This window comes from Salvelinus fontinalis, chromosome 9 (assembly GCF_029448725.1).
Source record: "Salvelinus fontinalis isolate EN_2023a chromosome 9, ASM2944872v1, whole genome shotgun sequence".
Lineage (NCBI taxonomy): Eukaryota > Metazoa > Chordata > Actinopteri > Salmoniformes > Salmonidae > Salvelinus > Salvelinus fontinalis.
The window spans coordinates 18,653,170-18,778,212 of NC_074673.1; the positions used below are offsets into that span (position 1 = coordinate 18,653,170).

General features: G+C 44.3%; 2 protein-coding genes across 3 annotated transcripts; both read right to left on the reverse strand.

Moving 5' to 3' along the window:
- Positions 1–15,700: 15,700 nt before the first annotated feature.
- Positions 15,701–70,065, reverse strand: fbxl13 (F-box and leucine-rich repeat protein 13). 2 transcript variants are annotated; one of them, XM_055933631.1, is made up of 21 exons: positions 69,795–70,065; positions 69,497–69,603; positions 68,788–68,881; positions 68,452–68,519; positions 56,804–56,958; positions 55,950–56,059; positions 55,185–55,289; positions 46,523–46,618; positions 46,168–46,303; positions 34,246–34,298; positions 22,965–23,065; positions 20,909–21,038; positions 20,373–20,471; positions 20,098–20,218; positions 19,497–19,659; positions 19,297–19,416; positions 19,053–19,179; positions 18,882–18,965; positions 18,619–18,753; positions 18,383–18,546; positions 15,701–18,141 (listed from the first exon to the last, which is right to left on the reverse strand). In XM_055933631.1, the coding sequence occupies exons 1-21, from the start codon at positions 69,867–69,869 to the stop codon at positions 17,919–17,921; spliced, it is 2,466 nt and encodes an 821-aa protein (XP_055789606.1). In that variant the 5' UTR covers positions 69,870–70,065; the 3' UTR covers positions 15,701–17,918. The 2 variants fall into 2 exon arrangements, with proteins under 2 accessions (XP_055789606.1, XP_055789605.1); XM_055933630.1 differs by having other exon boundaries at positions 18,383–18,753.
- A 3,078-nt stretch (positions 70,066–73,143) lies between these two features.
- On the reverse strand, positions 73,144–78,627 carry LOC129862207 (zona pellucida sperm-binding protein 4-like). Its single transcript, XM_055933632.1, has 8 exons — positions 77,930–78,627; positions 77,487–77,674; positions 77,123–77,220; positions 76,536–76,696; positions 76,006–76,198; positions 74,034–74,187; positions 73,605–73,677; positions 73,144–73,304 (listed from the first exon to the last, which is right to left on the reverse strand). Exons 1-8 carry the CDS (start codon positions 78,585–78,587, stop codon positions 73,207–73,209), a joined length of 1,623 nt encoding a protein of 540 aa, XP_055789607.1. The 5' UTR covers positions 78,588–78,627; the 3' UTR covers positions 73,144–73,206.
- Positions 78,628–125,043: the final 46,416 nt, after the last annotated feature.

Below are 125,043 nucleotides of genomic sequence, written 5' to 3' on the forward strand. Positions count from 1 at the left end.
ACTAGTTCCAGCCCTGGGGCCAACCTCAGCAGTAGCAGTACCCCAACTCCAGGAAATACTACCTCCGCTAGACCTAGCTCAAGGATCACCCGTCCAAAATCCAGAATTGGGTCCTGGTGGACTCGCAGACCCGGCTTAAAGCCCAAACCAGGCACAATAACTATTCTAGAAACCAGACCCAAACCAAAGCTCAAACCTGCCTTTAAGCCCAGAGCACCCAGTCCAACCAGCTCCTTCAGACCTGGCTCAACTCCAGACACCAACACTAGCCTCACCCCAAAGACCACCAGTCCAAGCTCCAGGACTACCAGCTCCAGCACAGGGATTAGCTTTACCCCCAGTCCAGGCAGTCTCAGCAGAACCACACCAAGTCAATCTCCAGCAACCACCACTAGCTCTAGCTCAAAGATCACCAGTTCAAGGATCCGGACAGGCTCTTTCAGCTCAAGCATCATCAAACTAAACCAAACCAAAACCACCACTAGCCCCAGCTCAATGACCAGCTTCACTAGCCTCAGCTCAAGGACCCCCAGTACCAGCATCAGTCCAGAGACAAATTCTGCACAACATCCTGAACCCAGCTCAACAATCACCAGACTTAGCATTAAGCCCAAACCTGGCCTAAAACCCAAACCAGACCAAAAGTCCAAGCCAGGCCCAAGGCCTATTCCAGGTCCAAGACATAAACCTGGAACAAAACTTAAACCTGTCCTGAAGCCCAAAACCACCACCCAAGGTCAAAGGACCACTTCCCCCACACCTAGCCCCAAGACATCTAGTACCTCAAGCCAAAGGACCATGACTCACCCCAGCCCACAAATGACCGCAAACCCTGGCTCAAGAACTACAAGACCTAACCAACAAACTACCTTCAGCTCTAGCTCAAAAAACATCTTTAACAGTAGCCGGAAAACAACCACTAGCCCTGGCACAATTACCACTACTATCGCCAGTCTAAAATGTAAAACCAGCTCAAGCCAACAGACTAGCATAAACCCTAGCCCCAACACTTCCACTACTAAACCCATCCCATTGGCCAACTCTAACCATAGTCCAACTACCACCAACCCTGAGTCCTCTACCCCCAGCCCAATACCTGAGTCTTCCACCCCCAGTGTGAGAGAACTTCGTGTGAAGACCAGCCGGGTATCTGCTAGTCTGAATGACACAAAGGACACAAGTGGAGGGCCAAAGGTTTTACAAGGAGGGCACCCAAAGGTCCTGCTCACAGAGAAGGACCAGGTAGGCAGCAAGACTGACAGAACAGCGAACCAGCCTCAAAACCCTGCACAGATTTCACCAGGAGGTAAGATAAATACATTTTACTTTACCTGCTATTGTCTGCTATTTAAATGGATTATGATAATTACATTGCAGTTGATGAATACATACAGTTTAGTTTGAACTTAACGTTGATTCATGTGCACTGTTCCTGGAAAAATACAAATAAACTGAAAGTCAATCTTTCTTAAGGGTTCACTGAATCAAGCCATATCAAGCCATATTATGTACAATTTGTTACCAGGTAGGCTATAGTAGAAACAAAATGTGCTGACTTATTCATAGTAAGATTTTTTTGAATGTGTAAACTATATAGAATCCTGCTATACACATATAGCGATTAGAAATGCAGAATAATGTCTACGAAAACCCTATTGCTATCCTCAGTGGTTAAGATAAATGATCAACTTCTATTGACACTCATTGGAAAGGTATTCAATACCTTTTGAATAACAAGGGCTGTTAAATATGATTGGTGTTTTCCTTGTTTACCATTTTGTTCATTCTACACCTGGTTGACCCTTCAAAGACCAGTGAAAACATTAAACAAAGGTATACACCTCACACACATGGTTATGGGCTTTTAAAAATAAGACACCTGCACCATGTCAGATATAGAGTTGAAATGTATTCACTTTGCATTCCAATATTACACTGTATATACATCACAGAAGACTGAAATGTAACAACACTTTTTGACATAGAAACACAGCATTTTTGTAGTTTAAAAAAATATATTAATAACATTCCACCCATGAGGCCAAATAGGGCACGTTCGGTCATTGACTGCAGGAAATGACCGAACATAGGCCTACAGTAAGTCCTACAGTAAGAAAGGCCTACAGTAAGAACATTTGTGTTTGTGTTACGCGCCAAAGCACCTTTTTTTCAGAAAGGATGACAGACTACTCTAATTTTCTCATTCCACTATCCTTCCACTCAACAGTTACCATGGCACCCAGAGACTGCTCTGACCACATGGTCAAGGGGGAGAGGAACAGTGGGGTCTACCAAGTGATCCCTGACCCTAAGAATGTGACCATCACAGTGTTCTGTGACATGGAGTCTCATGACGGAGGGTGGACCATCATTCAGCTCCGTCAGGACGGCAGTGTGAACTTCAACAGGACATGGGCTGAATACCGGACGGGCTTCGGTAACATGAGGGCTGGGGAGTTCTGGCTGGGTAATGACCAGATCCATCTCCTGACCCGACACAGGGAGATGGTCCTCAGGGTGGAGCTGGAAGACTTTAACAGAGTGAGGGAGTACGCAGAGTACAGGCTCTTCCGTGTGGCTGGCGAGCGGCTGCGGTACCGCCTGTCTGTGGGTGGCTACTCAGGCACGGCAGGAGATGCACTTCAATTCAGCAAGAGTTACAACCACAACAACAGGTTCTTTACGACTCCTGACAGGGACTATGACCGCTACCCTTCAGGGAACTGTGGGGCCTACTACGACTCAGGCTGGTGGTTTGATGCCTGCATGGCTGCCAATCTCAACGGGATATATTATGTGGGAAAGTACAAAGGGGTGAGGAACGGGATCTACTGGGGGACGTGGCATAATATATCTACAGAGTACTACCCAACAAATGACAGACAATCTTTCAAGACTGTCAGAATGATGATCAGGCCGAGAGGCTATGCAAAGTGAGCTAGACGGCTGGCTCTTCGTTTGGCGTACTCAGCTGTTGCAATTGTCAAACAGGGGGGCTGGGAAACCCTATAAGGCCTCAGCAATTTTTCAATGGGTCCGTGACAAAAACAGGAAAAATATGTATTTTTTTGGTAGGAGCACTGTTTATTAATGTGCAAATGCAGACATTCAGATTGTACTGCTGTTTCATATTTTGGGTGTTTATAGTGGCTGTTGTTTAACAAGCAGTTTGAATATATTGTATCTTATTTACTCTTTGAAATATTATAGTGGGTCAACCCTTACATCAGGGGTGTCAAACTCATTCCACGGAGGGCCTAGTGTCTGCAGGTTTTTGGTTTTTCCTTTCAATAAAGCCCTAGACAACCAGGTGTGGGGAGTTACTAACTAATTAGTGATGTTGATTCATCAATCAAGTACAAGGGAGGAGCGAAAACCCGCAGACACTCGGCCCCCCGTGGAATGAGTTTGACACCTGTGCCTTACATCTTCTTGATTTCTTGACACAGTTTTTTTTTCAATCCCTTTGGTGGTGTTTTCTCAAGTATGTGGTAAATTTTCTAAAATCTTAGAACAAAACTCCAAACTGCTAACACATATAACACAGCAAGTATTTTATTCAAAACTTTTACTGTGCATTCATTTTGTTTGGAGACATCTTTCACCACACAACCATTGATCCAACATATAAGTTTACAGTGAAATACCATGATAACATTGATTTAATCACCAAAACACAACATAATGATATCTTCTCTATTTAGTTGTTTTAACAACCAGTTAATTAAATAGCAAAATATGCAAGATACATGGTCCAAAATTGCCCTCTGAATGTAATATGCTACAATACTGTATATTACAGTACGTTACACTGTTTTAGCATTAGGTAATACACTTGCACTACCCATCACAATTGACAAAAAAAATTGAATTTCCATCATTTCTATCCAATGTGTGATCATAGGTCAAAATCATTGATGCAAAAAATGTATATTTTATTCAGATACAATTACAACACTTTTTTTTAGAACCCTGTCTTTTAAACATAATTTGTAATAATCCAAATAACTTCACAGATCTTCATTGTAAAGGCTTTAAACACTGTTTCCCATGCTTGTTCAATGAACCATAAACAATTAATGAACATGCACCTGTGGAACGGTCGTTAAGACACAAACAGCTTACAGACGGTAGGTAATAAAGGTCACAGTTCTGAAAACTTAGGACACTAAAGAGGCCTTTCTACTGACTCTGAAAAACACCAAAACAAAAATGCCCAGGTTATTGCTCATCTGCGTGAACGTGCCATAGGCATGCTGCAAGGAGGCATGAGGACTGCAGATGTGGCCAGGGCTATAAATTGCAATGTCCGTACTGTGAGACGCCTAAGACAGCACTACAGGGAAACAGGATGGACAGCTGATCGTCCTCGCAGTGGCAAACCACGTGTAACAACACCTGCACAGGATCGGTACATCCGAACATCACACCTGCGGGACAGGTACAGAATGGCAACAACAACTTTCCGAGTTACACCAGGAACGCACAATCCCTCCATCAGTGCTCAGAGAGGCTGGACTGAGGGCTTGTAGGCCTGTTGTAAGGCAGGTCCTCACCAGACATCACCGGCAACAACGTTTGTGCCTATGGGCACAAACCCACCGTCGCTGGACCAGACAGGACTAGGAAAAGTGCTCTTCACTGACGAGTCTCGGTTTTGTCTCACCAGGGGTGATGGTTGGATTCGCGTTTACCGTTGAAGGAATGAGCGTTACACTGAGGCCTGTACTCTGGAGCGGGATCGATTTGGAGGTGGAGGGTCCATCATGGTCTGGGGCGGTGTGTCACAGCATCATCGGACAGAGCTTGTTGTCATTGCAGGCAATCTCAACGCTGTGCGTTACAGGGAAGACATCTTCCTCCCTCATGTGGTACCCTTCCTGCAGGCTCATCCTGACATGACCCTCCAGCATGACAATGCCACCAGTCATACTGCTCGTTCTGTGCGTGATTTCCTGCAAGACAGGAATGTCTTTGTTCTGCCATGGCCAGCGAAGAGCCCGGATCTCAATCCCATTGAGCACGTCTGGGACCTGTTGGATCAGAGGTTGAGGGCTAGGGCCATTCCCCCCAGAAATGTTTGGGAACTTGCAGGTGCCGTGGTGTAAGAGTGGGGTAACATCTCACAGCAGGAACTGGCAAGTATGGTGCAGTCCATAAGGAAGAGATGCACTGCAGTACTTCATGCAGCTGGTGGCCACACCAGATACTGACTGTTACTTTTGATTTTGACCCCCCCTTTGTTCAGGGACACATTATTAAATTTCTGTTAGTCACATGTCTGTGGAACTTGTTCAGTTTATGTCTCAGTTGTTGAATCTTGTTATGTTCATACAAATATTTACACATGTTAATTAAGTTTGCTGAAAATAAACACAGTTGACAGTGAGAGGACGTTTATTTTTTTGCTGAGTTTAGGTGTACTGTAATCAAATTAAACAAATTAAATTAATTAAATAAACATAACGTTTAACATGGACTAGTTTGCATCTAGGATGTCTTGAACATTTGCCCAAAGGTTCTCATTGACATCCCAGTAAATGTCGTCATTGCTAATCCACATGGGGAAAAAACGTTTTGGCATGGTGAATATAAGCCTGACAATACACTACCGGTCAAAAGTTTTAGAACACCTCCTCATTCCAGGGTTTTTCTTTATTTTACAATTTTCTACATTGTAGAGTAACAGTAAAGACATCAAAACTATGAAATAACACATATGGAATCATGTTGTAACCAAAAAGTGTTAAACAAATCAAAATATATTTTATATTTGAGATTCTTCAAATAGCCACCCTTTGTCTTGATGACAGCTTTGCACACTTTTGGCATTCTCTCAACAAGCTTCATGAGGTAGTCACCTGGAATGCATTTCAATTAACAGCTGTGCCTTTGTAAAAGTCAATTTGTGGAATTTCTTTCCTTCTTAATGCATTTGAGCCAATCAGTTGTGTTGTGACAAGGTAGGGGGTATACAGAAGATATCCCTATTTGGTAAAAGACCAAGTCCATATTATGGCAAGAACACCTCAAATAAGCAAAGAGAAACAACAGTCCATCATTATTTTAAGACATGAAGGTCAGTTAATATGGAAAAATGTCAGGAACTTTTAAAGTTTCTTCAAGTGCAGTCGCAAAAACCATCAAGCGCTATGATGAAACTGGCTCTCATGAGGACTGCCACATAAATGTAAGACCCAGAATTATCTCTGCTGCAGAGGATAAGTTCATTCGAGTTACCAGCCTCAGAAATTGCAGCCCAAATAAATGCTTCACAGAGTTCAAGTAACAGACACATCTCAACATCAACTGTACAGAGGAGACTGTGAATCAGGCCTTCATGGTTGAATTGCTGCAAAGAAACCTCTACTAAAGGACACCAATAATAAGAAGAGACTTGCTTGGGCCAAGAAACACGAGCAATGGATATTAGACCAGTGGAAATGTGTCCTTTGGTCTGGAGTCCAATTTGTAGATTTTTGGTTGTAACCGCCGTGTCTTTGTGAGACGCGGTGTGGATGAACTGCTGATCTCCGCATGTGTATTTTCCACTGTAAAGCATGGAGGAGGAGGTGTTATGGTGTGGGGGTGCTTTTTTGGTGACACTGTCTGTGATTTATTTAGAATTCAAGGCACACTTGACCAGCATGGTTACCACAGCATTCTGCAGCGATATGCCATCCCATCTGGTTTGGGCTTAGTGGGACTATCATTTGTTTTTCAACAGGACAATGACAACACACCTCCAGGCTGTGTATGGGCTATTTTACCAAGAAGGAGAGTGATGTAGTGCTGCATCAGATGATCTGGTCTGTACAATCCCCCGACCTCAATCAAATTGAGATGGTTTGGGATGAGTTGGACTGCAGAGTGAAGGAAAACCAGCCAACAAGTGCTCAGCATATGTGCGAACTCCTTCAAGACTGTTGGAAAAGCATTCCAGGTGAAGCTGGTTGAGAGTGTGCAAAGCTGTCATCAAGGCAAAGGGTGGCTATTTGAAAAATCTAAAATCATAGTTTTGATGTCTTCACTATTATTCTACAATGTAGAAAATAGTACAAATAAAGAAAAACCCTTGAATGAATAGAGTTTCTAAAACTTTTGAACAATAGCATAGGTCTGGATTGATGTCAATGCATGCCTCATCCATGGCATGGAGGAGGGTGGCACACTCATGGGGATGGTGATCATACACCTTCCTCCTGTATTGTAATCATATATTGTATTTTACTGTATTGTAGTCACTGTCGATAAAAACATCTGCTACGTAAATGGCATATATTACTAAATTACAGTACTGTATCGGCCAATGCAATTTTAGTAAAGCAGTGTGAAACCCCCCCACAAAAAGACCCCAGCGATTTTGGATACATGTACTGTAAAGGGGAATTTATTACATACAGCACATCTCTGAACTTGTCAATATATATATATTTTAAATCATAATAGTCATCATCATAATAGTACATTACAGTATATCATATCATTACAGTATATATCACAAACATACATTTCCATTATGTAGTTCTCAAAATCTGTTGTAGACAAACCAGTGTAAAATCTATCGGTTTACCAAACGGTTAAGTGATTATCAATTAAGAGCAGTCGGATTGAGCAATAGTAAAATGTATTTCATAAAATGAGAAGGCAATCATATCACAAGTAATGTGAGCATTGCATTATGAAAAGCAATTACTTTATATGAACATGTATTGCAATATGTAACATGTATTACCAGATTAAACATTTGAAGTGGTGTTGGAGGGCCAGTAGGAGGCACTCTTTCCTCTGGTCTAAAAAATATCCCAATGCCCCAGAGCAGTGATTGGGGACACTGCCCTGTGTAGGGTGCCGTCTTTCGGATGGGACGTTAAGCGGGTGTCCTGACTCTCTGAGGTCATTAAAGATCCCATGGCACTTATCGTAAGAGTAGGGGTGTTAACCCCGGTGTCCTGGCTAAATTCCCAATCTGGCCCTCAAACCATCATGGTCACCTAATAATCCCCAGCTTCCAATTGGCTCATTCATCCCCCTCCTCTCCCCTGTAACTATTCCCCAGGTCGTTGCTGCAAATGAGAACATGTTCTCAGTCAACTTACCTGGTAAAATAACGGTAAAATAAATAAATAAAATAAAATTGATTAAGTTGACTAAATGATTTTGTGTGTTTGTACTTAGGGAATTGAAAATGTGCTTAGAGTTTTGAAACAACGGCCTTTTTAATTATCTATTTTGACATTTGTACTAAGCGTTGTGAAAATGTACCACATTCTTGTGAAAATTGCACGAAAGGGATTGAAATACAATTTATATCAGTGGGCCTTGGAAAAGCCTGTTCTGTTGGTACAATACTGCCACATAGTGTTCTGAAACGAAACACCACTTTTTAATGGATTAAAATGGAACAATTTTAATCTGTGGAAAAGATGTATAGAGTTCCTGAAGTAATATATTATAAAATACCTTATTATCTATGGTATATAAGGTTACTGTGTGAAAGTATTGTTGGAAAGCGGTTTCGTAGAAGTCTTTCGCCTGCGACGAGAAAGAAAAATACTCAGAGGGTGGTCCTGTTTGGCTCAGTTGTTAAAGAATGGCGCTTGCACAGCCAGGGTTGTGGGTTAGATTCCCGGGACCACATAAAATGTATGCACGCATTGCTGTAACTCGCTTTGGATAAAAGTCACTGATAAATGGCACACATTATTGTAATGAAAAGATGTAGAAAGACTTTTTCATTGTACTGGAATGATTGATGATTGTTGTAATGTTTTTTTAATTATCAGTCATGTTTACGGGAAAAAATGTAATGAGGTCAAAAAAACATAACTTAATTTCCTTTTTTGATGTGTTCAGTCTCTTGACTTTCTATACAAACATGTTGGAACTAAGCCCAGGAAATGAAGTATACCTATTACTCTATACTCTATACTATACAGTGACGATTTTAGCGTGTAAATCTTGGTGGGGCAAAAAAGCAAAGCTACACTACACAACACAATATATTAATTGCAATATAACGGTGACAAACGGTGCCCAAAAACTGTTTGGGCCTACATAAAGCTGTCCCAACAGCAGAGTCTCAACAGCAGTCCCAACACCTTACCACTGCTACAGCTGGCTATCAGCAGAGCATTGTCTGTCAGCTAAATAGTTCATTCAGCCTCATTTACTGCCTTAAAAAAAACATAGCTGATATGGCTTTCTACTAACAATTGAGATGTGCAAACTATGGCATAAAGGGACAACAAGTGGATGAGAGGCAATCTGTAATTTCAATTAAGACATTAATGAGCGAGCTAGGATGGACGTAGTCAATAGAACTATTTGTTCAGCACTTTAAAAATGTACAGTGACAGAACTCAGAACATGGGCCATTCTTACAGTGTTCTCCCTGTACACAAAGTCAGAACCATAGGATAAATAAAGGGGTCATATAAGCAGACAATGAAAGCTCTTACAATATTCAATGATTACATTTCTCAAAAACAGGTTGCAGGCTACATGTGCACCACCAAGTCAGAACAGTATGCGAAATTAAGAGGTGAAAATAGACCAAATTATTATGGTGAGGCACATGGTCTACTAACAGCTTACTACACAACATACACTTAGTATTACTTTCTTAGCTACAGTATATACACTGCTCAAAAAAATAAAGGGAACACTTAAACAACACAATGTAACTCCAAGTCAATCACACTTCTGTGAAATCAAACTGTCCACTTAGGAAGCAACACTGATTGACAATAAATTTCACATGCTGTTGTGCAAATGGAATAGACAATCATCTGGAATAGACAAAAGGTGGAAATTATAGGCAATTAGCAAGACACCCCCAAAAAAGGAGTGATTCTGCAGGTGGTGACCACAGACCACTTCTCAGTTCCTATGCAGCAGGACCGCAGCAGGACCGCTACCTCCGCCTTTGTGCAAGGAGGTGCACTGCCAGCGCCCTGCAAAATGACCTCCAGCAGGCCACAAATGTACACTACGCTGACAGACACAGCAAACCTTTTTGCCACAGCTCGCATTGATGTGCCATCCTGGATGAACTGCACTACCTGAGCCACTTGTGTGGGTTGTAGACTCCGTCTCATGCTACCACTAGAGTGAGAGCACCGCCAGCATTCAAAAGTGACCAAAACATCAGCCAGGAAGCATAGGAACTGAGAAGTGGTCTGTGGTCACCACCTGCAGAATCACTCCTTTTTTGGGGGTGTCTTGCTAATTGCCTATAATTTCCACCTTTTGTCTATTCCATTTTCACAACAGCATGTGAAATTTATTGTCAATCAGTGTTGCTTCCTAAGTGGACAGTTTGATTTCACAGAAGTGTGATTGACTTGGAGTTACATTGTGTTGTTTAAGTGTTCCCTTTATATTTTTGAGCAGTGTATATCTCCCTGGCGTATTACATCATTTATGCAGCAGCATACAAGACATTGTTGGACTCCGATTTTTGGACTCACCTTGTTGTGCTGTGCTCACTTGAACAGGAAGGTGGCACTGTCTGTGAATTCTGTCATCATACTTTGTCATCAAAGTCTGGCATTCTCTGGATTTATTGCGCTTTCAAGACTGGGAACTTGAAAGCACCAAAAAAAAGGTTGAATCATGATGACGTCAGTGATCTTCAGGTCCTAGCTCCAGAAAGAGGCAGAGTTCCCGATTTACAATTCCGAGTTGGATGAAAGTTCAAAATGTATTTTCCCAGTCATAGCTCGTTTTTCCCGAGTTCCCAGCGACGGTCAACGGTCCGGAACAGCCAGCGACGGTCAACGGTCCGGAGCTTCCAGGCAAGACGTCCAGTCCTGTTCCAGGCTGGGAGTCTTCCTCTGCGCTGATGTCCAGGCACGGCGTCCAGTCCCGCTCCAAGGCAGGAGCCTTCCTCTTTGCCGGTGCCCAGTCCAGGCACGGCGTCCAGTCCCGCTCCAAGGCCGGAGCCTTCCTCTGTGCTGATGTCCAGTCCAGGCACGGCGTCCAGTCCCGCTCCAAGGCAGGAGCCTTCCTCTTTGCCGGTGCCCAGTCCAGGCACGGCGTCCAGTCCCGCTCCAAGGCCGGAGCCTTCCTCTGTGCTGATGTCCAGTCCAGGCACGGCGTCCAGGCCCGCTCCAAGGCCGGAGCCTTCCTCTGTGCTGATGTCCAGTCCAGGCACGGCGTCCAGTCCCGCTCCAAGGCCGGAGCCTTCCTCTGTGCTGGTGCCCAGTCCAGGCAAGGCGTCCAGTCCTGTTCCAGGGCGGGAGTCTTCCTCTGCGCTGATGTCCAGGCACGGCGTCCAGTCCCGCTCCATGGCAGGAGCCTTCCTCTGTGCCGGTGCCCAGTCCAGGCCCGCTACAAGGCCGGAGCCTTCCTCTGTGCTGATGTCCAGTCCAGGCACGGCGTCCAGGCCCGCTCCAAGGCCGGAGCCTTCCTCTGTGCTGGTGCCCAGTCCAGGCACGGCGTCCAGTCCCGCTCCAAGGCCGGAGCCTTCCTCTGCGCCGGTGCCCAGTCCAGGCACGGCGTCCAGTCCCGCTCCAAGGCCGGAGCCTTCCTCTGCGCCGGTGCCCAGTCCAGGCACGGCGTCCAGTCCCGCTCCATGGCAGGAGCCTTCCTCTACGCCGGTGCCCAGTCCAGGCACGGCGTCCAGGCCCGCTCCAAGGCCGGAGCCTTCCTCTGCGTCGGGATCCAGTCCGGGCACGGCGTCCAGTCCAGCTCCAAGGCCGGAGCCTTCCTCTGTGCTGATGTCCAGTCCAGGCACGGCGTCCAGGCCCGCTCCAAGGCCGGAGCCTTCCTCTGTGCTGATGTCCAGTCCAGGCACGGCGTCCAGTCCCGCTCCAAGGCCGGAGCCTTCCTCTGTGCTGGTGCCCAGTCCAGGCAAGGCGTCCAGTCCTGTTCCAGGGCGGGTGTCTTCCTCTGCGCTGATGTCCAGGCACGGCGTCCAGTCCCGCTCCATGGCAGGAGCCTTCCTCTGTGCCGGTGCCCAGTCCAGGCACGGCGTCCAGGCCCGCTCCAAGGCCGGAGCCTTCCTCTGTGCTGATGTCCAGTCCAGGCACGGCGTCCAGTCCCGCTCCAAGGCCGGAGCCTTCCTCTGTGCTGGTGCCCAGTCCAGGCACGGCGTCCAGTCCCGCTCCAAGGCCGGAGCCTTCCTCTGCGCCGGTGCCCAGTCCAGGCACGGCGTCCAGTCCCGCTCCAAGGCTGGAGCCTTCCTCTGCGCCGGTGCCCAGTCCAGGCACGGCGTCCAGTCCCGCTCCATGGCAGGAGCCTTCCTCTGCGCCGGTGCCCAGTCCAGGCACGGCGTCCAGGCCCGCTCCAAGGCCGGAGCCTTCCTCTGCGTCGGGATCCAGTCCGGGCACGGCGTCCAGTCCAGCTCCAAGGCCGGAGCCTTCCTCTGCGTCGGGATCCAGTCCGGGCACGGCGTCCAGTCCCGCTCCAAGGCCGGAGCCTTCCTCTGTGCCGGTGCCCAGTCCGGGCACGGCGTCCAGGCCCGCTCCAAGGCCGGAGCCTTCCTCTGTGCTGATGTCCAGTCCAGGCACGGCGTCCAGTCCAGCTCCAAGGCCGGAGCCTTCCTCTGCGTCGGGATCCAGTCCGGGCACGGCGTCCAGTCCGGAGCTTCCAGGCAAGGCGTCCAGTCCTGTTCCAGGGTGGGAGTCTCCCTATGCGCTGATGTCCAGGCACGGCGTCCAGTCCCGCTCCAAGGCCGGAGCCTTCCTCTGTGCCGGTGCCCAGTCCAGGCACGGCGTCCAGGCCCGCTCCAAGGCCGGAGCCTTCCTCTGTGCTGATGTCCAGTCCAGGCACGGCGTCCAGTCCAGCTCCAAGGCCGGAGCCTTCCTCTGCGTCGGGATCCAGTCCGGGCACGGCGTCCAGTCCAGCTCCAAGGCCGGAGCCTTCCTCTGCGTCGATGCCCAGTCCAGGCACGGCGGCCAACTCAGCTCCATGGCCGGAGCCTTCCTCGGCGCCGGTGCCCAGTCCGTGTGCGGCGTCGAACCCAGCTCCGTGGCCGGGGTCCTCCTCTGCGCCGATGCCCAGTCCGGGCACGGCGTTCTACCCGGCTCCATGGCCGGACCCGTGGTCTGGGTTGGTGGTTCGTGTGGTTCCCAATTAGAGGCAGCTGGTAATCGTTGCCTCTAATTGGGGATCATATTTAGGTAGGCTTTTTCCCCACCTACATTTGTGGGATATTGTTTTGTGTTTGTGCATGTGCACCACGTAGTCACATTTAGTTGTTCGTTTATTGATATATTTTGTTTTGTTTAAGTTTCTCTTTGAATTAAATATGTGGAACTCAACATCCGCTGCGCGTTGGTCCCGTTCTTACGACAGCCGTGACACCTGGTAAGGAACTACAATTATTCTGAGAAGAGAAGTGCCTTCAAAAAATATTCACACTGGATTAAATTGAGATTTTGTGTCACTGATCTACACACAATACCCTAAACTGTCAAAGTTTAAATTATGTTTTTATAAATTCATGAAAAGCTGAAATGTCTTTGGTCAAGTACTCAACCCTTTTGTTATGGCAAGCCTAAATAAGTTCAGGAGTAAAAATGTGCTTAAGTCACATAATAGGTTGCATGGACTCACTCTGTGTGCAATAAAAGTGTTTAACATGTTTTTTTTATGACTACCTCCTCTCTGTACCCCACACATACAATAATCTGTAAAGTCACTCAGCCAAACTGTGAATTTCAAATGCCGATTTAACCACAAAGACCAGGGAGGTTTTCCAATGCCTCGCAAAGAAGGGCACCTATTGGTGATAGGTAATTTAAAAAAAGCAGACATCCCTTTGAGCATGGTGAAGTTATTAATTACACTTTGGATGGTGTATCAATACACCTAGTCATAGTCACTACAAAGATAAAGGCGTCCTTCCTAACTCAGTTGCTGGAGAGGAAGGACATCGCTCAGGGATTTCACCATGAGTCCAATGGTTGGTGACTTTAAAACATTTGGGAGTTTAATGGCTGTGATAGGCCAAAACTGAGAATAGATTAACAACATTGTAGTTACTCCACAATACTAACCTAATTGAGTGAAAAGAAGGATGCCTGTACAGAATAAAAATATTCAGAAACATGCATCCAGTTTGCAACAAGGCACTGCAAGAAATGTGGTAAAGCAATTAACTTTTTTCCCTGAAAATAAAGTGTTATGTTTGGGGTAAATTCAATAGAATACATTACTGAGTACCACTCTTCATATTTTCAAGCATAGTGGTGGCTTCCTCATGTTCTGGGTATGCTTGTAATCGTTAAGGACTGCAGAGTTTTTCAGGATTTGGAGCTAAGCACAGGCAAAATCCTAATGGAAAACCTGCTTCAGTCTGCTTTCCATCAGACACTGGGAGATTAATTCACCTTTCAGCAGGACAATTACTTAAAACACAAGGCCAAATATAGACTGGAGTTGCTTCCCAAGATGACATTGAATGTTCCTGAGTGGCCTAGTTAGTTTTGATTTAAATTAGCTTAAATCTATAGCAAGACTTGACAATGGCTGTCTAGCAAGGATCAACAACCAATTTGACAGAGCTTGAAGAATAAAAAATTAAAATAAATGGCTAAATATTGTACAATTCAGGTGTGCAAAGCTCTTAGAGACTTATTCTGAAAAACTCAGACAGCTGTAATCGAAGCCAAAGGTGATTCTAGCATGTATTGACTGGTTAAATACTTATCTAATCAAGATATTTGTGTTTTATTTCACATGAATATATATATTTTTTTTAAGTTGTTCCACTTTGACAGAGTAATCCCACTTTGTATCACAACAAAAAGTCAAGGGATGAATACTTTCTAAAGGCACTGTAAATGTTTTACAGAACTTGGTGTAAACAAGATGATTAAGTTGTAGATGGCCTGAGTCCCTGCTTAGATAAATCAAGGTAAAGAAGGAGAGGAACATCTGACAAAGAAAACATTTGAGAAGGAAGAGCGATAAACAGAAAGGTGAGAAGCCAGGAGAGGAGGATGTCGGACATCATTTATGGTGATTTCCTCTGAGATACAGCCTGTCTGTTCTCCTTGAGGACATGGAAACCATTAGCTTGTTAGCTCACTGGGTGGAACAGCATCTCACGTTTATGTTTCTTTGTCATACAGGTGATGCCATAGCGAGGAATGAAACTGGAGATATAATTGCAGGTAAGTGGGCCAATACTCCGTGCTACACTTGAAAGTAAAATTGTGTTATGGTGATTAACATGAATGTACCATAAAATCTTTCAACTTTGACACTTGACTGATGGTTCTAATAATGGCTTCCTGAAGGTGTTGTCCAACAGTGGAAACATTGATGCGTACATATGAGACAGAGGCAGCACAGAACTCCACTCTGAGCAAGGTAAACAAAATCTAACATTTTGGGTGGATGTACTGGGTATACAATGCTCAATAGGATGAGCCATATCTGGTCATCTATCTGAATCGTCTCTGATCTTTATTTCTCTGTCTCCAATGTTATACCTCTGACCCAGTCAGACATGCCACTAACTTTGAATAAAGCCAGAGTGTCTATGCATGCGGATGACTCAACACTATACACGTCAGCTACTATAGCAACTGAAATGACTGCAACGCTTAACAAAGAGCTGCAGTTAGTTTCCGAGTGGGTGGCAAGGAATAAGTTAGCCCTAAATATTTATAAAACTAAAAGCAGTGTATTTGGAACAAAACACTCACTAAACCTCAACTAAATCTTGTAATAAATAATGTGGAAATTGAGCAAGATTAGATGACTAAAGTGCTTGGAGTAACACTAGATTCTAAACTGTCATGGTCAAAACATATTGATGCAGTAGTAGCTAAGATGGGGAGAAGTCTGTCTATAATAAAGCGATGCTCTGCCTTCTTAACAACACTATCAACAAGGCAGGTCCTACAGGCCCTAGTTTTGTCGCACCTTGACTACTGTTCAGTTGTGTGGTCAGGTGCCACAAAAAAGGACTTAGGAAAATTGCAGTTGGATTAGAACAGGGCAGCACGGCTGGCCCTTGGATGTATAGAGAGAGCTAATATTAATAATGTCAATCTCTCCTGGTTGAAGTGGGGGAGAGATTGACTTCATCGCTACTTTTATTTATGAGAGGTATTGGACATGTTGAATGTACCGAGCTGTCTGTCTAAACTACTGGCACACAGCTCGGACACCCATGTATACCCCATAAGACATGCCACCAGAGGTCTCTTCACAGTCCCCAAGTCCAGAACAGACTATGTGAGGTGCACAGTGCTACATAGAGCCATGACTACATGGAACTCTATTCCACATCAAGTAACTGACACAAGCAGTAAAATTTGATTTAAAAAACAGATTAAAAAAAACACCTTATTGAACAGCGGGGACAGTGAAGCAACACAAACATTGGCACACACACACGCGCGATAACATACGCACTGCATCCAACAAGATTGTTGAGTCACAAGCTTGATGTAGTCATTGCATGCTAGGAATATGGCACCAAATACTAAACTTTTCACTACTTTATTCATAAGAGGTGTCAATAATTTTGACCCCTACCCTTTTGAGGAAAACTATTAGAGGAAAACTATTACTTGTTAAACAAAATCTCTTTCTCTGAGAAATTGTATTAATATAACATTAATTTCCCCCCAAAATATAACATACAATATAGCTCAGTATTTGATTTATTTTATGACAAGGAAAAATCTGTTGTTTTGACCCTGAGCAAGGTAGTTAACCCGTTGTTCCCCTGGCGCCGAAGACGTGCATGTCGATTAAGGCAGCCCCCCGTACCTCTGCTTCAGAGGGGTTGGGTTAAATGCGGAAGACACATTTCAGTTGAAGGCATTCAGTTGTAATACTGACAAGGTATCCCCCTTTCCCTAGTTATTATTGCTCATCTTTATCAAGGGTGTCAATTTCTTACCCAAGCAAACGGTCTACAATTGATTTTTGTTCTCAATCTATTGTTCTAGAAGTGAATATCATGCCCGAAAGTAAAGGGTATGCTACATATGTGATAACGGAAACTGCAGGCTATATTATATGTCTATATACAGTTGTAGCACATGATCATGGTTAGTAGAGGTAACTCAGTCATGTTTCTGCTTTAGCCAACTGTTGTTGTCATGAGAGGGCTCAAGCAGAAATATAGTGGCATGCTGGCAGCCAGGCTAGTTCAGTCTTTGTCTTTGTGGTCATCAGCAGAGCTCTTAGATTGAAACACTGAACAACATTCAGGTCTCACATATTCAGTCAGGTATTGAGCTTGAAGTCTAACTGGACTTTTGAGAAGTTCAAAGACTGCTGTGGTTAGTGTGTGTGCAACAGTCAAAACTCTTAAGACTTTCTTACCACAGGGTGGAAACTGCAAAATGTACAAAATAGGTTTGGGGGGATCAATTTACTGTGAATAAAAAAAAAAAATGGGAAAAGTGTTGACACTGACAAAAAAATCGAATCATATCGAGGACATTTATTTTTTTATGATTATTTCCAAGCTAAAATTGTTTGCTTTATGATGTAATTATGAAATTCAATCATCTGTCTTGTGTTGCAATGCATAGAAGAAAGCTTTGACCTTTCTCCCACTCAGATGAAACAGTATGATGCAGAAGCTTTGCATAAATGTATATACTGTATAAACTGCATACATGTATATACTGTATAAATGTATATATTGTATATACTGCATAAATGTATATACTGCATACATGTGTATACTGCATAAATGTATATACTGTATATACTGCATACATGTATATACTGCATTATTTCTCAGATACAAGATATATCTTTTTCTGGTTATTCATCTTTGGCCATTCCTTTGTTGCTTGATATCTGAGCTAGAGTTAATGTAAGGTGCAGTGTATGTGTTAGGGATTTGATTTACCTTAGATTGTGAGGTGTGTGTGTACTGTATAAACTAAGTCATTGTGCGTTTGTTTGATTGTCTGCATGGACTGTGTGTGTATTCATGCTGTGTATTCGTAGTCCTCTCCACAGGCCTTTATCAAATTCCTCTTTTTGTTGTTTCTTGGTGTTGGCTCCTCTTCCTCCCAGGTGTCCTGGATCTTGTCGGGTCGTCCGATTGGCTGTAGCAGCTGGCCAAGACTGTCATAGCCGAACCAGTAGGGGGCATCATCGTTACTGTGCTCCCACTTCTCAACACAGGGCTGGAGCCTCAGAGCCGCCTGCCTACGCTCACACACACACACACACACACACACACACACACACACACACACACACACACACACACACACACACACACACACACACACACACACACACACACACACACACACACACACACACACACACACACACACACACACACACACACACACACACACACACACACACAGTGACTGTGCTCCCAGTGTTACATCTTTAGTTTCTGGACATTTCAGTTGAAGTGTGTGTATGCGTGTCTTACTTGGATATTCCCCTGCAGTAGACCATGTTGATGGTGTTGAGCTGTGGGCAGCCTGTCTGTAGGAAGCGTGGTGTGCGATCGGTCAGCAGAACACAGCCACTCACGTCCAGCTCTCTCAGGAAGTGACGCCCTACTGTCAGGTACTGTACCGCCAGGTCTGTCATCTGATAGAGGAAGTGCATAGACAATAGGCAAGATATTTTGGTAATATTGTTTGTTTGTGTGTGTGTGAATACCTTTGGGCAGCCAGGCATGCGTAATGTGACTATAGTCCTGCAGTAGAAGGACAGAGCCTTGATGGCCTGGTCAGATAGAGCTACACAGTGAGACACGTCCATATACTCCAGACCTCTCGCCTGCCTGCAGAACTTCTGCTTTCACAGGGAGAGCAGGAGAGAAGAGGAGGAGGGTTACTTAATTCCTTTAACACTCTTTCAATGAGGTGTCACAGACAGTCAAAAGGTACTGTTCAAACTGCAGAAGACAAAGTAAACAGTACCTCTATGCCAATGTCAGTGATCCATAAACACTCAGAGGCAACCAGCTTCTTCAGGCCAGGGTTCCCACCTAGAGCAATCAGCCCCTGAAAACATAAGTTGTGTTGTTGGAGTGTTTTTAGATAGCTAACTGTAATACGACACACCTACACGGCAACGTATGGGGGCATTACCTGGTCCATGATGTTGCAGCCACTGATGTCCAGAGAGAGGAGAGAGGAACAGCTACTGAGCCACTCCAGACCAGAATTAGACAGGTTATCACAGTAAGACACACTCAGGTGGTTCAGCTTACTGCACCTGTACACACACACACCATGCCAGTCTGTCAGTGTGTACAGTACTTGTGTGTTATATATGCGTGTGTGTGCGTGCATGTCTGTGTGTGCGTGTGTGTGAGTTTTTATATGACCTTACTTTTGAGCCACCCTCATGATAGCTAAGTCGTTGATGCGGCTGCAGTTGCTCAGATTCAGCTCCCTCAGTTTAGAGGCAGAAGGCCCCTCAGTCAGGTACCGCAGCCCCATGTCACTCACCCTACGAACACACACGGGAAGTCAGGTAGCGCAGCCCGATATCATCTAACGTAGAGAGACAGAACACACGCGCACACACACCTGCTGCAGTGTGAGATGTTGAGGTAGACCAGGTTTTTGAGGGTGCCCATAGACTTTAGGCTGGAGTCAGTCATTCTAGGGCAGTCAGCAGCATGGAGTCTCGTAAGGCCTGGAGAGCTACGACACAGAGCCCTCCAACTGATGTCTGACATACGACTGTTACCTACAAAAACACACGGACAACTGTCATAACACGCACCATAACAAACAAAGTGTGTGTGATACAGCCCCTGAACCATTTGTTTTACATGACTAATTACATCCTCAGAAATAAACTGACCATCTCCTTTGGCTGAAGAGCTATAATGATTGGCTAATCACTTAACAGTGACTTGTGCCAGATACAGCACTGTATAAGACCAAGAGTTAGAGGATAGCAAAAGTTTCAGGGTTGACCAACTACATGACCTGCTGGCTGCTACATCATGGTTTGATGTCACAGACCAATCACATGAAATGAGGCCTAGTGCCTCACTCAGTCACCCAATCAGAGCCCCTGTAGACGTCACCATGGCAACGATACTCACCACAATGATTGTTGCCAAGACAAATAAAGAACACTAATAAATAGACATGGAACATGACACGCACACACACTCACCATCAACACTGAACTTGGTGAGGTTGGCCACCTCAGCGATGGCTTTGAAGGCGGAGTCTGAGAGATGGGGCGTGTCCCATAGGGAGATGGCAGACAGAGAGTGACACTTAGAGGCCAGCTCCTATTGGAAGAAACCAGACTAAGTGACAGGCAGAGGTCCATTCACTCATTAATGACAGGTAGCCAATGGAGGTTAAAAATATGGTCTTACTCCCTATTGATAGCAATAATTTTGTCCAGAGCCTAAATTAGTTGTCTGGTAGCTCCATACATACCAGCACACAGCTGTCTGACAGAGTAGGCAGGTCATTGAAGACTATCTGCTGGAGCTGAGGGCAGCCCGCTGCTATGTACCTGAAACCTTCCACTGAGATCTGCTGGGACAAAACACCACACACAGAGTACATTAGAGAGTAGGTGGCTGAGAGAGAGATGGAGAGGGCCAGTGTGTACAGTTTGTAATTTAAAACAAACAAGTTGGCTGCTCTCTGGAGAGCAAGTTGGCTGCTCTCTCTCTCTCGTACAACCACTCAACAAGCTGGAGTTGGACCAATGCTGGCTCTGGTGACTGTTGCAATCTAAAACCAGTGTGTTAGCTGTAGCCACCTCCTTCTCTCTTAGAGTCAGAGAGAGAACCTCTCTCAAATCCCAGTATCAACCTACAGACTTGTAAATGAGAGGAGCACACAAATTGACTTCAGTACAGCCGGGCAACATAGGACCCATACGTGTTGGAAAAGAGAGGAGCACACAAACTGATCTGGATATAGTTGAAGCAGATAGAAGAGGAGACAAACAGATAGGAACTGACCTGAGTGCAGCCAGAGAGGTCAAGGTGGATGAGCTTGTGGCAGCCCTTCCCTGAGGCCAGGTACTGTAAGCCTTTATCAGTGAACCTACGGCAGCATGCTAGACTCAGGAACTGCAGGTTCAGACAGCTCCTGGACAGACAGAGGGGGTTTAAGATCAATATGTGAGCAGTACTGGGCAACAACTGGCTGTGTATTAGCCTCATATCCATACTGGAGCACCTGCAGTCTGTTATCGGCCTGATTTCACTAGTTCAAGTCTTCTCACAATCTTCAGTTTGTGAAGGTGTGGGGGTTGGATAGTGAGGATATGAATGATTATTTAACATCTGGCCAGGTTGCAGCAGTTGAACGACCAAGGTAGGATGTCAGGAAAGGGGTTGAGAGGGTTGGTGAGACGTGAGATAGGCAGAGTTGGCAATTGACTGTGGCATTTGATTGGGAGAATCTTTTCTTTCGAAACCTAAGTTTAGACATTGTTAATCAAGAGAAATCCCACAAGAACAGCAAAGATGAAGGATGGACAAAGAGACAGAGAGGAGGAGAGAAGGGAACTGCCATAGAGAGAGAGAGCGGCCTATGGAATTGCTTTCAGGTGTAACATTCATTGGATACAAAGGAACATGGTCAAGGTCCTGCATGCGCACATGACTCACACACATTTGGTTTCTCTATTTCTCTCTCTGTTCCTCTCAGTATTTCTGTTTCATCGTGCCACATCATCCCACTACATCACTGGGTATTGGGTAATCCTAACTGATTATGACATGAGTAATAGCTATGACCTGGGATTTAAGTGACTATTTTCCATTCAGAAGAGAGAGAAAGAGAGAGGGGGAGAGACCCAAATGGTTTAGATTAGGAGATGAGAGAGAGAAAGACCCAAATGGTTAAGATTAGGAGATGAGAGAGAGAAAGACCCAAATGGTTAAGATTAGGAGATGAGAGAGAGAGAGACCCAAATGGTTAAGATTAGGAGATGAGAGAGAGACCCAAATGGTTTAGATTAGGAGATGAGAGACCCAAATGGTTAAGATTAGGAGATGAGAGAGAGAGAGACCCAAATGGTTTAGATTAGGAGATGAGAGAGAGAGAGACCCAAATGGTTTAGATTAGGAGATGAGAGAGAGAAAGACCCAAATGGTTTAGATTAGGAGATGAGAGACCCAAATGGTTTAGATTAGGAGATGAGAGAGAGAGACCCAAATGGTTAAGATTAGGAGATGAGATGAGAGAGAGACCCAAATGGTTAAGATTAGGAGATGAGAGAGAGAGAGAGAGACCCAAATGGTTAAGATTAGGAGATGAGAGAGAGAGACCCAAATGGTTAAGATTAGGAGATGAGAGAGAGAGACCCAAATGGTTAAGATTAGGAGATGAGAGACCCAAATGGTTTAGATTAGGAGATGAGAGAGAGAGACCCAAATGGTTAAGATTAGGAGATGAGAGAGAGAAAGACCAAAATGGTTTAGATTAGGAGATGAGAGAGAGACCCAAATGGTTTAGATTAGGAGATGAGAGAGAGAGACCCAAATGGTTAAGATTAGGAGATGAAAGAGAGAAAGACCAAAATGGTTTAGATTAGGAGATGAGAGCAAGAGAGCGAGAGAGAGAGAGGGAAAGAGACAGACAGACAGGCACATACAGAGATGGACAGAGTACAGGCTCTGTCTGCTTGGGCCAATGGGTACTTCAGCACAGAGGGAACAATAACAGGCCCTTATAACGGCTTTGCGGACAAGAGGTGGTAAAAGCAGCAACTGACATTAACCCAACAGGTGTTTGGGACATGAAATAATAACTGCAGCCCAAATAAATGCTTCAGAGTTCAAGTAACAGATACATCTCAACATCAACTGTTCAGAGGAGACTGCGTTAATCAGGCCTTCATGGTCGAATTGTTGCAAAGAAACCACAGGACACCAATAATAAGAAGAGACTTGCTTAGGCGAAGAAACACGAGCAATGGACATTATACCGGTCGTGTTCTACCTTGTGTTCTAATGAAATGGGAAACATTTTCCATCACTGGAGTAGCTGTGGTCTATGGGTGTTTACCTGGAGAGCTCTCTGAGAGTCCCGTTGGCCACATATGAGAAGGACAGGTTCAGGTAGAGCAGAGTGGGGCAGCCTTCTAGAATCATACACACCATCTCATCCTGGTGAAGGACAACACAAGGTTACATTTTATTCAAACCATCTCTGTATTTTACATTTATAGTGCCTCTGGTCCAATCACATATCACACATATTATAGCATTATATGACTATATAAGCATGCATAACAGCTCATAGCACATTACAAATGAGCTCTCAGAGTTCTTTATACGTCTCATAGACAGTGTTATCCAATCAAATCTAAAAACAAACAAGACCACTAAACTAACAACAATATATTTTTCATGGTACTCATCTGTGGCCAAAGGCATGTAAAGAAAATCACCAACAGCTGCAACCACCTAGATGAGCCTGGTACCCCTTGACTTATTCCACATTTTGTTGTATTACAGCCTGATTAAATATATATATATTTTTATCTCACCCATACACATGCAATACTCCATAATGCAAAGGGAAAACACGTTTTCAGATTTTTTTTCTCACATTTATTGAAAATGAAATACATAAATATCTAATTTACATACACTACAGTTCAAAAGTTTGGCTTCACTTAGAAATGTCTGTAACGGTCCTGACCTGTTTTATGTTGTTTTTGTATGTGTTTAGGTCAGGGCATGTGTTTTGGGTGGGCAGTCTATGTTATCTGTTTCTATGTTGGTTGTGGTTGCCTGGTATGGCTCTTAATTAGAGGCAGGTGTTTTGCGTTCTCCTCTAATTAAGAGTCATATTTAGGTAGGGTGTTCTCACTGTTTGTTTGTGGGTGATTGTCTTCCGTATCTGTGTTATGTCTTGCACCATACGGGACTGTTCGGTTGTTAGTTTCGATGTAGTCTGTTCCTGTCCGTGAGTTTTACGTTTTAGTTAAGTAAGTTCATGTTCAGGTTTTAACGTCTACGTCGTTTTCTTGTTTTGTAATTTTGAAAGTGTTTTGTTTTTCGTGTTGCCATCGTCGTGTTTAAAAATAAAGATGGCTTATTTCCCGAATGCTGCATTTTGGTCTGATGATCCTTCTCTCCTCTCCTCGTCCGAGGAAGAGGAGAACGACAGCCCTTACAGAATCACCCACCAAACGAGGACCAAGCGGCAAGGGAGTGCTCAACAGAGCAATAAGGACTCCTGGACTTGGGAGGAGATCCTGGACGGTAGAGGACCTTGGGCTCAGCCAGGGGAATATCGCCGTCCCAAGGAGGAGTTGGAAGCAGCGAAGGCTGAGAGGCGCTGGTATGAGGAGGCAGCGCGACGACGCGGTTGGGAGCCCGTGAGTCAGACCCAAAAATGTATTGGGGGGGGGCACACGAGGAGTGTGGCAAAGCCGGGTAGGATACCCGAGCCAACTCCCCGTGCTTACCGTGGAGGTAGAAGGCATCGTACTGGTAAGACACCGTGTTATGCGGTAAAGCGCACGGTGTCCCCAGTACGCGTGCTTAGCCCAGTGCGGGCTATTCCACCTTGCCGCACTGGGAGGGCTAGGTTGGGCATCGAGCCGGATGTCATGAAGCCGGCCCAACGTATCTGGCCTCCAGTACGTCTCCTCGGGCCGGCGTACATGGCACCAGCCTTACAGGTGGTGTCCCCGGTTCGCCTGCATAGCCCAGTGCGGGCTATTCCACCTCGCCGCACTGGCAGGGCTACGGGGACCATTCAACCTGGTAGGGTTGGGGAGGCTCGGTGCTCAAGAGCACGTGTCCTCCTTCACGGTCCGGTAGACCCGGTGCCACCTCCATGTACCAGTCCTCCGGTGGCAGCCCCCCGTACCAGGCTGTCTCTCCGGGTTCTCTCTCCAGCTGTTTCCTCCTCTCCAGCGCAGCCAGTGCCTAGACCACGCACCAGGCTGTCTCTCCTTCTCCTTCCTATAGAGCCGTCCTGCCATGACCAGCCAGAGCCGTCCAGCCATGACCAGCCGGAGCCGTCCAGCCGGGACCTGCCGGAGCCGTCCAGCCGGGACCTGCCGGAGTCCCTCAGCCGGGACCTGCCGGAGTCCCTCAGCCGGGACCTGCCGGAGTCCCTCAGCCGGGACCTGCCGGAGTCCCTCAGCCGGGACCTGCCGGAGTCCCTCAGCCGGGACCTGCCGGAGTATCTCAGCCGGGATCTGCCGGAGTATCTCAGCCGGGATCTGCCCCTTGTCCCGGTGCTGCCCCTTGTCCCGGTGCTGCCCCTTGTCCCGGTGCTGCCCCTTGTCCCGGTGCTGCCCCTTGTCCCGGTGCTGCCCCTTGTCCCGGTGCTGCCCCTTGTCCCGGTGCTGGCCCTTGTCCCGGTGCTGCCCCTTGTCCCGGTGCTGGCCCTTGTCCCGGTGCTGGCCCTTGTCCCGGTGCTGGCCCTTGTCCCGGTGCTGGCCCTTGTCCCGGTGCTGGCCCTTGTCCCGGTGCTGGCCCTTGTCCCGGTGCTGGCCCTTGTCCCGGTGCTGGCCCTTGTCCCGGTGCTGGCCCTTCTCCCGGTGCTGGCCGTTCATTTAGGGGATGTTAGTTTTAGGGTGGTCATTGGGAGGGGTAGACTGAAGCGGGGAGTGACTATGGTGGTGTGGGGACAGCGTCCAGAGCCGGAGCCACCACCGTGGTCAACTGCCCACCCAGACCCTCCCCTGGACTTTGTGCTGGTGCGCCCGGCGTTCGCACCTTGAGGGGGGGGGGGTTCTGTAACGGTCCTGACCTGTTTTATGTTGTTTTTGTATGTGTTTAGGTCAGGGCATGTGTTTTGGGTGGGCAGTCTATGTTATCTGTTTCTATGTTGGTTGTGGTTGCCTGGTATGGCTCTTAATTAGAGGCAGGTGTTTTGCGTTCTCCTCTAATTAAGAGTCATTTTTAGGTAGGGTGTTCTCACTGTTTGTTTGTGGGTGATTGTCTTCCGTATCTGTGTTATGTCTTGCACCATACGGGACTGTTCGGTTGTTCGTTTCGTTTCGATGTAGTCTGTTCCTGTCCGTGAGTTTTACGTTTTAGTTAAGTAAGTTCATGTTCAGGTTTTTTCGTCTACGTCGTTTTCTTGTTTTGTAATTTTGAAAGTGTTTTGTTTTTCGTGTTGCCATCGTCGTGTTTAAAAATAAAGATGGCTTATTTCCCGAATGCTGCATTTTGGTCTGATGATCCTTCTCTCCTCTCCTCGTCCGAGGAAGAGGAGAACGACAGCCCTTACAATGTCCATGTTTTTGAAAGAAAAGCAATTTTTTTGACCATTAAAATAATATAAAATTGATCAGAAATGCAGTGTAAATATTGTTAGAGGTAAATGACTATTTTAGCTGGAAACGGCAGATTTTTTTATGGAATATCTGCATAGCCGTACAGAGGTCCATTATCAGCAACCATCCCTCCTATGTTCCAATGGCACGTTGTGTTAGCTAATTCAAGTTTATAATTTTAAAAGCTCACTGATCATTAGAAAACCCTTTTGCAATTATGTTAGCACAGCTGAAAACTGTTGTTCTAATTAATTCTAAAGAAGCAATAAAACTGCCCTTCTTTAGACTAGTTGAGTATCTGGAGCATAAGCATTTGTGGGTTCGATTACAGGTTCAAAATGGCCAGAAACAAATAACTTTCTCCTGAAACTCGTCAGTCAATTCTTGTTCTGAGAAATGAAGGCTATTCCACGGGAGAAATTGACAAGAAACTGAAAATCTCGTACAATGCTGTGTACTACTCCCTTCACAGAAGAGAGCAAACTGTCTCTAACCAGAATAGAAAGAGGAGTGGGAGGCCCCGGTGCACAATTGAGCAGGAGGACAAGTACATTAGATTGAGAAACAGAAGCCTCACAAGTCCTCAATTGGCAGCTTCATTAAATAGTACCTGCAAAACATCAGACTCAACGTCAACAGGGACGAGGCGGCTATGGGATGCTGGCCTTTTAGGCAGAGTTGCAAAGAAAAAGCCATATCTCAGGCTGGCCAATAAAAATAAAAGATTAAGATGGGCAAAAGAACACAGACACTGGATAGAGGAACCCTGCCTAGAAGGCTAGCATACCGGAGTCGCATCTTCACTATTTTATATTTTAGATTCTCAAAGTAGCCACCTTTTGCCTTGATGACAGCTTTGCATACTCTTGGCATTCTCTCAACCAGCTTCACCTGGAATGCTTTTCCAACAATCTTGAATGAGTTCCCACATATGCTGAACAATTGTTGGTTGCTTTTCCTTCACACTCCGTGGTCCAATTCATCCCAAACCATCTCAATTGGGTTGAGGTCGAGTGATTGTGAAGGCCAGATCATCTGATGCAGCACTCAATCACTCTCCTTAGTCAAATAGCCCTTACACAACCTAGAGGAGTGTTTTGGGTCATTGTACTGTTGAAAAACAAATGATAGTCCCACTAAGAGCAAACCCGATGGGATGGCGTATCGCAGCAGAATGCTGTGGTAGCCATGGTGGTTAAGTGTGCCTTGAATTCTAAATAAATCACTGACAGTGTCACCAGCAAAGCGCCACCACACCATCACACCTCCTCCCCCATGCTTCATGGTGGGAACCCCACATGCGGAGATCATCTGTTCACCTACTCTGCATCTCACAAAGACACAGTGGTTGTAACCAAAAATCTAAGATTTAGACTCATCAGATCAAAGGACAGGTTTCGACCGGTATAATGCCCATTACTCGTGTTTCTTGGCCTAAGCAAGTCTCTTCTTCTTATTGGTGTCCTGTGGTTTCTTTGCAACAATTTGACCATGAAGGCCCGATTAACGCAGTCTCCTCTGAACAGTTGATGTTGAGATGTATCTGTTACTTGAACTCTGTGAAACATTTATTTGGGCTGCAATTTCTGAATCTTGTAACTCTAATGAACTTATGCTCTGCAGCAGAGGTAACTCTGGGTCTTCCTTTCTGTGGCGGTCCTCATGAGAGCCAGTTTCATCATAGCGCTTGATGATTTTTGCGACTGCATTTGAAGAAACTTAAAAAGTTATTGCAATTGTCGTGATTGACTCTACTTCATGTCTTAAAGTAATGATGGACTGTCATTTCTCTTTGCTTATTTGAGCTGTTCTTGCCACAATAAGGACTTGGTATTTTACCAAATTGGGCTATCTTCGGTATACCACCCCTACCTTGTCACAACACAACTGATTGTCTCAAACGTATTAAGAAGGAAATAAATTCCACAAATTAACTTTTAACAAGGCACACCTGTCACGCCCTGACCATAGAGAGCTTTTTATTCTCTATGTTGGTTAGTTCGGGGTGTGACTAGGGTGGGTCATCTAGGTGATTATGTTTCTATGCCTGGTATGGTTCCCAATCAGAGGCAGCTGTTTGTCGTTGTCTCTGATTGGGGATCATATTTAGGCAGCCATTTCCCCTCTGTGCTTTGTGGGATCTTGACTATGTATAGTTACCTGTGAGCACTATAGCAGCTTCACGTTTCGGTTTGCATTCATTGTTTTCTTTGAGTTTCACTTCATAATAAAGAGGATGGAACCATACCACGCTGCATCTTGGTCCACTCATTATAACGATCGTGACAACACCTGTTAACCTGTCTAGCCCCGGGGTTTCGCTAGCGGAACCCCCTCCACATTCCACTGAAAAGGCAGCGCGCGAAATTCCAAAAATATTTTACTTTCACACATTAACAAGTCCAATACAGCAAATGAAAGATAAACATCTTGTGAATCCAGCCAACATGTCCGATTTTTAAAATGTTTTATAGCGAAAACACCACGTATATTTATGTTAGCTCACCACCAAATACAAAAAAGCACAGACATTTCTTTCACAGCACAGGTAGCTTGCACAAACCCCCCAAATAGAATTAGTCACTAACCAAGAAACAACTTCATCAGATGACAGTCTTATAACATGTTATACAATAAATCTATGTTTTGTTCGAAAAATGTGCATATTTCAGGTATAAATCATCGTTTTACATTGCAGCTACAATCACAAATAGCACCGAAGCAGCGAGAACAATTACAGAGACCAACGTGAAATACCTAAATACTCATCATAAAACATTTATGAAAAATACATGGTGTACAGCAAATGAAAGACAAACATCTTGTGAATCCAGCCAATATTTCTGATTTTTTAAGTGTTTTACAGCAAAAACACAATATAGCATTATATTAGCTTACCACAATAGCCAAACACACAACCGCATTCATTCACCGCAAAGGTAGCGATAGCGAAAAAAACAGCAAAAGATATAAATTTATTCACCAACCTTGACAAACTTCATCAGATGACAGTCCTATAACATCATATTACACAATACAGATATGTTTTGTTCGAAAATGTGCATATTTAGCGGTACAAATCGTGGTTTTACAATGTGAATACGTAGCCAAACTGCACAAAATTATCCGGATATATTTCTGACACTCACCTAATCTAATCAAAGAACTCATCATAAACTTAACTAAAAAATACATGTTGTACAGCAAATGAAAGATACACTAGTTCTTAATGCAATCGCCGTGTTAGAATTCTAAAAATAACTTTAGTACGACATACAGCTTACGTTATAGCGAGACAGCGCCTACAATGAGGGCGGAAAATAGTACTAAACATTTTCCACAGAAATACGAAATAACATCATAAATGGTTCCTACTTTTGCTGAGCTTCCATCAGAATCTTGTACAAGGGGTCCTTTGTCCAGAACAATCGTTGTTTGGTTTTAGAATGTCCTTTTCTCCTGTCGAATTAGCAACCAAAGCTAGCCAAGTGGCACAAAGCTGTCCATCTTCACCAAACGCAGAGAACGGAAACCGCCAAAACTCCCGATAAACTTTCAATAATCTGATAAAACTATATTGAAAAAACATACTTTACGATGAGATTATCACATGTATCAAATAAAATCAAAGCCGGAGATATTAGCCGTCTATAACGAAAGCTTTTCAGAACGCAATCCAGGGTTCCTTCCCGCGCCTTGCTGAACAAAGGAAATAGTGGTCACGTCATTCCAAGAGCTCTTGTTCAACCTCAGATCAAGCTAGACACCCCATTCCACCTCTCACTGCCTCTTGACATCTAGTGGAAGGCGTATGAAGTGCATGTATATCCATAGATTTCAAGCAAATGAATAGGAAGGCCCTGGAACAGAGCCTCGATTTCAGATTTTTCAATTCCTGACAGGAAGTTTGCTGCAAAATGAGTTCTGTTTTACTCACAGATATAATTCAAACGGTTTTAGGAACTTGAGAGTGTTTTCTATCCAATAGTAATAATAATATGCATATTGTACGAGCAAGAATTGAGTACGAGGCAGTTTAATTTGGGAACGACTTTTTACAAAGTGAAAACAGCGCCCCCCTATCCCAAAGAAGTTAATTGAAATACATTCCAGGTGACTACCTCATGAAGCTGGTTGAGAGAATGCCAAGAGTGTGCAAAACTGTCATCAAGGCAAAGGGTGGCTACTTTGAAGATATATTTGGATTTGTTTAACACTTTAACACTTTTTTGGTTACTACATGATTCCATATGTGTTATTTCATAGTTTTGATGTCTTCACTATTATTCTACAAATGAGAAAATAGTAAAAATAAAGAAAAATCCTGGAATGAGTAGGTGTGTCCAAACTTTTGACTCGTACTGTACGTGTGCATGTTCTAGCGTGTATGCATATGCATGTCTGTTCCTGTGTGTGTGTGTGTGTGTGTCTCTTCACAGTCCCTGCTGTTCCATAAGGTGTATTTTTTATATATATTTTTTTGCTTGCATTATATTTTTTATATATATTCTACTGCTTGCATCAGTTGTCTGATGTGGAGTAGAATTCCATGTAGTCATGGCTCTATGTAGTACTGTGCGCCTCCCATAGTCTGTTGACTTGGGGATTGTGAAGAGACCTCTGGTGGTATGACTTGTGGGGTATACATGGGTGTCTGAGCTGTGTGCCAGTAGTTTAAAACAGACACCTCGGTGCATTCAGCATGTAAACACTTCTTATAAAAACAAGTAGTGAGGAAGTCAATCTCTCCTCCACTTAGAGCCATGAGAGATTTGCATGCATATTATTAATGTTAGCTCTCCGTGTACATTTAAAGGCCAGCCATGCTGCCCTGTTCTGGGCCAATTTTAATTTTCCGAGGTCTCTCTCTGTGGCACCTGACCACACAACTGAACAGCAGTCCAGGTGAGACAAAACTAGCGCCTGTAGGACCTTCCTTGTTGATAGTGTTGTTAAGAAGGCAGAGCAGCTATTTATTATAGAAGACTTATCCCCATCTTAGCTACTGTTGTATCAACATGTTTTGACCATGACAATTTAAAATCCAAGCAGGTTAGTCACAACTTGCTAAATTTTCAACACTGGAGCTCCCCAGGGGTGCGTGCTCAGTCCCCTCCTGTACTCCCTGTTCACCCACGACTGCATGGCCAGGCACGACTCCAACACCATCATTAAGTTGCAGACGACACAACAGTAGAAAGCCTGATCACCGACAACGACGAGACAGCCTATAGGGAGGAGGTCAGAGACCTGGCCGGGTGGTGCCAGAATAACAACCTATCCCTCAACGTAACCAAGACTAAGGAGATGATTGTGGACTACAGGAAAAGGAGGACCGAGCACGCCCCCATTCTCATCGACGGGGCTGTAGTGGAGCAGGTTGAGAGCTTCAAGTTCCTTGGTGTCCACATCAACAACAAACTAGAATGGTCCAAACATACCAAGACAGTCGTGAAGAGGGCACGACAAAGCGTACGGCCCAGTACATCACTGGGGCTAAGCTGCCTGCCATCCAGGACCTCTACAACAGGCTGCCCTAAAAATTGTCAAAGACCCCAGCCACTCCAGTCATAGACTGTTCTCTCTACTACCGCATGCCAAGCGGTACCGGAGTGCCAAGTCTAGGACAAAAAGGCTTCTCAACAGTTTTTACCCCATAAGACTCCTGAACAGGTAATCAAATGGCTACCCGGATTATTTGCATTATGTGCCCCCCCCCCCCCAACCCCTCTTTTTACACTGCTGCTACTCTCTGTTTATCATATATGTATAGTCACTTTAACTATACATTCATGTACATACTACCTCAATTGGGCCGACCAACCAGTGCTCCCACACATTGGCTAACCGGGCTATCTGTATTGTGTCCCGCCACCCACCACCCGCCAACCCCTCTTTTACGCTACTGCTACTCTCTGTTCATCATATATGCATAGTCACTTTACCCATATCTACATGTACATACTACCTCAATCAGCCTGACTAACCGGTGTCTGTATGTAGCCTCGCTACTTTTATAGCGTCGCTACTGTATATAGCCTGTCTTTTTACTGTTGTTTTATTTCTTTACTTACCTATTGTTCACCTAATACATTTTTTGCACTATTGGTTAGAGCCTGTAAGTAAGCATTTCACTGTAAGGTCTACACCTGTTGTATTCGGCGCATGTGACAAATAAACTTTGATTTGATTTGATTCATAATATTTATTACAATATTTAGTTGAGGTTTAGTGAATGATTTGTCCCTAAGATAATGCTTTTAGTTTTTGAAATATTTAGGACTAACTTATTCCTTGTCACCCACTCTGAAACGAACTGCAGCTCTTTGTTAAGCGTTGCAGTGATTTCACTCCCTGTATTAGCTGACGTGTAAAGTGTTGAGTCATCCGCATACATAGACACACTGGCTTTGCACAAGGCCAGTACCATGTCATTAGTAAAGATTGAAAAAAGTAAGGGGCCTAGACAGCTGCTCTGGACAATTCCTGATTCTACCTGGATTATGTTGGTCCAGGCTTCCATTAAAGAACACCCTCTGTGTTTTATTAGACAGGTAACTCTTTATTCACCATATAGCAGGAGGTGTAAAGCTATAACACATACGTTTTTCCAGCAGCAGACTACGATCAATAATGTCAAAAGCCCCAATGAAGTCTAACAAAACAGCTCCCACAATATTTTTATTATCAATTTCTCTCAGCCAATCATCAGTCATTTGTGTAAGTGCTGTGCTTGTTAAATGTTCTTCCCTGTAAGCGTGCTGAAAGTCTGTTGTCAATTTGTTTATTCTAAAATAGTATTATCTGGTCAAACACAATTTTTTCCTGAAGTTTACTAAGGGTTGGTAACAGGCTGATTGGTCGGCTATTTGAGCCAGTAAAGGGGCCTTTTATTATTATTGGGTAACGGAATTGCTTGAGCTTCCCCCCAAGCCCGAGGGCACTCACTTTCTAGTAGGCTCTGATTGAAGATATGGCAAATAGGAGTGGCAATATCGTCCGCTATTATCCTCAGTAATTTTCCATCCAAGTTGTCATTGGAATCAATACAAAACTTATTGTATGACCTCTTATACACTATATTAGGCCCTGTCTTTGGAACTTTGGTTTTCCTAGATGTGGCTAATATTTTGTTATATCTGATAATAATTGTATCATTTGTTTATCAAGGGAAGCCAAATGCTTGCTGGCATCAATCAATCAAACGCTACGGCCGCAATATGTCATACTCTTTTAGCCCAGACAGCATCAGACACATGGGCTACACATACTGAGAGAGAGAGGCGCTGTTTACCTCGCTCAGATGATTTCTTCTGTGAGATTCAGCCACTTGCGAATTGATGGAAAATTATGAAAACACAGAAAGATAAGTGATTATATAATTGGTCAAATATTTGGGGAAGCCTGGCTTCCCTTGGGACCCATGAATACACACCACTGCCATAACAAAGGGGTTGAATACTTATTAACTCAAGACATTTCAGCTTTATATTTTGTATTAATTTGTAAAAATTTCTTAAAACATAATTTACACTTTGAAATTATGGGGCATTGTGTGTAGGCCAGTGACACAACATCTCAATTTAATACATTTTAAATTCAGGCTGTAACACAACAAAATGTGGAAAAGGTCAATAGGTGTGAATACTTTCTGAAGTGAAGGCACTGTATGCTGACAAAATGTTTAATGTAGAAAATGTTCATATTATCCATAGGCATTTTATGTTATTTAAAGAATGTTGTGTAATCAGTAGAGATGAATCGTAACTGTAAATCACAATATACGAGAAGCAACTCCACCCTCCACCCGAGCCCTGATTTCAAAATCTGACTTCAACTCTCTCTTTATGAGTGGTGATGAGCTTCAGAACAGTGCCATTCCATCACTGCTATGGAGAGAATTCATGAAAAGCATATCAACTAAAGATGAGGGAGATTTGCTGAATTGTTTTCCTTCTGTTCTACAGTTGGGTTTTATTTCACTTCTGCAAGATAAGATAAGAGGGTAGTTTGTACCCGTGAGTAGACCTGGATATTACTCACTTTAATGTTGAAACACTCTGACAGGTTCAGCTCCTGTAGGTTTCTGCATTCACCTGGGAAAGAGAGGGATACAAAGAGAGAGACAGAGAAAAGTATCAGCAGAAACATTAGGATGTTTCCAGATGTGTGTTGTTTATTTTAAATCATATACTCGAGTGCAAATGCAGATAAACACGCACCGACAAACAAATCGCAGATTGTGAGGAATATTTAAGGACGTTTATATGAAAAGCATCTTTGAACTTGGTTCAAAGTCAACAAGCCCATAAATGATAGAGTACAACACTGCATTTCAAATCAAATCAAACTTTATTTGTCACGTGCCGAATACAGCAAGTGTAGACCTTACCGTGAAATGCTTACTTACAAGCCCTTAACCAACAGTGCAGTTCAAGAAGAGTTAAGAAAATATTTACTAAATAAACTAAAGTAATAAATAATAAGGAGTAACACAATAAAATAACAATAATGAGGCTATATACAGGGGGTACCGGTACCGAGTCAGTGTGCGGGTGTACAGGTTAGAGGTAATTTGTACATGTAGGTAGGGGTCAATGTAGGAGGGAGGGGTCAATGTAGTAGTCCGGTGGCCGTTTGATTAATTGTTCAGCAGTCTTATGGCTTGGGGGTAGAAGCTGTTAAGTTCTTATGGCTGCAGGGGTAGTATTGAGTAGCTTGGATGAAAGGTGCACAGAGGTGCCCATAGTAAACTGCCTGCTCCTCAGTCCCAGTTGCTAATATATGCATATTATTATTCATATTGGATAGAAAACACTCTGAAGTTTCTAAAACTGTTTGAATTATGTCTGAGTATAACAGAACTCATATGGCAGGCAAAAACCTGAGAAGTTCCACTTCCTGTTTGAATTTTTTCTGAGGTGGCAGATTTTCAAACAAGCTCTCATTGAAATTACAGCGAGATATTGATGAGTTTCCTACGGCTTCCACTAGATGTCAACAGTCAATAGAACTTTGTCTGATGACTCTAATGTGAAGGGGGGCCGAAGGAGACAGGAATGAGTAATCACTGCCACGAGCTGACCATGCTTTCACATGCGCGTTCACATGAGGAGGACCTCCGTTCCACCGCTTATCTGAAGTCAATCTAATTCTCCGGTTGGAACGTTATTCAAGATGTATGTTAACAACATTCTAAAGATTGATTCAGTACATCGTTTGACATGTTTCTACTGACTGTTACGGAACCTTTGGACATTTCGTCACGTTATAGTGGACGCGCTTTGTGACTTTGGAATTGTTTACCAAAAGCGCTAACCAAAGTAGCTAATTGGACATAAATAACAGACATTATCGAACAAATCAAGCATTTATTGTGGACCTGGGATTCCTAGGACTGCATTCTGATGAAGTTCATCAAAGGTAAGGAAACATTTATCATGTATTTTCTGGTTTCTGTTGACCCCAACATGGCGGCTTATTTGGCTATTGTTCTGAGCTCCGTCTCAGATTATTGCATGATTTGCTTTTTCTGTAAAGTTATTTTAAAATCTGACGCAGCGGTTGCATTAAGGAGAGGTATATCTATAATTCCATGTGTATAACTTGTATTATCATCTACATTTATGATGAGTATTTCTGTTGAAACGATGTGGCTATGCAAAATCACTTGATGTTTTTGGAACTAGTGAATGTAACGCGCCAATGTAAACTCAGATTTTTTGTTATAAATATGAACTTTATCAAACAAAACATGCATGTATTGTGTAACATAAAGTCCCATGAGTGTCATCTGATGAAGATAATCAAAGGTTAGTGATTCATTTTATCTCTATTTCTGCTTTTTTTTTAAGCTATCTTTTGCTGGAAAATGGCTGTGCTTATTGTGGTTTGGTGGTGACCTAACAATCATTTGTAGTGCTTTCGCTGAAAAGAATATTTGAAATCGGACACTTTGGTAAGATTAAAAACAAGATTACCTTTAAAATGATATAAAACACATGTATGTTTGAGGAATTTTAATTATGAGATTTCTGTTGTTTGAATTTGGCGCCCTGCACTTTCAATGGCTGTTGTCATAGCGATCCCGGTAGCGGGATGCAGCCATAAAAGGAGCCTTTTGGTCCTAGACTTGACTACTTGGCTTGCGAGGGGTCTGTGGTATACGTAAGTCACCAGGTCAATGTGAGAGTTATTTATTAGTTATTTATCTCCCACACACATTGACTTCATGCTGCCAACTGAATTTACTGTCACACACTGTAACCTAAATAAGCTAAATGCAGGAATGTAAATCAAACAATATTCCAGATATTGCAATTTAATAATTGTGATGCTTCAAAGTAACTCTCCAGTGGTTCTAGATTTCTATGAAATAGGACCTATAATTAATTATAATATGAGTGAAATAGTTTCCTTCCAGAAAATAGTAATTAACTATGTTAAAATGCAGCTTTCTGTGTTGGAATGGTGTAGGTGTATCCCAACTAAACATGTGTCCTTCTAAACATGTGTTTGTGACAAATAAAATTTGATTTGAACAACAGAATGGTGTGGGCGTGTACCAGTCATTAAAAATATTCATGCAAGTAGACCGCTGATTGGCCAGCTCATTCTCCTCAGGAGGATGACGTCATCCTCTATAAGGAAATAGGAAGCATTTTTATGTTTTTTTCTCAAATGTATGCTTTGGCCACAAATATGAGTATAGAATGAGTCAACAACATTATTTGTGTATAAGTTAACAGAATATGAACTTTTAAAAGTGAGATTTTCACTGGACAGTTACTTTGATGTCGTCATTTGTTAAGATTCTGTCCACTTTCTCTCTTTCCCAGTCACTCGCTCTCTCCCTACTCCATCTTTCCCCCTCTCTCCTGCCCTCTCTCCCTCTCAGCAGGGAAAGCAGCTGAATCCCATCATATCAGACACTGTCAACCTGCAACCCTCCGCTGTCCTTCATATGAAGTATAGTGCACTAATTTCTACCAATACCAACTGACGTCATATGGGACACATTTGTTGAACCCTGTGACATGTTCCAGTCCCACCCACCTACCGTGGTTCCCCAGATTATGGTTGCTGGGCACCTGCAGGGTGCGAACCAGACTGTCGAGTGTGCAGCGGCAAGTCCAGGGGTTGTCATGGAGACGCAGGTAGCGCAGGGCTGGCATGGGGATGAGCACCTCCTCGCTGAGCGTGCCCAGACGGTTGTGCTGCAGCAGGAGGGTGGCGAGGCGGGTCAGGCCCAGGAACACACCCTCCTCCAACACTGAGATTCGGTTCTGCTGCAGGTCCAGAGACTTATCAAGCCCTTGAAGCCAGAGAAGGCCCCGTCGTGGAGGGCACGGATACGGTTACGGGTGCTCCTCAATTAAAATTCCAGGTCGCACAGCAAATTATTTAGCCGCATATGTGAGTAAAATGGTTGCACTGTGTAGTCTGATCTTTACCTAACAATCTACACTACCAGTGAAAAGTTTTAGAACTGTCACGCCCTGACCATAGAGAGCTGTTTATTCTCGATGGTGGTTGGGGTGTGACAATGACTAGGGTGGGTTATCTAGGTGTTTAATCATCTATGTTGGCCTGGTATGGTTCCCAATCAGAAGCAGCTGTTTATCGTTGTCTCTGATTGGGGATCATATTTAGGCAGCCATTCCCCTTTGTGCTTTGTGGGATCTTGTTTTTGAGTAGCTGCCTGTGAGCAGCACAGAACGTCACGTTTCGTTTGTTTGTTTGTTTGTTTTGTTTGGTGAGTTTTGATTTATTAAAATATGTGGAACTCTACGCGCGCTGCGCCTTGGTCCATTCATTATGACGAACGTGACAAGAACACCTACTCACTCAAGGGTTTTTCTTTATTTGTACTATTTTCTACATCGTAGAATGATAGTGAAGACATGAAAACTATGAAATGTACACATGGAATAATGTAGTAACCAAATTTTAAACAAATCAAAATATATTGGAGATTCTTCTTCTTCAAGTTTGCCTTGATGACAGCTTTGCACACTCTTGGCATTCACTCAACCAGCTTCACCTGGAATGCTTTTCCAACAGTCTTGAAGGAGTTCCCACATATGCTGAGCACTTCTTGGCTGCTTTTCCTTCACTCTGCGATCCGACTCATCCCAAACCATCTCAATTGGGTTGAGGTTGGGGGATTGTGGAGGCCAGGTCATCTGATGCAGCACTACATCACTCTCCTTCTTGGTAAAATAGCCCTAACACAGCCTGGAGGTGTGTTGGGTCATTGTCCTGTTGAAAAACAAATGATAGCCAAAACCAGATGAGATGGCGTATCGCTGGAGAATGCTGTGGTAGCCATGCTGGTTAAGTGTGCCTTGAGTTCTATATAAATCAGACAGTATCACCAGCAAAGCACTCCCACACCATAACACCTCCATGTTTTACGGTGGGAAATACACATGCGGAGATCATCTGTTCACCCACATCGCATCTCACAAAGACATGGCAGTTAGAACCAAAAATCTAAAATTTGGACTCCAGACCAAAGGACAAATTTCCACCGGTCTAATGTCCATTGCTCGTGTTTCTTGGCCCGAGCAAGTCTCTTCTTACTGGTGTCCTTTAGTAGTGGTTTCTTTGCAGCAATTCGACCATGAAGGCCTGATTCACAGTCTGGTGAACATCAACAGTTGATGTTGAGATGTGTCTGTTACTTGAACTCCAAAGCATTTATTTGGGCTGCAATTTCTGAGGCTGGTAACTAATGAAGTTATCCTCTGCAGTTATCCTCTGGGTCTTCCTTTCCTGTGGCAGTCCTCATGAGAGCCAGTTTCATCATAGCGCTTGATGGGTTTTGCATTCAAGGTTCTGGAAGTTTTCCGGATTGACTGACCTTCATGTCTTAAAGTAATGCTGGACTGTTGCTTATCTTTGCTTATTTAAGCTATTCTTGCCATAATATGGACTTGGTCTTTTACCAAATAGGGCTATCCTATCATGACACAAGGCGAGACCCAGATGCAGACACAGGAAGTAGATGGTTGGAGTCGTACAATGTTTAATAATCCAAAAGGAGTAGGTAAGAGAATGGTCGTGGACAGGCAAAAGGTCAAAACCAGATCAGAGTCCAGGAGGTGCAGAGTAGCAGACAGGCTCGTGGTCAAGGCAGGCAGAATGGTCAGGCAGGTAGGTACAGAGTCCAGAACAGGCAAGGGTCAAAACTGGGAGGACTAGAAAAAAGAGAATAGCAAAGGCAGGAGTACAGGGAAAAACGCTGGTTGACTTGGAACATACAAGACGAACTGGCACAGAGAGACAGGGATAAATACACTGGCACAGAGAGACAGGAAACACAGGGATAAATACACTGGGGAAAACAAGCGATGCCTGGATGGGGTGGAGACAATAACAAGGACAGGTGAAATTGATCAGGGTGTGACATATCCTCTGTATACCACCCCTACCATGTCACAACACAACTGATTGTCTTAAACACATTAAGGAGGAAAGAAATTCCACAAATTAACTTTTAACACGGCACACCTGTTAATTTAAATGCATTCCATTCCACACCTTATTAAGCTGGTTGAGAGAATGCCAAGAGTGTGCAAAGCTGTCATCAAGGCAAAGGGTGGCTACTTTGAATAATCTCAATTATAAAATATATTTTGATTTGTTTAACACATTCTATTTGTGTTATTTCCTAGTTTTGATGTCTTCACTATTATTCTACAATGTAGAAAATAATAAAAAATAAAAACCCTGGTATGAGTAGGTGTGTCCAACCTTTTGAATGGTACTGTTAATTATCCTTGGTACAACCTTCTTAAAACTATTTCATATTGCTTAGTAGAACCCCCTCCCACCCCTCCCCCGGCTTAGACAGGGCTTAGACTGTGGAGGGTTATTAAAGGTTTATGTCTCTGAGCATGTTTTTGTCCAGCCTCATGTTTGTGTTTCTCTGAAAATTCCCTTCAGATATGGATTACCATAATTACATCAATTTACTTAGTCGGCAAGCAGGTTAGAACGAAAACACGAGTAAGTGTGTGTACATGTGAGTTTGTGTGACAGATGTGTTTTTTTTTTATCTCATAAAAAATTATTATTTACATAAATTATAAGAATAAAATTATTATTTACAAAATTATTATTTACAATAACAACCTACCCCGGCCAAACCTGGATGACGCTGGGCCAATTGTGCGCTGCCTTATGGGACCAGATGTGATACAGCCTGGATTAGAACCTGGGACTGTAGTGACGCCTCTTGCACTGAGATGCAGTGCCTTAGACCGCTGCACCACTCGACAGAGCTATCAACTCTCTTCCCCCACTCTCACTCTGTATACACTCAGTGGCCAGTTTATTAGATACACCCCCCGTTCACGAAAATGGTGTGCTACTGCAGACAGTGAGTCACATGGCCATGGCTTGCTATATAAAGCAGGCAGACAGGCATCAAGGCATTCAGGTAGTTTCAATTGAATGTTAGAGTAGGCAAAATGAGTGACCTAAGTAACTTTGAGCTTGGTATGATCGTTGGTGCCAGGCACGCCGGTTCCAATATCTCAGAAACAACTAGCCCCCTGGGCTTTTTCACCCACGACAGTGTCTAGGGTTTAATGAGAATGGTGAGACAAACAAAAATATTCAGTCAGCGGCAGGTCTGTGGGCGAAAACAGCTTGTTGATGAGAGGTTGAAGGAGAATGGCAAGATTCGTGCAAACTAACAGGCGGGCCACAAACAGGCAAATACCGGTGCAGTACAACAGTGGTGTGCAGAACGGCATCTCGGGAACCCACAACTCGTCAGTCCTTGTCACGGATGGACTATTGCAGCAGACAACCACACCGGGTTCCACTCCTATCAGCGAAAAACAAGAAGAAGCGGTCACCAACACTGGACAATTAAGGAGTGGAAAAACATTGCCTAGTCCGACGAATCCTTGTTCCTATTGCATCATGCTGATGATAAAGTCAGGATTTGGCGTAGGCAGCAGTAGTCCATGGTCCCATTCTGCCTGGTGTCAACAGTACAGGCTGGTGGCGGTGGTGTAATGGTGTGGGGAATGTTTCCTGGTACACGTTAGGTCCCTTGATACCAACTGACAAATGTTTCCATGCCCAGAAGAATTCAGGCTGTTCTGGAGGCAAAGCCGGGTCCAACCCGGTACTAGATGGGTGTACCTAATAAATCAGACGCATTAACAGAATACAGTCCCTCTGAAACAATAACAAAACAATAGCTTAATTTAATTTGGTGATAAACTGAACCAGTACAAGTTTTAACTCAGGACTGAGCCATTGTCAGAGACTGACTATCACCCATAAACTCTCTCTGTTATCCCCCCCCCCCCCCCCCCCCCTCTCTGTCTTTAGATCTGACTGAGGTTCCTGCAGACATCCCAGGGGGCATGGTTCACATGGACCTGTCCCAAAATTCACTGAGGTCACTCAATCTCAGACACAACAACCTAAAAGACATAGACACAGGTGTGTGTGTCTGCGTGTGTTTGAGTGAGTGAGAGAGAGAGAGTGAGAGAGATGGCGAGAGAGAGAGACAGAGACAAAGCCTGATTATCAACCTCTAATGTGTGAGCGTCAGAGAGGCCACATCTCAAGGCCCTGAGGGGTAGAATATTCCAAATCCATAGATCAATGACAACCATATGTTTACTATTCACTGTGATAGCCATGAGAAACATATGAACATGAACAGTTGTGTATTCCATCAGCTGATGAATAACATATGTGAGGTTTGAAGCATTCACATTGCCAGATAACTAATTCTGTTTTGAATTGATTGTATAATGCTCATCCACAGGACAGTTTGGAAGTACTTAAAAAGGGAAGAAATTATTAATTTGACCTTACTATTGATGATAATAATGATTTCCTCTCCCTCTCTCTCAGCCTCCCTGTCTGGCCTCCTCCACCTCCGTGAGTTTGACCAGTCCAACAACATCCTGCACTTCTTCAACTATGGCATTCTAGAAGACCTCTATTTCCTGTCCCTGCTAAGGCTGGGGGGAAACCCCTGGGTCTGTAACTACAGGTGGGTAGTACTACTATTAACATTAGCTAAAAACTAACGTATTATGAGTACAATGCATTTGACCATCGATCATTCAATGTGTCAATGTTTCAAAATCCCCTGTCCCCCGTAAATAAACCATGAAATAAATAAATCAACATTCCAGCATCCACTACCTGGTGTACTAGCTACGTCTACACCCAGGGGTGACCCGCTATGGCCTGCTGTGCCAACCCCCTCCCAAGCTCGGAGGAAAGAGTGTGGAGGACTACGTCCACTTCTACAACAGAGCCTGCGGCCAGATAGAACACAATCAGACATAATATGGCCAGAAAGATTACGGCCAGACATATCCGGAGTTGTGGAACACAGCTATGGTGTTGCAGGGGGAGCTAGAGGAGGAGGAGGTGGAGCCGGGCACATCTGAAAGGACTGCCGAAATACTGGTTCACTAGATTGAATTAAACAACCACCGAAGGATGGAATGACTGACATCGTAAACATCTTTAAAGAGCGACTGCATTTAAAAAGCAATGAATCCCTTTGAAAACGGCATTGATACGAATGAATCAGAAACAGTTATTCTAGTGTCAAACTTGACTACAAAGTGTAAATAGGAAAATTTTGGTCAAAGTCTCGTTCGAAAACAGACTTTGTTTTTGAAAACGAAAAATGGAAAATCCATGCGTTACAACAGGTAAATGAAGTTTGCGTTTTGATTTGACAATGTCCATTTGTCCACTAACATGGGGTGAACAACTGTGGTGATTGCTCTCTATCCAATATAATAGACAGACCTGCTCAGCAGCGCCGACTGTTTACTTAAGACAACACGTCCTGCATTGTTTTACTTGAGAAATACTGCACCAAACACCTTAGTTACAGTTGAAGTCGGAAGTTTACATACACCTTAGCCAAATACATTTAAACTCAGTTTTTCACAATTCCTGACATTTAATCCTAGTAAAAAGTCCCTGTCTTAAATCAGTTAGGATCACCACTTTATTTTAACAATGTGAAATGTCAGAATAATAGTAGAGAATTATTTATTTCAGCTTTTATTTCTTTCATCACATTCCCAGTGGGTCAGAAGTTTACATACACTCAATTAGTATTTGGTAGCATTGCCTTTAAATTGTTTAACTTGGGTCAAACGTTTTGGGTAGCCTTCCACAAGCTTCCCACAATAAGTTGGGTGAATTTTGGCCCATTCCTCCTGACAGAGCTGGTGTAACTGAATCAGGTTTGTAGTAGTCCTTGCTCACACACGCTTTCCCAGTTCTGCCCACCCATTTTCTATGGGATTGAGGTCAGGGCTTTGTGATGGCCACTCCAATACCTTGACTTTGTTGTCCTTAAGACATTTTGCCACAACTTTGGAAGTATGCAGCAGCCATACTGCAGGGGGAGCATAACCTCAGGAGGCTGAAGAAATTCGGCTTGTCACCAAAAGCACTCACAAACTTCTACAGATGCACAATCGAGAGCATCCTGTCGGGCTGTATCACCGCCTGGTACGGCAACTGCTCCGCCCACAACCGTAAGGCTCTCCAGAGGGTAGTGAGGTCTGCAGAACGCATCACCGGGGGCAAACTACCTGCCCTCCAGGACACCTACACCACCCGATGTCACAGGAAGGCCATAAAGATCATCAAGGACAACAACCACCCAAGCCACTGCCTGTTCACCCCGCTATCATCCAGAAGGCGAGGTCAGTACAGGTGCATCAAAGCAGGGACCGAGAGACTGAAAAACAGCTTCTATCTCAAGGCCATCAGACTGTTAAACAGCCACCACTAACATTTAACGGCCGCTGCCAACATACTGACTCAACTCCAGCCACTTTAAAAATGGGAATTGATGGAAATTATGTAAAAATGTCCCACTAGCCACTTTAAACAATGCCACCTAATATAATGTTTACATACCCTACATTACCCATCTCATATGTATATGTATATACTGTACTCTATATCATCTACTGCATCTTGCCATCTTTATGTAATACATGTACCACTAGCCACTTTAAACTATGCCACTTTATGTTTACATACCCTACAGTACTCATCTCATATGTATATACCGTACTCTATACCATCTACTGCATCTTGCCTATGCCGTTCTGTACCATCACTCATTCATATATCTTTATGTACATATTCTTTATCCCTTTACACTTGCGTGTATAAGGTAGTAGTTGTGGAATTGTTAGGTTAGATTACTTGTTGTTATTACTGCATTGTCGGAACTAGAAGCACAAGCATTTCGCTACACTCGCATTAACATCTGCTAACCATGTGTATGTGACTAATAAAATTTGATTTGATTTGATTTGATGCTTTGGGTCATTGTCCATTTGGAAGACCCATTTGCGACAAAGCTTTAACTTCCTGACTGATGTCTTGAGATGTTGCTTCAATATCCACATAGTTTTCCTGCCTCATGATGCCATCTATTTTGTGAAGTGCACCAGTCCCTCCTGCAGCAAAGCACCCCCGGCTTGCAAGCCTCCCCCTTTTCCTCCAAACATAACGATAGTCATTATGGCCAAACAGTTCTATTTTTGTTTCATCAGACCAGAGGACATTTCTCCAAAAAGTACGATCTTTGTCACCATGTGCAGTTGCAAACTGTAGTATGGCTTTTTTATGGCGGTTTTGGAGCAGTGGCTTCTTCCTTGCTGAGCGGCCTTTCAGGTTATGTCGATATAGGACTAGTTTTACTGTGGATATAGATACTTTTGTTCCTGATTCCTCCAGCATCTTCACAAGGTCCTTTGCTGTTGTTCTGGGACTGATTTGCACTTTTCGCTCCAAAGTACGTTCATCTCCAGGAGACAGAATGCATCTCCTTCCTAAGCGGTATGACGGCTACGTGGTCCCATGGTGTTGAACGTGGTACCTTCAGGCATTTGGAAATTGTCTGATGAACCAGACTTGTGGAGGTCTACAATTTATTTTCTGAGTGATTTCTTTTGATTTTCCCATGATGTCAAGCAAAGAGACACTGAGTTTGAAAGTAGGCCTTGAAATACATCCACAGGTACACCTCCAATTGACTCAAACGATGTAAATTAGCCTAAATTAGAAGCTTCTAAAGCCATGACATAATTTTCTTGAATTTTCCAAGCTGTTTAAAGGCACAGCTGTTTAAAGGCACAGTCAACTTAGTGTATGTAAACTTCTGACCCACTGGAATTGTGATACAGTGAATTAATTATAAGTGAAATAATCTGTCTGTAAACAATGGTTGGAAAAATTACTTGTGTCATGCACAAAGTAGATGTCCTAACCAACTTGCCAAAACTATTGTTTGTTAACAAGAAATTTGTGGAGGGGTTGAAAAAAAAAAAGGTTTAATGACTCCAATCTAAGCGTATGTAAACTTCTGACTTCAACTGTAGATCTAAAATTGCGCTACTAAAACATCCTCAGCAAAAACATCAAAATTATTTACAGATTTTTGAGAGTTATCTTACGTTCATTCTGGGGATTTTGAAGAAGTGAAATAGGGTTGGGGGAATAACATAATTAACCAAACACGGAATCGGGCTGGAAACACCTCCAAGACTGAAATCTTGTTTTTCTAATGAGCAACAGAAAAACACATGTGCCAATCAGTGTGTTCCGTGGCTCTTTAAATACTTTGTAGTCTTATTTTATAGATAATTTAAATTTAGTCTGTATCAGATTGTGAAACTAACTTTGTTTTAATATTGTTGTTCCTGCTTTGTCAGTGCTGTTTTTTTTCAGATGATTTAGAGATGACAGAAATGTTATATTGGTAGAGTAATTTGAATGTACATGTAGCTGTGAAATGAAACACAATCACATTTACGGAATTGTGCGTTTTCTGTTGTATGTGTGTTAGTGTGTGTGCATACGCTTGCGTGCAGGCATGTAATCTTTACACCCATGCGTGTGTGTTTATGTCTGTGTGTGTATGCTAGTACTCACTGATACATTTGAAGCTGGGCCACTGTAGAGAGGTGCAGCCACGCATGTTAAGGTGAACTACAAACGGCCGGTACTTCTGTAGGATCTGTTCCACGATGCGGTCTGTGATCCAGTCCCTCTCCACAGAGAAACTGATCTGTCATTCAGAGACAAACGTTGGAGGAAACATTACAGGACACATCCGGACTCAACAACTAACAATACACAAGGGATATATTAGACCTGAAAGCACCGTGGAACATGCTGTAGACATAAGAGTTAAATCACTGACAACAATTAATTAATGTTACATTAAATGTTTATGGTAATTTCAGTACCTGTCATTGTGGTGTGTGTGAGTGTGTGCTATACTGACCCGACTCCAAAGTGAGCAGGTCTGAGTGATGGCCTTCCAAGTCCGACACACTTCTGCACATTTCAGCAGGTCTCCTACGTCTAGACTCTGGAAGACCTGACCAAACAGAATAATATGATGGAACAGTTGTCACCAACCCAGCACTGGAACCTACACACTCTGTAGCCTAAGTTGAAGATAGAGATATTTTTACAACCTAGCTTGTAGCTCTCCAGGACCTGGGTTAGTGACCCCTGCCATAGCAACTGTTCAGTCAATCTGGTGTTGAAAGATGTTATGCATGGCTGCATCTGAAAGTATACCCTATTTCCTATCAAATTAACTACAAGGCTATTGGGTGTCATTTCAGAACAATGTCAGATTTTACCAAAACCAAAAACTCTGATGACACATCTACCACTTTTCATTCGCAATACAACACTTCAGCATAGGCCTTGATTTACTGCAAGTCAATTCAAACGTTTCACCCATACTGTTTATGCCCTTTGCAATGCGATTGTGAGTTAATCTCAATCCATTTCATATGAAGAAAACACTGCAGAACAATCTCTCTGCCCCCATTCCTCTTGCTATTTTCCCACAATTAATTTGATTTTGCCTTTACAAACAGACAAAAACATACTGAATGTCAACAAAGCATTTAGGAGCAGCGCTCCTTTCCGAAACATAGTCATGTCCAAGTAATATTTCTTGGGCGAGATGTTTGATAAAAACAGCATAGTAATCACTGCCAAGAAATAAGCTATAACTGCTAGATGCCTACAGGGGTGGTCACAGACAAAACAGTCCTGTATAGCATGTAATAGGCACGCCTTTTCTATATAGGAACCATTTCCTAGCATTTCCCCTCACACTAAACATGAACCCATGCTGATTACAAAACCCCCGCTGCCACTCCAAATTCAAAACAAGTCTTGCTTGGCCAGAAGACAAAATATACAGGGGAACATGTAATTATGGAGTAACAACTCTCAGAAATGATTCCAATAACACTATCATCCACAGGGAGAGAGAGTCATTCGACACACACACACACACACACACACACACACACACACACACACACACACACACACACACACACACACACACACACACACACACACACACACACATACACACACAACTGCCATGGCAACTGATAATAGAGCACAATAGGCCATGGTAGGCTGTGATGGACTTTAATTATGGGTCGTTCCATATGAATTCAATCACTTCCTGAGCGCACCCCATTAGATTGTAAAGTTCCATTGCAGCCATTTCTAGCTTGATATCAAATCAATTCGGGGTAACAATTAAGTTACCCCCTTTCTTAGCAAAGATCAATTTTTCAAGCAAGAATTTTGCTAGGACTGTCTGGGAGTGGTCTGAGTAGGGAGGGGAAACTGAAAACTAGCTGTTAGTGGCAGAGAGGTTTGGAACGCTCTTTCTTATTAGTCTATTAACTAATATTCCGCCTGGTGATGTCACCAGGCAGGCCAAAACTCCATCCCACAAAAACAGGCAGACATTTCAGGCAGTCTTTTCAAACAGCTCTTACACTAAAAGTGCATTATCATAATTTTCTAAATTTCACAGTATTAGTCCAACCTCAGTGTGGAAACATCAAACACAGGTAAATCAAGTTTGACTGCACTGGGCCTTTAACGAAACCTTCCGAACATGTTTGCCCATTCTAGAAGTGGTCAGAAAGTGACGTTTTGGACCTGAAAGCCTAAACATTCAGGAGTAGAGGTGCTCAAAGTTGACCCATTTTGCATACCCCACCCTACCATGAGACTTCCATGTCTTCATCATTGAAAAATATAAAGGCTTGAGTTTGATACCATTTGAAAGCTTACAAACAGGGTTGTCAAGCTATTTAATAAGTTATTTAATTTGTATTTATTTATAAAAATGAAGTCATTCCTTAACCTTTAACATAAATTCTCTTAACACGGGTAAACTCAGATCTTTTTTTTCATTTTCACATATGTGTCCAAAATCAGTACTCTAAGCGCTCAAGTAGACTCTGCAATGCAGCAGAATACCACCCTTAGGTACCATCTGGATGAAGTCCAGAATGGTCACGCTCTACAGCGCGATTACCAATCCAAGCAACCGGAGCCCTGTACTCACAGGAGTAAAGACGATAGGTTTCAGAGCTTGCCTCCCTTATGTGTCCCTCAGTCTTCTCCTCTTGGCCATTCGGCACTGAGTAATATTGCACATCTTGGCCAACAACAACAAGGCTTGGCTTATTCTCTTGGCCTTTTGGCCCCAATCTCTCCACAGGATGAAGCCAACCCTCTCCGCCCGCTTGGCGCGTAATACCTTAACAAACTCGTTTAGTATTTCCCCACCTTTGACCCCGTTCCAGGTCAGCCGAACGATACTGAGACGTTCCTAACTGACATAGAGGACGCGTTGGATGGCTACCCGAACGCTACAGGTTCTGACAGGGTTTACCTGTTGAAGCGAACGTCAAATAGACACGTGACAAGGTTCATTCGTCTACAACAGCAACATGTGCTAAATGACTACGCTAAACTTGCCACAGCTTTGAAAGTAGAATTCAGTGGTTCTGCCACTCGCAAACACAATAGCTCACTGGCTAACACCGTTAAACAAGCTCGGAACGAACACCCACAAGCTTACTATCATAGGCTTCGTTCAGCTTACTTTGGCCTACTCACTGAAACAGGCATGGAAGACCTGTTACCTTTTAAATAAATGTTCCTGTCGAACATGTATCCTACCTTCATTACCTACTTGGGCCCTGCCGCCCACGTTGGCTTGCCTATCTTACAACTCAGAGAGCTTGCAAGCACAGCTTTTGAGGCATGAAAAGTTCACAACGCTAAGAGCCCAGACCACTCGGTTTTGAAGTTTGACCAGGAGCACTCACTCCAGCTAGAGGGTGCATTATCAGGTATTGGAGCGTTAAGAGATGACGCACAACAACAGTTTCTACCACGAAACCATGATTCCAATAACCTCTGCGGTCTAAATAACTGTAAAGTACGTCGCAATCAACATGACTACCGCTACAATCGATCTGTTCACTACGTTCCTGCACCCAACCCACAAAAAGTGTCAGAGCACAAGGGTAACAAAGGGTTGAAGGACAATCAAAACGTAGACCAATGTTCTCCAGAAGTTCCACTACGGGAAGAACTAAAGCAAGAACAATTTGAGAAAAGGGTAAAAGATAAGTCACAAGGACTAGACGGGGAATTACCGGACACCAGGTCCGCAGGAATTAACACCCATAGCAAGGACGTTAAAGTTCAAATTTCTCCCGCTCTCATTCAAGACCCTATCCAGGGCCCGCTTGATCAAGAAACAAGCCCCCGGGCTTTGTCTATAGACTCTGATACAAAGGTTGCGAAGAAAAAGGTTTCGTTAAAGCCAAGCCCACTCAAAATCGGAAAAGTCAATCTGCTTCCACCTTGAACAGAAATGGCACATCACGTGGTTGCGAACAATCACTCCACTTTGTGGGGAATATGTCCACTAACCACGAATCTAAACGCCCGTACCTGGAAACAGTCCTGGAGGACTGCTTAACTTGTCATGCGCTAATTGATTCGGGTGCGACAATATCACTCATCTCTCAAACATTGTTTGATGATCTAAAAAGGGCTTTGAAGCCAACTAAACGTTGGTTAAAAGTGGAATGATGCGACACTACACTTCGAGGGGTCACTCAGACTACCTCGGCTCTCACATTGAGAGTCATGCTGAAACTACACTTCAAGGACGTATCGCTCGTTCACCCTGTGTATGTTACCAGCCTCGAAACTGTACCCCTGCTACTTGGAGCAGACTTGATGGATCGGTTACTCCCATTGATGGATTGGAAAACCAACCAGGTATGGTCACAGGCCACCCTGCCTTCTCCACTGACCACACTGTCTTCCCATAACGCTAGCTGCAACGCAGTCAGTCACGAGGGATATCTGTCAAAAGCAACCCTTGGGGAAAAGACGTTTAAAAACCTCTTGGGGCAGAATCCGATCCAAGGAGATATTACGATACCTCGATACATTCCATCAGCCAACCTGATTGACCATTCTTTTCAGGATTTCGAGCCAGCTGTCTCTGTTAATAAGCAACTTCCCTCCTCCGTGCAGTCGTGCAATACGGTAGTTGAGATGAACTCCTCTTGCCCTTCAGACACTTCCGCAAGCACTGCGGCCGTCTCAGCAAGAAAAACATCGATGCGCATTGATGCGCAGAGTATACTCTGCTTCCGATGATACACTTTCCGCTTTGTTGGGGACTGTCACCCCTTACAATGACACTAATGGCGTCAGTCCAGCAACTGACCCGATGACTCCCAGTGGTGAAACACTTTGCGATATCACAGACCGATATCCTCGTCTCAGTTCGCAGGTACTGAAGAGGTTGCCACACGCGGACGCGGTGGTGACTGACATACCTCGACAGCCACTGAGGGTTTTGAAGCACAAACACCAGGAGATTTGGTTGAAAGGTTACAGCCATTCTCATAACAACGCGGCCGCTGACAACTCGTACATTGGGTCCGATCTTTTCATTTGCGCCTCGGACACCAACACCACCCGCTGGTGGGGGGGTCCCGAGACACAAAGGGGGGGAATAGTAGCCCAGACCTATGATGAGCCTCATCGAGGCCGGTGGGGGGGTCAAGACTACGGACAACACCGTACGAGGCCGCCAGATAATAAATCAAATCTAGTTGTAAACTCCCCTATGAGAACATTGAGGAGCAGACAGGCCCCTAGACAGGGATTATCTTAGAGCACATCTAAAATAGTACTGAGGTGTACCACACTGGTCGTAAAGGAAGTCCAGTGGACTTGTCCACCTCCAAAACAAATGGCAACAATAATCATTCCTTGCCATGTGTAGGTTCAACTACAATACAACTAGTAAAATGCTCCAATCATGTGTGCCGGTAGTATAATATTTCAAAATAAATCGGTCGGATAACTGGTCCCTTTGAGCACCAGTACCAATACCAGCAACAGTCAGTCTAGCTACAATCAGTAAGGAGGTTAGAGACCTAACCGATCAAATTACCCTTGACAATAGCGACATAGGAGTCACTCAGAGTGCAACACGGGGAAGGGAATCTCCAGTGCACTCTTCCAATGGTTAACACACATGCCACTAATAAATAGAATCCTTCATTCAGGAGGAAAATTATTAGAATCATTAACCATGATCACACCACGTACGACTGGTCCAATACGTATAGTACTTCCGTCGTGAGGTTAGCTCCTCCGTGCATAACATAGCTATGAAATAGACTTCATACCTATCACCACTACAATAGTGGAAGACAGAGTGACTTAATAAAAACTACTACAGACTCCCTTGACACCAATTCTGACTGACCCCCAGGCATTGACCTGAAAATTACCTGACTACGTAAGACTCATTCTGAACAAGTTGTAATCTGCCAGGATACTTGGTTTTCTTCCCTTGACATGCGCGCTTGTTTAAGCATAAACGCACATACACAACGGAACATCCAATTAGGATTTATGCTAGGATCACTTAAGGGTCCAAGCAAAATATCAGCCTTAGTAAAGTTGAACATTTACTTCTAGGCCTGTGTCTCTACAGCACTCACCAGTTTTCATCCCAGAAGTCCATAAGTCCATCCCTGTAGACTGCCCAAAACTAGTGCCTTACAGCTGTAAAGTTATCATATAGTTATCAACTTAGGATAGTGCCTAAGCAACACACCAAGTAGGAAAACCCTAGATATGGCGTTAGAGACAATGCCATGATAGTCATTTTGCCAGAACATTGGACGTATATAGAATACAGTCCAATTAGATGATTTCTGTGTGAGAACTATATTTTGTATCTTTTTTTTGTTTATGCTTTCATTCCTTTTCGGTTCAGTTCCTTTGACATTTAGGAAGTGATAGAGCCATAGACAAAGTCCCCATACAACCATCCCTTAGTGCCACAACGCCGCTCATTGGGGAATGAATGTAATTATATATATATTTCATGAGTGTGTGTGCGTTGTTAACATCTGCCTAAGTTACTGCTCAGATCTTCCAGTCTGGACGACAACCAGACGACGGGTCCGGAACGGCAACCCCAAATCCGGACACCCACGGCCCATCCTTGTGGTGGCATGCCCGCTGTCAGAGAGCCTACCAAGGTAAACCACCAAGGGGGGGACCACAACGGCGATCACCAACCAGGACATCCCCTGGCCCTCCCTGGGGTACTTTGCAGCTTCCAGGGAACCTACCAAGGTACATCACTAGAAGGGACCGCAACGGTGATCACCAACCGGACATCAACTGCCATCCTTGTGGTGGACTGCTCCGCTTTCAGAGAAGCCTACCAAGTTCAACCACCAGAGGGGACTGCAACGATGATCTACAAACAGGACACCACGTGTTCATGATTTTATGTTGATTTGTAACTTGCAGGACAAACAAGATCCAAACCACCAGGGGGGGGTATGTCATGATGTTGCCTGCTTGGGTATTGCAAACCCCATCCCCCTCTCCCTGCCTCTCCCTTTCCACCACAACCCATGCGGTGATCACAGAGAGACGTCGTAAATTCCTGAGAATCTCCTCATGGCCAAACAGTATTAAGAGAGAGGGTAAACTTTTAGGACAAAGGAATTTTCTTCCACCTCACAGAACTTGAGGTACGAATATATTTCATGTTCCTGGCAAAAGTATAAAAGATCAGTGGAGAGTCCAGCTATTAACATGCCCATTGGTCACCATGTGGGAATCTCATGAGAGACTGTGGGACTACATTACCATACCGCTGTTTATATAATAACCTCAGATATGAGGTTTACATCTGTTTGTTGTATAAAATGAATGAGTGAGTATGATACTGTTTGTATAATTGTGTAATATGATTTTGGACTGTTTAATTAAGAAAAATACAAATCCCTTTTTGATTTGAACTAAACCGGAGGCAGTTGGGTCAGACATCCAAGGCCAGCCCCTTCCTGCTATTTGAATAAAAGTCAACTCTGAGAAATTACCATTAGACCATGTTTATCCTCCATGGGGAGAACGAAGGTTGAGTACCATTGCTGAACCTTTAACCATACCACGTGGTTAAACTCTTAGCCGAATAAGAACAAGTCTTTGATGTTGACTACTAGTCTGCAGCTAGGAATTCGGTATCATTGAACGCGAAGAAAGACAACAGCCGAAACATCCATTCTACAACGAATGTCACTCTGAACTATCCACAATAACCGAGACAGAAGGAACTCCAACCAAAACGAACTTCTCTCCAACGATCAAGACGACACACACCGAGCGTAACTATATATATATTGATTGCAATTGCTCCCGAATGAGTGAGCGTTCATGTGTAAGGATTAGCATGTCAATTGTTATAATTATGGACTCTGTAGTGAATTCTTAGTCGAACGCAACTTTCCCTTTGTCTAACAAGCCGCAATGCCGGTTCAGCCCACTAGGGCATATTTCTCCCATCATTTCATGTAACTATTTTTAAGTTTGTTTGTTTGTTTATGCATTTCTGTGAATTAATTAGTTAGTAATAAATAAATGATTTAAGACAATTGATGTATGGATGACTCAGTGAAGACTGGGTTCGTGCAGATAATCAACAATTTACGACGTTTGGAATGAGACTAACGTGAGGTAAAGTAAATATATCATTAATTAGAAGACTATTGATCAGATATGAAAATATCTGAAAGGTTATATTGGGAAACTATAACTTTGTAATCTGATAACTTTCCCTGGTGCTCTCGAATTCATAGTTAATTAGTTACGCTATTACTCAAGTGATCGCGTAATCCCTAATTACAGGAATCTTTGATAAAAACTATAAGTCTTCAATTTAATGATAGCAAAGACACGACAACAGTATAACATGTTCTGTTCTATCCTGTATTTCTATATGATATTATGACATCTAGTGGACCTTTTGGGTACTTTAGATTACCACAGGTGTCTGTAATTACCTTTGACTCACTGCTCAGCTATAATTAAAATATATTTGGTAGTGTGCAGAGACTTTTTCCTGTTTCTCCAGTTTTGCCTTTTGCCTACAGCACCGTCACAAATCAGCTTTGGGTGTGCGGTAGATTCTGCTTATCAGCTGGTACACCACTGATATTTAAATTGAAGTTTCAATTACTACCAGAAAGATGGCCGCCAGTCCACCCACCATTGAATGTCAACTTGAATGGGAATGTCTATTATTTTATCTATACTTCTATGATTTCAATAGGTTTCCTATGGAAGACTGACAGTTTAATTCAAAACAATGTGTATTCCCATTCAAGTCAACATTCTCTGATGTGTGGACCTTCAACCATCTTTGTGGTTCTACCATGGACAAACATGTATGGAAGGCATCGTTCAAATCAAAAGGGGTGCAGTCAGAAAGTGACTGAACTCATATGGAACGACCCTCATGTGGCCTTAGAAGGGACAAGGACTGGGGTCATCATAAGTCATGATGCATGCAATAGAGGTGACCTCAGGGTTTACTGCCCATGAAGGCTAGGAATCTTCACAAACAATCTGACAGTTAAAGAAGAAAACTCAGGATACCTGGGGTGGACATGTGACTCATAAGAATGTACGGTGAGAAAGAAGAGGAGGCAGGTTTAGCGAGTGAGCATGAGGGAGACAGTAAGAGCGAGAGAGAGGAGTACCTTTATTGAGAGCTTGCAAGGGAGCAGTGAGAGTCCGTCATGTCCCTCTCCAATGGCAACATCAGAGTCCTTACTGCTCATCTCCAACAGACCATTCTCCAGTCTCTGACAACACACACATTACATTGTCTATATGAATGCAGCTGCAACTGTATTGAAGCGATGCGACGCAGTTTATTATAGCACATTACGCTGTATTACGGGCCATAGCTTCAGTACACATCACTGCATTCTGTATCAGAAAGTAGACTGGCCCTCTCTGAAGTCTTGTAGAACAATGCATTGCACTCTGTTTGTTTATCAAGCCCTCCTGTTTAAACTTCCGCCATACCTTACCTTGTTAACTTATACATGCAAGAGATACCAGACCCGGTCTCAGGGATAGCTAACTCTGGTAGATCTGCTTTTAGTTATTTTGCACCTTATGTGTGGAATGATCTCCAATGCACTTTAAAATAGGAATAATTGTACCCTCTAAGGCTGTTTGGTGACCATTTTACTGAAGAAAGTGTTGTTTTTTTATGATTGTGTTTTGTTTTTCATGTATTGAGCATAATACTGTGTATTTGAATGTTAATATTGATGTGTAATTGAATGGGTATATTGTATTTTGATGTGTATTGTTGTTGTGCTAAACAGGGCTCATCTGGAAAAGACCTTGGTCTCAGCATTGACACCAAGTCAAAATAAAGGTTAAATAAAAAAAATCGAATTCTTAATTGGTATACACTAAATACTAACCAGATGAATCTTGTCTAGCCATACCTCAAAGTACTCCTTTGTCCGTTTTGAGTCCTGCACCACATAGCGCCAAGCACCTATGACAATCTTACAGTGGATAGCATTCCATACTCGCTGGATCTTCTTCATGGCATCTAAGAGGAAAACATTCAAGTATTATACATGTCCTGCATGAAAATGTGAATAATATACTGTCGAAAAATGATATATTTGTGGAATTTTTTTTCGTAGAAACATGGATGTTGCAACTGTATTTTATACCAACACTTTAACTCAATAAGCATAACTGAGTCAGGGACACCCAAAGGAAAAATGATCTGTATACAGTCATTCATAATGCCAAACATCCTGACAGCTTTTTAAAAGACAACAGTCATGATACAGAGTACGACTATAAATAGTTATAGTTAGTCAAAGAATAAATCAGTTAAACTAACAGCAGAGACTAGTCTGGATATATAGTATTAGCTAATGACTTTCAGCTGACCAACTTAACATAACTGACCAAAAACAAGCCATGCTGTTTTCAGAACTATGTTCTCATACTGTATTCTGAAGCTTTGCAAAAGACAGGTGATTCACACATACAGGTTACTCACATGGATACTAAAGCATAACTTAGTTTTTTTTTCCTGTACTGAAGCACATGAATGAACTGAGGTCAGACAAGTAATGCTCTGACAGTAATGCATAAATATGCATTAGAGTCATAGCTAGGCCTACAGTTTGGTAAACTATTTTAACCAAAATTTAAATATCTTCTCAGGTGCCAAAATTGCACCCATTAATATTCCAGATGCTTAAACTGTACTTTCCCTCCAGTAACTCTGTAGGCTATATCAATGACTCTGCAACACATGCCAATAGTAGTTGCCTACCGTTCTGCCTTCTCTTGCAGACCTGTACCCACTCCACCCACTTGCAGAGTGCGACCCTCAGGCCCCTCTGTATGTAGTGCCTCTCAGCTGTCTCCATCTTCAGCGTCAACTCCCTGGCCTCCTTCCGCTTATTCCAGATGAACATTTTCCACGCCCTGCCGGTGCCCACAAAACACAACCATCATTAATTCAGTGAGCTGGCAGGTAGGACTGATCCTGTACACCTTCATTCATTCAGCGGGGTAGAACATGAACCAAGGGCGTTTTCATTCAATAGGGGTACGAATAGACCTACAGTATATGTGCCTCAGTTATCTTGTTGAATTGAAGTCTCTGACTGTTCTATACAGTATATTTATATCTGCAACACATTAAAAGGTTTCACTTCCTCAATGAGCTATTCCCCCCAGATACTCAGCTATTCAGAAACCAGCATATGTTTGCTAGAAAAAAAAGCTGTCAGTGATACTAGATACTGATATCATCCTCCCAGGGCCTGTACTACCTGCAACAGTAGGAGGTGAAAGGAAATACAGAGTACTGAGTCCCAGCTAACCCCCCAGCTTATTTACCAGTGACCCAGGGAGAAGATCTGGACTTTCAATCACACATCTTAAGTTATTGGCCGCAACTCTCATAGACAAAAGTGTGTGTTTATAAAATTAGAATTTTTAACTGTCAACTGCATTGTCGGCCTATTTTTGAAACAGTATCTAAGCTTCATATTGATGTCTAAGCTGATGATTTACTTTGGAACTGACTGATCAATTGGAAGAGTGGTGTTCAATTGGTGCTTTCAAGACAACTGAGAACCCCCCCCAAAAACGAGGTCATATCATGACATCAGTGATCTTCAGGAAGATGCCAGAGATTTTCCCAGTTTAATTTTGTATATAGAGGTCAATGAGAGAATACCGAATTTGGTCAATAAAAAATGGAATTGCTAATTTGCTACTTGAGGCTTATTTTATAAAATAGAAGCTTCGTAATGGTTAGGTTTTTACGAAAGCACTAATATAAGTGGACGCACGTGGCATTTCTGAAACTTTGAAAAAAACTACTACACGGAAACAATCCTCCAAGGCCGGAGCCTTCCCCTGCGCCGGTGCCCAGTCCAGGCACGACGTCCAGTCCCGCTTCAAGGCCGGAGCCTTCCTCTGCGCCGGTGCCCGGTCCAGGCACGGCGGCCAACTCAGCTCCATGGCCGGAGCCTTCCTCGGCGCCAGTGCCCAGTCCGGGTGTGGCGTTCAACCCAGCTCCATGGCCGGGGTCCTCCTCTGCGCCGAGGCCCAGTCCGGGCACGGCGTTCTACCCGGCTCCATGGTCGGACCTGTGGTCTGGGCGGGGGCAAAGTCCTGCACCAGAGCCGCCACCGAATCACTGGCGGATCTGCAAGCGGATTGGGTACTTCACCCCGCAACGGAGCCGCCACCGACGGTAGATGCCCACCCGGACCCTCCCCTATAGAGTCAGGTTTTGCGACCGGAGTCCGCACCTTTGGGGGGGGGGCGGGGGTACTGTCACGCCCTGACCATAGAGAGACTTTTTATTCTCTATTCTGGTTAGGTCGGGTGTGACTAGGGTGGCTAATCTAGGTTGTTTTATTTCTATGTTGGCCTGGTATGGTTCCCAATCAGAGGCAGCTGTTTAGCGTTGTCTCTGATTGGGAATCATATTTAGGCAGCCATTTCCCCACAGTTTTTTTGTGGGATCTTGTTTAGGTGTAGTTGCCTGTGTCATGCCGTTGGCCTGGGGGTAGGTTATGACAGTCATAAATACCTCTTCACCCCTTTTTCCTCTCTCTACTCTACTGATGTGACATTAGAAAACCCCTTGGTTAACATAGAGATTCTGGGAACATCAGACGTTGGGGGGAAATTAACTATATTCTGGTAATCCGACCAATTGAACATATGCGGTGGTACTTAAGGTATATTATGTCAGTTCGGTTGTCATCTGGCACATTCTAATCAATGATAGAATGACATAAACTCTACTGTGGAAAGTCTACACATCAGAGTTATCGGATTCACATGGAATTGTTGTTCAATTCAAATGTTTGAATATGAAATTCGTGATGGAATGAAATGTGATTTTAGCTTCTAAAATGTGAGAATTGGGTTTTCATGAGTGAATTAGGCCCGACTCAGTGGCCCACCCACGTAAAGAAACCTAGGTTGTAAATTATGAAACACCCCTTTTTTCCCTCCACTGTATAAGCCATTGACGAAATTATTTAATTATTTATTTAACGAAGACGAACACGAAACGAACACTGCCCCACAAACATACAAAAAACCTTAGACAATACAAAACACATACATCCCCCATGTCACACCCTGACCTAACTAAAATAATAAAGAAAACAAAGATAACTAAGGCAAGGGTGTGACAGTACCACCCCCCCCCCCGAAAGGTGCCGCAAAACCTGACACAGAAGGGGAGGGTCCGGGTGGGCCTTCTCACGGCGGCGGCTCGGGTGCAGGACGTGGACCCCACTCCACCATAGTCAATACCCGCTTTGGTGGCGCCTCTGGAGCGAGGACCCTTACAGCGAGTCCCGGACTGAAGACTATCCTAGAGGGCGCCACTGGACGGAGGGGCAGCTCCGGACTGAGGGGCAGCTCCGGACTGAGGGGCAGCTCCGGACTGAGGGGCAGCTCCGGACTGAGGGGCAGCTCCGGACTGAGGGGCAGCTCCGGACTGAGGGGCAGCTCCGGACTGAAGGGCAGCTCCGGACTGAGGGGCAGCTCCGGACTGAGGGGCAGCTCCGGACTGAAGGGCAGCTCCGGACTGAAGGGCAGCTCCGGACTGAGGGGACTGAGGGGCAGCTCCGGACTGAGGGGTAGCTCCGGACTGAGGGGCAGCTCCGGACTGGAGGGCAGCTCCGGACTGGAGGGCAGCTCATGACTGGAGGGCAGCTCATGACTGGAGGACAGCTCATGACTGGAGGACAGCTCATGACTGGAAGGCAGCTCATGACTGGCGGGCAGCTCATGACTGGCGGGCAGCTCATGACTGGCGGGCAGCTCATGAGTGGTGGGCAGCTCTGGCAGCTCCTGACTGGATGGCGGCTCTGGCAGCTCCTGGCTGACTGGCGGCTCTGGCAGCTCCTGGCTGACTGACGACTCTGGCAGCTCCTGGCTGACTGACGACTCTGGCAGCTCCTGGCTGACTGACGACTCTGGCAGCTCCTGGCTGACTGACGACTCTGGCAAGTCCTGGCTGACTGACGACTCTGGCAAGTCCTGGCTGACTGACGACTCTGGCAAGTCCTGGCTGACTGACGACTCTGGCAAGTCCTGGCTGACTGACGACTCTGGCAGGTCCTGGCTGACTGACGACTCTGGCCAGTCCTGGCTGACTGACGACTCTGGCCAGTCCTGGCTGACTGACGACTCTGGCCGGTCCTGGCTGACTGACGACTCTGGCCGGTCCTGGCTGACTGGCGGCTCTGGCAGCTCCTGGCTGACTGGCGGCTCTGGCAGCTCCTGGCTGACTGGCGGCTCTGGCAGCTCCTGGCTGACTGGCAGCTCCTGGCTGACTGGCGGCTCTGGCAGGTCCTGGCTGACTGGCGGCTCTGGCAGGTCCTGGCTGACTGGCGGCTCTGGCAGGTCCTGGCTGACTGGCGGCTCCTGACTGACGGACGGCTCTAGCGGCTCCTGACTGACGTACGGCTCTAGTGGCTCAGGACAGACAGGTGGCTTTGACAGCGCTGGGCAGACGGGTAGCGCAGGCGGCGCTGGGCAGACGGGTAGCTCAGACGGTGCTGGGCAGGCGGACAGCGCAGACGGCGCTGGGCAGATGGCAGACTCTGGCCGGCTGAGGCGCACAGTAGGCCTGGTGCGTGGTGCCGGAACTGGTGGTACCGGGCTGGGGACACGCATCTCAGGGCTAGTGCGGGAAGGCGGAACAGGGCGTACTGGACTGCCGAGGCGCACTATAGGCCTGGTAAGTGGTGCCGGAACTGGTGGTACCGGGCTGGGGACACGCACCTCAAGGCTAGTGCTGGGAGAGAAAACAGGACGTACTGGACTCTGGAGACGCACAGGAAGCTTGGTGCGTGGTGTTGGCACTGGTGGTACTGGGCCGAGGACACGCATCTCAGGGCGAGTGCGGGGAAGAGGAACAGGGCGTACTGGACTGCCGAGGCGCACTATAGGCCTGGTACGTGGTGCCGGAACTGGTGGTACCGGGCTGGGGACACCCACCTCAAGGCTAGTGCGGGGAAGAGGAACAGGGCGTATTGGACTGTCGAGGTGCACTATAGGCCTGGTGCGTGGTACCGGAACCAGAGGACTGGTACGAGGGGCTGCCACAGGAGAGCTAGTACGTGGGGCTGCTACAGGAGGTGCAGGACTAGGGAGGCGCACAGGAGGCCTGGTTCGTGGGACTGGCACTCTCATTCCCAGACGGTTAGCACGCACCTCAGGATGAGTATGGAGAGCTGACTCAGGTAACATCACATCCCGCACACGCTCTGTCGGGTGGATGTTGTGCCTCAAGCACCAACAGAGCAGCTCCCTCATTTCACTCTTCTCCAAACTCCCCATTAAATCCTTTACAGTCTCTGTATCATTCCCATTGCTCACCTCCAATATCAGCCCGACTGGCTCTGGTTCCTTCTTCGGCTCCTCACGGTAAGCACGGGAAGTTGACGCAGGTCTCCTATCTGAACTCGCCACACTCCCCATGTGCCCCTCCCCAAGAAACTTTTGGCGTTTCCTCGAGGGCTTCCTACCGCGCCGTCGTGCTCCTTTCTCCAACTCCATTATCCTGTAACCCTCCTCGCACTGCTCCAGCGAATCCCAGGCGGGCTCCGGCACTTTCTCTGGATCGATCGCCCACCTGTCTATCTCTTCCCAGGTTGTTCTCCACTCATCCTTTTCCCGGGTCCATTTCTCCACAAAGCGCTGTTCCCTCCTTTCACTCTGCTTGGTCCAATTTTGGTGGGTGATTCTGTCACGATCGTCGTATTCTGGAAGAGAGGAGGACCAAGGCGCAGCGTGATAACAATACATCTTCTTTTTTTTAACGAAGACGAACACGAAACGAACACTGACAAACTAATACAAAAACAACAAACGACAGTGAAGCTATAGAACGAAAGTGCAGACACAAGCAACTAACGTAAAGACATAGACAATCACCCACAAACTACCTAATGACCATGGCTGCCTAAATATGGCTCCCAATTAGAGACAACGATAGACAGCTGTCTCTAATTGAGAACCAATCTAGGCAACCATAGACATACAAACACCTAGACTGAACACTGCCCCATAAACATACAAAAATCCCTAGACAATACAAAACACATACATCCCCCATGTCACATCCTGACCTAACTAAAATAATAAAGAAAACAAAGATAACTAACGCCAGGGTGTGACAGGTATTTAGTAAATAAATAATTAAACCCAATTTTGTATTGCTGATTCAACTTGTTAGCCAGGGTTCGTGAAGATAACCAAGAATTTACAACTTTCAGATGAGACTGAAATAAGGTGACGATTAATATTGACTGCTATTGATGTAAAATATTACTAGGTCTTTAAGAGTTTATTCGGAAGATAACAGCTCTATAAATATTATTCCGTGGTGCCCCATGGTGCTCAATCAGGTAATATTATTTACGGAGAAAGGATTTTATAGAATAGTATGTCATATCAATTAATCCGGCATAGCCAAAGACACGACACCTGTGTGCACTCCATAGCTTCACGTGTTGTTTACTCTTTATTTTTTTCACTTCAAATAAAATATGTCGAACCGATTTCCCGCTGCACTTTGGTCCGAGTGTTATTACGACGATCGTGACACAAATCAAATCAAATTTCATTTGTCACATGCCGAATGCAACAGTAAAATGCTTACTTACAAAAAAAGTAAGAGATAAGAATAACAAATAATTAAAAAGCAGCAGTAAATAACAATAGGAGGGCTATATACAGGGGGAACCGGTACAGAGTCAATGTGCGGGGGCACCGTTGTCGAGGTAATTGGGGTAATTATGTACATGTAGGTAGAGTACTCAAAGTGGCTATACATAGATAATAACAGAGAGTAGCAGCAGTGTGGGGGGGGGGGGGGGGGGGCAATGCAAATAGTCTGGGTAGCCATTTGATTAGCTGTTCAGGAGTCTTATGGCTTGGGGGTAGAGGATGTTTAGAATCCTCTTGGACCTAGACTTGGTTCTCCGGTACCGCTTGCCATGCGGTTGCAGAGAGAAAAGTCTATGACTAGGGTGGCTGGAGTCTTTGACAATATTTAGGGCCTTCCTCTGACACCGCCTGGTTTAGAGGTCCTGGATGGCAGGCAGCTTGGCCCAGTGATGTACTGGGCCGTACGCACTACCCTCTGTAGTGCCTTGCGGTTGGAGTCCGAGCAGTTGCCATACCAGGCAGTGATGCAACCAGTCAGGATGCTCTCGATGGTGCAGCTGTGGAACCTTTTGAGGATCTGAGGTCCCAAGCCAAATCTTTTCAGTCTCCTGAGGGGGAATAGGCTTTGTCAGGCCCTCTTCACGACTGTCTTAGTGTGTTTGGACCATGATAGTTTGTTGGTGATGTAGACACCAAGGAACTTGAAGCTCCCAACCTGCTCCACTGCAGCCCCGTCGATGAGAATGGGGGCATGCTGGGTCCTCCTTTTCCTGTAGTCCACAATCATCTCCTTTGTCTTGATCATGTTGAGGTGAAGTTATTATCCTGGCACCACATGGCCAGGTCTCTGACCTCCTCCCATATAGGCTGTCTCATCGTTGTTGGTGATCAGGCCTACCACTGTTGTGTCATCGACAAACTTAATGATGGCGTTGGAGTCGTGCCTGGTCATGCAGTTATGAGTGAACAGGAAGTACAGGAGGAGACTGAGCACGCACCCCTGAGAGGCCCCCGTGTTGAGGATCAGCGAGGCAGATGTGTTGTTACCTACCCTTACCACCTGGGGGCGGCCCATCAGGAAGTCCAGGATCCAGTCGCAGAGGGTGGTGTTTAGTCCCAGGGTCCTTAGCTTTGAGGGCGCTATGGTGTTGAACGCTGAGCTGTAGTCAATGAATAACATTCTCACATAGGTGTTGCTTTTGTCCAGGTGGGAAAGGGCAGTGTTGAGTGCAATGGAGATTGCATCATCTGTGGATCTTTTGGGGCGGTATGCAAATTGGAGTGGGTCTATGGTTTTGGGGATAGTGGTGTTGATGTGAGCCATGACCAGCCTTTCAAAGCACTTCATGGCTAGTTGGCTACAGACTTGAGTGCTAGTCATTTAGGCAGGTTACCTTCGTGTTCTTAGTCACAGGGACTGTTGTGGTCTGCTTGAAACATGTTGGTATTACAGACTCAGTCAGAGACAGGTTGAAAATGTCAGTGAAGACACTTGCCAGTTGGTCAGCGCATGCTCGGAGTAAACGTCCTGGTAATCCGTCTGGCCCTGTGGCCTTGTAAATGTTGACCTGTTTAAAGGTCTTACTCACATCGGCTACGGAGAGCGTGATCACACAGTGATACGGAACAGCTGATGCATGCTTCAGTGTTACTTGTCTCGAAGCGAGCATCGAAGTAATTTAGCTCGTCTGGTAGGCTCGTGTCACTGGGCAGCTCGCGGCTGTGCTTCCCTTTGTAGTCTGTAATAGTTTGCAAGCCCTGCAACATTCGATGAGCGTCAGAGCCCACTTTCACTCATTTTGAAGTAGTCAACTGGGTGGGGCTTCCTAAGGGTTAAGGACGGATCACATAATACCACCCAGGACTTCAGGAGGGATCAGCCAATGAAATACACTGCTCAAAAAAATAAAGGGAACACTTAAACAACACAATGTAACTCCAAGTCAATCACACTTCTGTGAAATCAAACTGTCCACTTAGGAAGCAACACTAATTGACAATAAATTTTACATGCTGTTGTGCAAATGGAATAGACAAAAGGTGGAAATTATAGGCAATTAGCAAGACACCCCCCAAAACAGGAGTGATTCTGCAGGTGGTGACCACAGACCACTTCTCAGTTCCTATGCTTCCTGGCTGATGTTTTGGTCACTTTTGAATGCTGGCGGTGCTCTCACTCTAGTGGTAGCATGAGACGGAGTCTACAACCCACACAAGTGGCTCAGGTAGTGCAGTTCATCCAGGATAGCACATCAATGCATCATATTACACAATACAGTTGTGGCTGCTTTGTGTGATGTATTGTTGTCTCTACCTTCTTGCCCTTTGTGCTGTTCCCAAATAGTACATAACTGCAAGTGGTAGTAAATCGCGAACCTTGGCTTTTTACCTGTTCAAACAACACACTTTCAGTTTCAGTTTGTTTTCAACTCATAGAAGTATAGTAAAATGTAAAAAAAATTCTACTTCAAAATGGAGATGGCCTCAATGGTGCTGTCCATGCTCTCACAGAGACCATTATGAGACAGATACAATGCTGTGTCCTATGTGTCTATCTCTCTATGTGTCACACCCATATTGATCAGCGCTAACTTTTTACCTGCTAAAAAAGGTGAGAATTCTGTCCCGTTTGGTAATAAGCATGTCTTGCATATTGACCTGAATAGCATAACGACCCTGATAATATTAGACTTAACCTTACACCCTGTGTATGTCCTTAGGAAACCCTGTTCTGCGTGGATATCCATTCAGTACACATCTACGGAGGTCTACGTGTAATGTTCCTGACCTGTTTTCTGTTGTTTTTGTATGTGTATATGGTCAGGGCGTGAGTTTTGGGTGGGCAGTCTATGTTTTCTGTTTCTATGTTGGTTTTGGGTTGCCTGGTATGGCTCTTAATTAGAGGCAGGTGTTTTGCGTTTTCCTCTAATTGAGAGTCATATTTAGGTAGGGTGTTCTCACTGTTTGTTTGTGGGTGATTGTCTCCTGTTTCGTCTATGTCTGTACCATACGGGACTGTTTGGCTGTTCGTTCGTTTTGATGTAGTCTGTTCCTGTCCGTGAGTTTTTCGTTTAGTTATGTAAGTTCATGTTCAGGTTTTCGTCTACGTCGTTTTCTTGTTTTGTAATTTTGTAAGTATTTTGTTTTCGTGTTGCCGTCGTTTCAAATAAAGAGATGGCTTATTTCCCTAATGCTGCGTATTGGTCCACTGATCCTTCTCTCCTCTCCTCGTCCGAGGAGGAGGAGGACAACAGCCCTTACACTACGGAGCACCTTATGTGCAGTGTATAACGTCAGAACATCTGCTTTCTCAGCCACTGCCTGTCACCAAGGGATTACCCTAAGGCTCGATACTAGGCCCCACGCTCTTCTCAATTTACATAAACAACATAGCTCAGGAGGTAGGAAGCTCTCTCATCCATGTAAATGCAGATGATACAGTCTTATAATCAGCTGGCCCCTCCCCATTAAACGCTCTACAACAAAGCTTTCTTAGTGTCCAACAAGCTTTCTCTGCCCTTAACCTTGTTCTGAACACCTCCAAAACAAAGGTATTGTGGTTTGGTAAGAAGAATGCCCCTCTCCCCACAGGTGTGATTACTACCTCTGAGGGTTTAGAGCTTGAGGTAGTCACCTCATATAAGTACTTGGGAGTATGGCTAGATGGTACACTGTGGTTTTCTCAGCACATATCAAAGCTGCAGGCTAAAGTTAAATCTAGACTTGGGTTTCCTCTATCGCAATCGCTCTTCTTTCACCCCAGCTGCCAAACTAACCCTGATTTAGATGACCATCCTACCCATGCTAGATTACGGAGATGTAATTTATAGATCGGCAGGTAAGGGTGCTCTCGAGGGGCTAGATGTTCTTTACCATTCGGCCATCAGATTTGCCGCCAATGCTCCTTATAGGACACATCACTGCACTCTATACTCCTCTGTAAACTGGTCATCTCTGTATACCCATCACAAGACCCACTGGTTGATGCTCTAAGGCCTAACTCCCCCCTATCTGAGATATCTACTGCAGCCCTCATCACATACAACACCCGTTCTGCGAGTCACAATCTGTTAAAGGTCCCCAAAGCACACACATCCCTGGTTCGCTCGTCTTTTCAGTTCGCTGCAGCTAGCGACTGGAACGAGCTGCAACAAACACTCAAACTGGAGTTTTATTTTAATCTCTTCATTCAAAGACTCAATCATGGACACTCTTAATTACAGTTGTGGCTGCTTTGTGTGATGTATTGTTGTCTCTACCTTCTTGCCCTTTGTGCTGTTCTCTGTGCCCAATAATGTTTGTACCATGTTTTGTGCTGCTACCATGTTGTGCTGCTGCCATGTTGTGTTGCTATCATGTTGTTGTCATGTTGTGTTGCTACCATACTGTGTTGTCATGTGTTGCTGCCTTGCTATGTTGTTGTCTTAGATCTCTCTGTATGTAGTGTTGTGTTGTCTCTCTTGCTGTGATGTTTGTTTTGTACTATAGCCCCCGCCCCTTTTGTTCTTGACTGACTTGCCTAGTTAAATAAAGGTTAAATAAATAAAATAGAAAATTAGAGATGCCTCAGGCCTCTTGAAATCTAGAGGCTTCTCAGGGCCTGGTCCAGACTCTGGCTCTGCAGACACCAGCTACCAGTCCAGTGGAGGGAAATCATCCCCCAGCTGTGTCTCTGTGCATAGAGAACCTGTCCCCCAATCCCAGGAACCTGGGCAGTTCACACAACTTGTCTCCACTCCAACTGAACCAAGGCCAATGCCCAAGGGTGGAACTGTCACAAGCAAGTATGAGTCAAGAGAAACTGTGGAGCAGGTCAACTACCCCAGTCACTCCAGTGTTTATGGGGATCATGTTTCTAGCCATTCGGGCTCTGCCCAGATCAGAATCTCCGCACGGCATGAGCCCAATGAGTTCATCCCAGCTCTCTCCAGCCCCTTTGTTCTAGAGCCTGAACATGCTAGCACTGGTAATGATGTCCAAACTCCCTACAACCCTTTACATGATAGGCAAGCACTTAGTAACATTGTCAAGGATTTCAGTTTCGCAACCATTCATGATTTAAAACAATTTTTTAAGTCTGAGGAACACCTTTTTTAAGCCAGGTAGACCTTTCCAAAAAACCTTGGACAGTGTGTAGAATGAACATGTCCCCCATATTCAGCTGCCAAGGCAAATATCCCAAACTATCCATGTCCCTATTGAGAAAGGGCTTGCCCATAATGGCTGCAGTTCAACCCAGAGTTTGAGAGAGCCAGCCTACAGCCACATGAGCCTCTCCAAAGCCCAATTGCAAGGACACTGTCCCTGATCCTATAATCTCTACCCAAGGTCCAGCCTCTCCCAGTGGTTATGCCAGTAAAGGCCCTAATTCTGTTCCCTTGTATCATTCTAACAATGTCCCTGCAGGAGAATCTGTTTCAAAGAGGTATGGAAGTCTTTGTAATTCTGGCTCAACCTTTGGAAATGATGGTGGTGCTTATAACAGTTTTGATGTCCAGAGTGAACAAATCCCTAATGTCAAGCAGCCGTTCAAACTGTCTCAAACTGGCTATGCCCCTACAGTACAAAGGCCTTTCCCTTCCAGTTCTTCCTCCAGACAGGATGGACAGCTTTGTCTTCTAACAGTGGTGGCTACCAGAGTGCTCCAAGACTCAACCCCCCTCGTCCATCCATCCTCTCGGTATCCCAACTAAACATGGTTCTCAAAATGGGACACCATTTATGTATTCAATAAGTGAGCTTTAGATAACAGGGGTTACTTACTTGAAGCACATATTTGTTAAACTTATTCTGTAACAGGAGTAGGCCTTCTCAAACAAATGGGAGAGAAACTGTTGAGGGAAGGAAAGATGTAAAGGTGAGATCATTTTCAAAATGTACATGTACAGCATGTATGTAGGAAACCACTAAACCTTACCAACAAAAACAAACTGCAAATGCATCCAACAACTTTGTAAAGCCACAAGCTTGATGTAGTCATTGAGTGCAAGGAATATGGGACCAAATTCTAAACTTCTGACTACTTTAATACAGTATATGTGAATTTGTCCAAATACCTATGACTTGTTCAACGAAAAGTGCTATTATTTCTAAATTTACCAGTGTATCATCTCGTTTCCCAAAGATGTCATGCACCATGCTTCCTGCCAGTGAGGTCACGGCAACTTGTTCTGGATCATCAACACATGTATGCCTAGAGACAGTGCTTTGTTAAAATTTTCTGCAATTCACTGCAGCTTTTATCAACCTGGTATCATAAAGTTTTGAGTTTAGCTATGATACAAAATTCTAATCCCTCTTGCATTTCAAACATGGCAATGAAACTATCACTGTCATTATACTCAGACCAAACTGCAATCATTGTGGTGTGGGCCATGCACTGCAGTGTTCAGGAGTGTTGATAAGTAAAGCAAGTGGGTACCCAAATTGAACCTTTATCAATCCATCAATCAATTGTATTTATAAAGCCCTTTTTACATCAGCAGATGTCGCAAAATGATAATATAGAAACCCAGCCTGAAACCCCAAAAAGCAAGCAATGCAGATGTAGAAGCACGGTGGCTAGGAAAAACTCCCTAGAAAGGCAGGAACCTAGGAAGAAACCTAGAGAGGAACCAGACTCTGAGGGGTGGCCAGTTCCGGTTGTGCAGGAATATTTCATTCTTGAAAATAAGAAAATGCACATGTGCAGTGACTTACTCCCTACACAGCTTTTCATAAAGTGGAAGTTTTGAGAAGTTTTTATTTATAGATCACAACCATTTTATATAGACCATTCAGAAGAAGGATACTGTAACAGGTTACTCACCAATCAATCTCAGCAGTGTCCCGGTTTTCCTGAATAGACACAATCTTCCTTTCCAGAAAATGTAATGGACTTTCAGGACACGACACACATAAACCTGTTAATAATGCCTGTTGAAACACAACACGAGTATTGTACATATTATCAAATGTAGCTATATAACGTTAGCTAATTAATTTAACTACCAACTGCTATATGGCTCTTTAACTCGCTAACGTTAGCTTCTGTAGCTAGCTAGCTATTTTATGTTAGGGTCACGAGAGTTGGCATGGCAAAATTTGTGACATTGTAAAAATCTCACCTGAAATATCTGGGGCAAGGAATGCTTCAGTATATATTCCCTCAACGCCGGGTCAGCATTTAGTAAAGAAGCCATATCAAAACTCCATCCCAAAGTAGGTAATATAACGTTAACTAGCTAAATAGAAAATTTTCAAAATATTTGTCAACACAGAAGTTTGCAAGCAGGCCCAGTTCTGTTCTCTGATTGGACACATCCATGTACAGTTTACCGTTACCTAGTAACCAAAATTCCATGTTGTGGGGGGTGTACGGAAAAATCTAATCTGGGTCCTTGCGATGTCCGAACTCTGACGTACCCTACAGAAATTGACATTTAAAACGGTTAAAGTGGAATTGACAGATATGCAAATATGAAACAAACAGACAGTCATAATATCAGTCAAAAATGTGACATTCCTAGTTATGCTACAAAAACAACTTTTTTAAATGTTTTCAAAATAGGTTCTATTTGACTCAAAATTCCATGACATACTGTAAGGCATTGTTGTTAGAATAGATGGATGCGGTTCAATGCATAATTCATATTTTGGTAGTCTAAAAATATTGCCACCAGGTTGTAAATCACAACTTGCCTGGTACGTTGTTTTCTGCCTCCACCCATTCGGGATGCAGTTTCTTACAATAACTCAATATTATGAACAAAAACGGACTACTGTAACTAATGTTGGGAATGTCAATACAATCAAACTAGCAAGGGCAATGATCACAAGTCAGTCATAACGTGGCTAAAAGGCAAGCGTATGTGTCAAACACAAGTCCTGTGTCAAACAAAAGTCCTGCGGGCCGAATAGGACGCATACGCGAGTCAACAGTTGAGTCATCTACGCTCACATCTGTGAATTCAGCTTCAATTGTTCTGCTTTACTTTATCCTGCTTACAAAAAAACCTGCAACAAAGCGCCATGCAAAGGAGAAACATGTAGGCCGATTACAGCAACAGTTGAGAAGTAGCCTAGGCTGGCTACTCAACTACAATACATTTTGAGTGCACCATACAGCAATGCTGCATTCAACCCACCGGTGATCCATCAAGTGCAAAAACATGTTTTAAGTTTAAATGTTTCAATGTTACAACAACCTATAGCTACGTTTTTCTGAATGGTTACCAGGAGGAAAATGGGAGGGTCATGCTTTTTAAATTTCAGTAGGGGAAGAGTTTAGTATTTAGAAAATATTAATTGTCATGTAATTTGTAATCAATTAAATGTCATGTATTGCTCATGGTTTAGTTAGTTGCTTATTATAATATCTTATGTGTGCCTGATGATGCCGCTCATCCCTGATTCTCTGCTGGGCGCTCAATATCAAGTGCGCGTAGTGTGGTCTCAATAACATGATCCATAGCCTATACCAGCCTTTCTCAAAGACGCTGGCGTGTGGAGGAATGCTTTCCGGTCTGCAGCATATTTGTCTTGAATATTATTGCCTTTTTTTGTGCTCCTCGGCATATTTGACTTTAATAAATACTTATAGTAAGCCTATTTGAGCAATACGCTGAACTATGTATGCCGTGGTAAACTAATTGTGTTGCCATGACTAAGTATAGCTTCACAAAACACACACGCATACATACACAAGCTAGCCCTCGCTGGAATTGTTTCAAATAGCAGCTGCCTGCCAAAATCGGTCTGTGTGACACACTATATATACAAAAGTATGTGGACACGCCTTCAAATTAGTGGATTCGACTATTTCAGCCAAACCCGTTGCTGACAGGTGTATAAAATTGAGTACACGGCCATCCAATCTCCATACACAAACATGTGCAGTAGAATGGCCTTACTGAAGAGCTCAGTGACTTTCAACATGGCACTGTCATATGATGCCACTTTTTCAACAAGTGTTTGTCTAATTTCTCCCCTGCTAGAGCTGCTCCGGTCAATTGTAAGTGCTGTTATTGTGAAGTGGAAACGTCTAGGAGCAACATGGCTCAGCCATGAAGTGGTAGGCCACAAAAGCTCACTGAACGGGACTGTCGAGTGCTGAAGCGCATAGGATGTCTGTTCTCGGTAGCAACACTTACTACCGAGTTCCAAACTGCCTCTGGAAGCAACGTCAGCACAAGAACTGTTCGTCGGGAGCTTCATGAAATGGGTTTCCATGATCCAGCAGCCGAACACAAGCCTAAGATCACCATGCGCAATGCCAAGCGTCAGCTGGAGTAGTGTCAAGCTCACCGCCATTGATCTCTGGAGCAGTGGAAACGTGTTCTCTGGAGTGATAAATCACACTTCACCATCTGGCAGTCCAATGGACAAATCTGGGTTTGGCGGATGCCAGGAGAATGCTACCTGCCCCAATGCATAGTGCCATCTGTAAAGTTTGGTGGAGGAGGAATAATGGTCTGGGGCTGTTTTTCATGGTTCGTGCTAGGTCCCTTAGTTCCAGTGAAGGGAAATCTTAACACTACAGCACACAATGACATTCTAGACAATTCTGTGCTTCCAACTTTGTGGCAACAGTTAGGGGAAGGCCCTTTCCTGTTTCAGCATGACAATGCCCCCGTGCACAAAGCGATGTCCATACAGAAATGGTTTGTCAAGATTGGAATGGAAGCCCTTGACTGGCCTGCACAGAGCCTTGACCTCAACCATATCGAACACCTTTGGGATGAATTGGAACGCAGACTCCGAGCCAGGCCTAATCGCCCAACATCAATGTCGACCTTACTAATGCTCTTGTGGCTGAATGGAAGTCCCTGCAGCAATGTTCCAACATCTACTGGAAACCTTCCTAGAAGAGTGGAGGCTGTTATAGCAGTAAAGGGGGGACCATATTAATGCCTATGATTTTGGAATGAGACAAGCATGTGTCCACATACTTATGGTCATGTAGTATTGATACCAACAGTATCACCCCCTTGTATAAAGCGTATTTACTACAGTACAGTTATTCAGGAAATATTTATTTTGATTATGAAATTGTTTGTCTTGTTTTGGCCTTTACAATTAACAGATTTGTTTTTGTTTTCTTTATATATTAATAAATATGTTTTGTTTATTTAAAGGTGACTGTCTCCGTGCCTCATTATTTTAGCATGCCATAAAGGAAAAGTTGAGGTTCTCCAGCATTGAGTGTTTCCAGTGAAGGAAAAGTTGAGGTTTTCCAGCATTGAGTGTTCCCAGTAAAATACACGGTGCAATATCCCTGCCTGGGTGACTAAACCCTCTAGCGTTGAAGCTGGGAAGTGGTTCAAAGCCAGCATATTATCAGGGCCCTGCCTTGGTTTCTCTGACCAAGTGAGGGGAAAAGGTTTGAAGGATTTTCCCTGACCACAAAGTCCCCAACACACAGCAAAAGTTTTGTAACTTAACCTTTTCATAACTCTTTCCACAAAAAAAGCAATGAGATGTCTCATATTTTATTGTCACGTCAGACCATATAAATGAGGATCATATAACACATTTGATTTAAACATAAAGACGTGGGTCAATCATGATGACTTGTTGACTGGAAACCACAACCTCTGCTTTAGTCTTCTTTTGGCCTTGAGCAGAAAGATCTCTCCCTGAAGAGAAAAGATAGTCAGACCACAGACAAAGACTTCAAACTAAAGATTCAAATAAACCACTCACCAGTGGAGGCTGCTGAGCGTAGGACATAATAATGGCTGGAACGGAGCAAACGGAATGACATCAAATGCATAGAAACCATGTGTTTGATACCATTCCACTAATTCTGCTCCAGCCATTACCACGAGCCCATCCTCCCCAATTAAGGTGCCACCAACCCCCTGTGCCAATAAAAACACACTCCAAACTGTTGCACATAGTAAACATGACAGCCTGGTCCTAAGCACACCACTCACTTTGCCTGTTGCACCTGTGTTCACAGGAGCCTGCTAGAGCGTGGCACACTGTTGCACTACAGTGGATGTACACCTGGTGAGACAGAAATTAAATCAGCTACATCTCTGGAGCTGGTCAACAGAGCCTTGTCTACATTGATTTGTACCATGGTTATGTCTATATCTATATTAGGTATTCCTTCAACTGATTGTGATGTTTTTATTTATGTTTAAAGCACTATAGGTGTATGAGGAAGCACTCTACAATATGTATAAAATAGGTACATGTTCAAGCAATATGGTAATAGCTACACATTGCTCTATGGGATGTTAGGTGGAATCTTATCTTGTTAGGTGGAATCTCATCTTTACATCTATGCAACGCTCTCAGATCTACACAAGTGTCTCTATGGGTTCTGATGTGATTTGGGATTGAACTGCATTCATTACGTTCTCCTGCAGGGGGACCATAGATGTCGGATCCACAAAGGTGAACATCTTGAAGACGAAGCGCTTGTAGTGGGAGAAGAATTCTCCTGGAGGGATATAGGAGCTGTCCAAGGGGATGGGCACGGTCAGGTAACGGTCATCCTGGTAGGGACACCTGGGGGGAGATAAACACACAGAGAGAGAGTCATGGTGAGGCGCACCAGAGACCAGCTAGGACAGAAACTGGGGGGAAATGGATTAATCAGAGAACTATATTGTTCACAAACTTCAACAAGAATAGCTGGATTTAGAAGTTTATTTAAATTACTTGCTTTTAATTTTTAACATATATATACAGTGGGGCAAAAAAGTATTTAGTCAGCCACCAATTGTGCAAGTTCTCCCACTTAAAAAGTTGAGAGAGGCCTGTAATTTTCATCATAGGTACACTTCAACTATGACAGACAAAATTAGAAAAAAACTCCAGAAAATCACATTGTAGGATTTTTAATGAATTTATTTGCAAATTATGGTGGAAAATAAGTATTTGGTCAATAACAAAAGTTTATCTCAATACTTTGTTATATACCCTTTGTTGGCAATGACAGAGGTCAAACATTTTCTGTAAGTCTTCACAAGGTTTTCACACACTGTTGCTGGTATTTTGTCCCATTCCTCCATGCAGATCTCCTCTAGAGCAGTGATGTTTTGGGGCTGTTTCTGGGCAACCCGGACTTTCAACTCCCTCCAAAGATTTTCTATGGGGTTGAGATCTGGAGACTGGCTAGGCCACTCCAGGACCTTGAAATGCTTCTTACGAAGCCACTCCTTCATGGCCGGGCGGTGTGTTTTGGATCATTGTCATGCTGAAAGACCCAGCCACGTTTCATCTTCAATGCCCTTGCTGATGGAAGGAGGTTTTCACTCAAAATCTCACGATACATGGCCCCATTCATTCTGTCCTTTACACGGATCAGTCATCCTGGTCCCTTTGCAGAAAAACAGCCCCAAAGCATGATGTTTCCACCCCCATGCTTCACAGTAGGTATGGTGTTCTTTGGATGCAACTCAGCATTCTTTGTCCTCCAAACACGACGAGTTGAGTTTTTACCAAAAAGTTCTATTTTGGTTTCATCTGACCATATGACATTCTCCCAATCTTCTTCTGGATCATCCAAATGCTCTCTAGCAAACTTCAGAAGGGCCTGGACATGTACTGGCTTAAGCAGGGGGACACGTCTGGCACTGCAGGATTTGAGTCCCTGGCGGCGTAGTGTGTTACTGATGGTAGGCTTTGTTACTTTGGTCCCAGCTCTCTGCAGGTCATTCACTAGGTCCCCCCGTGTGGTTCTGGGATTTTTGCTCACCGTTCTTGTGATCAGTTTGACCCCACGGGGTGAGATCTTGTGTGGAGCCCCAGATCGAGGGAGATTATCAGTGGTCTTGTATGTCTTCCATTTCCTAATAATTGCACCCACAGTTGATTTCTTCCAACCAAGCTGCTTACCTATTGCAGATTCAGTCTTCCCAGCCTGGTGCAGGTCTACAAGTTTGTTTCTGGTGTCCTTTGACAGCTCTTTGGTCTTGGCCATAGTGGAGTTTGGAGTGTGACTGTTTGCGGTTGTGGAGAGGTGTCTTTTATACTGATAACAAGTTCAAACAGGTGCCATTAATACAGGTAACGAGTGGAGGACAGAGGAGCCTCTTAAAGAAGAAGTTACAGGTCTGTGAGAGCCAGAAATCTTGCTTGTTTGTAGGTGACCAAATACTTATTTTCCACCATAATTTGCAAATAAATTCATAAAAAATGCTACAATGTGATTTTCTGGAGAAAAAAAGTCTGTCATAGTTGAAGTGTACCTATGATGAAAATTACAGGCCTCTCTCATCTTTTTAAGTTGGAGAACTTGCACAATTGGTGGCTGACTAAATACTTTTTTTGCCCCACTGTATATATAACGCAAAGTTTAAAAAGTATAGAGTATTTAGTTACCCATTAACTAGTAGGTCCCACCGGGGCGGCCTATCACCTGTGGGGTTTGTGGTGGCCCAGCACTGCTCCAGTACCAGGACAACATTGGGATCTGTCATCCCCAGGATGCGAACCTCAGCATACACGGGATCCCTGAGGACCTTGGTGATAGGGTAGTCTGCCACCGTGTAGTAAGAGGCATATGCTTCTTGCACTGTGGAGGAAAATCACATTGGTAGTGGATGAGTTCACCTTAAAATATACTGTAAATCACTTAAACCACCATGCACTTGGATAGGTGATCATTACTTCATCATCATTAGGTTCATATCAGGCTTTTTCCCTTTTATACTTTTTTAAAAGTATATATATATATATGTGTACTTATATATATACTTAATATTTTTGTTTAAAAAAAAAAAGTTTTTTTAAACAATACAAAAATATTAAGTGATGCAGAAAACCTGAACACCTGGTGAAAAAACTCACATGAACTCTGACCATATACCTCATATCAGATACACAGGAACAATATCAAAACTAGGAATTACTTTCATCACATCCCTTGGAGAGACAACGTCCATTGGCCAGTCGGAGCTCCACGTTGAGAATGGCATCAACAGTGACCACTGGGTTGGGGTTTGGATACGTTTTCACCTCGATAACCAGTGTCTCAACCGAAGTCCCAGTATACCGACACTGGAAGAGCAGGCTGAGAAGAAAGCAATATATTCAGAGCTATCAGAAAGACATCACATATCAGCACTTTTTTTGGGGGGGGATTGCCAATAAAGCCTGCAGGTATAACACGTTATGAGGCAGTAATGAGGTTATGAGCATGTACCCTCAAGCTTATAATCATCTCATAATGGTCCTGACTAAATACCAGCCATTGTAAGTCAGTTGAAATGTTGTTGCATAGGGAGAAGAACAAATTATTATACATTATGAATGCCATACACATTGTTAATAACTTAAAAACACAGTATATATATATATATATATATATATATATATATATATATATATATATATATATATATATATATATATATATATATATGAATGTTTATTTTTTAATTTTTTTTACCTTTATTTAACTGGGCATGACACCCCATTTTAGGCAAAGATCACCTACTCATAGTGGCTGTCCCTGGTAATGTCGCCGAAGGGTCCCATCTCCACTACATATGAAGAGGACATCCTGTTCTCATAGACAATAGTATCAGGTTCCTCCTGCAGACAGACCATGCATCACATTGTGCAAAAGTAGAAAGAAGTACTTTCTAACTCATTATATAGCCAAGGGATAGTCAACGCTCCTCCAGAAGAGCTACTGGGTAAGTAAGCTTTTAATTCGGCCCTGTTTTAACAAACTCCATTCTTCTAATCAGCTGTTTATTAGGACCTCGATTAGCTGAATTAGGTGCTAGAGCAACACAGTAGCTCTCTGGTTAAGATGCAGTTTCATTGTACTGAAACCAAACCCTGGCCATACGTACCGTCACCACAGTTCCACATTCAGTAACTTTGAACTGGTAGATGGCAAAGGCAGATGTAGTGCCGACAGGGGTGCAGTGGGCTCCGTTTGCCCCTAGCAGGCTGACAGAATCTAGCTCCAGGTTGGGCAGAGTGGCATCCCTGGCAACCACCACCACAAACTGGCCATCCTTGGTACACTGGACAGTCACTGGTGACAAGGAGCATGGGAGAAACATGAAGTTAGTAGTCCTAATTGCTGAGTAAACTGGAGCATTTTGGTGCATGTTGATTGTTGGATACAAAATGGCCATATCTAAGTGGGTAAGTGTAAGTGAAAGTACTAGTTTTCTGGTAAAGAGAAAGATAATGTTTTGCCCCCTCAGAGAAACTAGTAAGTAAAATCGCACTGTTACAACTTGAGAGTGAGAGTTCTAGAGTAAAATGAGCATGGTCTGACACCTACCTGTTTTCCCGTAGAAGCACATCCGTCCATCAAAACAGCAGCTGATGGCCTGGCATTGGGGAGCAGTGATGCCAGAAAGTCCACACAACACCTTGTCCTTGTCCACAACCTCACAGGTCTGTTTTGTGTCGCCTTTGGTGTAGGGTATCTGTTGAGGTATGTTTTGGGCAGGTTTCTGAAGAAAGGGTTGAGCAGGTCTCTGAGGACTGGGTTGGGCAGGCCTCTGAGGAAGGGGTTGGGCAGGCCTCTGAGGAAGGGGTTGGGCAGGCCTCTGAGGAAGGGGTTGGGCAGGTCTCTGAGGAAGGGGTTGGGCAGGCCACTGAGGAAGGGGTTGGGCAGGCCTCTGAGGAAGGGGTTGAGCAGGCCTCTGAGGAAGGGGTTGGGCAGGCCTCTGAGGAAGGGGTTGGGCAGGCCTCTGAGGAAGGGGTTCGGCAGGCCTCTGAGGAAAGGGTTGGGAAGGCCACTGAGGAAGGGGCTCAGCAGGCCTCGGAGGAAGGGGTTGGACAGGCCACTGAGGAAGAGGTTGGGCAGGCTTCTGAGGAAGTGGTTGGGCAGGCTTCTGGGGAAGGGGTTGGGCAGGCCACTTCAATTGAGCATCACACAGACAGCCAAGCATGGCCACTGCTACGAGACAAACAACACTCCACTGCATCGCCATGGATTCAGAACAAGAGACAATCCGAGGAACTCATAAGGCTCACTGTGCCACTTGTTGCTGCTTTTATACATGGTGGGGTGTGTTGAACTGTTGAAAAACCCCACCTCCTTGGCTGATCAATCATTCACATCCAGTCCCGAGGAATCAAGGCTTTCCACACTCTGAAGTCCCAAACATTTATTGACAAACGCAATGTTCATGTCACAAAGATCTCTGACATGCCTTTGACCAGAGTTGAAGGTCTTTGTGACCGTAACATTGTATTTGTTAACAAATGTTTATTTTGCAGGTACACACGGTGTGCAGAACTACACTCAAGAAGTAAACATTTTATAAATAATAATAATAGACACAAATGTATCTATTGTATTCTATTTCTAATATAGATCAATATATTTCCACCCTTTCACTTTTCTTAAATAATTCCCTATTTCTTCGAAAATAAGTTGACATTTAAAAAAAACTTCAGTCTAGACACGTTGTTATTGGATTGTCAGCATTGCAGAACCACCAGAAAATGCTTCTTGTAGCCATCAATGAGCTTGCTGCACCTTTCTAATGTCAATTTGTCCCACTCTCCAGCCACTCTTCAAACTACTCCAATTCTTCAATGTCTGAGTGGTGCCTTCCACTAACTACTGTTTTCATATCTCACACACAAAAGCTGAAGAACATATGAACATCCAGGTATTTCTTTGCAGGTACTGGAGTTATAGGTGAAAAATATCTCGCCATAGGTTTTTGATGGGATTCTGATCTGGACTCATCGCTGGCCACTCCAGAACAGTCCAGTGTTCATTTTTTAACCATTCCTGTTGTTTATTGATGTGTGTTTGCGTTTTTGTCCTGATGAAAGACCCACAACCTTCAGACACCCACTTGTTTACCAAAAACACATTGATAATCTACTAATTTCATGATGTCTTTCACATGTTCAAGGTCCTCAGTACCAGAGGCAGCAAAACATCCCCACAGCATTATCAAACCTCCCCATGTTTGATGTAGGGAGGGTGTTCTTCTCTTTTAAAGCTTCATTTGGTCATCTGTAAACATAGCATTGATCTGTATTGCCAAAGAGCTCTAATTTTGTTTCAGGGGTCCACAGAACATTTTCACAGGATTTAGACTTGTTTAGGCGGGCTTTTGCAAAGTTCAATGTGGTTTCTTGTGTCTCTTTCAGTAGTAGGTTCTTCCTATAATGTTTACCAACGACCAAATTAATCATTCAAAGAAAATAACACCATTCCTACAAAACATTTTTTTTTATTGTTTCTTTTTTATACTATTTAACCTTTATTCTATCAGGGATTCATACAGGAAATACACAAATCTAAACACAAAGTGCAAGCAGAAAAAAAAACACAATCATAAAAAACAAACACATTCAACATAAATAAGGTCCTCAATCAGCTTTCTGAATTGCCCTAGAAGCACCAAAAGCAACATTTAAGAAGATTGAAGATTTTTCCACAAATAAGGTGCAAGAAAACTAAAACCTGATTTACCTAACTAAGTAGAGACAAAAGGAATTTCCAGAGTTAGCCATTCATGAGACCGGGTGTGGTGACTCATATGTCAAAAGTTTCGTAATGATGTTAGGTACAGTGGAACTTGTTGTAAAATGGCTTTATAAATGAAAACATAGCAATGTATCAACCTAGGTGACATCAAAGAGGACCAACCAACTTTCTATTAGAAAATGCAGTGATGAGTACTAAAAATGCTGACCGTAATAAAGCACAGTGCGTTATGATCACCTGCATCTAACGGCTTAAATGAAGTGTCAGCTGCGTTCATATATATGATTTCGCCATAGTCTTGGACCGATATGAATGTCGACTGAATAATCTGCTTTCTACTATTTAGCCAGAGGCAGGATTTACTGTATTTCTATAGAAAAGCCCATTTTTATTCTCAGATTCTTAACTAACTCATCAATATGCTTTTTTAAAGACAGCTTTTCATCTATCTAGATGCCCAGATATTTCTAAGCAGGGACACAATCAATATGGACACCATCCAAAGTACATACAGTGCCTTCAGAAAGTATTCATACCCTTTGACTAATTCCACATTTTGTTGTGTTACAGTCTAAATTCAAAATGTATTAAATATTTTTTTATTAATCTACACACAATACCCCATAATGACAAAGTGAAAACATGTTTTTAGACATTTTTGCAAATGTATTGAAAATAAGACACAGAAACAACTCATTTACATAAGTATTCACACCCCTGAGTCAATACTTTTTAGAAGTAGCTTTGGCGGCGATTACAGCTGTGAGTCTTTCTGGGTAAGTCACTAAGAGTTTACCACACCTGGATTGTACAAAATATGCCCATTATTCTGTTCAAAATTCTTCAAGCTCTGCCAAATTAGTTGTTGATCAATGCTAGATTGTCACGCCCTGGCCGTAGAGAGGTTTTTATTCTCTATTGTGGTTAGGTCAGGGTGTGACTAGGGTGGGCGTTCTAGTTTCCTTATTTCTATGTTGGTGTGGTTGATTCCCAATCCGGGCAGCTGTCTATCGTTGTCCCTAATTGGGGATCATCAATAAGTTGTCATTTTCCTTTTGGGTTTTGTGGGATGTTATTTTCTGTATAGTTTATTTGCCTTACAGAACTGTGCGCTTTCGTTTTCACTTTGGTTATTTTGTTCGAGTGTTTTTTTGAAAATAAATATCATGAACACTTTCCACGCTGCGCTATGGTCCACTCCTTTCGACGAGAGCCGTTACATAGACAACCATTTTCAGGTCTTGCCATATCTTTTTAAGTAGATTTAAGTCAAAGCTGACTTGGCCACTCAGGAACATTCCCTGTCTTCTTGGTAAGCAACTCCTGTGTAGATCTCCTGTGGAGATGGCGCCGACAGAGATGGTCGGCTCGCTTCAAGTCCTTAGGAAACTATGCAGTATTTTGGTTTTTTAATGTATTATTTCTTACATTGTTACCGCAGGAAATCTTAAGTCTTATTACATAAAGCTGGGAAGATAACTATTGAATATAAGAGCGACGTCAACTTACCAACATTATGACCAGGAATATGACTTTCCCGAAGCGAATCCTCTGTTTGGACCACCACCCAGGACAATGGATCTAATCCCAGAAGCCGACCCAAGATAACGGCCCCGCAGAAGGGGCAGACGGAGTGGCCTCCTGGTCAGGCTTCGTAGACATGCACATTGCCCACCACTCCCGAGTATACTACTTGCCCATGTCTCTTGACAACAAGGTAGATGAAATTCAAGCAAGGGTGGCCTTCCAGAGAGACATCAACAATTGTAACATCTTTTTCACGGAAACATGGTTCTCTCGGGATATGTTGTCGGAATCGGTTCAGCCACCAGGCTTCTCCATTCATAGCACCGACAGAGATAAACACCTCTCCGGGAAGAGGAAGGTATGCTTTATGATTTAACGACTCATGGTGTAATCACAACAACATACAGGAACTCAAATCCTTCTGCTCACCCAACCTAGAATTCCTCACAATCAAATGCCGGCCATTATACCTTCCAAGATAATTCTCGTCAGTTATCGTCACAGAGGTGTATATTCCCCCTCAAACAGACACCAAGATGGCCCTAAAGGAACTTCACTGGACTTTATGTAAACTGGAAACCATATATCCTGAGTCTGCATTTATTGTGGCTGGGGATTTTAACAAAGCAAATTTGAGAACAAGGCTACCTAAATTCTATCAGCATATTGATTGCACACTACGCGCCGGGGTAATACACTCGACCACTGCTACTCTAACTTCCACGATGCATTCAAAGCCCTCCCCTGCCCTCCCTTCGGCAAATCTGACCACGACGCCATCTTGCTCCTACCGGATGTACCAGTGACTAGAACCATTCAAGTTCAGTGTCAGCTGCATCCCTACCAATCAACCCTTCAAGATTGTCCCTACCAATCTACCCTTTAAGATTGTTTTGATCACGCGGACTGGGATATGTTCCGGTCATCCTTAGAGAATAACATCGACCAATACGCTGACTCTGAGTGAATTTATGAGGAAGTGTATTGGAGATGTTGTACCCACTGTGACTATTAAAATCTAGACCTACCAGAAACCGTGGATGGATAGCGGAATTCGCGCAAAACTGAACGCGCGAACCACCGCATTTAACCATGGAAAGAGGTCTGGGAAAATGGCTGAATATAAAACAGTGTAGTTATTCCCTCCGCAAGGCAATCAAACAAGTGATATGCCGGTACAGGGACAAAGTGGAGTCGCAATTCAACGGCTCAGACATGAGACGTATGTGGCAGGGTCTACAGGAAATCACAGACTACAAAAAGAAAACCAGCCATGTCACAGACACCGATGTCATGCTTCCAGACAAGCTAAACACCTTCTTTGCCCGCTTTGAGGATAGTACAGTGCCACCGTTGAGGCCCGCTAACAAGAACTGCGCTCCCCGTCTCCTTCTCCGTGGCCGACGTGAGTAAAACATTTAAACGTGTTAACCTTTGCAAGACTGCTGGCCCAGACAGCATCCCTAGCCTCATCCACAGAACTTGCGCAGACCAGCTGGCTGGTGTGTTTACGGACATATTCAATCGCTCCCTGTCCCAGTCTGCTGTCCCCACATACTTCAAGATGGCCACCATTGTTCCTGTACCCAAGAAGACAAAGATACCTGAACTAAATTACTACCATCCCGTAACACTCACTTCTGTCATCATGAAGTGCTTTGAGAGACTAGTCAAGGATCATATCACCTCCACCTTACCGGGCACCCGAGACCCACTTCAGTTGCATACCGCCCTAACAGGTCCATAGACGATGCAATTGCCATCACACTGCACACTGCCCTATCCCATCTGGACAAGAGGAATACCTACAGTATGTAAGAATGCTGGTCATTGACTACATCATCAAGCTGGAGGCCCTGGGCCTCAACCCCGCCCTGTGCAACTGGGTCCTGGAATTTCTGACGGGTTGCCCCCAGGTGGTGAAGATAGGAAACAACATCTCCACCTCACTGACCCTCAACACTGGGGCCCCACAAGGGTGCGTGGAACATTATTGAAGATTTATGTTAAACATCCTAAAGATTGATTCCATACATCGTTTGACATGTTTCTATGGACTGTAACTTTTCGTTTGCTCCTAGTGAACGCGCGTCATGAATTTTGATTTGTTTACCAAACGCGCTAACAAAAGGAGGTATTTGGACATAAATGATGGACATTATCGAACAAAACAAACATTTATTGTGGAACTGGGATTCCTGGGAGTGCATTCTGATGAAGATCATCAAAGGTAAGTTAATATTTATAATGCTATTTCTTACTTCGGTTGACTACACAACATGGCGGATATCTTTATGGTTGTTTTGGGCTCTGAGCGCCGTACTCAGATTATTGCATGGTTTGCTTTTTCGGTAAAGTTTTTTTGAAATCTGACACAGCGGTTGCATTAAGGAGAAGTTTATCTAAAGTTCCATGTATAATACTTGTATTTTCATCAACATTTATGATGAGTATTTCTGTAAATTGATGTGGCTCTCTGCAAAATCACCGGATGTTTTTGGAACTACTGAAGATAACGCGCCAATGTATACTGAGATTTTTTTATATAAATATGAACTTTATCAAACAAAACATGCATGCATTGTGTAACATGAAGTCCTATGAGTGTCATCTGATGAAGATCAAAGGTTAGTGATTACTTTCTCTATTTCTGCTTTTTGTGACTCCTCTCTTTGGCTGGAAAAATGGCTGTGTTTTTCTGTGAATTGGCACTCACCTAACATAATCGTTTGTGGTGCTTTCGCTGTAAAGCCTATTTGAAATCGGACACTGTGGTGGGATTAACAAGAAGTGTATCTTTAAAATGGTGTAACGTTCGTCTTCCTCCTCGTCTGAGGAGGAGCAAGGATCGGACCAATATGCAGCGTGGTATGTATCCATATTTTATTTCTTTAAGCGACGTAATGAAGAACACACACACCAAAACGACGTGAACAGACCTGAACAGACCTGAACAGCCTACCTTAATATGGTTCTCAATCAGAGGAAACGTCAAACACCTGCCCCTGATTGAGAACCACATCAGGCTAGTTGACAATGAACCCAACATAGAAACACATAACATAGAATGCCCACCCAGCTCACGTCCTGACCAACTAAACAATACAGAACAAAGGAAATAAGGTCAGGAACGTGACAGTACCCCCCGGACAGTACTCCGGCCGCAAAACTTGAACCTATAGCGGAGGGTCTGGGTGGGCATCTGTCCAAGGTGGCGGCTCTGGCTGTGGCCCCCACCCCACCATATTTAATCCCCGCTTCCGTGGCCTCCTCCTAATGGCTACCCTCCATATTAACCCCACTGGACTAAGGGGCAGCACCGGACTAAGGGGCAGCACCGGACTGAGGGGCAGCACCGGACTGAGGGGCAGCTCCGGACTGAGGGGCAGCTCCGGACTGAGGGGCAGCTCCGGACTGAGGGGGAATTCCGGCATCGCCGGCGTGACAGGTAGCTCTGGCAGCTCCTGGCTGACTGACGGCTCTGTCAGCTACTGGCTGGCTGGCGGCTCTGGCAGGTCATGGCTGGCTGGCGGCTCTGGCAGGTCATGGCTGGCTGGCGGCTCTGGCAGGTCATGGCTGGCTGGCGGCTCTGGCAGGTCATGGCTGGCGGGCGGCTCTGGCGGCTCCTGGCTGGCGGGCGGCTCTGGCGGCTCCTGTCAGGCGGGCGGCTCTGGCGGCTCCTGTCTGGCGGGCGGCTCTGGCGGCTCCTGACAGATGGACGGCTCTAGCGGCTCCTGACTGACGGACGGCTCTGAAGGCTCAGGACAGACGGGCGGCTCTGAAGGCTCAGGACAGACGGGCGGCTCTGAAGGCTCAGGACAGACGGGCGGCTCTGAAGGCTCAGGACAGACGGGCGGCTCTGAAGGCTCAGGACAGACGGGCGGCTCAGACGACGCTGGACAGACGGGCGGCTCAGGCGGCGCTGGACAGACGGGCGGCTCAGGCGGCGCTGGACAGACGGGCGGCTCAGGCGGCGCTGGACAGACGGGCGGTCAGGCGGCGCTGGGCAGATGGGCAGCTCAGGCTTGCCGAGGCGCACTGTAGGCCTGGTGCGTGGTGCCGGAACTGGTGGTACCGGACTGGGGACACGCACCTCAAGGCTAGTGTGGGGAGAAGGAACAGGATGTACTGGGCTGTGGAGGCGCACTATAAGCCTGGTGCCGGAACTGGTGGTACTGGGCTGGGGACACGCACCTCCGGGCGAGTGCGGGGAGGAGAAACAGGGCGTACAGGGCTCTGGAGACGCACAGGAAGCCTGGTACGTGGTGTAGGCACTGGTGGTACTGGGCTGGTGCAAGGAGCTGTGACAGGCGGACTGGTGCGTGGATAAGGTACCGGATAAACCGGACCGTGGAGACGCACTTCAGGTCTCGAGCACCGAGCCTGCCCAACCCTACCTGGCTGAACACTCCCCTTAGCCAGGCCAGTGCGGCGAGGTGGAATAGCCCGCACTGGGCTGTACTGGCGAACCGGGGACACCATGCGTAGGGCTGGTGCCATGTACCCCGGCCCAAAGAGACGCACTGGTGACCAGATGCATAGAGCCGGTTTCATGGTACCTGGCTCGATGCCCACTCTAGCCCGGCCGATACGAGGTGCTGGAATGTACCTCACCGGGCTATGCACACGCACCGGGGACACCGTGCGCTCCACCGCATAACACGGTGCCTGCCCGTCCGTCAGTCAGGAGCCGCCAGAGCCGCCCGCCAGTCAGGAGCTGCCAGAGCCGCCCGCCAGTCAGGAGCTGCCGGAGCCGCCCGCCAGTCAGGAGCTGCCGGAGCTGCCCGCCAGTCAGGAGCTGCCGGAGCCGCCCGCCAGTCAGGAGCTGCCAGAGCCACCCATCAGTCCGGAGCCGCCCTTCAGTCTGGAGCCGCCCTTCAGTCCGGAGCCACCCCTCAGTCCGGAGCTACCCCTCAGTCCGGAGCTACCCCTCAGTCCGGAGCTACCCCTCAGTCCGGAGCTACCCCTCAGTCCGGAGCTGCCCGTCAGTCCGGAGTTAGCTTCACATTCGTCGTTTATTGTTTTGTACTAGTTTGTCAAGTGTTCTTCATTTTCGTCTTCGTTAAATAAATCAAGAATGTATTCATTTCACGCTGCGCCTTGGTCCTCCTCTCTTCAACGTTACGACGATCGTGACACCTGTACTCCACACACAGAGTACACTCGCCCTCCATTTGGTAAATCTGACCACAATTCTATCCTCCTGATTCCTTCTTACAAGCAAAAATTAAAGCAGGAAGCACCAGTGACTCGGTCTATAAAAAAGTGGTCAGATAAGCAGATGCTAAACTACAGAACTGTTTTGCTATCACAGACTGGAACATGTTCAGGGATCCTTCCAATGGCATTGAGGAGTACACCACATTAGTCACTGGCTTTATCAATAAGTGCATCGAGGACGTCGTCCCCACAGTGATTGCACGTACATACCCCAACCAGAAGCTATGGATTAGAGGCAACATTTGCACTGAGCTAAAGGGTAGAGCTGCCGCTTTTAAGGTGCGGGACTCTAATCCGGAAGCTTATAAGAAATCCTGCTATGCCCTCCGACGAACCATCAAACATGCAAAGCGCCAATACAGGGCTAAGATTGAATCGTACTACACCGGCTCCGACGCTCGTCTTATGTGGGGCTTGCAAACTCTTACAGGCCACAAAGGGTAGCACAGCCGCGAGCTGCCCAGTGACACGAGCCTACCAGACGAGCTAAATCACTTCTATGCTTGTTTCGAGGCAATCAACACTGAGGCATGCATGAGAGCATCAGCTGTTCCGGACGACTGTGTGATCACGCTCTCTGTAGCCAACGTGAGTAAGACCTTTAAACAGGTCAACATTCACAAGGCCGCGGGGCCAGACGGATTACCAGGACGTGTGCTCCGAGCATGTGCTGATCAACTGGCAGGTGTATTCACTGACATTTTCAACATGTCCCTGATTGAGTCTGTAATACCAACATGTTTCAAGCAGACCACCATAGTCCCTGTGCCCAAGAACTGAGCTAAGGATCCTGGGACTGAACACCTCCCTCTGCAACTGGATCCTGGACTTTCTGACGGGCCGCCCCCAGGTGGTGAGGGTAGGTAGCAACACATCTGCCACGCTGATCCTCAATAATGGAGCCCCTCAGTGGTGCGTGCTCAGTCCCCTCCTGTACTCCCTGTTCACCCACGACTGCGTGGCCAGGTACGACTCCAACACCATCATTAAGTTTGCAGATGACACAACAGTGGTAGGCCTGATCTCCGACAACGACGAGACAGCCTATAGGGAGGAGGTCAGAGACCTGACCGGGTGGTGCCAGAATAACAACCTCTCCCTCAACGTAACCAAGACTAAGGAGATGATTGTGGCCTACGGGAAAAGGAGGACCGAGCACGACCCATTCTCATCGACAGGGCTGTAGTGGAGCAGGTTGAGAGCTTCAAGTTCCTTGGTGTCCACATCACCAACAAACTAGAATGTTCCAAACACACCAAGACAGTCGTAAAGAGGGCACGACAAAGCCTATTCCCCCTCAGGAAACTAAAAAGATTTGGCATGGGTCCTCAGATCCTCAAAAGGTTCTACAGCTGCAACATCGAGAACATCCTGACTGGTTGCATCACTGCCTGGTACGATAACTGCTCGGCCTCCGACCGCAAGGCACTACAGAGGGTAGTGCGTACGGCCCAGTACATCACTGGGGCTAAGCTGCCTGCCATCCAGGACCTTTATTCCAGGTGGTGTCAGAGGAAGGCCCTAAAAATTGTCAACGACCCCACCCATCTCAGGCATAGACTGTTCTCTCTACTACTGCATGGCAAGCGGTACCGGAGCGCCAAGTCTAGGACCAAAAGGCTTCTCAACAGCTTTTACCCCCAAGCCATAAGACTCCTGAACAGGTAATCATATACATGCACCGACTAACCGGTGTGTGTATATAGCCTCGCTACTGTTTTAGCCTCGCTACTGTATATAGCCTCGCTACTGTTATTATTCACTGTCTTTTCATTGTTGTTTTTTATTTCTTTACTTATCTATTGTTCACCTAATACTTCTGATAATGGGATTTATTTGATCATGTGAATAATTAGAATATTTTACCCTGAAACCTTTACCCTGTGTAGGGTGCCGTCTTTCGGATGGGACGTTAAACGGGTGTCCTGACTCTCTGAGGTCATTAAAGATCCCATGGCACTTATCGTAAGAGTAGGGGTGTTAACCCCGGTGTCCTGGCTAAATTCCCAATCTGGCCCTCAAACCATCATGGTCACCTAATAATCCCCAGTTTACAATTGGCTCATTCATCCCCCTCCTCTCCCCTGTAACTATTCCCCAGGTCGTTGCTGCAAATGAGAATGTGTTCTCAGTCAACTTACCTGGTAAAATAACGGTAAAATAAAAAAGTAAAAAACCATATGATTGTATGAAATTGATTAGAATCATGAGATTATTCTAATGGTGTGTGTGGTTTTAGTCAGTAGAATTATATATCCGTGTGCGTAGGTTATATCTATTATAGTATGTTAAAAACAGACTGTCTGAGCAAGATTCGGTGCCGACTTTGGCTGGGGCCACAGAGTACTTCCCCGGGTCTCCCTATCTTGGGGGAGGATGGGGAGTAAGTCTCACGGATTCCTCTAATCTTTGTCGGCTGGGTAGCATGACATTGTGTGATAATGTTAGTGTGAATGTGTGTGCGTGAGAAGCCAGTATAAAATGAATTGTTTTGTACAACAGACCAGCGCTCTCGTAAATAAACTTTCTGACTATTGTAGCTAAGCCTCCGTCTGATTCATTTCAACCAGTTTCTTACAAATTCTGGGTTTCAGGCTGAGTAGTTAATTGAATTGGGTTTATGAACCTTGAGAACATAATTCTCGTAACAATTTATTTTTTACTTTAAAATTGCACTGTTGGTTAGGGCCTTAAGCATTTCACTGTAAGGTGTATTCAGTGCGCGTTACAAATAGACTTTGATTTGATTTGACTTTGATTTGAAATGGATCACTAGTCACTTTAAATAACGCCACTTTAATAATGTTTACATGTCTTACATTACTCTTATCACATGCATATACTGTATTTTATACCATCTATTGAACTTTGCCTATGCCGCTCGGCCTTCACTCATCTATATATTTACATGTACATATTCTCATTCACCTCTTTTAGATTTGTGGGTATTAGGTAGTTGTTGGAGAACTGTTAGATTACTTGTTAGATATTACTGCTGTCATGACGTTGCCTGCTTGGGTATTGCAAACCCCATCCCCCTCTCCCTGCCTCTCCCTTTCCTCCTTCAACCCATGCTGTGAACACAGAGAGACGTCGTAAATTCCTGAGAATCTCCTCATGGCTAAACAGTATTAGAGAGAGGATAAACTTTCAGGACAAAGGAAGTTTCCTCCACCTCACAGAACTTGAGGTACGAACATATTTCATGTTCCGGAAAAAGTATAAAAGCTTGGTGGAGATTCCAGCTATGAACCGGTCCGTTTGTCCCCATGTGGGAAACTAATGAGAGACGGGGTGGCTGCATTACCATACCGCTGTTTATATAATAACCTCAGATATGAGGTTTACATCTGTTTGTTGTATAAAATGAATGAGTGAGTATGATACTGTTTGTATAATTGTAATATGATTTTGGACTGTTTAATGAAAAAAAATACAAATCCCGTTTGATTTGAACTAAACCCGAGGACCCGCCCCTGAGCCAGTTGGGTCAGACAGCCAAGGACAGCCCCTCTCTGCTATCCGAATAAAAGCTCAACTCTGAGAAATTACCGTTAGACCATGTTTTTCTCCATTAGGAGGAGAACGAAGGTTAACCTGTTTGGCGTGCAAGCCCGACGTCGGTACATTTATGACAACAGCCACTTCAAGTGCAGGGCGCAAAATTCAAAATATATTTTTTTTAAATATTTAACTTTCACACATTAACAAGTCCAATACAGCATATGAAAGGTACACATCGCGTGAATCCAGCCAACATGTCCGATTTTTAAAATGTTTTACAGGGAAGACAAAATATGTAAATCTATTAGCTAACCACGTTAGCAAAAGACTCCACTTTTATTACTCCATCAGTTTTTGACTCCATCAGTAGCTATCACAAATTCGGCCAAATAAAGATATAAATAGCCACTAACCAAGAAACAACCTCATCAGATGACAGTCTGATAAAATATTTATTGTATAGCATATGTTTTTTTCGAAAAATGTGCATATTTCAGGTATAAATCATAGTTTACATTGCAGCTACAGTCAGAAATTGCACCGAAAGCAGACAGACAAATTACAGACACCAACGCCATAACTAAATACTCATAAAACATTTCTGAAAAATACATAGTGTACAGCAATTGAAAGACAGGCATCTTGTGATTCCAGACAATATTTCCGATTTATCAAGTGTTTTACAGCGAAAACACAATATAGCGTTATATTAGCGTAGCCACAATAGCCAGAAACACTTGGGCGCCGACGACCAGTTCACATGCACGACAGATATTAGAAATAGCATCATAAAATGTTTCTTACTTTTGGTGATCTTCCGTCAGAATGTTGGACAAGTGTCAGGACCCGGTGCGAGAAACAGTCACTAATAATCGTCAGAACCCAGAAGATGAGGCAGACACAGCAGTACTAGAGATGGTGGTTTATCCTGTTGAGGCTGGGGGCGCTGTTGTCACTATTTATGGTAATCTTGTAATTTTTGAAACGGCTTCCTACAAAACTCTTGATCGTACAATATGCATATTATTATTATTATTGGATAGAAAACAGTCTATAGTTTCTATAGGAGTTGAAATTTTGTCTCTAAGTGGAACAGAACCCATTCTACAGCAATTTCCCTGACATGGAGTCAGATTTCAGAAATTTTGGCCCCTGATCTGGAGTCAGTTAAAAGGCCACTGTTATTGCTATGAGTATACGGACACTGCTTACGTCTTCCCCTGGATGCCTTTACGTGATGACGATTTGAATGGGGTCGATTGCGCGTTCACAGGCACTATAAATTAAAAAACCCTGTAGCTAGTCACTCTTTTGGAGCTGCGTTATGGCGTGGAGGACACCGACCCGCACCTGTTCCAAGCATTAGTGTTGGGAGTAATCTTTCTCCGGTCATGTTAAGACTGGTTATAGGAGTTAAAAACATCATAAGGTAGTTAATTTAAAGCGTTTTATAGCAATTTATATCCGTTTAGTGCGATTTTGGGACATTTATTTCTGAAACGCTGTGAATCGCCGGGCACGCTTCCAGTTCATGCTGAACGCAGTTGGCATTTCCACATGGCAAGAGGACAGCTTTCCACCAAAAGACGATTAGACCCAAGAAAGGATCCTTTGCCCAAGATACTGATGGAAGAACAGCTCAAAGTAGGACATTATTATTATGATAAATCGTGTTTCTGTCGAAAAATGTTAGTGGCTTAGGACGCCATGTTTTTTGACGTAGCTTCGCTTGGCGCAAACTGTATTGAAAAGTAAGGATAATTTAAAAAATGTAATTCCGCGATTGTATTAAGAATTAAATTGTCTATCAATCGATGTCCACCCTATATTTTTTAGTCACGTTTATGAGTATTTATGTATAAGAGTAGATCACTGTCTAATATGGCGCACGGACATTTTCTCACCAGCTGGGCTACTTTCCCCATTGTCTAACCATGATTTTGGTGGCTAAATATGCACATTTTCGAACAAACTGTATATGCATGTTGTAATGTGATGTTACAGGGGTGTCATCTGAAGAATTCTGAGAAGGTTAGTGAAAAAAATAATATATTTTGGCGATGTTGACGTTACCGCTCACTTTGGCTAGAATTAATGCTGGGGTAATGTTTGCACCTGTGCTATGCTAATATAACGATTTATTGTGTTTTCGCTGTAAGACACTTAGAAAATCTGAAATATTGTCTGTATTCACAGGATCTGTGTCTTTCGATTAGTGTATGCTGTGTATTTTTACGAAATGTTTGATGATTAGTAGTTAGGTAAACACGTTGCTCATTGTAATTATTCTAGTCCATTTGTGACGGTGGGTGCAATTGTAAACTATGACATCTACCTGAAATATGCACATTTTTCTAACAAAACCTATCCCATACCATAAATATGTTATCAGACTGTCATCTGATGAGTTTTTTTCTTGGTTAGGGGCTATAAATATCTTAGTTTAGCCGAATTGGTGATAGCTACTGGTGTTGGTGGACAAATAAAAGATGGTGGATTATGCTAATGTGTTTTTAGGTAATAGATGTCTTCTTTACATATTGTGTCTTCCCTGTAAAACATTTTAAAAATCGGACATGTTGGCTGGATTCACAAGATCTGTGTCTTTCATTAGCTGTATTGGACTTTAATGTGTGAAAGTTAAATATTTAAAAAAAATATTTTTTTTGAATTTCGCGGCTCTGCCTTTTCAGTGGGGGGGGGGGGGGGGGGGGGAGTGCCGCTAGCGGCACCCTCATCCTAGACAGGTTAATAAAAGAACAAAATCTTCAGGCAAAGAAACTAAATCCACAATGTCCAAAAATAAAGCCAAGAGGCACAAAATGGAAATCCTCCAAAATACAAAAGAAACTCCACAAAGTGGTAGAAAACAGCAGGGAAAAACAAACCTCAAAAGACTACTCAAATAATACACAAGAACTAAACCAGAGAACCTCTGGAAAATCCAACAAGAGAAATATCTGTATAAAACAAGGCTTGGGCTGGGGCTGGGTGCTAACTTACAAACACTGAGCAAGGAACTGAGGAACACACAGGGTTTAAATACTAACAAGGGAATGACCTACAGGTGCAAACAATAATTAGAGCAAGAAAAACAAAAGGTACAAAAAAGGTGCAATGGGGACATCTAGTGACCAAAACCCGAACAGTCTTGGCCAAAACCTGACAGAATCCCCCTCCTAGGAACGGCTCCTGACGTTCCTACCAGCCTTCTCAGGGTGGAGGGTCCTGAACTGACGAATGAGGTCAGGGTCCAGTATGTCCTTGGCAGGAACCCAGGAGCGCTCCTCGGGACCGTAGCCTTCCCAGTCCACCAGATACTGCCAGGACTGCTGCACCCGGCGGGAATCCAGTATCCGGTGGACGGTATAAGCCGACTGGTCACCGATGACACGGGGCGGAGGGGGAGGTCTGCCTGCCGGGATAAGGGGATAAAAAACAACAGGTTTTAATAAAGAAATGTGAAATTTTGGATTGATCTTAAGGGATCTGGGTAAGTGCAGGCGAAAAGTAACGGGATTGACTCTCCTGGCAATCTTAAAGGGACTGATGAACCTCTGGGACAGCTTGCGAGACTCCACCCGTAGTGGTAAGTTCTTAGTTGAGAGCCATACTCTCTGGCCGGGGTACAGGGTAGGACCGGGACGGCGACGTCTGTTGGCTTGTCGTTGGTACTGCTGAGAGGAACGCAGAAGATTAAGACGTGCCTTCTTCCACGTAAGCCGACAGCGTCTGATGAACCTCGAGGCTGAAGGCACTCTGACTTCTGCCTCCTGGTCCGGGAACAATAGAGGCGCATAGCCAAACTGACACTCATGCGGGGATATACCAGTGGAGGAGGAGCACAAGGTGTTGTGCGCGTACTCGGCCCAAACAATGAAGGATGACCATGTGGACGGGTTGTTGGAAACCATGCATCTGAGGGTGGTTTCCAGCTCCTGATTCATCCTCTCAGTTTGGCCATTGGACTCCGGATGGTACCCTGAAGATAAACTGGCCGTGGCCCCTATGAGTTGGCAGAAGACCTTCCAAAACCTTGAGGCGAACTGGGGACCTCTGTCGGAAACCATATCTTGCGGAATCCCAAAGACTCGGAACACATGGTTAATCACCAACTCAGCTGTTTCCTTGGCAGAAGGTAATTTGGTCAAGGGAACAAACCTGGCCGCCTTAGAAAACCTGTCGATGATGACTAGGATCGTAGTATTACCATGGGACGGAGGAAGGCCAGTAATAAAGTCCAACGAGATATGGGAGCAGGGTCGGTGGGGAATAGATAGAGGGTGAAGGAGTCCTTGAGGGCGGAGGTGAGAAGATTTGCCCTGGCAGCACACGGAACAGGCCTTGACGAAAGTGGCAACGTCTTCTTTTATGGTGGGCCACCAGAACTTACGCTGGATGAACTCCAAGGTGCGACCTACGCCCGGGTGACAGGTGAGGCGAGAGGAGTGCCCCCACAGAAGGACTTGGGACCTTGCTGCCTTGGGAACAAACAACCGATTAGCAGGACCTCCTCCAGGGCCCGGTTCGATGGCTTGAGCTTGTTTCACGGAATCCTCCACTTGCCACGAGATCGGAGCAACGATCTTAGCGGCCGGAAGGACAGTCATGTCAGTATCTTCTCGAATGGCAGGAGAGTAGATTCGTGACAAGGCGTCCGGTTTGAGATTCTTTGACCCGGGTCTATAGGTGAGGATAAACTGAAATCGGCTGAAGAAAAGAGACCATCGAGCTTGTCTGGAGTTCAACCGCTTCGCCTGCTGGATATACTCCAGATTTTTGTGGTCCGTAAGCACTTGAAGCGGTTGAGAAGCCCCCTCGAGCCAGTGTCTCCATTCCTTCAATGCCATCTTAACCGCTAGGTGTTCTCGATCCCCCACATCGTAATTCCTCTCGGCCGGGGTAAGCCGGTGAGAGAAGAAGGCGCAAGGATGAAGCTTCTTGTCTTCACCCCTCTGAAACAGGACAGCTCCAACCCCAACCTCTGATGCGTCTACCTCCACCACAAAAGGTTCATCCGCCGTTGGTAGTGTCAGGATGGGAGCAGAGAGGATGCGCTGCTTGAGTCCTTGGAAGGCCGTCTCAGCTTCTCTTCCCCACAGAAACCTTGTGTTGCCACCCTTGGTTACAGCTGAGAGAGGGGCTGCCACCGAGCTGAAGTTCTTGATGAACTTGCGGTAAAAGTTGGTGAAGCCCAGGAAACGCTGAACTTCCTTAACGGACTTGGGGGTGGGCCAATCCGCTACCGCCCCTACCTTCTTGGGGTCCATCTGGACTCGACCGGGTTCCACTATAAATCCCAGGAATTGTACTCGAGAGGAATGGAATTCACACTTTTCCGGCTTAACGTACAAATGGCTGTCTAGGAGGCGTTTGAGCACTTGTCTGACATGCTTAGTGTGTTCTTGAAGGGAGCTCGAAAAGATGAGGATGTCATCCAAGTAAACAAACACGAAGATGTTAAGCATATCCCTAAGCACATCGTTTATGAGCGCTTGGAACACAGCCGGGGCATTGGTCAGGCCGAAGGGCATCACCGAGTATTCGTAGTGACCAGTAGGCGTGTTGAAAGCGGTCTTCCACTCGTCCCCGGGTTTGATCCGCACAAGATGGTATGCGTTCCGCAGGTCAAGCTTAGTGAAGACAACTGCTTCCTGGAGCAGCTCAAAGGCTGTGGCCATAAGGGGTAGCGGGTAGCGGTTACGGACGGTTATGGCATTGAGTCCCCGGTAGTCAATGCAAGGTCGTAATCCACCGTCTTTCTTGGCCACAAAGAAAAACCCTGCTCCCGCCGGCGAGGTAGATGGACGCATGAGGCCTGCTGCCAGAGCGTCCTTGATGTAGGTATCCATAGCAGCTCGTTCGGGAGGAGAAAGGGAAAAGATCCGACCCCTGGGAGGGCAGGTCCCCGAAAACAGGTCGATGGTGCAATCGTAAGGTCTATGGGGTGGTAGTTTGGTAGCCCTCTGTTTGCTAAATACCAGTTTGAGCTCATGGTAACACTCGGGAACTCGGGACAGGTCGATGGATTCTAGAGACTCGGAAGGGGAACTCTGGGAACTCGGGAAGATACAAGTGGCTTGGCACGTAGGACCCCACTGCTTGATAGTGCCCACAGACCAGTCGATGTGAGGGTTATGGCTGTGAAGCCAGGGATAACCAAGGACGAGAGGGAACTCGGAACAGGAGATCAGATGAAAGTTCATCACTTCCTGGTGTTGGGAAACTGAAAGTCGCAAGGGGGTAGTGGCACGAGTGACAAGTCCAGATCACAAAGGGCTTCTATCCAACGTAGTAACCCTTATGGGGTCACTTAGAGGTTCAGAAGGAACGCCATTCTCTTTCGCCCAGACCCCATCCATGAAGTTACCTGCGGCTCCAGAGTCTACCAAAGCTTGAAGAGAAAACTTGTGGTCGTCCCAGGAAAGGGTAACTGGAATGAGCAGGCGGGAGTTGGATGGATGGGAGGAGGTTATGTTTCCCGTTACAGTCCTCCCAGGCCTGCACGGGAGAGTGCGTTTCCCTGAAGCCCGGGACACGTGGAGCGGAAATGGCCCGGTTTGCCGCAATATAGACAGCATCGCTCCCTCATCCGGCGGTCTCTCTCAGCCTGGGAGATGCGTCCAACCTGCATGGGTTCTGGTGGAGCCAGCGAGGATAAAGGTGGAGACTCGGAGCTGGAACCAATAGGAGCTAGGGTGAGCGGTCTACGGTTGAGTTCTCTCTCTCTCAGACGCTGGTCTATGCGTGAAGCCAACTTGATAAGGGACTCGAGGTTGTCCGGTGGTTCCCGAGTGGCCAGTTCATCTTGGATGGTGTCAGAAAGACCCTTCAAAAAACACACTGTGAGCGCCTCGTCGCTCCAGCCACTTGCTGCTGCCACAGTGCGGAACTGGATGGCATAGTCCGTCACGCTGCGCCGACCTTGGCGGAGAGTCAGGAGCTGTTTGGCTGAGTCAAGGCCGTTGGTAGGACCTTGAAACACTCGCTTGAATTCTTCAGCAAAGGTAGAGTAGCTGGCACAGCAGGGACTTTGGGCATCCCACACAGCAGTAGCCCAGGTTAGGGCTTTTTCCGACAGCAGGGTGATGATATATGCTATCTTGGACCGGTCGGTGGGAAACAACGATGGTTGCAGCTCAAAGGAGAGAGAACATTGGGTGAAAAACCCCTTACAAACACTCGGATCACCTGAGAACCGTTGGGGAGGCGGCAGACGAGGTTCAGCCAGGGGGTTAACTGCCAGGGGCACTTGAATCGGATGAACTGGAGCAGAAGCGGTTGCCGGGGAAAGTCGATTCGAAATCTGCTTTATGGAAGTCAGCATCTCTGACAGAAGTTGAGAATGTCTAGCCATTAAGGCCTCTTGCTGAACCAGAGCAGCTTCGTGGCGTTGGACAGTCACCTCGTGGTGGGACAGCATGGAAAAAAAATCCTGGGTACTGGCTGCCTCTGGGTTCATTATAATGGCTCAGTGTTTCTGTCAAGACCCGGTGCGAGAAACAGTCACTAATAATCGTCAGAACCCAGAAGATGAGGCAGACACAGCAGTACTAGAGATGGTGGTTTAATAAAAGAACAAAATCTTCAGGCAAAGAAACTAAATCCACAATGTCCAAAAATAAAGCCAAGAGGCACAAAATGGAAATCCTCCAAAATACAAAAGAAACTCCACAAAGTGGTAAAAAACAGCAGGGAAAAACAAACCTCAAAAGACTACTCAAATAATACACAAGAACTAAACCAGAGAACCTCTGGAAAATCCAACAAGAGAAATATCTGTATAAAACAAGGCTTGGGCTGGGGCTGGGGCTGGGTGCTAACTTACAAACACTGAGCAAGGAACTGAGGAACACACAGGGTTTAAATACTAACAAGGGAATGACCTACAGGTGCAAACAATAATTAGAGCAAGAAAAACAAAAGGTACAAAAAAGGTGCAATGGGGACATCTAGTGACCAAAACCCGAACAGTCTTGGCCAAAACCTGACAACAAGGTGTCCTTTGTCCAGAACAGTCGTTGTTTGGATCTGGAACGGCAAATTTCCCTCTTGATTTAGCATGGGCACTTGCCAAGTGGCACGGATCTCTCCAACGTCAACAAAGTCAGAGAACGGAACAAGGCAAAACTCCCGAAAAATTTTCAATAATCTGATTAAACTATATTTAAAAAACATACTTTACGATGATATGGTCACATGTATCAAATAAAATCTAAACCGGAGATGTTAGTCGTCCATAACAACAGCTAAACAGAAGGCAAATCCATGTCCTCTTTCGCGCACTCCAGAAACAGGAAATGGACAGTCACGTCATACAAAGAGCTTTAATTCCACCTCAGACCAAGATAGACACAAAATTTCTTCTCTCACCGCCTCTTGACAACCAGGGGAAGGTGTATGAAGTGTACGTAGACTCTTACGTTCATTGCCCATGTATAGGCATGAAGTTGAACAGAGCATCGATTTCTGACATTCCACTTCCTGGTCAGGAGATGTGCTGCAGAATGAGTTCTGTTTCACTCAGAGAAATAATTCAAACGGTTTTAGAAACTAGAGAGTGTTTTCTATCCAATAGTAATAATAATATGCATATTGTACGAGCAAGAATTGAGTACGAGGCCGTTTGAAATGGGCACGATTTAACTGGCTGCTCAATACTGCCCCTTGCAGCCATAAAAAGTTAAGTAACATTGTTGAATCTTTAACCATACCACGTGGTTAAACTCTTAGACGAATAAGAACTAGTTGTTGATATTGACTACTAGTCTGCAGCTAGGAATTCGGTATCATTGAACGCAAAGAAAGACAACCGCCGAGACATCCATTCTATAACGAATGTCACTCTAGACTATCCGCAATAACTACGACAGAAGGAACTCCAACAAAACGAACTTCTCTCCAACGATCAAGACGACACACACCGAGCGTAACTATATATATATTGATTGCAATTGTTCCCGAATGAGTGAGCGTTCATGTGTAAGGATTAGCATGTCAATTGTTATAATTATGGACTCTGTAGTGACTTCTGAATCGACCCCCCATTTTCCCTTTGTCTAACAAGCCGCCATGCCGGTTCAGCCACTAGGGCATATTTCTCCCATTTCATGTAACCAAGTTTAAGTTTGTTTGTTTGTTTATGCATTTCTGTGAATTAATTAGTTGGTAATAAATAAATGATTTAAGACAATTGATGTATGGATGACTCATAGTGAAGACTGGGTTCGTGCAGATAACCAACAATTTGCGACGTTTGGAATGAGACTAACGTGAGGTAAAAATAGATAAATCATTAATCAGAAGACTATTGATCAGATATGAAAATATCTGAAAGGTTATATTGGGAAATTATAACTTTGTAATCTGACTACTTTCCCTGGTGCCCTCGAATTCATAGTTAATTAGTTACGCTATTACTCAAGTGATCGCGTAATCCCTAATTACAGGAATCTTTGATAAAAACTATAAGTCTTCAATTTAATGATAGCAAAGACACGACACTGCACTGTCGGAACCAGAAGCACAAGCACTTCGCTACACTCGCATTAATATCTGCTAACCACGTGTATTTGAAAAATACAATTTGATTTGATTTGAGATTTGGCCTTCTCAGTCCACCAGGTACTGGAGCCAACACACACGACGTTGGGAGACCAGGAAGGATCTGACAGCATAGGCAGGGCTTCCGTCGATGTGGATGGGGTGTCGTGGGGGACAGCCTCAACTAGGGGACCAGGAACCACCAGAAACCACCGAGGGTGAGATCTGGTAGTCACTGGGGAGCTGTAATCTATATGTCACCTCATTGACCCTCCGGAGGACCTTGAATGGTCCCACAAACCAGGGACTCAGCTTATTACAGGGCAGGCAGAGTGGGAGGTTCCTGGTGGAGAGCCAGACTCGATCACCAGGATGGAACACGGGAGCCTCACTGCGGTGGCTATCCACCTGATCCTTAAGGTGGAGGACAGCACGCTGGATGCTCACGTGGGCATCGTTCCAGACCTCTTTTGCATGCCTGATCCACTCGTCCACCGTAGGGGCTTCGGTCTGGATCGGGGTCCACGGAGCCAAGGCTGGCTGATAACCCAGAAAACACTGGAAGGGAATCAGCCCGGTGGAGGAGTGACGTAATGAATTCTGGTTGTACTCCGCCCAGGGAAGGAATCAGGCCCACTACACCTGCCGGTCCTGGATGCGACTCCTAAGGTAACCTCCCCAGCTCCTGGATCAACCTCTCCACCTGCCAGTTCCGGTACCCGGAAGTGAGGCTGGCCATGAGCACCAACTTCTCCATGAAGGTCCTCCACACCCGTGACATGAATTGGGGGCCATGGTCGGAGCCCATGTCCTCTGGAAGGCCATAGTGTCGGAAGACCTGCTGGAACAGTGCCTCAGCGACCTGGAGGGCGGTAGGGAGATCAGAAAGAGGGAGAAAACTGCAGGATTTAGAAAATCTGTCCACAACAACCATAATAGCGATGAAAACAACAGATGAATGAAGATCCGTGACAACATCTATGGACAGATGGGACCAAGGCCTCTGAGGCATAGGGAAGGAGGCGGGGTTTCCCTGCTGGAGTGTGCCAGGGAGATTTTCTTTGGGCACAGACGAGGCCTGAATTAAAATAACGGACGACGTCCTGTGCCAAGTTGGGCCACCAGTACTTAGCGGAGATGGATTGACTAGTGCGGATGATACCTTGGTGTCCAGCGGCGAGGGATGTGTCTGACCAGGTCAACAGCCGATCCCCCTCCGTGGGGGCGTAGATGCGCTCAGGAGGACAGGTTGCAGACACACCCCCCTAAACATTGTTGGTTAAGGGCTTGTAAGTAAGCATTTCACAGTAAGGTGAGAAATAATCATAGATTTGATTTATGGGGGTTATTAGTCAGAGTTAAATTAATCAATGAGAGTTAACCTGTTTGGGCTGCAGGGGCAGTATTGAGTAGCCGGATAAAACGTGCCCATTTCAAACGGCCTCGTACTCAATTCTTGCTCGTACAATATGCATATTATTATTACTATTGGATAGAAAACACTCTCTAGTTTCTAAAACCGTTTGAATTATATCTGTGAGTAAAACAGATCTCATTTTGCAGCAAACTTCCTGACAGGAAGTGGAAAATCTGAACTCAAAGCTCTGTTCTAGGGCCTGACTATAAATGTCCTTGATATATATCAGTATACATGCACTTCATACGTCTTCCACTAGATGTCGACAGGCAGTGAGAGAAGAAATGGAGTGTATAACTTGATTTGCGGTCGAATAAAAGCTCTTTGTATGACGTGTCACCAGTTTCCTGTTTTCTGGAGAGCGCTTGAGGGGACCTGGTTTTGCCTTCTGTACAGCTGTCGTTATAGACGACTAATATCTCCGGTTTTGATTTTATTTGATACATGTGACAATATCATCGTAAAGTATGTTTTTTCAATATAGTTTTATTAGATTATTGAATTTTTTTCGGGACGTTAGGCGTGTTGCGTTGTGTGCCTTTGTTCAGGAAGGAGAGCTTTGCGCCACTTTGCTAGCTTTCCGTGCTAATTGACTGGAGAAGAGGACATTCTACATCCAAACAACGATTGTTCCCGACAAAGGACCCCTTGTACAACATTCTGATGAAGATCATCAAAAGTAGGACCCATTTTATGATGTTATTTCATATATCTGTCGTACATGTGAACTAGTAGTTTGCGGCCAGGTTTTGGGTACGCTCTCGCCATAACGTAAACTGCATATCGTAATGAAGTTACTTTTAGAATTCTAACATGGCGATTGCATTAAGAACTAGTGTATCTATCATTTCCTATACAACATGTATTTTTTAGTTATGTTTATGAATAGTTATTTGGTCAGAATATGTGAGTGCCAGAAAAATATCCGGACGTTGTGGGAAAAATATGCTACGTTAGCACAATGTATAACCACTGATTTCAGCTCTAAATACGCACATTTTCGAACAAAACATAAGTGTATGTATAACCTGATGTTATAGGACTGTTATCTGATGAAGCTTATCAAGGTTAGTCAAAAATTATATATCTTTTGCTGGTTTATTCGCTATCGCTAACGTGCCTATTGCTATCGCTAACGTGCCTTGATGAATGAATGCCGTAGTGTGGTAGGCTATTGTAGTAAGCTAATATAATGCTATATTGTGTTTTCGCTGTAAAACACTTAAAAAATTGGAAATATTGGCTGGATTCACAAGATGTTTGTCTTTAATTTGCTGTACACTATCAATTTTTCAGAAATGTTTTATGATGAGTATTTAGGTATTTGACGTTGGTGTCTGTAATTACTCTGGCTGCTTCGGTCCTATTTGTGACGGTAGCTGTGATGGTAGCTGCAATGTAAAACTGATTTATAGCTCAAATATGCAAATTTTTCGAACAAAACATAGATTTATTGAATAAATGTTATAAGACTGTGATCTGATGAAGTTGTTTCTTGGTTAGTTTGGTTGGTTCTTGGTTAGTTAGGTTGGCTTTGTGCATGCTACCTGTGCTGTGAAAAATGTCTGTCCTTTTTTGTATTTGGTGGTGAGCTAACATACATATATGTGGTGTTTTCGCTGTAAAACATTTTAAAAAATCAGACATGTTGGCTGGATTCACAAGATGTTTATCTTTCATATGCTGTATTGGACTTGTTAATGTGTGAAAGTTACATATTTCTAAAAAATATATTTTGAATTTCGCGCCCTGCACTTGAAGTGGCTGTTGTCATATTGTGCCCGGCTTCGGGCTTGCAGCCCAAAGAAGTTAACAGGTTTTTCACATTTAGCCGGGGAGGGTTTTGAGATCAGTTGAGTAAGATTAATATAAATGCATATACTATTGATCTGAGTCCTGGGAAATCCCCTAAAATGACCAGCTCCGAGGACAGAAAATGTGTTAAACACAGATATAGCACCAAAACCATCTGCCATGGCAGCAGGGGTGCGGTAAATCCCAGCAACAAATACATGTGTATTCTGGTTTATGGACACATCTACAACAAAATACATTGTAATCATTTACTTCAAGCCTTTTTCAGAGACAGAACCATTTAACCATATTTCTGAACCCGAATGTCAGGACATGAGTCCTGTACCCAAATGTCACTTTGCTGATTTTTGAAATCATACTATGCATATTAAGGTACAATAGCTCAAACCCCCTACGAGATTTAAAGTCAGAGGGGGTATTAGGCTCATTCAAATAAGAGCTAACAGGCAGCTATTTGTTGATGGGGGTGGTTCGATAATGCTGCGGGGTTGCTTTGCTGCCTCTGGTACTGGAGGGCCTTGATGGTGGTGGTGCAGCACGTCATGGTGCAGCACGTCTTCCGGATCCATGGACTGCCGTGGACATGGTCTCCGACCATGGCCCTCAGTTCTCGTCCGGTTCTGGAAGGTGTTCTGCACCCTCATTGGGTCGTCGGCCAGCCTGTCCTCTGGGTTCTACCCCCAGTCTAACGGCCAGTCGGAGTGAGCCAACCAGCACCTCGAGACCATTCTACACTGCCTGGTCTCCGCCAACCCCACCACCTGGAGCCAGCAGCTGGTAAGGGTGGAATACACCCGCAACACGGGCCAATCACTGTTTGAGTGTTTCCTGGGATATCAACCCCCGCTCTTCCCTGAGCAGGAGAGCCCGGTCGGCCCTCCTCAAGACCACCTCCAGGTATCGACGACAAGCGGATCGCCATCACTCCCCGGTATCGTCTCATGCAGAAGGTATGGCTATCCACCCAGGATCTCCCCCTGGTTAATCGTCCCGTTCCCCGTCTCCAAGATCATTAGCCCCTCTGCTGTTCGTCTTTTGTTGCCCAGTATCCTTCATTTCCATCCCACCTTTCATGTGTCCAGAGTCAAACCCATATCTCACAGCCCATTGTCTCCTGTTTCCAGGCCCGCCTGCCTGACCACTCTGCCTGTACCTGACCCAGCGCCTGCCTACCGACCTGTACCTTTGCCCCCCGCTGGATTTTTTACCTCTGCTTTTCCTGAGCCTGGCTGCCGTCCGGTACCGTTGACCCACCTCTGGTTTACGGACCCCTGCCTGCCTTGACCTGTCTATTGCCTGCCCCTATTGGATCATTAAACTATTGTTTATTCAACGTGATCTGCATCTGGGTCTTACCTTCATACTTGATAGAAACGCAGGAGAAGATGGCTTAAGATGTTTTTTTCATTGTGTCCCAGACCATGAAGGACACAATACACTTAGAATTGGTCTAGGAGACATGTTTTCTGTAGTTTATATGTGTTAGACTAGGCACAAGACAAGTCTAACACTTACTTATACTCAGGCAGACCTACCCCGGACATTACTTTTCCATATACGTGTCGCTCCCGCTCTCCCCCCCGGCGCTCGAGGGCATCAGGCTCCCCAGCATTGCGTACTCCTGCCACCATTATTACGCACACCTGCCTTTCCCCCGTCACGCGAATCTGCGATTATTGGACTCAATCACCTCTGTCATTACCTTCCCTATATATGTCTGGTTCCCCGCTCTGTTCCCTGCTTCAGCATTGATTGTCATATGTCCTTGTTTACCCGTGTGCCGACGCTGTGCCTATCTTGTTACCTGTTTGTTGCTGATTAAATGTTGACTCCCCGTACCTGCTTCTCATCTCCGGCGTCGGTCCTTACAATACAAGGGGTCACAAGATGTACAGCAGCTCCACAAGTTCACAAGAAAAATTCCCAACTGTATCACATTTTTCAAACACAATTTCTTTCAGTTCAACAAGGTCACCTCACATCAATCATCAGGCCATTACTTTTATTGCAAACATTTGCTTTACTTCAAAGAAACAGCTGCACTACCACGTTACATAAGCACACCATAAACAGCATGAGGACATCCGGAAAGGACATGGACACAGAAATAGCTCATCAATACCTTTTTGACACATACCATCTACTATATTATCTCTGGTGTGCATCAGCAGCAATGTGATCATCCTATGCAATAGGTTTGACTGTAACAAAGTAAATAACTTGGTAATTATGTGTCAGTTATTCACTTTGACCAATCTTTCTAGATCAGATTTCAGAAAGGAGAGGAGATAGGGAAAGGAAGCCATACAGGACTATTGGAACATACCACAGCCCAGGTTTGAAGCTAACCGCTAACTCTCCACAGACCACACAATGTGTCAGTGGGGAGCAGATGACAGCTCTTTACCTGCCCGTAGATTTGTTTGGGTTTCTTCCTTTGGCAGTTGAGCAGGTTCCAGCATTTGGTGTGAAAGTTGCTGTCACGCCCTGACCATAGAGAGCCTTTTTATTCTCTGTGGTGGTTAGGTGTGACTAGGGTGGGTAATCTAGGTTGTTATTTTCTATGTTGGCCTGGTATGGTTCCCAATCAGAGGCAGCTGTTTATCGTTGTCTCTGATTGGGGATCATATTTAGGCAGCCATTTCCCCACTGTGTTTTGTGGGATCTTGTTTTTGTGTTGTTGCCTGTGAGCACTCCAGAGCTTCACGTATCGTTGCTGTTTTTTGATTGTTTTGTGCGTTTCACGAATAAAAAGATGTGGAACCCATATCACGCAGCGCCTTGGTCCGAATTTTGTTTCGACAATCATTACAGTTGCAGACATGTACATCATTCCCGTTGCTTTCTCCAAAAGGAATCCTGCTCAACTTGGAAAGGATAGATAACTAGGCTTCTTACAAAATGCGCATTTTTAACGAAGAGCTACAAAAGTAAGTCAATAGACTTATTATACAAAAAGATATGTAATTTCGTCAAACTTGTGAGGCTCTCTATGCTCGTTAGTTGCTCATTCAACATATTTGCTGCTACTTCACTCAATCCCATTTGAAAAAGTCTCCCTAACTGTTGACATACCTTGACACCCACTCGAAATGTTTCCTTGGCAAAATATTCTGAGATATTCCGACAGCCATTGTCTTTTGTTTCTGCATCACCAAATTTGTCAAGAGGCAAATAAGTAGGCTAGGTGTGCTTCAATAAGCTTGCTTTGTGCTGCAGGGGCTGTGTGTGTGTGTGTGTGTGTGTGTGTGTGTGTGTTGTAGGCCTACATTTGAGTATTTTCAATGTGATCATCCTATGCAGTAGGTTTGACTGTAACAAAGTAAATAACTTGACAAGGTAATTATGTGTCAGTTATTCACTTTGACCAATCTAATCTTTTTAGATCAGAGGTCAGAAAGGGAAGGAGATAAGGAAAGGAAGCCATACAGGACTATTGGAACATACCACAGCCCAGGTTTGAAGCTAACCGCTAACTCTCCACAGACCACACAATGCGTCAGTGGGGAGCAGATGACAGCTCTTTACCTGTAGATTTGGTTGGGTTTCTTCCCTCGGCAGTTGAGCAGGTTCCAGCGTTTGGTGTGAACGTTGCAGACGCATGTCATTCCCGTTGCTTTCTCCAAAAGGAATCCCAGTGTCCCCAAACACCAATAGATTGTTGCTGTGTAAGACAGCTGGGACACAGAGAAAAACCCAAAACTGTTCAACTGTCTGCTCTTAGTCTGACCAGGGACTGAAATTAATGGTTTAACAAGTTAATTCTGCAATGGATAGTTGTACATATAATGGACAGAAAGACAGACAATCTCCAACTCTTTCCCGACATGGAGGCCAGCTCGGTGGGCATGTAGCCCTCTGTGTGGACCTGTTGCCAGGTAGCCGTGGCGAAGTGGAATCTCCACAGCTCCCTGTACAGAGGGTAGTCCTCGTTCTCTGAGCCGCATGCCTCCTCAAAATCAGGGTTGTACCCTCCAAACACATACAGGTTGGCACTGTCTGCCACACACCGGTGCCCACTGCGCGCTAGGGAGACACAGTGACCTGAGGTGAGGGAGATAACCATGTAGATGTAAGCAATAGCGCCACCTAGTTTTGATCTGACATATTGTTTTCACTGATTTAGTCCAGCCATATCCATGAGGGGGGTGAGGTCAGAAGGGAACCATAGAGTGGAGGGAACCGTTATGGAATGCAGCCCTGAAACATTGGCTAGATTCCATTCTAAAAATGTGTATCCTGCACCTCTACCCTTGTTGACTTGACCTCCCCTACATGTTTTGCATGGGCTGGAGAGCCATAGATGTGTAGGCCTAGACTCTGTCATTTCTCATCAGTGTGTTATAGACAGCCGATCTAGAGACATAAATTAGTATAATAAACTGCGGTGAAGTAATCCAGTGGGTTTCCAGCAGATTTCTACCCAGAGCCATTATCCCTCTAGTAATTCTATAATCTGCTGCACAGATGACCAAGAACATGACTGCACTGAACTGTGTACACCTGCACAAGCAGGCAGCTTTTAAGATGCAAATGCTTAAATATTTTGGATTGTTTAAGAATCTAGCTAAATAGGGCTAGCGATCACACGAAGTAAACATCAGAATAGCAAGCATTTGTTTAATGTGCTCTCTATACGACAAGTTAATTTGGAAAAAGTCACATGTATCCTACCTTCATTACCTACTTGGGCCCTGCCGCCCCCGTTGGCTTGCCTATCTTACAACTCAGAGAGCTTGCAAGCACAGCTTTTGAGGCATCAAAAGTTCACAACGCTAAGAGCCCTGACCACTCGGTTTTGAAGTTTGACCAGGAGCACTCACTCCAGCTAGAGGGTGCATTATCAGCTATTGGAGCGTTGAGAGATGACGCACAACAACAGTTTCTACCACGAAACCATGATTCCAATAACCTCCGCGGTCTAAATAACTGTAAAGTACGTCGCAATCAACATGACTACCGCTACAATCGACCTGTTCGCTACGTTCCTGCACCCAACCCACACAAAGTGTCAGAGCACAAGGGTAACAAAGGGTTGAAGGACAATCAAAATGTAGACCAATGTTCTCCAGCAGTTCCACTACGGGTAGAACTAAAGCGAGAACAATTGGAGAACAGGGTAAAAGATAAGTCACAAGGACTAGACGGGGAATTACCGGACACCAGGTCCGCAGGAATTAACACCCATAGCAAGGACGTTAAAGTTCAAATTTCTCCCGCTCTCATTCAAGACCCTATCCAGGGCCCGCTTGATCAAGAAATTAGACCCCGGGCTTTGTCTATAGACTCTGATACAAAGGTTGCGAAGAAAAAGGTCAAACGCTTCGTTAAAACTAAGCCCACTCAAAATCTGAAAAGTCGATTTGCTTCCACCTTGAACAGAATTGACACTTCACATGGTTGCGAACAACCACTCCACTTTGTGGGGAATATGTCCACTAACCACGAATCTAAACGCCCGTACCTGGAAACAGTCCTGGAGGACTGCTTAACTTGTCATGCGCTAATTGATTCGGGTGCGACAATATCACTCATCTCTCAAACATTGTTTGATGATCTCAAAAAGGCTTTGAAGCCAACTAAACGTTGGTTAAAAGTGGAACGATGCGACACTGCACTTCGAGGGGTCACTCAGACTACCTCGGCTCTCACATTGAGAGTCATGCTGAAACTACACTTCAAGGACGTATCGCTCATTCACCCTGTGTACGTTACCAGCCTCGAAACTGTACCCCTGCTACTTGGAGCAGACTTGATGGATCGGTTACTCCCATTGATGGATTGGAAAACCAACCAGGTATGGTCACAGGCCACCCTGCCTTCTCCACTGACCACACTGTCTCCCCCTAACAATAGCTGCAACGCAGTCAGTCACGAGGGATATCTGTCAAAAGCACCCCTTGGGAAAAAGACGTTTAAAAACCTCTTGGGGCAGAATCCGATCCAAGGAGATATTACAATATCTCGACACATTCCATCAGCCAACCTGATTGACCATTCTTTTCAGGATTTCGAGCCAGCTGTCTCTGTTAATAAGCAACTTCCCTCATCCGTGCAGTCGTGCAATACGGTAGTTGAGATGAACTCCTCTTACCCTTCAGACACTTCCGCAAGCACTGCGGCCGTCTCAGCAAGAAAAACATTGATGCGCAGAGTATACTCTGCTTCCGATGATACACCTACCGCTTTGTTGGGGACTGTCAACCCCTACAATGACACTAATGGCGTCAGTCCAGCAACTGACCCGATGATTCCCACTGGTGAAACACTTTGCGATATCACAGACCGATATCCTCGTCTCAGTTCGCAGGTACTGAAGAGGTTGCCACACGCGGTGGGGACTGACATGCCTCGACAGCCACTGAGCGTTTTGAAGCACAAACACCAGGAGATTTGGTTGAAAGGTTACAGCCATTCTCATAACAACGCGGCCGCTGACAACTCGTACATCGGGTCCGATCTTTTCATTTGCGCCTCGGACACCAACACCACCCGCTGGTGGGGGGGTCCCGAGACACAAAGGGGGGGAATAGTAGCCCAGACCCATGATGAGCTTCATCGAGGCCGGTGGGGGGGTCAAGACTACGGACAACACCAGAGCATAAATCAAATCTAGTTGTAAACTCCCCTATGAGAACAATGAGGAGCAGACAGGCCCCTAGATGGGGATTATCTTAGAGCACATCTAAAATAGTACTGAGGTGTACCACACTGGTAAAGGAAGTCCAGTGGACTTGTCCACCTCCAAAACAAATGGCAACAATAATCATTCCTTGCCATGTGTAGGTTCAACTACAATACAACTAGTAAAATGCTCCAATCATGTGTGCCGGTAGTATAATATTTCAGAATAAATCGGTAGGATAACTGGTCCCTTTGAGCACCAGTACCAATACCAGCAACAGTCAGTCTGTAACAGGTGTCGTAATCCTCCTCCTCAAACGAGGAGAGGAGAGAAGGATCGAAAGACCAAAATGCAGCGGGTTGTGAATACATAATGAATTTTAATAAACAAGACGAAACTAAACACACGAAGAACACTTGATACTTTACAAAACAACAAAACGAAGTAAACAGACCTGGACACGAACTTACATACAACGTGAAGAACGCACGAACAGGAACAGACTACAAATACCTAACGACAATGAAACAGTCCCGTATGGTGCGCACATACACTGACACGGAAGACAATCACCCACAAACAAACAGTGAGAACACCCTACCTTAATATGACTCTCAATTAGAGGAAAACGCAAAACACCTGCCTCTAATTAAGAGCCATACCAGGCAACCCAAAACCAACATAGAAACAGAAAACATAGACTGCCCACCCAAAACTCACGCCCTGACCATCACACACATACAAAACAACAGAAAACAGGTCAGGAACGTGACACAGTCTAGCTACAATCAGTAAGGAGGTTAGAGACCTAACCAATCAAATTACCCTTGACAATAGCGACATAGGAGTCACTCAGAGTGCAACACAGGGAAGGGAATCTCCAGTGCACTCTTCCAATGGTTAACACACATGCCACTAATAAATAGAATCCTCCATTCAGGAGGAAAATTATTAGAATCATTAACCATGATCACACCACGTACGACGGGTCCAAGACTTATAGTACTTCCGTCGCGAGGTTAGCTCCTCCGTGGATAACATAGCTATGAAATATACTTCATACCTATCACCACTACAATAGTGGAAGACACAGTGACTTAGTAAAATCTACTACAGACTCCCTCGACACCAATTCTGACTGACCTCCAGGCATCGACCTGAAAATTACGTCAAAATGACTACGTCAGACTCATTCTGAACAAGTTGTAATCTGCCAGGATACTTGGTTTCCTTCCCTTGACATGCGCGCTTGTTTAAGCATAAACGCACATGCACAACGGAACATCCAATTAGGATTTATGCTCGGATCACTTAAGGGTCCAAGCAAAATATCAGCCTTAGTAAAGTTGAACATTTACTTCTAGGCCTTTGTCTCTACAGCACTCACCAGTTTTCTTCCCAGAAGTCCATAGGTCATCCCTGTAGACTGCCCAAAACTAGTGCCTTACAGCTGTAAAGTTATCATATAGTTATCAACTTAGGATGGTGCCTAAGCAACACACCAAGTAGGAAAACCCTAGATATGGCGTTAGAGTCAATGCCATGATAGTCATTTTGCCAGAACATTGGACGTATATAGAGTACATTCCAATTAGATTATTTTTGTGTGAGAACTATATTTTGTATCTTTTTTTTTGTTTATGCTTTCATTCCTTTTCGGTTCAGTTCCTTTGACATTTAGGAAGTGATAGAGCCATAGACAAAGTCCCCATACAACCATCCCTTAGTGCCACAACGCCGCTCATTGGGGAATGAATGTAATTATATATATATTTCATGAGTGTGTGTGCGTTGTTAACATCTGCCTAAGTTACTGCTCAGATCTTCCAGTCTGGACGACAACCAGACGACGGGTCCGGAACGGCGACCCCAAATCCGGACACCCACGGCCCATCCTTGTGGCGGCATGCCCGCTGTCAGAGAGCCTACCAAGGTAAACCACCAAGGGGGGGACCACAACGGCGATCACCAACCAGGACATCCCCTGGCCCTCCCTGGGGTACTTTGCAGCTTCCAGAGAACCTACCAAGGTACATCACTAGAAGGGACCGCAACGGCGATCACCAACCGGACATCAACTGCCATCCTTGTGGTGGACTGCTCCGCTTTCAGAGAAGCCTACCAAGTTCAACCACCAGAGGGGACTGCAACGATGATCTACAAACAGGACACCACGTGTTCATGATTTTATGTTGATTTGTAACTTGCAGGACAAACAAGATCCAAACCACCAGGGGGGGGTATGTCATGATGTTGCCTGCTTGGGTACTTAAAACCCCATCCCCCTCTCCCTGCCTCTCCCTTTCCACCACAACCCATGCGGTGATCACAGAGAGATGTCGTAAATTCCTGAGAATCCCCCCCACCACAATAGTATTATAGACAGCGGGTAAACTTTCAGGACAAAGGAATTCTCTTCCACCTCACAGAACTTGGGGTACGAACATATTTCATATTCCTGCAAAAGTATGAAATATCGGTGGACAGTCCAGCTATGAACCGGTCCATTTGTCACCACGTGGGAAACTCATGTGAGACTGTGGGACCACATTACCATACCGCTGTTTATATAATAACCTCAGATATGAGGTTTACATCTGTGTGTTGTATAAAATGAATGAGTGAGTATGATACTGTTTGTATAATTGTGTAATATGATTTTGAACTGTTTAATGAAGAAAAATACAACTCCCTGTTGTATTTGAACTAAATCCAAGGACCGCCCCTGAGCCAGTTGGGTCAGAGATCATGGAACCACCCCTCTCTGCTATCTGAATAAAAGCCAACTTTAAGAAATTACCATTCAGACCATGTTTATCCTCAATGGGGAGAACGAAGGTTGAATGTAACATTGCTGAAGTTTTAACCATACCACGTGGTTAAAACTCTTATACTAATAAGGACAAGTTTTGATATTGACTACTAGTTTGCAGCTAGGAATTCGGTATCATTGAACGCGAAGAAAGACAACCGCCGAAACAAGAATTCTATAACTAATGTCACTCTGAACAATCCACAATAACTACGACAGAAGGAGCTCCAACAAAACGAACTTCTCTCCGACGATCAAGACGACACAAACAATGAGCGTAAATATATATATATTGATTGCAATTGTTCCCGAATGAGTGAGAGTTCATGTGGAAGGATTAGCATGTCAATTGTTATAAAGAGTATACTCTGTAGTGACTTCTGAATCGACCCCCCATCCATCCCTTTTGTCTAACAAACCGCCATGCCGGTTCAGCCCACTAGGGTATATTGCTCCCATCATTTCATGTAACTATTTTAAGTTTGTTTGCTTGTTTATGCATTTCTGTGAATTAATTAGTTAGTAATAAAATGATTTAAGACAATTGATGTATGGATGACTCATAGTGAAGACTGGGTTCGTGCAGATAATCAACGATTTACGACGTTTGGAATGAGACTGACGAGGTAGAGTAAATAAATCATTAATTAGAAGACTATTGATCAGATATGAATATATCTGAAAGGTTATATTGGGAAATTATAACTTTGTAATCTAATAACTTTCCCTGGTGCCCTCGAATTCATAGTTAATTAGTTACGTTATTACTCAAGTGATAGCGTAATCCCTAATTACAGGAATCTTTTATAAAAACTATAAGTCTTCAATTTAACGATAGCAAAGACACGACAAGTGTATATATATATATATATATTTTAATCTCCGCCCCAGTCCCTGCAGGAGGCCTTTTGCCTTCTGGTAGGCCGTCATTGTAAATAAGAATTTGTTCTTAACTGAATTGCCTGGTTAAATAAAGGTTAAATAAAAATACAATTTTTAAAAAACTGTTTCAACCCGGGCCAGTTTAATCTAATCCCATCATTCTTTAGCGGAGTCTGAATGAACTAAAGTTGCGTTAGTATTGGTCTGTGAAGAGAGCACTGATAGTCGGGAAACTAGTTCAGGGAGTGAGTGTTTTAATAAAATAAAACATCATACAAAACAAGAAACTCGAACAGCACACAGACATGAAACAGAAACAATGACGCCTGGGGAAGGAACCAAATGGAGTCACATATATAGGGCAGGCAATCAAGGAGGTGATGGAGGCCAGGTGAGTGTCATAATGCGCTGACGCGCTTACCGATGGTGACAGGTGTGCGCCATAACGAGCAGCCTGGTGACCTAGAGGCCGGGGAGGGAGCACACATGACAGTACCCCCTCCCCGGCAAGCGGCTCCAGCTGCAGGACGCCGACCAAGATGATGATCCTGGGAATCAGGAGCGGACCGGTCACCTCTACTAAGGCACTGCATGGGTGCTGTGTGGGAACCTATGGCTTAGTCAGTCTCTCTCAATCGCACAGGTAAAAACATGCACAATGTGAATATTTTTGTCCTATCTGTGATATTTTGGTAAATATTCCATGAAATGAAACAAAATGCAACATGAATTCTTACTAGTAATACATGTATTGGTTTAAAAACATTACAAAGCATGCTAATCAATTTTTGGGGCTTTTTGTTAGTGTAATTTTAGCAGGCCAAAATATTTTGGCTGGTAAACAATCTAAGTGACTGGTAGATTTACCTGACACAGTGGCTGGTAGACCAAAAAGTACATTTCAGGCCCTGACTAAAAGTGAGATTCACTCCAAATTTGGTGTTAGGACTCATCACAAAAGAGAAAATAACATGAATGCATTCAAAGATGGCCACGCTATACCAGTATATTCATATGCACATACGCTAATATGCTAAAATATACAAAAAATACTTAACTCTTATGCTCGTGAACCATAGGACCAAATTACACCAAATTTGGAATGGTAAATGTCTTAACTTAGTTTGAAAAAAGCTAAGCGATTGGTAAAAAAATGGCTGACTGATTGACTTTTACATTTTACATGTCCATTTTAACCACTGTTAATCCACTCCACAGTGGCCTATCAATTTAAAACTGGTCGCCTATATAAACTCAACACAAGTGATGCCAATAAAAAATGACCGGCTGATTACCTGCTGCACAGTGGCGAACAGCTAACTTCCTACAATTCTACACTTTTTAACATGTGCCAAATATCAAAATGTTCTGTTTTATAGCTAATCTCATCCCACTGGGCAAAAACTGGTTGAATCAACATTGTTTCCATGTAATTTCAACAACAAAAAATAAATGTGATGACATTGAATCAACGTGGAATACTGATTGGATTATTAAAAAGTAATCAATTTAAAGGACTTTCATATTTTTTTTACTTAACTTTGAACCTAAATCCAATGACACAGTGACCTTTTTTTGTTGATTTGTCATTGAATTCACGTAAATTGACAACTCAACCAAATGTAAATCAAAACTACACATTGAACTGACATCTTTGCCATAAGGCTCAGAGAAAATGTTGCTGTTACACATTTTAGTAAAAGGCATAAGCTGATGCACACCGCCTAACATTTGAGAAGCTTACTAACAGAAAGTATATTATAAAAAGAAAGTCGCACACTCTAATTATGCTCCCAAGCATTTAATTGGTGTAGCAACCAACGTTTTGGCATGAAGTGCCTTAGGGTTACATGGTAAATGCTTGAAGCAGGTTATGTAGACAAACAGTACAATTAGTGCAGCCAATTAACACAGTGAGGGGTGTGTCCAGGGCCTGAAACTAACTTTTTGGTCCACCAGCCACTCAGATTTTTTACCAGCCAAAATAAAATAAAATCGCTAAAATTACACCAACAAAACACACAAAAAAACAGATGAGCATGCTTTGTAATGTTTTCAAAACAGTACCTGATTTGTTAGTAAGAAGTACTCTGCCTCACCTGCCCTGAATGACGGGTCGCCTCTGACCCCAATACATGTTAATGTCATCATCCTCAATCAACTGCACGACAGTTAAAAACGACGTTGACTATCACCACCAATTTCTGTATGCTAGCTATGCTACCAGATTTTACGAATGGGAGTTGGCCAATTCAGTGTCATTCTCTCCCCCACGGTCTGCATTCAATTGGTCAATTGCGATGCAATGTCGCAGAGTATTTGAATAAAGTTCATTTTATTCAAGGTTATGGATATACTGACAAGATACTCGTCTCTCCGCCCTAACATTGGGAGTCATTGTCCACAAAGCGGCACGACGGGCTGTCTAGCTCCTGCCTATCCTTTCTTTGGATTGGTGGAACAAACTAATTATTGTAATCTTTTTTTAATATTCGATGAGGGTTGTTGATGTCAACCGCCGGTATTCAATGGAGAGAGATGCTGTGCTACTACTGTAGCCCATGACATGAATATGCATAGCCATCTCGAGACAACTCCAATATAAAGTGTATTTTCTCAAAGTTGCCAGAATGTCATGTGTCCTAATTATATCAGTATACTCGTAACAACTTATGCATTACATAACTTTTATTAGATCAAATAAGCTATTTCTTCTTTTGTTGGCCAAATTCGACACTATCATTGAAAATGTATGGGCTTCAGTTGTTTCATCGCGCCCAACTTGCTATGTGGATATCTTGTGTGACTAGCAGCCATGTAGTCTTCTCTTTCCTGGCAGTTCAAATTTTATTTGTCACATACACATGGTTAGCAGATGTTAATGCGAGTGTAGCGAAATGCTTGTGCTTCTAGTTCCGACAATGCAGTAATAACCAACAAGTAATCTAACCTAACAATTCCACAACTACTACCTTATACACACAAGTGTAAAGGGATAAAGAATATGTACATAAAGATATATGAATGAGTGATGGTACAGAACGGCATAGGCAAGATGCAGTAGATGGTATAGAGTACAGTATATACATATGAGATGAGTAATGTAGGGTATGTAAACATTATATTAAGTGGCATTGTTTAAAGTGGCTAGTGGTACATTTTTACATAATTTCCATCAATTCCCATTATTAAAGTGGCTGGAGTTGAGTCAGTATGTTGGCAGCGGCCGCTAAATGTTAGTGTTGGCTGTTTAACAGTCTGATGGCCTTGAGATAGAAGCTGTTTTTCAGTCTCTCGGTCCCTGCTTTGATGCACCTGTACTGACCTCGCCTTCTGGATGATAGCGGGGTGAACAGGCAGTGGCTTGGGTGGTTGTTGTCCTTGATGATCTTTATGGCCTTCCTGTGACATCGGGTGGTGTAGGTGTCCTGGAGGGCAGGTAGTTTGCCCCCGGTGATGCGTTGTGCAGACCTCACTACCCTCTGGAGAGCCTTACGGTTGTGGGCGGAGCAGTTGCCGTACCAGGCGGTGATACAGCCCGACAGGATGCTCTCGATTGTGCATCTGTAGAAGTTTGAGTGCTTTTGGTGACAAGCTGAATTTCTTCAGCCTCCTGAGGTTGAAGAGGCGCTGCTGCACCTTCTTCACAACGCTGTCTGTGTGGGTGGACCAATTCAGTTTGTCTGTGATGTGTTCGCCGAGGAACTTAAAACGTTCCACCTTCTCCACTGTGGTCCCGTCGATGTGGATAGGGGGGTGCGCCCTCTGCTGTTTCCTGAAGTCCACAATCATCTCCTTTGTTTTGTTGACGTTGAGTGTGAGGTTATTTTCCTGACACCACACTCCGAGGGCCCTCACCTCCTCCCTGTAGGCCGTCTCGTCGTTGTTGGTAATCAAGCCTACCACTGTAGTGTCATCCGCAAACTTGATGATTGAGTTGGAGGCGTGCATGGCCACGCAGTCGTGGGTGAACAGGGAGTACAGGAGAGGGCTCAGAACGCACCCTTGTGGGGCCCCAGTGTTGAGGATCAGCGGGGTGGAGATGTTGTTACCTACCCTCACCACCTGGGGGCGGCCCGTCAGGAAGTCCAGGACCCAGTTGCACAGGGCGGGGTCGAGACCCAGGGTCTCGAGCTTGATGACGAGTTTGGAGGGTACTATGGTGTTAAATGCTGAGCTGTAGTCGATGAACAGCATTCTCACATACAGTGGGGAGAACAAGTATTTGATACACTGCTGATTTTGCAGGCTTTCCTACTTACAAAGCATGTAGAGGTCTGTCATTTTTATCATGGATACACTTCAACTGTGAGAGACGGAATCTAAAACAAATCCAGAAAATCACATTTTATGATTTTTAAGTAATTCATTTGCATTTCATTGCATGACATAAGTATTTGATACATCAGAAAAGCATAACTTAATATTTGGTACAGAAACCTTTGTTTGCAATTACAGAGATCATACATTTCCTGTAGTTCTTGACCAGATTTGCACACACTGCAGCAGGGATTTTGGCCCACTCCTCCATACAGACCTTCTCCAGATCCTTCAGGTTTCGGGGCTGTCGCTGGGCAATACGGACTTTCAGCTCCCTCCAAAGATTTTCTATTGGGTTCAGGTCTGGAGACTGGCTAGGCCCCTCCAGGACCTTGAGATGCTTCTTACGGAGCCACTCCTTAGTTGCCATGGCTGTGTGTTTCGGGTCGTTGTCATGCTGGAAGACCCAGCCACGACCCATCTTCAATGCTCTTACTGAGGGAAGGAGGTTGTTGGCCAAGATCTCGCGATACATGGCCCCATCCATCCTCCCCTCAATACGGTGCAGTCGTCCTGTCCCCTTTGCAGAAAAGCATCCCCAAAGAATGATGTTTCCACCTCCATGCTTCACAATTGGGATGGTGTTCTTGGGGTTGTACTCATCCTTCTTCCTCCAAACAAGGCGAGTGGAGTTTAGACCAAAAAGCTCTATTTTTGTCTCATCAGACCACACGACCTTCTCCCATTCCTCCTCTGGATCATCCAGATGGTCATTGGCAAACTTCAGACGGGCCTGGACATGCGCTGGCTTGAGCAGGGGGACCTTGCGTGCGCTGCAGGATTTTAATCCATGACGGCGTAGTGTGTTACTAATGGTTTTCTTTGAGACTGTGGTCCCAGCTCTCTTCAGGTCATTGACCAGGTCCTGCCGTGTAGTTCTGGGCTGATCCCTCACCTTCCTCATGATCATTGATGCCCCACGAGGTGAGATCTTGCATGGAGCCCCAGACCGAGGGTGATTGACCGTCATCTTGAACTTCTTCCATTTTCTAATAATTGCGCCAACAGTTGTTGTCTTCTCACCAAGCTGCTTGCCTTTGTCCTGTAGCCCATCCCAGCCTTGTGCAGGTCTACAATTTTATCCCTGATGTCCTTACACAGCTCTCTGGTCTTGGCCATTGTGGAGAGGTTGGAGTCGGTTTGAGTGTGTGGACAGGTGTCTTTTATACAGGTAACGAGTTCAAACAGGTGCAGTTAGTACAGGTAATGAGTGGAGAACAGGAGGGCTTCTTAAAGAAAAACTAACAGGTCTGTGAGAGCCGGAATTCTTACTGGTTGGTAGGTGATCAAATACTTATGTCATGCAATAAAATGCAAATGAATTACTTAAAAGTCATACAATGTGATTTTCTGGATTTTTGTTTTTGATTCCGTCTCTCACAGTTGAAGTGTACCTATGATAAAAATGACAGACCTCTACATGCTTTGTAAGTAGGAAAACCTGCAAAATCAGCAGTGTATCAAATACTTGTTCTCCCCACTGTAGGTATTCCTCTTGTCCAGATGGGTTAGGGCAGTGTGCAGTGTGGTTGCGATTGCGTCGTCTGTGGACCTATTGGGTCGGTAAGCAAATTGGAGTGGGTCTAGGGTGTCCGGTAGGGTGGAGGTGATATGGTCCTTGACTAGTCTCTCAAAGCACTTCATGATGACGGAAGTGAGTGCTACGGGGCGGTAGTCGTTTAGCTCAGTTACCTTAGCTTTCTTGGGAACAGGAACAATGGTGGCCCTCTTGAAGCATGTGGGAACAGCAGACTGGGATAAGGATTGATTGAATATGTCCGTAAACACACCAGCCAGCTGGTCTGCGCATTCTCTGAGGACGCGGCTGGGAATGCCGTCTGGGCCTGCAGTTGAAACTCAAACATTGAAAAACAAACTAACTTGTGAACGAAACAATGTAAATAGCCAAAAAAAACACAAGGACAAGGTCTCACGTCAGTAGACTTCGTTTCAAGTAAATTAGACCAATTTTTATGCCTGTGCACAGTGCTCCTAAAAATTAACTGAGCACTTCACTTGTTGTGCCAGGTGGGATAGGCTAGGATATGCAGTTCTTTGACTTTGTGCGATTAATTTACCAGCTATGAAACAAAATGGCAGAAATACTTTGAAAACAGCAACTGCAGCATTTATTTAGGTATAAATGTGATCATACTTGACAATTATTTATTCACAAATTAAAGTGAAATGCATTAAATAATTGATCTTTCGTCTCCCTGTGTTTCATAACTTTCCTTCAATTAGCAAGAGGCTTAATATATCTCACCGGCGAAACAGCACCCCTCTGTCTCTGTATGTTTTGTCCATCTATCTGATGCTGTCTGGCCAAAAAAGTATGACCTACTTGTAGAGAGACAGAGGGGCTCTGTTTCACTCGCTCGGATGCTTTCTCATGTGAGATACATTCAGCCTCTTGTGAATTTAAGGAAAATCATGAAACACACAGAGACGAAAGATAAATAATGTTATGTTTTATTTTTTATTTTAAACATGCAGCTATTCTGTGTCGAGTGGTTAACAAAGAAATAGGTACTCCTATATGCTTAATTTAGAGTTATTAATGTAACTTGGTTGTTCTACAAACATTGTCACATGATTAGATTTTTAACACATTGTATGGTTGCATGATCCGAATTTAATGATCCGACTTTGTTTGAAAGGCATGAGCTCTGCTTTGTTTTTTTTGCGCAGGCTGTACACACTTCATCAGTCTCTCATTCACAATTTGACAAGCACTTGATAATGCCTCAAATTTCCTGGCGGCATCCCCTTTGTGTGGCTGTAATGCCCCCTAAAAAAATCCATGCCTTTTGCGGCCAGTGGCCGGGGTTCCCTTGGGCTGAATATAATAATTATAATTCCCTTCTCATTGAGTGTTGAGTGCTCCGAAGCACCTCTCACTCACTTGGTCTCCATCACGTGATCGGGTCTTTCTCACAGGCTACAAGTGAAGATAGACACATCCGAGATGCAAATGTGCTCGTTCTTATCCAATTCCGAGATACGTATTGAAGATATTGGAAGAACTGTACACATTTACTTTCCGTCAGTAAACAACATGAGTAGGTCTAGCAAACAGCTAAAGCACTAGCCTATGTCAATCTACTATCCCCCATAGTACAAAGTTGACCTATTCTGTGCAAGAAATAAATATTCCAACCACAGTCTGGGACAGTCGTGGGATGCGATAGATCCCAAATTAATACAACTACTAGCATCAAAAAAACTTTGGCGCAATGATGCTGACGCAACAGATCAGAATGTTTAGCTTAAAATGTTGATAAACTATTAGGCTATTTCTTCAAATTATAAGCGCAGTAATGCGCACACGGCAGTAGGCTATAAGCACGAATGTTCCATTAGCTGGAAACACCATTATCAAAATTGACCGCAAGTGTGATTATGCATGTAATGCTTTTATTATAAAGGTGCATTTTTATGGGGAAAATTATCTTCCTCAAACTTGAAACTCACACGCTGCTTATGTATGCCAGTTAGGCTCTACACTCCTTCTAAAGCGGATTAATGTGCTTAATTTAAAAAAGTTATTTGGCCCCTTTAGTTGTGGTACAAACCTTATCAAAACATATAGGCCTATGGGCTAGGCTAGATGAGGTGTGAGACTTTGATTTGAAAAAGTTACAACAAAAAAAGGCATTGTTTCTTGCCTTACGCTGGGCATCATTCACAAGTGATAATATACAATTTACAAGTGATAAGCTAATATTGTCACCCATCAGACTATTCTTTATTTAATCTTGTCTTTACATATACTAAATAATATGTGTGAAATTATTTTTGATTTAGAATGGACCATTATCATGCACCTGTCTCAAAAAAGGGGGGAAAAATGTAATCTATGCACTTAAATAGCTAATGGAGGACGCTTTCCCGTGGTTCATGCCAGCCTGATAGGCTATATTCCTGTTGTTAAGAGAAGCAATGTGCTTAATATTACGAAAGTTGAGAAATAAATATAGTAGGTCTAGCCTAAAGAAATCTGATGTGATCCTCTTCTTTTTAATAGAGGCCATCACTCTGTTTTCTCACGCAGTTGCATAGCCTATAGAAATGTTGCACAACATGAGCACATGCTCTCATGAAGTGTTTGTTTAGATTTTTGGTTAAATTTGCATTGGTGTCATAGTGATTAGAGGGACAATAGAGTGCTGAGTACCTGACAGGTAGCAAGTTTGGTAGGCTACTAATGACCATCAGCAGCATCAGAGCTTGGAGAAGCCTAATTACTGTGAGTAAATGTTTACGTGGAATTTGAATGCTTTCATGAGATGTGACCGCCTGTGTGGCGGTAATACGGTCACTGTAACAGCCCTACTCATCACTACATTTAGCCAGTGGTGACCCATCATTCAGGTGAGGCAGAGCCCCACCTGCCTAGCTCAGTGCTTTCTGTGGTGGTGGGGCAAGCCAGAAGAAAATACGGAGCGTTGCGCCGTGATTGGCTCAGTGTTCTGTCACTCATGGAGACACTATGTCACCGCCAAGTCTAATGGTAGAGCTTGAAAATTCAAGCCCCTTGGGTGCTGCCATAGAGTTAAATTAGAAGTGCCCATCCACGAAGGCTCAAGGTCATTGGCAACAGATAAAATGATGTCAAATCATGTTATATCAACAGTAGCTTTGATTGGACTGATCATGTCAACGTCATACTTTCAAAATGTTAGCTAGCAGTAATCATGAATCAAGTCGACAATCTTCTAGCAAATACCTTTTAATCCTTGTCATATGAAGAGAAATTATAGATCAAATGTATCGGTGCTCACCGGCCATTGGACATAACCATTACACAACAGGTTGGAAATTGCCAGTGGTGTAAAGTACTTAAGTAAAAATAATTTTAGGTACTAGTTAAGTAATTTTGGGGGGTATCTGTACTTTACTATTTATATTTTTGACAACTTTTACTTCACTATAATCCTAAAGAAAACAATGTACTTTTTACTCCATACATTTTACCTGACACCCAAAAGTACTTTTTGAATGCTTAGCAGGACAGGAAAATTGTCCAATTCACGCACTTATCAAGACAACACATGGTCATCCCTTCTGCCTCTGATCTGGCGGACTCACTAAACACATGCATCTTTTGTAAAGGATGTCTGAGTGTTGGAGTGTGCCCCTGGCTATCCATACATTTTTAAAACAAGAAAATGGTGCCGCCTGCTTTGCTTAATTGAAGAAATTTGAAATGACATATACTTTTACTTTGATACTTAAAAGTATATTTAGAAACAAAGACTTTTAGACAAGTAGTATTTTACCTGGGGGACTTTTACTTGAGTAACTTTCTATTAATGTATCTATACTTTTACTCAAGTATGACAATTGGGTACTTTTTCCACCACTGGAAATCGCAAATTCAACAATGAGTGGTTTGGCTAACTTCAAGCATTGCAAAGCAATCATTATCCTGCTATTCAGTGGAGTGTCTGTGTGGTCCCAAGTCTAAGATTAGTTATAAACATTCAACATCGGCCATGCTGTCAATGAAGCATGATTTGTGCCGTGCTCCAAACAACTGTAAACTCGGAACTGCAAAATCTGACTTTAGTGAGTTCACGACAACTGGGAACTCAGGAAAAATGAGCTACAACTGGGAAAATAAGTTTTGAACTTTCAACCAAATCGGAATTGTAAATTGGGAACTTGGGGCTCTTTCTAGAGCTACAACCTGAAGATCACTGATGTCATCATGATTCAACCTCTTAAATCACCTCTTAATTTCGCATACTGTTCTACCTTGGTGGTGCACATGTAGCCTATAACCTGTTTTAGAGAAATGTAATCATTGAATATTGTAAGAGCTTTCATTGTCTGCTTATATGCCCCCTTTATTTATCATATGGTTTCTGACTTGGTGTTCAGGGAGAACACTGTAAGAATGGCCTATGTTCTAAATTCTGTCGCTGCACATTTCAAAAGTGCTGAACAAATAGTTATATTGACTACATCCGTCCTAGCTCGCTCATTAATGTCTTAATAGATATTACGGATTGCCTCCTATCCGCTTGTTGTCCCCTTTATGCCATAGTTTGCACATCTCAATTGTCAGAAGAAACCACATTTGTTTAAGCAAGTCAGCCATATCAGCTATGTTTTCTAAAAAGGCAATAATAGCTGATAGCAAGGTGTAGCAGTGGTAAGGTGTTGGGACTCTGCTGTTGGGACAGCTTTATGTAGGCCCTAACAGTTTGTGGGCACCGCTTGTCACCATTATAGTGCAATTAATGTATTGTTTTATGTTGTATAGTGGTTTTGCTGGCATGCATAACACTTTTTTTTTTTTTTTGCCCCACCAAGATTTTCATGCTAACATCGCCACTGAATTTAGCTAACATTACATAGTTAATCCAGAGATTCTTACCTTTGCCTCAATTCGGCAGTCTCGTCCAGGTCATCATGGCATTTGTAGTTATTTATGATACCCACATTATCAGCTAATTAACATTTCATTTGTTGGGGGTAAATACAGGCAAATATAATAATTTACTTTCATATTTGTTTTATCTTCTTGTGGTTCAAACATTATGAACATCATCAACATGGGAAACATGATATGCAGTTTAAGCTAATAAACTGTGGACAAATTATGTTCATTGGGTTGAAATGTTCATAGAAAGGGCCTGAGATCAAATGCAATATTCAAACCACTAGAGGTCCACGTTTTTAGGTAGGAGCTCCAGCTGTTACACATTTTTTCATGGGGCAGAGAGAAACATTTGCAGTTTTACAGATAATCTTATGCTATTCTACATGTTTTGCCATGAGACTGAGACATTTTTGCATTTTTAAAGCAAATGTACTGCTATACTACACTTTTTTTTATAAGAGTGAGAGAAAATGTTTCAGTATTAAAGCAAATTTCCTGTAATTCTAAACATTGTCATGGCTTCTTCTACTACACTTCACTTGCGTAATCCTTGTGGTATTGAGAGATGAACATGGTAATGCTTTCACTGATTGAACATAAACTTTGAAAAGCTGTGACCAACGATGGTTTACGATTTGACAAGAGTGATCTGCTCTAATGTGCCCAGGAAGTTGGTGAAGAGCAACTACAGAAACTTGCAGTGGACTGCAGCAAAGACTGGGCACGTTCGAGCAGATCACTTTTGATAAGTCGTTACCAACCATGATCACAACTTTTCAAAGTGTGTTGCATTATGGGGATAAAAAATTTCCGACTTGTGCCTACATGTTGACTGCATGAACTTTACAAAAATAATTTGATCAAAGGTCATGACGTTTTG

Excerpts from the sequence above, each read along its gene's own strand:
- LOC129862207 (XM_055933632.1), bottom strand. The coding sequence starts at position 78,587 with ATGGCGATGCAGTGGAGTGTTGTTTGTCTCGTAGCAGTGGCCATGCTT. Across the intron at positions 77,675-77,929 it reads GTGCTTCTACGGGAAAACAG|TGACTGTCCAGTGTACCAAG; the intron begins GTAGGTGTCAGA and ends CCTTGTCACCAG. Across the intron at positions 77,221-77,486 it reads AATGTGGAACTGTGGTGACG|GAGGAACCTGATACTATTGT; the intron begins GTACGTATGGCC and ends GTCTGTCTGCAG.
- fbxl13 (XM_055933630.1), bottom strand. The coding sequence starts at position 69,869 with ATGGCTTCTTTACTAAATGCTGACCCGGCGTTGAGGGAATATATACTG. Across the intron at positions 68,882-69,496 it reads GACACTGCTGAGATTGATTG|GCATACATGTGTTGATGATC; the intron begins GTGAGTAACCTG and ends CACTGTCTCTAG. Across the intron at positions 68,520-68,787 it reads GGAAACGAGATGATACACTG|TTTCTCTCCCATTTGTTTGA; the intron begins GTAAATTTAGAA and ends TTCCCTCAACAG.